This window comes from Haemorhous mexicanus, chromosome 5, assembly GCF_027477595.1.
Source record: "Haemorhous mexicanus isolate bHaeMex1 chromosome 5, bHaeMex1.pri, whole genome shotgun sequence".
NCBI classification, from domain to species: Eukaryota; Metazoa; Chordata; class Aves; order Passeriformes; family Fringillidae; genus Haemorhous; species Haemorhous mexicanus.
Window position 1 is genome coordinate 31,349,937 of NC_082345.1, and position 122,139 is coordinate 31,472,075.

Sequence of the window (122,139 nt, forward strand, 5' to 3'; positions counted from 1 at the left end):
GTTACTTTATGGACCTTGTATTTAACTTATAAAATCATACTTAAGTGAATGTTTCCAGTTCTTTTGCCTTTTGGACTTCCTCCAGAGATGAAAAAAAATCTGTATTCATGGGGCTTACTCCATACAAACTAAGAACCAGCTCAAATTACTCTGATATATTCAGAACACCTTTTCTTCACCTGCCCTGCAATTCTTTCCACATCATTTAGGACAAGGATCTAAGTTAAGCACATGTTTAAGTTGTCTGACTTTATCTGCATGGGTTCATCCACTGAAGTGAATGGAACATTTGATGGTAGCAAAAGAAACACATGCCTCCGTTTTTGCAGCATAACTAAACCAATATTAGTTACCAATTTATCCACCAAGGTATTGTTTAGTTAAAGCGTTTGATGCCTGGTGCTATGGAAAAGTAAAATGGTCTGAATTTAAAGTCTAAGGAATGTAACTGTCAAAAAAACAGGCATAACAAAGCATCTCAAAAGAATACAAAGCTATGTGAAAGGATCACACTTCTGCTGAGGATGAAAACTCAAGACACTATAAAGCAGCTTACAGGAGAAAAACATCTTTGTTTTCTTAGTTCTGAGTTCTTGCTTTTCCAAAATGTAAGTCCACTTGTCTTTCCTATTATTCATCTTACTGGAGATTTTCAGTTTTTTGGTGGTTTTGGTTTGTTTGGTTGGTGTTTTTTTAATTTATTTTTTTCTAGACAGTGGCTTAATCTTGATATACACCAGCTGTGTCTATCTACTTTGATTCATTTCTTAATAGCCACCAGCAAAACCAGATGTGGCTGCTTTCCTAATGATGGGTACAGGCTGTCTGTCCTGGAATATCAACAGCCCATTTTTAAGTTAGGAAGTATCTGCCACATTAACGCCATGATGCACAAAATGTTCCCTTGCTTCTTTTGTTCTTTGGCTTGTTTGTTTTTTATTTTTCTTAAAAAGGTTTCTACTAATTTTAAACTGCTACAGGACTTTCCTTGTTTGAAGATTCTTCCTAGCACAAAAATCAGCATTTCACCAACAACCACTGGTGTCCTACATTGATGAATTCTCAGCCTGCAGTAAGAGAATCAGAGGAAGTGCTATGAATTACAGGAGGTAGCTCTCTCTGCAAGGGCAAGACATTTGCTTTACCCTCAGGAAAGGAAGTAAGCAATCTGGCTGTACAGCCCAACTCCAGACATGATTCTACAGATACACCTGATTAATAGAGGAACAGTCACAGCCATCTCTGCACACAGAAGGGGTTCAGCATAGGCTTGGTCTTCCCAGTCACTCTGAAAAGCTGAAGCTTGGTCAGCTGCCATAGTGGTGGCCCTATCTGCTGATCCAGTGCTCAGATAATACAAGACAAACTCACCTCCAGTCCCACTTCCTCATGAGGAAGTGCAGCTTTCAGATCAGTGCCAGCCCACTGCAGGCAAGGAATTGACTTGGATACCAAGGTGACAGTCACAGCTCTTCCTCCTCCAGTACTGACAGCACTGTGACAATCAGTGGCAGCACAGGAAGGGCACTATTCTGCACCATGCAGTCCTTCACAGGATGTGCTGCATCACAAACCAGGGGAGATGCTTCTTTGTCTCTCATTCCTGCCACCACTCAGAACACATCTAGTTGTTCTGAGGTTTCCAAGGCTCATTGCCAATTTTAAAGTACTCATTTATCCTTGAGATCGTACTGATTTTAGTTTAAAAAGCTCTTTTCCCTTTCCCAACGGGACTGCAGAGAACTTCAGCAGAGCTGTGAAGCCACCACACTGCCAGAAAGGGTCTGGTTTAAGCAATGAAACACCTGCACAAGTACATCCAAAATGATTTTTCACTCTTTATGGAAACTTACATATGCCAGTATTAAAGGAACACATGGATAGCTCCAGGGATGTCTTCCAGCATGCAACAGGGAGGTATTTCTCTGCAGGATCTATCCTGACAGGCTGGTGTCCTTCCCACAGTTCTCATAACCAGTGTTCCACCCTCAGCCAGCCCCCAGCACTGCCCACTCCAGTTGTGCCTGACAGGATGTGTGCTGCCAGGCAGCAGGGCTGGAGAGCTGCACTCCACATGCACCTACTGCAGCCACAACCTGTGCAGCTTTTAGACAGAACATCTTCTCTTCACAACATGCTGAGGAGGACCACAGCACCCTTTCCATTCTTCAGCAGACTCACAAAGCACACTCCCATTCTGCAGTCTCTTGTCTCAGCTCTATTACTGCCACTCAAGTCTGTGGAGCTCTGCTTTTGTCTGTGGCTGTTGGCTGCTAAGGTGACACACATCTGTCCTTCCTAATGACCATGCAGCCACATTTCCAGCTTCCTGACTCAAAGCAGGAGAATATTTCTGAGAGAAACTGGAGGATAACAGATCTCCACACCTCACTGGCAGTGAAATCTTCCCAGCTAATTCCAAAAGTTTTATAAACAGTTTTAAACATGAAATGTATTTAAATAGTCATGGCATACAAACTGTAAAATATAGATACTGCCAACTCTTCCTCTGCATTTCAGATGGGAAGATAACTGGTATTTTTAAACACTCACTTTTCATTTCAATATTTTCAACTTTAAATTGAAACAATTACCTGTTGTTCCTCCAGCATTAGTTTTTGGACACCAATAAAATATTGAAGACCTTTAATAGGGTTACTTTTCCCCATACCAAAACACAATGGAAATAAACGTCTTACTACAAAAGTATGAAAAACAGAAAAGGAAAAAAAAAGTTTATTCCCAGAAATACAAAACACCTATTCTCTCATTTCTCCATCTTCTTCCTCTTCTTCCACACCTCTGATGTACAAAACATTATTGCACCTGTAAATAGAACCAAGAGTTGCCTTAGCTATAAACATTAGAATTTTCCCCACATAAAACATGCTTTAAACATTTTTCTGCTTGAAAGTAGCCTGGCAACAGCCAAATTCTACAGAACACAATGCTGCTCTTGACCTTGTGCACCTTTTCCACACAGCACATTAAATTGTGCAACTTCATAAATGTAATAGCTGTTGACAATGCTGAACAAAAAATTTTTACTTCTGAGTGAACAGTTACAGTCAAATTTAACTTCAAAGCATACAAATAGTTTCCAGTTGCAGTGCACTAGTTTACAATGCCAAAGGATTCCCAGATACACAATAATGTGGAAAACAAAGGTATTTAGTCACCTTAAATACTTCGTTTAAAGAAGTATTTACTATCAAGGGATAGGAAATACTTCTTTAAATACATTAAAAAATTCATTTTTCCTCCTCTCAGAAGAGACTTTGATATAAAAGAGAACTTCATAGCCTTCCTGTAAGAGCTACACTTGGCATCTTAATTAGGCAAGAAACACAACATCCACCAGCACAAGCTTTAATGCAAGATGTGAGGTGATTTAGAGCCTTCCTCCACCATAAATAAATACCCCAATTACCTTATCAAAACTTCACCCAGGTGTCCAGACAACGCACCGTCTATGTACTCCTCTGTGTTTGCAAGCTTGAAAGGAAAATGAGAAAAAAAGTCAGAATGACAGCAATAACAGCAGCTCACAAAGCACACGACGGCTCTGGCCCAGCCCCAGGCTCGGCTGCAGTGACCGGGGGTGGCCGAGCGGCCCCGCTCCCGCTCCACATCCCCCCCGAGGCACCGCCCGCCTCTCCGGCGCGCAGCGGCTGCGGCGGGAGAGCTCCTGACTCGGGCATCATCCTCTTCTCCCTGCGAGCCCGCCACGGGCACCGGCACCTCCCGCTACACCGGGCTGCTCACAGCCCCATCCAGCCGGGCCTCGGGCGCTCCCAGGGTTGGGCATCCACAGCCTCTGCATCCGCAACGCCGGGGGCCGGCACTGCCCGGGCACGGCCCCGGCCCCTCACCTGCATGTTCATGTAGCCGTCCACGGAGACGAGGTAGCCCTTGTACTCCATCCCCCACTTCAGCTTCACCATCACCGGCTTCCCCGTCAGCCCGTTCAGGAACGGCTTAGGGTTCAGGGGCAGGCTCTGGCGGGGGAAGCACACGGTCAGCGCCCCCCGCTCCGTCCCGCCCCACCCGGGGCCGGTAACGGAGCGGCTTCCGCCCCTCTCAGCACCCGGTTCCCGCCGCTCCCGCCCTCTCGGCTCCGGGCCTCTCAGCACCCGGGCCTCCCGGCTCGCCGCCCTCTCGGCTCCCGCCCCGCCCCTCCCGCTCCCGCTCACCATGGCGGGAGAAGCGCGGGCCCGCGCGGAAACCCCTCGTGCGCGCCGCGGGACAACGGGAGGCGCTGGGACCGGCTCCGCTTCCCGTTCCGGGGGCGCCGCTCTCCCACCTCCGACCTCTCACCCGCGCCGCGCTCCCATTGGCTGCCGGGCCCCGACGCGCCGAGCTACAGGCTCGGCTGCCCATTGGCTCGCCGGTGCCGCCGGCCTCTCTCATTGGCCGGTCAGTTTTCCCCCTCCCACCCCCGTCGCAACCAATCGCTGTTGCCGCGAGGCGCGCCGTGGTCGCGCGGCCGTGGGCGGTGCGGGGGGTGTGAGCCTGTGCCCGGTGCGCGTGCCCGGTGCGCGTACGCGCGCGCTGTGCCTGCGCCGTGCCCGCGCCCGCGGGCAGCGCTGCGCGCTCCCGGCGGCCGTGCTCGCCCCCGCTCCGCCTGCGGCTCCGCGCTGCGCTGCCCGCGCCGGTCCCCGCGAGGTGGCAGCGCCTGCCCGGCGCGGCGGCCGTGGCACCGGCGGCTGGGCTCTGACAGCCTCTCCCGGCGGAGCCGGCGAGCCCCGCGGGCGGCCAAAGCCTGGCGGCGTCCATCCGTCCGCGAAAATAATCCCCAATTCAGCACCTTTTCGTGATTCCACACGCAAGGATAGAAAATGTCAGCGTTTATAGTACGCATTAAGTGCGAATCCCCTGTCAGTGTCTTTTGACTCCCAGGCAAAGATGTTCCTGGGTGTAGAGAGAAAACATCAGTGCTAATATCAAACATCAGTTTCACGTGGTGAAACATCAGTGCTAATTTATGTCTTAACCTTTGACAGGCAAATATGTTAAACCACCGCCTGTACCCTTTGCCAGTTTGTCACATCCTCACTAATGTCTTCTACTGCTCTATGTGTAAATTCATCACATGCCACAATGTGTATTTCTGTTCCTGCAGAAATTCCCTTAATCTTCAGTGTGTTGAGTGCTGAATGGGGGAAACACACATTCAGGAAACTTGACCTTTCAGTAACAGAACTGTTACGGGTTTTGTGCGCTTCACCTTCCAAAAGTGCCCTGGTATTGAAGGCAAAACCATTCTTGCCTCCTGAAACCTGCACGTTTAAAGCTGTCGGTGCAACAAGCCATCTTCTCCAGGTCCAGACTGTCCTTACACACCAGGAATGTGTAGGAGTGGAACAGATGGAATTGTAATTCCTGTTCACTAGCATATATCACAAGTGCAGTTACAGAACCACAGAATTGTTAGGGCTGGAAGGGACCTCTGAAGATCATCCAGTCAAACATCCTGCCAAGGCAGGGTCACCTGCAGCAGGTGACGCAGGAACGTGTCCAGGTGGGTTTGGAATGTCTCCAGAAAGGGACACTCCACGACCTCCCTGGGCAGCCTGTTCCAGTGCTCTGCCACTTCCAACATGAAGAAATTCTTGCTCATGTTGAGGTGGAACTTCTTGTGACGATATCTAAGCGCTCATTCCCATGGCCATTAGAAATAAGTGTGATTTTCTTTTAGGGAGTAGTGGATGGACTACAGAAGCAACAGCAATATAACGCTAATTATCTTTCTGGTGGCAGGACTCACTATAAGCCAGCTGAAGGAGTAACTAATTTATCAGAGTTTTTTGTGAGGCAATCTGTGGTTAGACTATGCAGGAAAAATATGAACACAATGGGAAATGGTATAGATGTCTAATTTTCCATGCCATTTGCAGTATAGAATAGCTGATTTCACACGATACCGTGTATAATGTGAATGCAATAAGCTTAGAGTGAGTGTCTTGAATACAATCATACTGTAAGAGCAATTTTTGCACTGTTCTGACAAGGATAAACATGTAGGTCTGTGAATGGCAATATAACAGGTTTGGTATGTTATCTGTAAATAGCACTAGTTATTTTTACATATATATACATGAAACTAATTTTGACCTCCACTGTCTCGTCCTCATGTTGGGAAAACTTTTTGTGTACCACAAAATAGGAGCATTTATATTTCTCTTTTAAGACACTCTGTTCTTCAGGTGAGTAAACATTCCAGCCCTGTTGTTACGACAAGCATTTCTCAGGGTTGTGGATCTCAGTCAGAGAGCAAGAGTGCTTAACTTCTACTTTCACAGTTGGCCCATGAATTCACATGTCAGTAATCTCATCAGCTGGAGACTGCTCTGCAGCAATTTTGTGTGATGGTAGGGTAGGAAGGAGTACTGAAAGCACAGAACACATGACTGCAACTGATGTAGTTAAGTGAGTAAGTCAGATACTCAGGAAATTAAATAAGCTGATGTTTTTCTTTTGCCCTTATGAGGAATTTGCTGTTTACCTTGTTGACTGAATCATTCTGACTCAGAGACAGTCTTCTTAGGGTGATCTTCAGACCTTCAGCACAGGGGTGAACTTCACCTTTTGTCCTCTTTGTATTTCCCATGTAATAGGGGAAGTAATAATTTGCATTCTTTTCTGCCTTTGGGTCAGGGTATTTAGGCTGTTGCTCAACAGGAAATGAACAGGAAAGAGTTGTTGTAATAGATTAATCCAAACCTTAGCTCCTGGTTGGATGGATAGGATTTTCTCCTGCAGCTCAGGGGTGGGAATTTCACACAAATGCTACGCTCTGTTCCTAAGGAAACACATCAAGCAGGAGGACATTCAAGGGAAGCAGCATTTCTGGTGGAGAGGCTGGTTAGTTGGTGCTGTCTGTGTAGGTGCAATTGCTCACTGACATCACTAATACACTGTGTTGCCATAAAACTAGGCTGAGAGGGCCCCTGGACCATCACATTGCTGAGAGAAACCTCGGCAGACCAGAACTCCTTCCTCATTCAGCCAAGTTTGCTGGGACAGGAACTCCCTGCCATAACCTGTTTCTGCCTGCCATAAACACATCATTAAGGAAACTTTCAGAGCTGCCCGATGTTCCAGCTTCTAGGCTGTACATTTAGTGACCATCCCGTGCCATTTCCCAGTGATATGCCACTGTCAGTGGGGGTTTCCTCCGCTGCATTTTTATTCCACATCAGGCAAACTCCTTCTGGTATCCCACAGTCATGTCCACCAGAGCAGTAAGAGCATCAGCTTTGCCATCACCAAGCCATAGGCACCAGTTATAGTCAGAGAACTTAAAGTGGCCATGAAAGCACAGCCCTGAATTGCAAGTGGGCAGAGCTGAGTTAACAAAATGGAAGCTCCATCAGAAGACAGCACCTTCAAAGGACAAGTTTGCATCAAAAAGGATACAGTGTAGAAGCACAGACTTAGCCCTGCTGTGTGGCAGATGAACTTCTGCTTCGGTTGGGTCCAAAACTGACAAAGCCTTGTAAGAACCTGTTTCTCTCCCCATACAACCTGTCCAAGGTAAAGACAAACCACCCTCCTTCCTCCCCCTTGCCAGAGTGCCAGGCCAAGTTTGGTCCTTGAACCCGTGAGGTGATGTGATACCCCAGTCTGAGGTTGGCAGTGCACATGCACCAAAGCTTACCCAATTGATCTCCGTTGAAATCGCAAGATTTCGTTTCCCTTCCCCAAAGGAAATGAAATTTCCTTTGGGGAAGGGAGACGGAATCCTGCCAAACAGAAAAGAAAGGCTCTGGAAAGGAGATATGATCACTGAAATGCAATTGAAAAAAAAACAAAAATCCAGAAAATCTGGAGATTTAGTGACTACAAGAAAGTGGTCTGGGAGCAGATGAGATGCAGAGCAAAGGACCAAAACAGGCCAAAACTAACCTCTCAGCTGTTGCAAAGCAGGGGAAAACAACAAGGAGGAAGACACAACTTGGAGGGGAAGATATGAGGGACATGGCATGGATACTTTAAAAAGAAAAATCTTGGTTCTAGTGAAAGCCATCAAAAGGCATGGCATGCCATCAAGTGCAGGGACATTAAGTAGGCTTAAGTTGCCAATTCCTGGCAAGCTCTCTGTTCTAACTTCTTGGAGATGCAGTGGTTATAACTCTTGTGCACCTAGGAGGATTTTGAAGCTTTGTGCAGCCTTGGGGAGCTTTCCTGTTGTAGCAATATTGTTTAAACATGAACAAGACCTTGGACTCAGGCCAAGTATTGACATGAAGAACATCTCTTTTTCCTTCAGGAATAGGCAAAATGGAAGATTTCCCATTAGATATCATCCTGGAATGAAAAATCAGATCTTGCCCACAATTTGTCTGTAGAGAGTATCTTGTCTAAAAATCTTTTTCAATAAGTAACACAAGATTTTCTCTATGTTCAGAAAATCTGTGTCATTTATCAGCTCTTGGTGACTTGGGAACTGCTGTAGCAGTATTGTGTGGACTGTTGGAAGGACTATACCTGATATGAGGTACAGTCCTGACTTTATGGGGCTTTGCCAGAGTAAAACAGTTTTGCTTCAAGCAGCAGTTTTTCAGAAATATCTACCAGTGAAACACCTTTCCTCTCTGCTGTCATTTTAATTACACCATCTTGATCAAATCTCCATGTGAGGCCATAACCATCCACCACAGATTGTGACTGGGAGTTGGGAGGTAGTGGCTCAGACTTAAGAGGAACAGGGGGCTGTAATTTCTCTCTGAGATTCTCATCAACTGAAGCAAAGCCACACTGTGCTACCAGGGTGGATATACAGGATCCAAGTGCTAGGAGGCACAAAACTGGTCAGCCTGTTTCAGGCTTCATCCAAGCAACATGCCTTTTTCCATGTGCTGCAGACTTTCATCTCAGTGTAAGACTGTAGCCCAGAAAAGAGGCTCAGTCTTGCTGAACAGCACTTGGAAACAGCCAAAGGGAAGGACACAGGAGAAACACAAAAACCAGGAGGCTTTCCACTGGCCCTGCATGCCTGGCAGTGGCTGCAGCCGAAATGTGAGGGAACACAAACAAAATGCAAAAGTCTGTTTGGGATGAACTTGCCCAGTAAGCAGGAGACCATGCTGTGAACATGGGCAGGCAGCAGAGGTGAGCCTGGGAAGATGGAAAGGAAGGGTTTCTTCTTGGGTAGAGGATTTATGTGCAATTTCAGATCAGTACAATGTCTTTTTTCTGCAATGATATCAGTACAAAATGAGACTGAGGGTGGAGGTGGGGGGCAGGTATGTCCTAACAAAAGCCCAGATCTTTTGTCCACGCCATCAAAAATCTGCCAGAGTGGCTCTTCTGTGAACCTGTCACGAGGCCAGGCTGTGCCAACAAGAAGGGGCATGGGATGGGTATTGTACAGAAATTATGGGCACATTAAAGGCTCCTTTTATCCATATTGAATACCTTTATTTTTCTGTGCAAATAGTGTTCATGCAAATTATGCAGCTACACTAAAGAGAGGCCCTTTAAGAATGTGTCTCTGAAAACACAGTCCCCTTTGCCAAGAAATAATGGGACTTCCTTAATTATCAGCTGCTATCTTCTGGGTTTAGCAAACTTTTGTTGCTTTATGTGCGGTTGCTTCTTTTATGCTTTGACATTAATGAATTGGAATTGAAATTATGTACTGAGGAAAACAAAGTGATCTATACAAATAATGAAATGGTGTACTTGTGTGTGTCAAAAAGAAGGAGATCAAGTGTTGTGCAGAAGGAGCTTGGAAACTGTGCTTTCACACAAGCATCTTTATAGATATTAATAACTGGCTCCAAGTCACAGAGGTTGTTTAAGGGTTGGTGTTTTGAGAAATCTGTCAGATCAGAGCTCAGAAAGTCTGGCTGGTGTTGGAGGCTCTCTGTGTAAGGTGGCAAGCTCTGCCATAACAGAGGACCTCATCTGCTGCCATTTCTAACAGCCAATCCTGTGGGGAGGGAGGAGAGAAAGGAGTAATTAGGCAACAGGCACGTAGGTCAACAGAGTGTTGCTGATATTGTACAGATCCCCTCACCATTTCAGTGAGAGAGGGAAACTAGCTGGATAGGAGAAAGTCAGAGACATAAATGACACTGGGTTAAAAGGAGCAGCTAAAACTAGGATTCCTGAATTTCTTAGAAAACTCTATTGAGCCCAAGCAATATTCTGGAGAGATGAGGCAGAGAAATAGGAGCCCAGGTCCCAAAGAAACCAACCTGAGTCATCAAGGCTGACTGGCAGCTGCAGGGACAAATATGTCCAGACCTCCTTCCATTACACAGTGGGGCTGCTGCGGTTCTACTCATTTGGCCAGACACATCTACTCCTCTGATAGCCAGAGGGAAGAGTGATTTGCAGTTGGAGCCTTTGCAAAGTCTACTAGGTTATTTGCACCCCTCCCAGGAAAGCCAGTGCTGGTCCTTAGGCAGCTGGGCCAGAGAGTCTCATTTCCAGGCAGGATCTGCAGACAGAAGAAATCCCCAGCCTCCTGTGCTCTGGGAGTGTGCCAGAGGTGATGTCTGCAATTGTGTTTGACTTGAACCTGAGCCCAAGGCCCACATCTCATCTTGGAGGCAGCACTCACTGCCCTGCATCTGAGACCAGTGGCTTCCAGTGGCTTCTGCCTCTCTGCTAAACTGGTGCTCCTTTTTTAGGGCCTCTCTGGATGAGGGACTGCCAAGGGTCCACTGTAAAGGCAAATGTGTGTGCACAACCTTCCCCGTGGAGCAGAGTGGAGGAGAAGGTTTCATGCAGCCAGTTTGGGGTCAGCTCCCAGATGCTCCCTGGAGCATCTCATTGCCTGTCTGGAACAAGCAGGAGTCCGAGCTTGTGTAGGTGTTCAGGCTTTTCTCAGAGCCTGAGACCCCAGAGGCTTAGCCTGCCCAAGGCAGGAAGGACTATAGGAACCAGGAATTAACTGTGGGCATGGCCAGTTAATTAGGACCAAATGGCCAAGGCAGACAGCACAAAGGACTGCAGTATGCTCATAACTCAAAATCCCGTGGTTCAACACACATCATCTGTTACAACTCCAGGGGAGAGAGCGTGGCTGTAGCTGTTTACACTGGTTATATGCCAACAATCCCCAAATTACCACTGCCCTGACTTTCATACTTCTTGGGGCAGTGCCCAGCTGTATGTGCTGGGTGCAGTGTGGAATCACAGAAATGCCTTTTTTGAGAGTAGTCTAAGAGCTCAGTAAGTTGGAGGTTTGGCCAGAGAAGTTCCCACTGCATTATGTCAATGACAGCTCATGGAGACCTGCTCTGTCTGGTTCATTTTTAGTCTGGAGTCCATTGATGTGCCGGTGTTCCCTTGACACAACTGCTTCCTGTAAAGCTGCAAGTTGTCATTTAGTTTGGCATTCCTGCTTTTGTGTTGCTGAGTACTCTGTGAGATCAATTAGATCAATTGTGAGATCAAAACCTGTTAGGTTTTTCCCAAAGTGCACAGAGGATGAGAGCTGCCTTCTCTTTGCCCAGCAGGTGTTTCTGAGGAGGCAGCTGATGTGCCCTGGGCTTCCCTGCTTGGGCCAAGAGCCTGGAGAGATACTATGAGCAATTTCAGTGCTTTTGATGGTGCACTGAGAATTCTTGATGCTCCTTGCATGCCCCAGATGAACTGGCCCTACTGCCACACTGCTCCCTTTGGGTTCTTTTCTGTTCTTTGAATCCTTTACAGCAGCCACTGCTGCTGTCTGCACTTGACGTGAGTGGCCTCAGCAGCATAGCTCGGTCTCCTAGAGGCACTCACATCCATTTGGTGCCTTCCTTCTCCAGAGCAGTGTCTTCTCTGGGGCAATCTGCAGGTAATGGGAAGGCCCAGGTGGTGAAGCAGAGTGTGTTCTTGCAGTAGGACCTTGCAGAGGTGGCAAGTAGGGATCCACTCTTGTGCCCAGGAGTGCAGTGAGCAGCGCCCTTGCACTGATAGGGGCTGACCAGGCCAGCACAGGGAAGATGCTGCCCTGATTGCACTGTTTACTGCAATGCAGGATAGAGACACTTAGCTGGTTTGGGTAATAAAAACAATTGGAAAAAGCCTGCTTCTCTGCCAGCAGATGTGGTGTCTGAGCTGGCTCTCTCCAGCCACTGAGTGCAAGCTGGGATGATTTGGAGGATTAGGGAATGATCAAGGGTTAGACCATGGTCACATCTCACAAGCACAGCAAAAGGTGCACCTTTAACAAAGACCATTTGCTGCAGCACTCAAGTCTTTGCTCCAAAACTTTTATTTTTTTCCAGAATAAAATTTTTTTCTTTCTTTCCTTATTTTTTTCCTTTTTTTTTCCTTTTCTTTTCTTTTTTTTTTTTTTTTTTTTTAAGTAGAGGGAAAGGAACCTACGTTTTTCCCAAGCACCATTCTTAGAAATGACCTTCTGAAATTTTCTTGAAACATATCAGCTTGGAGCAGATATTTCCTGCTTCCAGGAAAGCTTTTCTAGAGATCTGCCTCCTGTAAATGTTTATACAAACAATTAAAGACTGCCAGAGTTACAAGCAGCAAAGACAAACCTTAATAATAGCATTGCCAACTGCACTTAATAAACAGATGCATTTGATATGGATTTTGTATAATAAACGCTAGCTTTGACATTAAACTTTTGTACCCTTTTATTTTTTTGCTGCACAGCAAGCAAACATGTAGCATATTACACAATGCTGAGCATTTTCTGGCAAATGATGCATTTTTAAAACAATTCTTGTGGCTGTTTGATCAGTTGTGGGTTGCAATGGGCTAGATACTGGTGTTCCTTTCCTACGACACTTCACGTAAGGCAAGTGAGTACTTGTTTTGACAGGCTGTAAAAGATAAGTAATTATAAGAGGAAAGGGCTGGTTCATTCCTGTGACACTTTATGGATTTACATACTTCTGTGCATTGGACATAAAACACATCAGCTCATCTGTGGTTTTCTGGGGTTTTTCTTTAAATGCTCAGGAAGAAGCTCTTTATCTCAGGGAAAGGAGATCTAGAGGATTAAATGATACAATTAAAGATTTATTTAAAAACAGGCACAAAGTCCAATGATGAACAGTCTTGTTTAAGCTTGATTCACAATGGTGCCATGTTGAGACATTGAGAATTTTAATGGAGCCATGACTTTACATTAGGTGTTTGATAAGATAATTCCCAGTAGAGTGAAGTGGATGGCAATTCCCATTGTCCCCTGGACTGGTCTGTCTGAGGCGAAGGGCAGCTGTGGCAGTGGGTGACACTGCTCCTGTCCCAGCATCCAGACACCAGCGCCCACTGGAACACCCTGGCAAACACTTTGCCCATCTATAAGAGTGTCTGGAAACATGAATGCCGTAAGACTTTGTCAGAATTTAACAATTATCTGAATTTAGGCCTGTGGAGGGCCTTTCCCACAGGCTGTGTCAGCAAAGATCTTGATTATAAAGCTCTACTTACTTTTTTTGTGGTGTTTGGAGGGCAGCATTTACCAGGCTTAAGAACCTGTGTTTTGTGAGGTACCTTTGAGGCTATATGTAAAGAAACCCCGTTCCTCTATTCATACACTATTCATACAATGTGTTTTCTTTATGGGTCACATAAGAATTTCAGGGAGTTAATTCTGAACATTTGCATGAAATTGGATTTATTTTTTCCATGAGTAGTAAACATCAGAAAGCTAAGAATAGATGGAAAACACTGCAGACCAGTGTTTCTGGTGCTGAGCTAACATATGAATTTATAATTGCCCATACAAATGAAAAAGACAACTTTTTTGATGTTGCCAAGTTGACTCCAACCTCAGATAATGGACTAAAAGGTGCAAGCTCAGCACATTGCTTGGAGCTGTAATGTCTTTAGCAAATGAGGGAAGTTGAATACCCTTTGCCTACATAACCTTTGCCTTCACTGGTTTTGCCTTATTCATGTTTGGAAGTACACATCATCCTCTAGTGCGTTTAAATAGCAGCAGGATGGAAGGAATGACTGTGCTTTCAAGGGCAGAATGCTTCTGAGTTCCATGGGACCTGGATGCTAAATTATACCAAACAGTCATAGAGCACACATGACTCAGACCCGAGCTGCACATCTGAAATGTTGCTGTAATGAAAAGCATTACTTATTTTTTTTTAATTTTTATTTATAGCACAGGCAAAGCTATTTTTTACATATATTTTTAAATATGTCTTGCTTTCCATATTTTGTGTGGTTAATATTCCTATGTGTGTGTGTATATACGTGACACCACAGAATGTGTGCAGACAGTACCATGCATATGAATATTTAGCATTTATGTGCTGGACATTATATGTACATACAGTCTATATTATTTACTAACAACCACTTTATTTGAGACATCAGAAAAATGTGGGATTTCACTGTGTCTGAGAGCACTGATTACATTCACAATGGTGAACAGATTAACCATTTAGTTGCAGGTATCAAGGTTGTCACTCAAACTGGCAGCACCTCAGAATAGCTAAAGCTTATCAAAAATTGTCTGGATTGGAAATGACAGCCATACATGCATGAATGCGTCTGTATGGCTGGAAGATTGTTGAAGTGTGAAGTGAAGAAGTTCACTTTGGTTTATTTTTTATCATAATTACTGTATTTCATGGAGAAATGTTGACTTGCCTCATGATAAATACAAGGGGAAACAGAAAGAAACTTCATTCTCTTATCATCTTATTTCCCAAAGGTCACCACATTTGAACAAAGCGTATTTATTTCATTCCTTATGCATTTATGTAGCCATTTACTGTACTCTGTATAAGTGAAGCAGAATAATTTTTTGCGAGACTAATTAAAAGTTGCATGGTAGAAAATGTTTTTGTGATCACACCACCGTAACGAAATTGAGCTGTCTTTACTGACGTGTGCTCCATTTACTGGGTTTTTTAAAATGTATTTCCCACACTTCCAGCAGATCATTATTTTTTTAAAAGCAAAAACATAGTAAAGTTTTCCTCATAAGGAAATTAATATCCTTAATGAACATATTTAGAAAAATAAAGTGGCAATTTATCTCATCTATTTTTATACATTGTGTGGCTTTATTCTGCTTCCCAGCTCTATAGCGTCTTACAAAATTTCCATGTCAAATCAAGAACAACTAAATGACCTCTAAGTCAAGAGGATTGATGTGTAAAGTTGATTTGTCTCCAGCCTGGTGGTGTTGCAGTCCCTTTCAGTCCCAGCATGAAGTACCAACCAAGCAATTTTACCATGTTCTACATTTTGGATCCCATGTGGAATAGGCCTTTAGTAAGTGGAAAAGGCCAGTAATTTAGTTCTGTGATTTCATCATATACTCTTAACAGAGTTGAGAATTCCACTGATCAAGTCTGGATGTTTTACCATGACAAGTGGACAAACCAAAGCTTTTATTAAAAAAAAAAAAAGTATGTATATTTTAAATCCCCTAAGTTGTCACAACCACTCTTAATTCTTCCCAAACACTGCCATAGGTGGGGAGGGGATGGGACCTAGAACTGTGGCTGATGCTTTTGAGGAGAAAATGGTCTACTGAAGAAAGAGGAGGATCCAATTTTAACTGGTAAATCACCTCAAAGTACCCCTTTGGCTACCTCACAGAATCTGAGAAGTTTTCCTTTTCAGGTGTTATGAGCCAGATTAAATTAGAAGCATTAATACTCTCTGTGTTCACTCAAATACAACTGCTGTATCTGAATGAGGCAGTGGATAAAGTGTCAAGTGTAGCAGAAGTTCATGTCATGCTCGAAAAGACTAACACACGAGACACCTTCGATGCACTTTATCATTCTAGGCCTGGGGTCAGGGCTCAGTCTTACCCCTACTACCGGTCCCACAAGCAGCCTTTAGCAAGTTGTGAAACTGCTGTTTGCAGAGCAGGGGTGTTTTGTGTTACTCTGGCCCTGAGGTTATGATGGCACCCAGAAGCCTTGTGCACGATGGATCTCTGTGCTGCGGGGCGACCGACAGTCATGAGAGGGTGCTCTGCAGAGATGTTGAGCCACGGGCAGGGGAAGGGAAGCATCATTTAAAAGCTGGAGAATGAAGGTAAGAAAGATAACCCTTACTGCTCTACCTGCTGTTAAGTAAGTGGAAAAGCCATTGCCAGGTTACATCAGTTTTGGTTGCAAATCTGTGACTGCCTGAAGCAAAAACCCATACATACATTATATTTCCTTCCCGGTGGCTGACCACATGAGCCAAGACAAAATGCCTCCCTTTCCAACTGTGTGCAAATGGCTCTGAGATATGGATAGATATGGGATTGTCAACTCCAATTAGCAGGAGAAATGACCTACTGTACTTCTCTTCTATAGGTATTACAAAAGCCGTTCCGCCCATGAATTAGACATCGGTGAGAAGCTGAATTTAAGCCCACTATTGTATGGGAATGTCCACTCCGCTTTGCCACACTAAAGACATTCAGGCAGGCAGAACACCCTCGGCTGACTCATTAGGGCATACATTAGAGGCGAGCTCGCTGCGCTCGCCATGAACCCACGGTGCTCTCTTGAATGGTAGCCCTTGGTGGACGCTTGCAGGGCAGGCCGGTTCCCACAGCACCCCGCTGATCCCCTGTGAACAGATTCGCAGCTCCCCGCTGGCTGCAGAAATGGATTGCTTGCCCCATCCTCACCCGCCACTGACAGCCCTCATAATAATAACCTGCCCGGGAGGCGAGGCACGGGGACGGGTTTCTGACAACTCATTAGCCTGAGATGCGGTCGGTTCCTGCCAGGGACCGTCACCACCGCTGCAGAGGGAGCAGGACAGTGCTGGGCAACACTGGCCGGGCCCCCTCCAGGCCATCCTCTCCCAAAAACCTTTACTTTCATCCTCAGAAAGGAGTGCCTGCAGGAGGTGACACCTTGGAGATCCCCGAGGAGGGAGAAACCAGAAAAATTGGAATGCCAGAGGTGCTGAGGAGAAAAATGAGGCCAGCAGGGGGTCGTATGATACCGCAGTGAAGCTACAGCTGCTCCGAGGGATGGGAGGCAGCCCTGGGCTCGGGCATGCACACATCAGCTGATTTTGGGGCAGCAGTTCAGCTCTGAGGTCCTGGCTCTGATTTCTCAAGGGCTCTCTCTTCCTCCATTGGCTTCCTCATGACATCTTGATCAAGGCATCAGCCTGGGAAAAGAAATCAAGAAAAGAACTGGGAATACTATTAAGTGTTGCTTTTCACTGTTGTCTGCAGTTTGTCTTTTAAAATCCAGGTGCACCGAATTGTCCTGTGACTTTTGTTCCTGCGAGGAACCACACGTGAAATTCTGTCCACTCCCCATGTCCCTGGAGTGGTGGGCAGGGAACCTCTGGGTCTGGCAGAAATGCTCTGGATGTAACTCATCAATGTGTGGAAATCAGCACCTGGAACTTCCTCAGCCTGGTTTGGGAGGAGGGGTGTGGAGGGCTGTCTATGATGAACTGTTCTGTTCTGCTGTTACCTTACCTCCAGCTTGGAGAGTGGTGCTTACAAAGAAGAGATCTTCAGTCAAAGCCCCCAACAAGAGCAATGCTGAGTAGATTGGTCGCTACAGGCAACAGATGCCCCTGCTTCCAATGAGACAGAACCAAGACTTGGGGAACCTTATTTCACCTTTGCTGCATAAATCTTGCATGATATCTGAAAGTTTTCTATGCAAACTGAAGCCCTGAACTGTATGTCCTCTAAGTGATGTTTTCACATTTAATAATTGGACTCAAAAAGAGCAAAACCATTTATTTTTAAAGTCTTTGACTGGCTGCATACTGGTGGACAATGAAAATTTAATGAGGTTTTTAATGCAAATTTTAATGCAGAAACATGAAATGGTTTCATTAAGAGAAACAATTTTTAGCACTAATGCAAAGAAATGGCACCTATCAAGCTGGAAACAGTCGCTCTAAAGCAAATGCCAGCAAGACCTAATGTGACAGCAAAGAAAGAAAAAAACAACTCAGACCATACATAAGTAAATAAATAAAAAGAATCCTCACAGTGTGCTATTCCCCCTCACAGTGTGCTATTCCCATAGCTCAGCTGCTTTAGAAATAAGAAGGAAGACTTTCTGAACCACAGCTCTCTAAGTACTCAAGTGTTGTGGTCAGGAAAAGCTCACTGCTATTGCTAAAGTATTGAGAAGTATGTAAAATCACAAAGAAGCAACTTCTGTTTCAGAAGGGAGGAAATGGCCATGGTCTATAACTGTGTTATTATATTGTTTTTATCTTCTAAGCAGCTTGTCTTGCAGGCAGGACTTCAACTGTGGAGGCACAGAAAATTTCCAGGCACGCTGGCGATGTTCCATACCCACTAATAGCCCCCCTTAGTCATGAGAAGCAGCAGCACATAGTAAATCATGCTGAGGACCAACAAAAGGTTTCTAACAGCTTTGTTAATGAGCTGGAGGTAAGAGCATGTCACTGACATTAGCAGAAAATATTACATTTGGATCCAATACAGGCAGAATGTGAAGATTAAAATGATCTGGGCAGAATTGACAGTAAATCAGTCAATTTCAGGAACTACAGCAGTTGAAAAGAAGGGCAAATCTATTTCTCTAGGTTTCAGTTGCAGTCAAAACTGTGTGGCCTTTCTAGAGATCCAGAGGAACATGCCTTTTGTGAAAATAGAGGCCCAGCAGATGTATGTGACAGTGACATCATCTGCTGGCAAGTGACAGCTGGTACTGCCCCAGTGGCCTCAAACAGAGCTATTGATGGGAAAAGGTGCAAAGAGAGAGAAAGAAACTAAATTAATCCAAAATCCAAATTAAAAGACTGTCTGACATGGTCTAAGGCTGCAGTGAGATGCTGCTAAGTGAACAAGGCACATGTTTGTTCCCAAGCTGTCTTGAGAATTTTGTGAGAAAATCCCTAGATGCAGAATTTCATGGGAGACTAAAACAGCAGAGGAATGAAATGGTTATGGATGTAGATGTGTGCTTTGTCAAAGACAAGGAGAATCAGAGTCTGCTGTTGGGATAAACCACAGAAGTGTCTTGTCCTTCCCACAAGAAAAGTTCTGTTGCTGAGGGAGAAACTCTGACTTTATGAAGAAGGAGTTGTGAGTGGTGGTGTAGATAGGAGTGCAGCTGGGGTTTTGTATATGGCAAAACAACCCTGGGAGGGAGGCAGCCACAGATGGCTCTTCCTCTGGGCGATTCACCAGTGACACCAGGGCCCAGTTTTTTGGACCAGGTTCACATTCCTGAATTGCTTTAAGCACGCAGTACGTAGCAGGGAACAAGGTTTATTAACTGTTTTTAAGGAACCCTGGTCTACCAAACTAAAATTAAAGAAGTTTTCCTCAACTACAAAAAATTTGCTTATGCAGAAAACAAACAAACAAACAAACCCAGAAAAATTGCATGACTGTGAAAATGTTTCTTTTCTTCCAAGTTCATTTTCAGCACTGAATTTGAATTGGACTCAGCAAGACTAAGGAAAAAGGAAGATAAATCTGGACTGGGCCAAAAGAGACATAGTCCAAAGGAGCAAAGGTTTCAGTGCTGCATCTCAGAGCCACTAACAGAGGTTGGTCATAGCCCCCAGTGAGACACGTCTTAAAATCTCAAATAAAGTATCTGAGCCAGGGTTCTCCTAAGTGTGGTCCAGACACAGGTTTGCAAGTGAGGTGAAGTCGGATGTTTGAAGAGAAAAGTGACTGGTGAAATGCAGGAGTCTGGAAGGAGGTGAGTGAGGAGGAATTCAGAGAGGAGTGGAGGAACCTTTAGAGAAGACTGGTGCTTAGGGGCCACCACCTCTGCAAACAGAACAAACAGCTGCTAGTCTGATATTCCTTGGGGCAAAGGAAGGAGCTGATGTTACTTTTCCTAGTGTGTGAAGAGCTCCAGTTTCTCTGTGTGTGTTAATTTGGAAATATTTAAAACAAGGAAAAAATGGTTTCAGAAGATGAGTTTTTCCACTTTATGATATGGAGGCTGTATATAAAGTATTTCATAATGTTTGGAACACCTTCACAGCAAGCCGTTTGATATGTTCCCTGAAAGTTTTTCAAAGTCTCCAGAACATGTTTATGGCTTTAGTACACTTCCTTCCAAGCCCACAGTTTCCAAAAGTCAAAGCATCTCTTTTGCTGCAGCAGGCTAAATGAGCCCAGAAAGCAGCCAGTCCTGAGTTCTCAGTGCCATTTCTGACCCCTCTGATAATATTTTAGATACCTCAGATATTTCTTCATCAAGCTCTCTGAAGGCAAGAACTGTTAAATCACGTCTGTAAACTGAAGCATGGAGAATTCTTTACATGTGTAAAATTCCTCCTCATTATATAGAGAGAAACAGTTTACAGACTGCTTTAAGTACAAGGCAAATAATTCACCAGAACAACACGAGCCTCTTAGCCTTGATGATCTTGTTAGGCTACAAATGTCTGAATGGCTTGCCTGGTTTACTTGAAAGTGACTAAATTAAATGCTGTCTTTTGTTCATTAGCTGGGAGATTTTTTCCTAAGCACTTTGCTCCGATTCTGAAACATCTGCACAAAAATGAGAAAAAGAAAAGAGGGCAAAATAGCACATAAAGGGGATTTAATTCCCTCTTAAACAGAAATGCAAATTAAGGAATTCTAGCTGGCCTGGGAGACCCCCACTCAGGGATGCTGGATATTGGGTGGGAACAATATGAACATACATTTCTCAGAGCATTCATGTTACAGAGAGCTCCATAACTGGGGTTCATCTATGGTCATATTCACAAGATACGATAAATTATTGTTTAATATTTACATTGGGAAATGTTGAGAGATCAGACCAGAATCTGCATTTCAGTGGTCTAGACTGAATTTACACACATGAAGACGGAAGATTACCGTGCTGCCTAGAGCTTGAATTCCCCTCATGGAGCTGCATTTCAGATATATGAAACATGCTGAGTTCCATACATCCATCAGTGCATGGGTTTCAGCGCCATCTGACATATTTTCAAACATATCAAGCTCCATGTATTCTTTATGCACTCCTGCTGAGACTGCAAATCCCCAGATAAATGCTTGCACCACAACACTGAGGGGAAGGCTTTCATATTTTATTTCCTTCAGTGCTCACGGTGTCAGCACTGTACCCTGGTTGGAGGCAGTACTTGCCTGGTCTGCGATCTCTGAAGTTCAGCAATAGAAGATCTGGATCCAGGGAACAACCTAAGTGCTGTGTGGCAGCCATAGGGTGAACCTTACAAGGTTCTTTTCCTGGACAGTTTTTTTGTTTTCCACCTGGAAGTTTTGCCGGGTGGCTTTTGCCAGCTCCCCATAAGGGCCATGGGTGCCCCGATGTCCCTCGCAGCAGGGAGGCTGGATCGTGGTGTGCCTGCTGCAGCGCAGTCAGTGCAGATGTGCAGATGTGCAGTCAGTGCCGATGTGCAGATGTGCAGTCAGTGCCGATGTGCAGATGTGCAGTCAGTGCAGATATGCAGATGTGCAGTCAGTGCCGATGTGCAGATGTGCAGTCAGTGCAGATGTGCAACGCCATCCCACGGGATGTGTCTCCTGACGGCACAGCCTGGCCTGTGCTCGCAGGGGCTGCAGGCAGGCTCCCCTCCTGCTGCTGCTGAGTGCCCCCGCTCTCCAGGCACATCATCCCACCTGCGAGTGCTGACACCCACTGCAGGACCCCAGGCACACCAAGTTCTTGCATGCTCAGAGACAGATGTTGAAAGGTGTGTTTTTAGAGTTGCTAGCCATTTTTGTCTGAAGCATCTGCTCTACTGCGTGCTTTCCTGCTGTCTCTTATTCCCTCAAATGAGGAAGAAGGCAAGGTTTGGGAGCCAAGTCTAATCCTGTTTACATGATGCTTTTAACTCCTGTATTACTAGTTCAAAGCATGTGTCCAAATTTAGAAGCAAGACTAATACAACCTCAGGCTTAGCACTCATCAGATCTCACTAATTAAGCATGTTCAGGCCTGGTCAGTACCAGATGGAAAGCTGTCAAAAAATTATATGCCTTATCTAGGAGGGGTGTCAGAGGCTGCAGGTGATGCACTTCTCTCAGTACTCAGCTACTGTCGCAGCCACACTTAGCTTGGCAGTCCGGAACATCCGGAGCAAAGTTTGATTTCATTACAAGCATAGCACTTCACACCCGTTTTTCCATGAGGAGAGAGAAAACCAGCCTGATTTTGAAGACCAGCACAGAACTACTTGGCATTTAAATCCTGAAATTCCTATTCAGAGAACAGAGAAGCACTTTGATGCTGCAGAACACCTGTGCTGGCCATTGGCATGGTGCTGTCTCCTAGTGCCATCCCCTGAGTATGTGTAATGAAAATGAGGGTGATTTGGTCTGGAGCCCTGCAGGTGCTCATTTATCATCAGTAAAATACTGATTTTTTTTTTTTTTTTTAATGGAGACAGGACACTGATTGAGTATCAAGCTCCAGAGAGAAGAACAAATCTCTTCTTTCCTGCATTTCTTATCCTGCTTATCCATCTGATTACCACACTCATCTGGCCATGCTGCTGTTACATACTTTTCAGATATGAGTGAAACTCACCCTCAGTTTAAATGTCTAGCATGGGATTCCCAAATGATCCTTGTAAGGCTTAAGCATCAACCAGATTTATCATTGTATACCTGAGAGCTGAGTTCAGTCCTAAAGAAGGCTTTACAAAAGCCTAGGAATGGTCATTGTGACACAAGTGGTAGTAATAAACCACTTTACATAGAAGACACAATTTTGCCAGTGGCAAATGCTCTACAACTTGAGAGTTACTAGATATACATGCAAAGCTTCACAGCAGACTTTCTGCTGCAAACTCTTTAACTCCATAGCTATGTTGCAAAAACAAAGCTGAGCCTAGAAGGTGACAGAAGTGCCCACAAGGTTCATCATATTTGCCACAAAACTCATGTATGATCCAAAGCAAGCTGGGATCAATACTTTGAAGTGATGTTGTCTTTCTGATTTCACACGAATTGTCAGTAAGAGATAGAAGGTAAACGGGCAATTTACAGATTTAAACCTAAGGCAGATTCCTGCCTACAACCTGGTACGATCTTTTAACTCTTTGTTTAGAAACTTCCTCACATTCATCATGCATTTTGAAAGTGTAAACCAGCTTGGCCTTTCAATAGCCAGTAAACAGCAAAAAATACGAAGTGAAAATCCAGGGTTTTTGCAAACGGTGTCTAATTCTGTTTCTACAATGCTGTCAGGTTTAGAAATATCACTGCTTCCCTTGCAGCCCATCTCTGTGGGATGCCACCAGCACCGTGGGATTCCCCCAGCTCTGTGGAATGCCCCTGGCACCCTTTTGACCCCCGGGAGGTGCACACATGGAAAGGCCCCTGCGCCCCAGTCCTTGCCCAATCCCCTCACCCTCAGGTGGGCTCCCCTGGCCTCTCGAGCAGCCACACATGCTGTCTCCTTTTGTAGAGCCGTCAGTCAGGATAACGTCCTTGACCAGGCAAATCACAGCCACTTTTCAGCTGGAAACAATGCTGGAGCCACAACAGGGCATTGTGCTCAAAGTGGATTACACAGGCAGGGCTGTCTGCCTGGCATGATATTATTATATCAATAGGACTTTTCTTTCTCCCGGAAAACGTAAGCTCTGTTATCTTTTAACAAAGAAACCCAATGCCAACCTGCTGCCAGTCGGCACATTTAGCACAACACTGCTGCTTTTCTTGGAAAGCACTAACAGCTTTTTGTGACAGAGTCAGGGGCTCCAGTGGGGAGAGAGGGGAGAACTTCATCAGTGGTCTAGATCCCCCTTTTCAAATCTGGCAGTGAGCAAACCATAAAACGGAGGTCACACGATTAAAGCTCTGCCCTGATACAAAATCCTGCTCCACTGCAAAGCCCCTGTGTGTCAGTAGAAAGCCCCCAGCAAGTGGGGGCATGCAGTGGATGCAGCCCGTGGATGGTGGGGTTCGTGTCCCTGTGGTATCAGTGGAGTCTGCATCTGGAGCTGATGGTGGGGCAGGAGGAGGAAGAGTAGGCCAGTGGAGGTAGCAGCGGAAAGGTGGCACTTGCCAGGAAAACCCTTTTGCTGTGTTTTTCACTGCTCCTGAATAATGCAGAGACCTCATTGCTGGCCTATGAGGAGTCAGTGGCAGCTGAAACATTCCCTCAGGTCAGCTGATTCCTCTCAGTCCTTGGGTTTGTTACATTCAACAATTTCTGGATGTATTTTTCCCCTTAAGCAATTTTGCACCACCATTGCCTTACACTCTCTGTTATCTCTGGCTCCAGCTGGGCTATTTATTTCTCATGACGTAATTCCAGTCAAGTTTCAGAGCACTTGATTCCTGTAAAGCAGCATTAAAAGGCTGTCACTGCTGTGCCCACTGATTGTGGATAAAAACAAACATTATTCCATCTGCCTACATCAATCTGTCATGTTCACCCATCTGTGGTTTTGCCTGACAGTTGAATTAATTTATCATTAGAATAAATCCCTTTCAAAAAAAGGGAAAGGAAAAGCAAGGCCATGTGTTGGGTTGAGTTTAGTTTAATTTGAGATGTCTGCTCGAATATACCAAAGGAAATTTGTGAGTAACCTTCCTAGTCCATGCTGGGAAATATGCCTGTCTTCACATATACTGAATGTGTCCACTTGCAAGGAGGGGCTGGAAGACAAGCCAGGTACATATCCAGCTGTCTCAGGAACATTGCCTAAGGTATGGTTTGGTCATATTTGTCTCTATGCATGTCAAAAGGAACCCTTTGAAATCAGTGCAGGGCTTTGGCATAAATCTAGCATTACAAGGTGACCCAGTAGAAGACACCGGTTTACTGGTGCCTGTCAGCATCTGTAAATACATATGTTTGTGGCACAGAATCCCTGCTCTTCAGCATAGGTTTTCCCCATCCATCTCTATTGATCACCTGTGGGTTGTATTTCCAGAGAATAATCTTCTTTCCAGTTTGAAATTATCTAATCCTAAATCGTTCCTTCCTTGCTGGCCAGGCAGTCATTTCATCCACTTCAGTCTTCACTGCTCTGCTTCTTGTACAAGATGAAATGTTTCCTAATTTAGTGCTCATTCTCCTTCTTCCCAGAGGCATCTACTCTGCCTGGGCCAGGATTTGTAGAGCTGCTTGTGCACCTTGCCTTGCAGATAGGAAGGGGCTTGGAGCCCTCACACAAGCCAGAAGTCCTGGTTGCCTTGAGATGGAGCGTGAGTGCAATGCAAATGAGCAAAACCCACTCCAGTGGGTCCCCATTCCACTGCAGTGCCTGCAGCATCCCTAGGCATGCACCATCTTCCACACAGGAAAAGGTGACCCAGAACTGGGTCAGAGATGCTGGGTGTGCGCTGGAATAAATCCCTGAGCCTCTGAACATGAATGAGCCAGTCAGCTGTAGTTCATTACCATCTTAGTCATTACTTTGCAAATATTTGGGCTTCTGCCAGAATTCATCAACATATTTCTGGATTCCAGGAGTGTCAGGAATTCATACCAGCTGTTCATTAGTCACTGCTAACCACTCAACTTACTCATGCTAGGGAATGTCGGTGTTTGCTTAGAGAATTAGAAACCATCCTGGCTCATCCACCAGGCACCCTGCTCACAAAGGTTCATTAGTGTAGCATGTTAGTCAGTTTTTTGTGGGACACCCATGGGCGGAAATTTATTTGCCCAGACAGTCAGCTAATGTTTAAAAGAAATACCCCAAATGCTTCAGCCTCATTTCCCAAAACTTCCTACTCCCTGCTGCGTGACTGCCCTGAGTGGCTCTGACCAGGGATCTGCGGGGGGCTGGTGCTGGGCTTCTGCCTGTCACTTAATTGCTGCTCAAAGCTTTTTTGAGTGTCTGCTTGTCATTTCAGGGGTACTTCAGGCCTAAAGTCCACATTGCACAAGGCGCTGGAGCAGAGCCCAGAATCACCTCCTGCCTCATTGCACTGCTGCATCCAGCCCTGTCTGATGAGGTGACCTGACAGCCGAGCTCAGGTTCACTTGTCCCTCCTGAAGGGGAAGCTCCTGCACTGAGGTGGCTCTGAGCAGGATCCAGCTGCTTCTCCGTGAGGGCAGGCTCCCCAGGGAAGCAAGTGGTCACAGCACAAGTCTGACAGAGTTCAAGAAGCTTTTGGAAGCTCTCAGGCATGTGGTGAGGCTCTTGGGGATGGTACTGCTCAGGAGTTGGAGTAGGTGGTCCTTGTGGGTCCCTTCCAGCTGGACATATTCTGTGATTCTGTGGCTCCATTGTATGAGAGCATCCTCAAAGCTTACCACCACCCAGTGAGGGGGCCAGTGCTCTTTGAAAGGAGAAGGGAGAAGGGGTGAAGCAAATGATCAAAGTGGGGTCCTCAGTTCACCACAGAAATACATCTAGAGTCCCCAGTGTGGGACTCAACGTGCAAGCTTTGCACAGACATATTGCTCAAAGACTTGCACGCTCCTGCAAGGCTTCTTTTGGAACTGAAGAGGTTGAAGCAGCTGCTCCTTTCATGATTTGGTCTGAAACAAGTAAATGGCAATCTCTCAGGGACTCTGTGCAGCTTAGCCAAAGCTGCTGCCTGTCTTGGGTGACTGAAGGGTGGAAATGTCAGCTCCCAGGGACACAGACTCTCCTAGAGGTCCTAGATGGGTTCCCCCATCAAAGACAGCCCTTTGCTGGCTTTGTTTAGTGCCAGCATCTTCTTTCAGCCGTTTGCTCCCTCAGGATGAAAGTGCACAGCCTGGCTTGCCAATGAGCACTGCCCAAGGGAATAAACCTTTGAAAATGGGCAGTGGCCCAACTCAGCCTCCTGCCTTTGCTCTGGACACCCTGGTGCCAATGGAAGAGCATCTTCTGCCCTGGGCCTCCTAAGGATATGCAAGGAGAATGACATCCAGGAAATCTCTTTATGTTAGGAGTATCTGCTCCAACAGGCAGCATTACCCAGTTATGGCATTTGGGGCTGGATGATTGTAGGTGTTGCTCATTTACAAGAGATGGGTTTGGCTCTGAACCAAATGTTCCCAGCATGTAGAAGTCTTTCTCATAAGCTCACTTATGTCCATCTTTGCTAAAAGATCTCAAGTGGAAAATTACTGAGGAGAAACTAAATGGTGAATGTGGAGTCGTGTACCAAATATTTGTGCAGATGAAAGGAAATGGCCTCTATTACAGGGAGATAAAGAAGGTACAAACACAGAATTTAACTAAATGGTTGATTTTCTCCTGTTAGTCCAAAGGAAAGCTCTAATTTCCCTAGAAAGGACAAAAGAAAGAAAAAAGCACAGCCCAAGGGAAGGGAGGAAAAAAAGACATTAAAAAGCATAAGACAGTATTTCCCATTATGAAAGGGGCTTTTTGGAGACATAATGCTCAGACCTACATTATTACAAGATTTTTTGTGATTTATGACAAATCTTATAGCTGACAGAAAATACTTGACATAATTCAGTTAATATTACAAAAGGTCTTTGGAACAAGTTAGCACAAGCTTTAAACTTTCAACTTTGGATAAATTAAAATTCTTACACAAAGAGCCCATAAAGACAGCACGTGTCCCAGCAACACCATGAAAGTTATGGTTGTTATGTGGACATACACAAAACAGTTGCTGGGTTTGGGAGATTGTCCTTTAGTCTACTGTTTCAGAATAATCTTGAAAATTAACTGAAGGAAAGAAACCCAAAATTCGTATGCATTCTTGCTTTCAAAAAATATAAGAAATTGTGGCTGCTCACTGAGCACTAAAATCTGCTGTCAGTTCAGTGTCAATCCCACTGGACATTGCTTTTCTCAAAATACAGAGCTTCTGTGTGTAGGAGGCCACAAACAAACCCACACAATTACTCACCAAAAAAAAGCATTGTCCCAAGATAGAAAATATAGACCACTGTCCCTTTGCAACTGTGATCTGAGTCACTGCTGGCTTTTCTCCAAGTTCTGTTTTGAACCTGTGCTTTTGGGTCAGGCTCTGTCTTCCTTGGCAGGCTGGGATAGATTGATTACTTTCATTATGTCTCTATTCCTGTTCAATAAGTTTATAAAAAAATGTGTTCCACTTCTCCTTGCCTTTCAAAGAATAGTGAAGTTTGCTCAGATTTAGTGATGTGTTGCTGCAGCAATGAGGAACATACTGTATGTTAAATAAAGCGAGATCAAAATGAGAGATCAAAATGAGTATTCCTTTCTGTGGAACATTTTAGAACAGAATTTTTAATGAAATTACTTTTAAAAAGCGGTTTCATAATAGTATAAAAATTCTTTTATTTAAGCCCTGATAGAAAAAACCCAAGCCACTTACATTTTTGCTTTTTTCTTTTCTCTGGCCTTTCTACACTAGAAAAGAGAAATAAAGACCACAGGATAAGGGATAAACTTCAGTTTAGATCAGCAAACATGAATGCAATATTGCTTTATACATTGGAGGATGGGTAGAGAAAGAAAAATGACCCCTGTAGTTAATTTTAAACCATATCAAATCCCTGAACTTGTTTTGTATCTGTCCAGTCTGGAAAGAGAATTTATGTCTTGAAATGTGCTTAGAAATCAGAAATTATTTTCTTAGTTAAGTATGAGCCATTTCAAACACATCAACAGGTTTTTATGAAACAAAATATCCCTTTTTAGCTGACCTCACTAGACACTTGTGCTTACATGGCAGACCTCTCCTAGATACATGTACTGAGCTGGTGGCTTCATGCTTTTTTCCATTCCCCCTTTCATCTCCTACTTCTAGCCTTTGTTCCTCTGTGACTTTCTGAATGGCAGCTTGTTTTTCTTGGCTGCCTCTCAAGAGCATCAGTCGACATTGGATCAATGGATCTCATCTTCTTTGATTTCAAACCAATTTTAAACCCATTAAAAATCTGATCCGTTTGTCCTGGTGTGTTCCCACTCCTGCCTGGCCTCCAGAAGCTCAGATGTCTTATTTAGGCAAGGGCAGTAAGGTGCCAAAATATCTCCCAGTTTGTGGTCTGAGCTTTGTCCTGGCTGTCCCCTCTGTTGCAGGGCACAGTGCTGCCGTGCTCTGGCTACCCAAGGCTGCTTCAGCCCATGGCTTGACCCTGGCATGCAAAAGGCACCTGGGGGCACCCCATGTGCCTGCCAGTGTTGTTGGAAACCCTCTCCCCAAAGCAGCATTTTTCTGTTGTGCATTGTGGTGGATGGGATTCAGACCACAGATTTCAGATTTCAGCCTGTAACCTCCTGCAGACATTTCTGAGCCAGGGATCCGTAGGGAGGATTAGGATGTCACTGGCCTACACAAGCAGTAGAAGTTCATTCCCACCAACCAGATCTGCAGTGGTCTCTTCAGGACATAAGGAAAATTTTGTTGCCTCCTCGAATGCCCTTGCACTTGGAAAATCCTCCCCATGCCAATGATGAAGTGAAGCCCTGATCTTCAGCCTGGCTGTCAATCTGTTTCCTTGCTGAACTTCTGGGAGCTTACATCCATGGCCCTGCCCAAGTCTCACAGTCACTCCAGCTGTTAGAAATGTCTAAATTTATCCTGTATGAAATGTGACTAAGTGGCTTTGTATCAGCTCATATCTCTCCAGATGTTTCAGGATCTCATCTGTCAGGAATGTATTTAAAATTTTGTCCAATGCCAAAATCACAAAGCTATAAAAATATTTCCACCCGTAACAACTTCTGAATCTTTCTGAAATTTCCTCTTAAGCATTGCTTATCTCTCTTCGTCCTTTTCCAGTGATTTCTTCTTTCAAACCAAGGAGAACATTATCTCAGTCATAATTCAGTCATTCAACGTCCCATCTCTAAGAATGGCCAAGATCTGGTGAAGAGCCAAGTAAGCTCAGAATGGAAAACTATGAAATTAAATAATTTGACCATAATTAGAGATATTCCCCAGAGCTTAGTGTCTACTATGTGTCTTAAAAATATTTTTGGTCCTGTCTATTGCTACAGAGTCTTCATTCATATGCAGCTATGAATGTGTTTATTTGCTTCTCTTAAAAATCTTAGCTCTGCAGGGCAGCACATTCTGTTTTATGCTCTGAAAAGATATAGGACATGGGAAAAGAAATCTCTCATATGTCTCACTCTTACAGTGCTGTGATATCCTTGTGTTAACCATTATTATGTTTTTAATGGAGTTGGAAATCCCCTAAACTTCTTTAATTTGTTCTTTCATGCTGTATTTCATTTCATTTTCCCTGGCATTCAGTTGTGATTTTCTTTTCTGTGCACAGCTGCACACTATACTGCCTTGAACGACCGTACCATGACTCGTTTACTCTCAGTATTTCTCTCCAGTCCTTGTTCAGCCAGATCAGGCTTCATTGTCTGTGATTCTAGCTGAGGTCTATCCTCCCTCTTTGTTTCCTCCTGCTTCTGTATGAATCCCATCAGCACATCAGCATCTTTCCAACAGCGGGTTCCCAAGTTGGTGAACAGACCTCTAGGCCCTTTCTAAGGAGTTTTTCTGTTACAGAAGAGGTCATAGGGCAAAAGGAACATTAATTCATTGCCTGGGTTATTGGAGGGCAGTCAGCCTAATCCCCCTTGCGTCATAAAACTCAAGCTAAAGGACTTGGGTTGAGCATGGCTTAGCAGTGCCTAAATAAGAAGGAATGCAATTTCCACTGGGACTGGGGCCACAAACTCTGCAGATCAAAGTATCCTGTCATCTTCCTTTTAGGCATCCTGCCACCTTCTTGTTCATATTTTCCTGAGTGAGCTAGCTGTGTGCACCGGGAGGAGATGGAGAAAACTGGGTGCCCAGCAATGGGACTACAGAGATCCAGGACATGAGTAGGTAATTCATCATGCTGGATGGATCTCTATGTCAAATCAGCATCTACCATATCTGTCCAAGGGGTTTTCTTTGGACTGTAATGCCCAAATGATGCATATGGCTTATAGGACCCTAATGGCCTGACCTGAAGGAGAGGTCACTCGTGTGATCCTGTACCTGCCCCTGGGTGCTGGAGTGCTGCTGATGCTCACCTGGAGCAGAGCTCCTGTTTAGTGGTTATTGAAGGAAACCTCATTCTCATGTGCCAGAACCAGTCTGCAAATCCAACCAGTAAGCAAGATTGGAGATAAGTGGAGATGATCAGGGAACTGGTTTACAAACTGCACTACTATTCCTACGAAGCCAAGACTACTCCCATGTTTGTCTGTCAGAGATTTTATGGCTATGACAGTGGAAACATGCTGCTGCACTGCTGGACTTCGTTGTTTTCAGATGCTAACACAATAGTCACTTTGTCACTGCAGCCACTGTGCTTGCTCTGTGAAGGAGGGGTTTGAAGGCTCTCAATGGACACTCTAAGAAGTCTAGACTTATTTTATAAAGACAGGAAACACAAAGAGTGATTGTCTCATATTTTTTCATTCTGCAGATGACTTGGCTTTTTGGACTCCTGCTTTATAGCACAAAAGGGTACTATAATGACTGGGAAGAGTGGAGTCTGTCATGCTTAAGCATTTCTTTTTTTGTCTAGTATTCTTTAGAGATAATTTCTTACACACAATCTTATACTAATTTTGTAAAAAAAAAAGATATCAGCAGGAGGGGAATGAGAGAAGTGGGTGGGTATGAATGACAGATCAGGGAAGGGAAGACAGATATCAGGTGGAGGCTGCAAATGTAGGATTAGTTTTTTTAACAGGAGGGAATTAAAGGTCATGATGGCAGGAAATAAAGGATGGATCTAGGCTGCAACATGGAAAAGCAGAGCAAGTTTGAGACTCAGGAACTTAAAGTAAGGAAGAAAACAGGAAGATCAAGAAAGAAACAATAGAAATGAAATCTCATTTAATTTTATTTTCCAGCACAAATAGACCATTTTTTCTCCTTAAAGTATACAGTATGGGTTTCAGCTGATAAGTTCATGACAAGGAAGAAAAAACATCCCTATCAAAGTTTTCATTGACTGAGAGGTACAGTTTGGAGTAGCAGAAAATATTTTGGGGTTAAGAACATAGGTTTATCTGTAACAAGAAATAATGATCTGGAAATGCCAGGATAAACCTTTTCATAATGTTCACAGCAATTTTTAGGACTAGTTTGTGTTAGCATCAAAACTTTAAATTCAAGCAGCAATGGTATCAACACTGACTGCAGCTGGTGTCATCCCAGTTGAAATACCAGCACACCCAGGATGCATCAGTTCAAGCCTTTTCACTACATGCAGACATTTAGACCCCTGTCTCCTGCCACACTGCTTTGGGTTGTGGTGGGTGTTTTGGGATGTGCTGCTTTTCATTGCTCCTGCTGACACTGTACCTCTTTGCATGCACATTCCCTTGGCACTTGGATATGCATCGCTGTAAAGGTGGGCCATTCCTCCTAAGTGGTGCCCAAAGCAGCAGGGGATAAAGCCACCCTCTCTTGCACAATCTCTGTGCAGCAGCAGCCTGTGGAACTCGCTAAAGAAACCTCAATGAGCAAGACAAAACACTGAGAATAATTCAGCCTGCAAGAGCCCTTTGGTTAGGATGTTTTCCCAAGAAGGTTTAACCCTGCCCAGGACTCAAACCAATACTTTGCTGTTCCTTGGTGAGGCCTTCTTTCACTCCTTTAGCTCCTTTGGGAGCTTGGCGTGCTGAACATGGCAAATAGGAAAATTTTCAGGCACAACAATGTTGTCAATAACAACATCTAAGAAAAGTTCTCAAAAAATCAGTGATGTTCAGAGTTTAATTTCAGGGAAAAGAATAGTGTTGGTTTACTGAGAGGTCATCCGAAATGAGAACAATCACATTTCTGATCAGATGATGAAGTAAAAAAATAGCCATGAATTCAGCCCTCAGTAATGGTTTTGTTTTTCTTTAAAACAAAAGGTCTTCCATGGCCTAGAAGTGCTGCAGAAGCACCCAAGCTCTCAGAGGTTTCAGGGGTGTACCACTGAGACAGCTTGGAAATCCAGGAGGATTGACATCTAATGTGTGCCAGGGAACTTCAGCAGTCTCAGTCTCCAGTGAACAAGCTGAATCTTCCCAATGTAAGCATCAGAAAGAAACAAACCTTAAGGAGCAGCTGTGCCAGCTGTCCCCAAGCAGGGGTCAGCCCATCTAAGGCTTAACAGCAAACCTGGGCAGGGAACCAGGTCAAGAGCAACAGCAAAAAGAGAGCAAATCCCCTCATTCTTTGCACATCCTAGTCTAAGCATGCAAACTCCTCCAAAAATACTGTAAAAGAGTTCCAATTCCCCACTGAATTGGCATACTCATCTTATGAGCAAGATGGTCAGGGCTGTTGTTAGAATGGTCTTATTCAAACAAACTAAGCATCTGGCTGGTATCTGTCCTTGTTTGTGAGCTTTTTCTTTTCTTTCCAAGCACAGTCACAACACTGACTCATGGCACTTGAAGGAGTTCCCTGTTGCCCAGCAAAAGTGATTTTAAGCCACCATATATCAAAGTTACCCTTCAGGAGTTTAAAGCAATCACCTGAAGAAGTCTTGCCTGCTGAAATGTTTTCATAGGAGTCCACAGGCCTTTGCTAATGAACTAATGCATCTGGCTGCATGTAGGAACAGCAGCCCCTTCCACTCCCCTGTAGTTCCCAGTGCCCAAAGCCCACTTGCAGAAGTGCTTTGGGCATTTAAGGCCTCACAGCTCTATAGCAGCTGTATTTTCTGCTCTTCCTGTGAATTTATCAGGTGAGCCAGTGAGAAGAGGCTGTGCAGACTAAAGCTGCCTTGACTTCTTTTTCTGCTCTGAGAGCTCCTCCCGAACCTCTTGGGTACAGGGTACACAGCTAGCATGTCCTGGGGTAACAATCTGTCACTTTACTACTGCAAAATGTCTCCAGATCCCCAGGTTCCTGCTGCATGTTGTGGGATCAGAGGCATACACACCAGGGCCTGGAAATCTGAGCTGCTTTGGGGAGGATGGAGAATCCCCAGAGGACTCTCTCTGAGATGATCAGGCTTTGTTCTGGCCATGCTGATATTTCATGTCTTCACTGCTGCCTGCAGCGTGGCTTAGAGGTACCAAAGCTGGCTGTAAGCAAGAGCTTAATACAGGCTAATTTAGCTTAATTGCTCTATTTTCAACCAGAGCAAAAGTCATGAGGCCCCTGGCACCTCTAACATATGCAGGAGTAAGGCAGCTGGGAATAGTGTTACTTAGGCTGGTTCCCTGGCCATCTTCCCACTCTGTGCGTGTTCCACGTCCAGACACACTGAACAACCAGGGCTGTTGTATGTAACTACCCATAAAAATTGATGTTTAAAAGTTCCCTAGTCATCCAAGCTTGAAAGCAGCCAAAGGGTGACTAGAGTAAATGCACAAGTTACATGAATCCATAGCTCTGCTACATTATGGTGCTACAACAGCACAGACACAGCACATTCCACATTTATGGAGCCCTTTCTGTTTACAAAGAGAAGTGCTCTTCCATTTCCACTTCCACTGAAGCTAATTCATTTGACTACATAAGATACTCCAGATAATCTGCTGGATGCATGTTGGTCATACAGAATTCTCTTTTGAAGGTGGATTTTCCACCAGCCAGCACTCAGTGATGCTCACACCCAGTAACCTGCATCACGAAGTCTGACTGCAATGAAAGTATCTCAGCTAGAACAAGCTCTTTCTAGCATTACATCTTTCCACTGCACCCCATGGTGCATGGCCAGCATTTTCCTCTGACCAGGACTGTGGCTCCCTGGGTTATTCCTGATGTCCTCAACGCAGATACTTTGTTTTCCAAAGAGGGGAGGGAAAACAGACCTTCTGCAACACACCTCTTTGTCAAGAGACCTTTGCCCTCAGCACAGGACAAGCATCATTTCTGTCATGTTTTTGTGGAGTCTCTGCTACACAGAGGGGAAGGAGGAGGACAGCCAGTCATGTCCCTGCCCTCCCCAGCTATGTTGTCACAATCTGGGTCTGTGGCTCCTTCCATCTTTGCTGCTGGCTCATTGGTACAAACTCCCCATCACTTCTGCACGGGGCTCTGCCTGCCTTTGGAGGCTGCACTGCATGTCCTGCAGCAAGCAGGGTGGGAGCCCTTGCACTGCTGCCCAGAGGGACTCAGGCTCAAGAGGGGACCAGCGCTCACAGTACCCCTTAGATCCCAAGAGGAACTTTCTATTCCAACAGCTCATTCAATCCAGTGAAATCATTTAACCAATGTTTTCTCACATGCTGTCTGACAGTCATTTCTGTTTCCTTTTCAATGGAGTCCAATGGGATCTTGAAACAGTAATGTGCTTTCTCTAAATGCTGCCTTTATTGCTAGGTTTGATAAATGGTCATTATTTAAATTGATCTGGAATGCCTGCAGGGGGTGATTTAAAACCACGGTACCCTCCCTATGCTTGCCATGAAACCACTGCCAAATGCTTCTTTGAGCATTTCTAAACTGAGTTTGTCAGATTTTCATTGCTCATCCTGTTGATCAGGCAGACAGAGGCATGTTTTTCCTGTCCTGCTTTCTACTAATACCATCTTTCCTCCGCATGAGTAGTGATTGTAACTGAAGGCTATTAAACCTCATTTAATTCAAATGTAGTGCAGTTCTTGAACAGTTCCACTGAGGAAGCAGGTTCAGCCACAAGTCACTGTCCCTGATCCTCCAGTGCCTACTCCTGGCTTGCTTAGTTAGATTTTAAGCTGGTTTTCTAAATTCATTCTGTGTTTGCAACTGGAAGTCCCTGCAGCTGTCTCTGCTAAATTACCTTTCTGTAAGGTGCAGTGCAATAGGCTTGTTTCTGCCCTTCGGTACCAGATTCCCATTGATCAGGCCACCAGGGAAGAGCTGGATGCTTTGAGAGTCCCCAGGACACCTGGACTGCTCAGCACCATAGAGCTGAGAAGGATCACAGAAGGATGATGCCCATAGTTTGAAGCAAAAATTAAAGAGCAGATGCCAAAGAGGGTTGCATGGCCTCACCAACATCTACATCCCACACATCCAGGGGTGCCCCTGACAGACATTCTGGTGGAGAGGTGGGAGCAAACACAGCTGTGTTGCCCTCCTTTCCCACTGGAAAAGGCACAGAGGGAAGCACAGCATGATGGGTTCTGTGTCCACACACATAATAACACCTGCTGGCAGAGGACCCCTCCCTCAGTCACCCTGAACCCCAGCTTGGGGGGCTGGCTCACCTTACACCAATGGTGAGGTAGAGCAATGCCAAGGGTCTTTCCCACATCAGGAGTTGAGGAACAGGCTGTGGTATTGCATGGCCAGCCAGGTGTTTCCTGGAGGTGAAAGATGTGCCAGCTCTTACCCTTGATGGTTTTCCAGCACAAGGCAATGGTCCAGACCAAGTTGTGGCTTGGAGGGTAGTGGAGAGGTGACAGCAGATTTCCTCAGCTAATCCTTTTCCATCTGTATCCCCAGCCCACTCTTCCAGCCCCACATCCCACTGCTGTGGCTACTGCTGGCTGCTGGGCTTTCCTCTGGCACTCTGCTCCCAGCTCTGGGACTGAGTGCCAGGGCTGAAAGGAAGCCAGGGTGAGGGCCTGGGAGGGCTGTGCCAGTCTGTCCCACCGCCAGCCCCATCCATCGCAGCCACCTCTCGCCGCTCTCCCAGCTGCCAGCAGGGTTTCTGCTGACTAGATGCTGAAGTTGGCAGAGGTGGCATTCAGGAAGCAGCCAGGTTAATCCTCCTAATAATTTGTAGCCTGGATGACAGAGAGAACTGACATAGAAAGCATTGATGGGTTTCTACGGCATTTAAATTTTATCCTGGTCTTGATATTTGCATATCAATTACCCAGGAAAGAAGGGGAGGAGGAAGGGCAGAGGTTATGTGGGAGCTAAGAAAACACTGAGAGCAATAGTCCAGCAAGCACAGGTCTTATTGCAAAAAATTATGCTGACTGCCTACCAACACTTTTCTTTCTTTAGCAAGTCCTCCCCATCTCTTTCTGTCTTTTACTTTGCTTTTTTTCCTCCTGAATCCCCTGTAAATGGAGCATGGGCAGAATAGCTGGTTCCCCTTCATTCCTGGTTATTCTAAATGGACAGTAAAAGAGAAAGAGAGAGAAAGGGAAAAAAAACCCCAAACTCAAAATGCCTGGAGCCATGGCTTGTAGATAAAAAACAGCTGCACATGAAAAACAATTGATGTGGGGTTTGAGCTATTATGGCTTGGAGAATGAAACACCAACTCACCCTTCCAGAAAGATGGCAAAACCTTTAAAAAATATTATTGAAAATAGGGACTGAGGTTGGGTTTTTTATAGCAGTGAATGTAGAGAATTTAATGCACTTATATCCAGCCTTGTGCACTGCCAGGCAATCCCCTGCAGCACTGGACTTGGGACTGACCTTTCTTCCTAAAACAAATCCCTGTCAGAAGGCATTTTGGGGCTGCTAGTCAGAGAAGTGTAGCAGCTATTGGACCTCCTGGACACCTGAAACAGCCTTAACCCTCTCGTCCCTCCCATGAATCCCACGAGAGGACTGTGAGTAGAAGCAATTCCTGCTTTCATGACCAGGTGATGAACTCTTACTGGAGTATTGGTGTGGGGAGATCCATTCCCACACTGAAAGGACCAGTGCTATACAGAGTGGCAAGGATTCAAACCTTTACCAGACTATATAGTAAACAGGTTCTTCTGTGATTAATGAAGGGGTTTAGCATTATGTGCCAGGTGCAGAAGTCTACCCAAGAGACTGTCATGGCTTCAGTTTTGCCCTCACATAAAATGTGAAGTGCAGTGAGTAACTCCAGGATTTCTTCTTCCTCTCTTTTTCAGGTTCCTGACTGACCCTTTGCATTTTTTCCTTGTGGTGGGCAAAAATAGGGTGTTTTCCATCCACATTACATCTTCCATCTCAAAATTAGCACTATCACTGTATACTCCTTCTGTGACTTGACTTCCAATTACATTGAATTCCATAAATCCCACAAAAGTGCTCCTATTCTTATATGCACACTGGTCGAGCACACAAAATACTTGGCTGCAAAAAGTTAAGTCAGTCACTGGGTAAAGGGCAAGGTAAGGGTGTTTTGGCTCCCTCATTTTCTCGAGTTGTTTGTAGGGTGTTGTCATGTATTCAGCTTTAACAGGAATTTGCATACCACAGAGCAAGTGAACAGATTGCCCAGAGAGGCTTTGGAGTTGCCCTCACTGGAGACGTTCAAGAACTGTCCGGACTCAATCCTGTGCAATCTGCTCTAGGATGACCCTGCTTGAGGGAGGGTGGACCATATGACCCACTGTGGTCCCTTCCAGTCTTACCCAGTCTGTGATTCTGTGACATTGTGAACATGGAGCTTTAATCAGTAGTTTGCTCTGGGTTTTCCTTTGGTTTATTTTCAAACAGAAAACTTGGGAACCAAATTGTTTCAAATTCTCATGAGTCAGTGAAAGGTTTTTGTTGCTCATTGGATGATGGTTGGAAGATTTTAAGTGATTTTTTATTGAAACAAATTTCTATTCCTTTCTACAAAGTTCTTCTAATATGTTTAAATGTGTGCATGGTACATCAACCTCCATTCATGGCTAGAGGAGCAGATCATCTCCTGAAAATGACAACAGCTACAAGATCTGGATCAGCCAAATTTTCTCTGAAATCAGTAGGACTGCTAATCCAGTAAGTCCTTCATATAAATAGCAACATCACCAAATCTGATAAAAGTAAAGGACAAGTTCTACTGAGAAGAGTGAGATACATCCAGTCCTGCCCAGAGGACACTGAAAGGGTCCCTCAATGAAAACTAATTAACAAAAATAAGCATCTCTGCAGCTAAAACACAGAGGTAATAGTTCAGCTGGAATTGCTGCCCTGCAGCTAGACTGCTTGGCAGAGACTGCTCCGATCCATTCTCTCATCTTCCCACCAAACTGTGATGCTCTGGGTAGCACTGTGCACTCCATGCACAGCGCTGAGCAGGCCATGCCCAGCTGGTGGAGGAGCAGTGAATGAACCAGCAGGCTCAAACAGCACACATCACACCACTTAAAATAGTCAGGCATGTCTGAAGGACTGCATCGACCCCAAGGGCCTCCAGTTAAACTGTAACAGGAGTTCTGCATACTTACACAGATGCCAACAGACAAAATGCTGATCTTTGAACAAGCCTCTAGTTAAAAATAAGTTTGGTCTTTTGAATTTTTGAGATTTTTTTAATGACAAAAGTCTAAACCAGGTAGCTCTAACTGGGTGAGGTATTTCTCTCCCCCCTCCCCACCATGGTCTGCTTCTAAATTTAGCTTCATACAGTGACTTGAAAGTGTTACTCCCAGCTCATCCTTACCCTTGGCAGGGTGCTCGGGGAGGAGATTCACTGAGGATCATCTCTCCTCACACAATTCAGGAGCTGGGATTTCACACTGACAGATAAGGGGAAAATACGTCTGCTTCCACTCCCCAGGGATAGCATCATGCCTTTGGAGACCTCTGCCAAAGCAGCAGGCTCCTTCCTTCAGGTTACCTCCTCAGCATCTCTGAGAAGGCAGAGGCCATGCTCCCAGGCCTCTCATCCCAGATTATTTCCTTCACATTTACTGTGACACGTCTGTTGAGGGAACATCATTACTCTTTAAAGACTTCTTACGTATAATTAAGAAATGCATACACCAGACAGGTGATCTTCACATTCTGAGCCTTTCCATCTACCTGTCTACCTACAGCACACTGCAGGAATCATGGAATCACAGAATGGTTTGGGTTGGAAGGAGCCAAATATCATCTAGCATCTACCCTCTGCCATGGGGAGGGACACCTCCCACAAGCCCAGGTTGTTTAAAGCTATCCTGGCCTTGAACACTTCCAGTGATGGGGCATCCACAACTTCTCTGAGCCATTCTGTTCCAGTGCCTCACCACCCTCACAGTGAAAGGTGATGATGAACTATCAAATGACAGCTGCAAACAACTCTTGCTCTTCTTTAACTAGTAGTACAGTATGAACCCAAAAGTTTACGATCCTGAAGAAATTTGGTGAGAGGTGTACATTCACCTCCTCACAAATATGTGATTTTTCTTCCTCTGGCAGCTCAAGGGGCAAGACTGACCAACAAAGGAAATTAAACTGTGCTGAACACCTCTGTGCCATTGTAACCTACTGGTGAACTCCCAGCAGCCCTGTGAAGCAGCAGAAAGCAGCACCTGTCCTGGGAAGATGCCCACAGTTTGTGACGATGCACAGCTCCCTGGGATGCATTCATGAAGCCACTGGCTTGTGTGCACTCATGGCTGCAGGTCCCATGGAGCCTCCAGGAGCCAGGAAAGGGGTGCAGGAGTTCTCCATGGCCCAAGCTGCAGACTGTGAGGCCTCCAACAAGTAAAACAAATTCCTCTAGGAAGAACAGAGCTGATAGGCTTGAAAGTGCAGCTGAGCTATTTGGCTTAAGAGGGCTGAGGCACATGAGCCAGGCAGCACCTCAGAGGAGTGGGATCATGCTATCAAGCTCTCAGATGCATGAATACCTAAGATGACTTTGGGATGTCATCTCTGAGGTTATCTGGAAATTGTCCTTTATTCTCTCCAGTTTTCTATTCCATTACTCTGTTTCAGCAATATTTGACTTCCTGCCTCTGACAATGCTGTGGGTTTGTCCTAAGCACACACTCTCTCCCTCTCCTATCCCCACAATTACACACCCACTGTGCAACCTCTCTCCTCATGTCCATTCACTGGACACTGCTCTTCCCTCTTCCAATTTAAGCCTGAACCTGTTTGCACTCTCCAGGTAGTGATAGCACCATTCACCTCCTTCAAAATTTTTGTTCTGCAGTTTTTCAGTCCAGATCATCTTCCTCCTTCCTGCTTCAGGTATTTCTCCAGAGCCATCCTCTGCTCCTGTCAGGTCTTCTCTTCTGCCCTATCAAGAAAACTACTCCTGCTGCATATGGACCTCAACCTGCTCTCTGCTCCTGATGCCAAATGGGTTGACACAGCAGTGTGAGCTCTTGCTCAGGTGTACCCAGACTTATCACCCTACAGCAGACTTATCACCTGGCACTGTCGACGTAGAAGGAGCTATGAGTTATGAGTTGCAATGGAGATAAATACCCCAGCTGTGGCTTGCACTTTTCTTTTCCCAGCCCTGCAGAATGTGACTGCTGCAACCTGTCTGTAACAGCACAAACCCCTGTGTGATTCTTTGGCAGTACATCACGGTTTTGAAAGATGCAAGGCAGAAAGCCCCTGGAACATCCTTTACCTCCGTGGTCACTGCTATAAGGAAGCTCAGGCGTGTGGGAGCATCCCACACCGTGACAGTCAGGCTGCAGGAAAAGCCCCTGAGTAGCTCACAAGTAGCCATGGGGACTCTGTCTAGATGCTCTCACCTGGAGGGTAGAGAAAATGACAGTGGCAAGGTGAGCAAAATGCTTCCCTGTGGCATGTAACTCAGCACTGAAAAATTAGAAGGGTGGCAAAGATCAACCTTCCTCTACCTTTTAAGGTAAAGACATAGAGATAACACAGTCCAGTCAGATGATTGTGCACTAAATACTTTTCAGTGAGCATTTTAGTGATGATATAATCCTAGCAGCTCAAAATGTGCACTGAAATGCATTACAGGAGGCAGTGTGGTAGTCTTAAAACACTGTTATGCTGATTTTTAAAACAGAATTGTTCTTAAGTTGTCCAAGTTCAAAGTGCAGAGAGTGACATATTGTAGCATTTTGTAGCTCTTGCAACATGCTCGCTTCCCAGATTAGATCAGGTAAGTAAAAAAAAAAAGACTGCTCAGAAGTGCTCCACCCTTACTCTCTTAATGGTCCCTCGCTGAGACCTAAAAAGGTAATGGTCTGGGGGCGAGCCGAGCACCCACTGTGTCTTTTCCCAGTTTCAGAGCCCAAAACTGTTGTTGCAGTACGGTGACCGGTACTATCAAACCCATCAGACCATATGGGAGCTAAACCATGGATTGCCAATTCCCAGCAAAGAAGGGAAAACCTCTCACGTTTACGTGGTTCCATTGCTCAGTTACCAGAAAAGCCGATAAAACAAATAACGTCTTCAAAGTTGAGAGTCCCGGGGTTACTTGTGGTAAATAAGCCCCTCGTTAGAAACCGAGCCGGGCCGGAGGAAGGCTGCCTTTTCCAGCTTCACTTCCACCCTCTGTGCCCCGACAGCGCGCCGGGGCTCGGAAGCCGAAGCCTCCGGGCACTGGCGAGGGGTAGCCGCCTGTCCCGGGGGACCGCGGATCTCCCTCTCTGCCTCCGGGCACCAGCCCGCCCGCCCTGGGCTGCCGCGGCGGAGCCGCTGGAGCTGCGGGCACGGGGCGGGGTGTGTATGTGCGTGCGGACGGGAGCCCTCCGCTGCAGTACCGCGCCCGGCCGCGCACCGGCAACAGCCCCCCGCGGCGCGGCGGCCGCGGCGGGCGGGCGGGCGGGAGGGCAGGGCGGCGGCGGGCGGGGCGGGGCGCGGGGCGGTGCGCGGGCGCTGCGCGGCGGGCGGCGGGCGGCGCGGGGCGGCGCGGTGCGCGGCGGGCGGCGGTGCCGCGCGGGGCGCTGATGCCGCGCGGGGCCGGTCGCGCCGCGGGGCGGCGGGGCGCGCAGGGCGGGCGGCCACGGGGCGCTCGGCCATGGGGCGCGGGATGCGGCTGGCGTTGCTGCTGCTGCTGGGCGCCGCCGCCGCCGCTGCAGGTGGGTCGTCACCGGCCGCGCTCGGCGTTCTCGGTCCTCCGCGGCCGTGCGAGGTAGATGCGCGCCGCGTGTGCGTGTGCGGGTACGCTCGTGTGCTGGAGTGTCCGCGCCCGCGCGCGCGGGGTACGCGGGCGTGCGCACGCACGGGGACGCGCACGGGCTTGCGCGCACTGTGCTCACACGCGTCGGTGTCTGTCCGCACGTGTCCGCACCCACGCACGTACGCGTCTACGTACGCATAGGTGTGCGCGCAGGCCGGGTGCGCGTGTGCCCGCGCATGCGGTGCGTGTCGGTGCGCGGCGCGCGCGGATGGCTGTGGAAAGGCGGGGGCCGGGATGCGCGTCCCCCCCCCGCGCACCGCGCCGCAGACAAAGAGGGGTCCGGCCGCACCGCGCTGTGCTGCGCGGGGCCGCCCCTGCCCGCGGAGCCTCCGGCGGGCCGGCGAGGCCGGGTGGGCTCGGGCCGGGGCTTCGGGGGATGCCGCGGAGCGCTGCGGATGGCAGCGGCGGGGCGCTGCGGGCTCCGCAGGCGCCTTGGGCGGCTGTGCCCCGCGTCGTCGGGGTGCGGAGGAGGGCGGGCAGGGTTTCCAAAGCCCCTTCCCGCAGGGTAAACACTTCGCGCTCAGAGCTGCCCGCAGCGGGGTCCCGCAGCAGACACACTCGGGCATAAACAGTTTGCGTAACGCTTCCTCGGCCGGGTGCAAGCCGAGTGCCAAATTTCTTTTTTAAAAAGAAGAAAAAAACTCTGATGGGAAACAAACATTTAATCAGGCACAAGATATAAACGAAACATCACAAGGCATGTGTTGCTAAAATGCTTAAGCAGGAAGCATATGATTTTCCATGGATGTTTTCCCAGGTGAGTCATGGTACTTGCTGCATGCTCTTACTCATTACTGAAGATCCCAGTCCGGTGGCATGTACAGTAGATAGAATGGGAAGATTGAGTCGGGCAGATGCATTAAATGCAATAGGGAAAAGCACCTTTTCCAGTGCTGTGGCAGACCAGTTGTGAACTTGTGACTGCCAGCATAGAAATCTCTATGCTCTGAGTTTGTCCTTTTACTGAATTCCTGTGGCAGCCAGTGTTACACTAGAAAGCTGTCACTTTTCATAACACGAAGTGCTCTGCATTGGTCATGCAACTCTTTTCCAATTCAAGTGAAAACAAACACCCTTTCAAAAGGGGTTTCCTCTCTCCCCTTTCTGCCCCGGGACCCATGTCTGTGTGCCAGCAACATTTCTCAAATCCTGCTGAAGCCAAGGTCCCTTGCCCCAGATCTGATCCCAGCTGAGGAAGGGACCCTCAATGCCTGGCCCAAAGACAACTGCAGTCAGTGACCGTGCATGACCAGGGCTGGAGCACACCCCGAGCTGGGAGCAATCAAATACTCTCAGCTCCCGGGTTCTGACATGGGATTTTGTAGCCAACCCCTCCCAGCTGGGCTCAGGCAGAGCCTTGTCCCTGCCCTGGGGCCATCTATGACAGCCCTAACATCAACTGCAGTCACAAGGAAACCTCCCATTGACCAGGTCCTCCTCCACTGCATTCCTGGAGGCAGCAGTCTGGTGTGCAAAAAACAAAAGGACCTGATGAACACAAACAGTAATCTCAACCTGTCTGATGGGGCTAACTGAGCCTGTGCTCTTCCTACCACTTCCCAAATCTGCTTTGCAATCCCACAACTGAGGGAACCGCAGTAAATGTTCATCTATTTGTGTAGCGGCCAACTGCACTGTGTTACACGTAAGCCAAAGAATCCAGGAAAGCAGCCAAAGACATAAATTAGGCCAACTACTTGCTGGCCTAACTGATAATATGATAATAGCACTTAACTTACCTACCCCTCAGGAGAGCTACGTAGGTTAGTTAATGTTTATACAAAGCTTTGAAAAGGATGTTTGGGAGTTGTAGGTGATATTACATTGACCTTACAGTTCTATTTGTTTATTTTTCTGGAGCAAACGTATTTTGCACAGTTACAATAGGTCATCTCCAACACAGCTTTGCCGGCACATTTTAGGAAGCTAACTTGACCGAGCATTTTTTATTCACTATAACTTTCCCAAGACTTCGCCCAGTGAAATCCAGAGACTGGATCCAGAAGTGCCTTGTACTGGGTGTGTAGCAAGCAGTGCTGCACAGCTGTTCTGAGAAAATGCTATAGAAAACCCGTATAGAACTTTTGTGGTAAAAATGGTTTTTATCCAGGGTGCTGCTTGAGAAGTGGGGGATGCTGTCAGGCTTGGAAGGTTTAGCACTGCTAGTGCATAACATAGCTTAATTGCAACTATGACACTGTAGGCAAAAGCTGAATAAGCCCAAGATAAAGGATTTATTGGATGCTAAACTGAAATGACCTTCAGACATAACAAAAATGCCAAGAAGAAGACATTAATTAGTGCACAAAGCTGACTGTGTATGACCGGCCTGGTGATAAAGAAGACAATATGCACCTCAGATGCTTTGACCTCCACACATCCAAGTCAACAGAGGGTTTTTTTTATATTAAACAATTCCCCAGATACTGCTTTGACCTACTCTGAAATTTATCAATAAAAAGTTGGAGAGCCCTAATCAAGCATTGCTGCACCAAGAGTTCCATTGATTACATGTGAGAGTTACATGGTTTCACAGTAAAGCCCATGGTGATTTTATTTTTCTTTGACTCTATAACTGTGGATTTTAAAATTGACAGGACTTCCAGAGAAGCTTGAACAAAAACCACAGAGCCTCAGCTGTGCAGCAGTTTGCCAGCATAATTTCAACCAAAACTTTTTTTTCCTTCCATTTACACTCACCAGCAACAGCCTTTCCAAACTTAAGCCATGCTACAATTAAACACTGGTGTCAGCAGCAGTTTCTGATTGTGGGAAAATTTGGGATAGGGATGGAGTGGTGGGAAAGGGGGTGAAGACTTGAGGTCCTTGCTGGCAGGTGACGTTCCTGTGGGCTCTCACACCCCCGACACCTGATGTGCTGCACAGTGGGCTGCTTTGCAGCAGTGCTGTGCCCCATAGCAGTCTCCTGGCCTCGTGGCAGCATGCTGCCTTGGCGGCAGCTTGCCTTTCTTCAGCTTTTCTCCCCTTCCCCAGGGCCACCTGGATCCCTTTGCAGGCCTCGGGGCATGGGTGGCCCGGCCCTGGAGCCTCAGCCCTGCTCAGGTGCCCGGGGGCGGGAGGGCAGGGCGTACTCATCTCTCGCCCTGTCTGCTGCCTGCTCTGCATCTCTTGATAGGCAGAGATCTTCCCAAGTGCAGGGAAACCCTGAAAGGTTTTGGGGTCGCTTTTTTTGCTTTTATAGACGCACTGAGCTCCACAGAGGGGAGAGCTGAGCAGCAGTGCCACACTGTCCCACAGCCCCTCCAGGGCTCGGTGGGTTCCAGCGGCACACGGTCTCGGTTTCGGCGGGAGACGTGTCCGCTCCGACGGGGTGAGGCGCTTCCAGCCCAGGAGCCGCCTCCAGCCCCCGCTCTCTGCCCCTCTGCAGGTTTGGGCGGCGTGGCGGCAGCGAGCAGTCCCTGCGAGAAGGCCTGCAACCCTCGGATGGGCAACCTGGCGCACGGGCGGGCGCTGCGCACCCAGACGTCCTGCGGCCGCCGCGCCGCCGAGCACTTCTGCAGCTACAGCGAGGACGCGGAGCGGCGCTGCCGGCGCCCCTCGTGCGGCCGCTGCAGCGGGGCCCACGCCGGGCTGGCGCACCCGCCCGCCGCCATGGCCGACTCCCCGTTCCGCCTGCCCCGCACCTGGTGGCAGGCGGCCCAGGATGCCTCCCGCGAGAGCATCCGCCTGGACCTGGAAGCCGCCTTCTACTTCACTCACTTGATTATGGTCTTCAAGTCGCCCAGGCCGGCTGCCATGGTGCTGGAGCGCTCCCAGGACTTCGGCGAGACGTGGAAGCCTTACAAATACTTTGCTGCTAACTGTTCGGCCACCTTCGGGCTGGAGGATGACGTGAGGCAGAGAGGAGCCATTTGCACTTCCAGATATTCGAGCCCCTTCCCCTGCACTGGAGGAGAGGTAAGTCTGCCTGGGCTGGGACGAGAGAGCCCCTGTTCCAGCCCCCTTTCTCCCTGCAATCTCTGCACCCGCGTTTACGCTTCAAATTTCACTGCACCGGCATCTCTTGTCACCGCACGTGTTTCACAAGGTGAATTAACGTAATTCATTCCTAGGTGACGTAGGCACCACCCTGCCTCTTGCTTTGCTGCGTTCACAGTCCCTCTCTTTAAAAAAAAATTTCTTTCCTTTCACCTGGTGAGCCCCGCTACACACCTGCAACCTATGCACGTGTTGCTGATTCCTCAGGAATGCCAACGGGAATGTCACTCTGGACAGCTTTTTTGCAGTCGTGTGGTTTTTTAAGGTGACGCAAATCAGTCTGACCAAAATGCAGCTATGTTAAAATGAATAATCACCAGATTGACTTTTGATAGTGACTGCTTTCACTGAGAAGCAAGCACGTAACCCGTAGAAGTAGCCACACACCTCACACCGAAGTATGGTTCCCATAAACCAGGTTAGCCAGGTAATTTTAAAACTTAAACCTTGCCTTTTTTCCTGTGCACGCTTATGGGAAAAGAACTTGGAAGAAAGGAAGAAAAACATCATATTTGCTAAGAAGAAAAATATACATGAAAAGTCGGACGATGTTCAATATCAGAAACAGCAGATAACGAGTGATGCATTTGGAGGCACTACCAGTAATACTCTTAGCAATGTGCAGTTCCGTCCCCCCGTGCTGGGGAGCTTCCCCTGGGAGCCGCGGCCATGGGATCGCCCTCCTGGGTTCCCCCACTGGTGGGGACGCATCCCCGGTCACCAGCTCTGGACTCTGCTCCCTCTAGTGGCCTAATTTAATGAACTTGCCTGAAAGCCTAATCAAATTTACAATTTCTCTCTGGCCTAACACAGAGAAAGGATAAAATCTGGTTGGTGAATCAGGAGATCACTTATATCATTGCAGTTTCTGCTGAGAACTGGTTTTAAGGTGAAAGCCTGATCCTTGGAGACCAGCACTCATGTTGAGAAAAATCATGTGTTCAGACCCCTTTGCAATCACTTGTGGTCACCTCTAGCCATGCTCTGGCTAGGAAGCCACTCTCTGCACTCTCTGGGAGCTGTTTTTTCACTAAAGTGCATCTGTTAGCTGTGTCCCAGGAGGCAGCCAATGTCTTGTTCTGGGAGAAGCTATTCCATGCCCTCATCAGCTGAGAAACAAGGATCTCCAGACCTGTCAGACAGATCCAGGGTGACTATTTCCTTACATATTAAGTCAAATGGTGAGCAAAAGTGCTGCCTTTCTTTTCTTGCCACCCTTTGCTTGTGCCCCCAAAAAGCTGTCTAAACTTCCTTTCAGAGTGCAATATATAAAGGGGCTTACGAGAAAGGTGGAAAAAGACTTTTCAACATGGCCTTTTCTGACAGACAAGGGGCAACAGTTTTACACTGAAATTGATTTAGATTGTACATAAGACATTTTTTAATTATGAGAGTCATGAGGCACTGAAACAGCTTGCTCAGAGAAGCTGTGAATGGCTCATCCCTGGAAGTGTTCAAGGCCAGGCTGGATGGGGCTTTGAGCAACCTGATCTACTGAAATATGTCCTTACCCATGGCAGGGGTGTTGGACTCAACTACCTTTGAAGGTCTTTTCCCAGCCAAATAATTCTGTGGTTCTGAATCAGGGCTAACTACAAAGAAAGACCTACAAAAGGAAGGATGTGTGTACACCACTGGGAATTTCTCAGGCCCTCAGTACTTGTGCCAGCCTCTGTGTCCCACCTGAATCATGAAGTTATGCCAGCCTGTGATGGAGAGCATGGAGAAATCCACTCAGGCCAGCCAGTGGGACTTCTCTTGTGTATATGATTTGCATGCTCCTTTTTTAGCTTTCCAGGGATTTTTACTCAGGGATGAGAAACCCAGGGCACCTTACAAGGCAGTATTTGCCTCACTGGTACTGGGTCCCCTCTTGCTAGCATCCTGGTGCAGTTTTTATTGTGGTCACTGCACAGCAGGATGGTGCTGTCCCTGCTCACAGGATGGGAGCTCTGCCAGGGGAGAACCTGTACAAATCCTGACCTCAGGCTAGGTCCTCTCTGGGCTGGTGCAATCTGGGGACAGTAAAATCAAGGTTTTGTCTGTAGAAACCAATGCCTGCCTGAAGAAGAAAAGTGACTTGGTGCTGTTTGATGCATCTGCAGTAGCATGCTGCAAAGAGAGGCTATGCACTGAGCTTGCTCCTGTGGGACCTCTTCTTTTGGCATGGCTTTAGTCTGTGTTATTGCAAAGAAGCTGTAAAAGTCAAGAGCATTTAATTGTTCCAAGTTTTAAACAAATACTGCATCCAAGGGGCTGGAGCTTAGAATATTTTCCTCACATGGTACACTTCAGTTTCCTGCACTTAAACACCACTTTTTACCTGCAAAGTAATAGCAGCAGCTCTCCAGATGGCAAGCCTGCATGCCTAGCAAATATCACATTTAATTTATTACAGTGTGCTGCATTCCAGCAATTACTAGTAGCTGCCAATAGCAACATGTATCTGACCTAAAGAAACATCAGAATTTTGTGTTCTGTTTGGAGTTATGTTGTGCTTTACTCCCACTTTGGTAGCACCTAATTTCAGACATATGGAAACAGTAATTTCACTCGAAACAGTGGTTTCAACTATGCAGGCATCCAAACTGTCCATGTCTGAAGGGTATTACTCATCTTCTTTAAAGCACAGCTACACATTCTGTGAGGGCCACTGGGTTTCTTTTTTAACTTTTTAGATTTTTTTTTTTTTTTTTAACTGGGATGTAACAACTGTAACCCGTGATCCAAACCATGTGTCACACTGTCTGTGTGCTGCTTTCTCACACTTCAGACATTTCAACTCCACATGTGCATTTCTGGGCACGGTCTTAAGGGCTTGCAGGATGTTGCAGGATGCTGGGGTCTCTGCATGGTGCTGGCAATGCACTCACTGCTGTCCCCTTGGATGAGCAGTTTGTCTCAGGTGAGGCCTCAGGTGGTGGTGACTCCCCCCAAAGATCACTGGCGTTTGGCACAGAGACAACAGCTTGTTGGGCTGGTGGTTTCTGGTTTTACCCTCTGTAAAGAACAGGCAGTGCTGATCCACCTGCATTTCTGCTCACTGTTACAGTACCTGCAAGCCCCAGTTCAGGGCAGCAGTGTGCAGAACCCCACAGTACTCAGGGGCTTAGGGCCTTTTTCAATATCACCCATCTTAATTTGGGTCAAAGGTGGATCTGCTTCACTTTTTATTAAAAAGAAAGATCAGACTTTTTGCATTCTGCCCTCATCATCACGAGTCATTCCTCAGATGCTTACTTCAACTCTTATGACAAAAATCCTCCCTCATCAGAATTTGCCATGATGTTGATCTTGAGGAGATTTATGACTGTGTAGAAAACAAGCTGCCAAGTCTCTGGGTTCATTTCAAAGACCAGCCCTCAGAAATGCTGAAATGGCTCTGGGATACGCCTTTCATCCTCCTGCAGCAGTGTGACTCTGGGCTTGCCTACGCCGTGGTGGGACCCGGGTGCTGGAGAGCTCTGGGTGAGCAGTACTTTTGGAAAGCTGCAGTCACCTCAGCTGGGTGCCACCTTAGCAGTGGGAACCAGACAAGGTAATTGTGTCCCACACCATGTGTGGCACCTGGATGGTGTTTTGATGGGTAGAATCACCTCATCAGGAGCTTGGTAGGTCCCTGCTCTTCATTGCTACCTGTCCCTAATGCTGCAAGTCCACCAGACTTGGTTATCTCTGATGTGGATGTGGCACCAGCCTGAGGCAGGCAAGAGATGGAGGATCAACAGCCCAGGGGTGGAATTAGGAAGGAAAGGAAAAATCTGGGCAGAACTGCCAAGCAAAGAGGTTGAAGGCTGCACTGATGTCAGGAACACTGCACTAAAATGCCCTGGGTTTGGTCTAAATAGTTTTCTTGGTGAAAGTAAGCCTGAGTTCACAGGTCAGCATGTGCCCAGAGACCTCAGGGGCTCTGCTGAGCTGACCCTCATGCCAGGGCAGCCTGGCTGCAGTCTGACCTCATGCAAGAAAGACCCACTGTTTCAACAACCAGCAAAGTAGTCAGTGATTTCTCTGCAGGCATACAGAAGCCAAACAAACCAACTGAGCCTCTCCTCAGTAGGGAGCAGGAAAGGAGGCAGGTGGTGGGTGCCCACCTCCTGCCCTGGCATCCAGTCTGGATACAGCCAACCTGGGTTTCCAGCAAGCTTCAAGCATATGCCTATTTGAAGAGTTGGATTTGCAACATTGTGAAGGGGACACATTCCCATGTCAGGGAATAATATCAGATCAGCTGCATGCAGAGAGGTCATTATAGACTTCCCCTATGCTTAATACAGTGAATTAATTGTTTCACAACAGCAGTTGATTAAGCATAGGCAGAAACCTCTAAATGTTAGCCTTGTATCACCAGTGTTTTAAGAGAAAGGCTATGGCCAAGTTTTAGCCTGAATCATACAAAAATGCTACAAATGCTGAGTATTCTCGTTGTTTTTCAGGGTGTAACCCTTCAGCCACATTATTGCAAAGGAAATCAGAACTGGATCCACCAGCCAAACATAATCTGATCTAAGTAAACAAGATGCAGAAATAAACTCTTTCAGCTTCAGGCTCAGACAGGAATACTAATTTTACTAGTATGCATAAAAGGCTATCTTCCCTCCCATAGTTCAGATTATATTAATATTTCCTTTTCAACACACTAATCTTAAAATTATCCTTGGCTAGGGATCACTGTTGAGGGCTCAAGGGGCCCTTAGCAGATGTTAATTCTTTAACTGTGAGTGAGAGTGACTGTCCACTCTGCAATGCAATTATCTCATTCACTTTACATTCCCATCTGTGGTCAATTCAGATTAGCTCGCCTGAGTGTCCCCATTTAGACAAGCTCCAGGATAAAAGGGCTTACTGAAGCAGAGTCTCCTTGACAAGATTTTAGTAAATTAGTATCTTATTTTAGTGTTCATCTATTCAGAATACTGCTAATAAATCAATTTGAGACCTCAGCTATTGTTGCTGTTTGCTATTTATAGAAGAGGTATGTTTGCAGTTTGACTATATTCCAGCAACAAATTCTAACATGCTTTTAACTTTTGAAACATCACATTAGCACCGTTTTGCTGTGGGATGCGTGTTTTACCGAACATTTTATTGATCTCATGCCTTCCGTAGTGGAAAATCCTTCATATGTTTTGCCTTTCTCTGTTACTGCATGCAGCCTGCCTCTCTTCTTGGAGGATTTGGACACCAGTCCTACTGGTTTTACCTGAAATTAGCTGCGTAGAGCAGAAGTAAATTGTGTGTTTCTGCTCAGAAGTCTGACCATGACAGTGAGTGGTTGTAACACTCACTGCTGAAACAAATAGGAGTTAAAGATGGTCAGTAACTTTTATATTTGAGTCCTTATTTTAGGGTGTAGAAACTTCAGCCTGGTTGGGCTTTTTTTCCTTTTAGGCCCAAATAAGCTTGGTTTTCAAGCTTATCATTGTTGTCCTTAACTAAAGCTACATTTTACATTGTGCTGAGGTCCTTCAAGGATCTTGTAAGTAACAGGGGATTTGAGTTCAGTCGCTTGCAGGACTCCACAAAGGACCAGGGTAAATATGCAAGAATAACCTCAAAACAGCCTGGGATGTCAACCCATTAGAGGGCTGCAAACATCTTTTCTAATTGTCTTGTGCCACTGACATCTGCACAGAGAGAAAACAAACTGATGAGAAGGAAAGAGGAATCGTGGCAGGTGTTCAGCAGTGCTCAGGACGTGTGAGGACATTGCTAGGGAAGTATGTTTTCAAGTCCCATCTCTACACTTTGTAGAAGTGCACTTTGTAGGAAAAAGACCTCTTTAAGAGCACCTTCCTGATCGTCCTATCTTTGGAAAAACACAAATTGTTTGGCTGTGTTCAGAAATGCTGTGTGTGAAGGAGAGTCTGTTCAGCTAGGTGTGGTTGGGGGGATGGCCAAATCCTCTCCAGCTCTTTGCATCATATCACTAAATCTCGCAAGACATGGGGACCGTTGTTTTGTAAGCACAAGAATAATGATTCATAGGGGCGTAGTTAATGAGATGAAGTAAATAAGGCTAGGCTGGAGTCAATACAATTATATAGGAGCCCAGAAATCTCAGGCTGCAGCAGCTGGCAGTAGCAGCACACTGGCAGGACACCATCTCACACCAGGCACCTTGCTGTTGGCTGTGGTGAAGTGCATCCCTTGGTTTGGTCCTCAAGCTTTCCTTCCTACAGGGAAGCCCATCTTCCCAAGCACTGTGGGGGTTTCCTAACTGGTGCAAGTTTCCAGCAGTGGAGGAGGGGAGATTTTCCCTTTAAATAATGGGGGCGGCAAAAAGCAGATGAGGGAAAAGGAGAAACTTTAGCTCAGTTTTCACCTGGCTGTGACAAATCCCTCCCCCTCTCCCATAGGCCATCCTAGAGGAGTGACATGTCCCCTTATGAGGCCTCCTGGATGCTCAGCATCTCTGAAAGACAAGGGCATGTGAAGAGCAAGATGCTTCTCCAACCTGCCCCATGATCCTCTGCATGATTTCTCCCATTACAAGTAGCCCATAGGATTGTCTCCTTTTCTTCCTGGATTTCCCAGTCCTTTGGCACTTGGAGGTTGGCCCTCTGCTTGGCCAGCTCTTGAAATGCAGCCACCTCTGGCATGGAGCATGGCCAGTGTTTAACAGTGCATATCAGCAGTCCCCCGTTTGGAACAGCAAGTTTCTAACAACTGCTTCTGGATCGACCTCCAGTTATGGTTAAAACAAATTATTCTTTGGAGCGAGTTTGACCATTCTGTGAAAGAAGGGATATTGTAGGCTGCCAACAGCAAGAGGGAAGGGATCCCAGGGCTCCAGGAGACCCTTTCCGAACTTCTTATGTAGGACGTGAAGAGCACTGTACCCACATGAAACAAGAGGAGTTTGGGTAGGCAGAATTTAATTCTCTAAACTGGCATCTGGCCTTGTTAGCGGGACTATTGCTTCCCTTGAGAAAAGTGCCACGGGATTTTAACGGTGCCTCCAGAGCCTCTCTTCAGGCACTGCACCCCACTGCTTCATTTCACAGCTCATTTTTGGCATGAAGAGAAGGCTGGCTCACTTATTCAGCTCCCAGTTCTCTGGCTAGAAAGTAGGACTGCCATGTTTCTCATTGGGATTCCTGGATACAGCTGGTTACATGGGAAGTGTGTAACCTAAAGCAATGTATTGACATGTCTCAGAAGTTTTGGATCAAAAGCTCATTTGAGATTAATTGCCATGCAACAGTGGGTGTCAGTGTGAGATACCCACTCTAACATTCAAAATCCTACGCAAATGGTGAAGTTCTCAAATTCTCCATGGGTAACATTTTACAGGAAGAAAAGAAGTTAATGTCCAGAACCCAGTTTACTCGATGCATATGCTATGAGTCTTTTACCACTAGTCTCTCTCCAGCATCCCTTATTCCAGTAATCAGAATCTATAGCTATGGATTGAAAAGGGGTGCTGCTTCTTGTGACCTTTTTGACAATGCTCAGTTACGTATAATTCCAACAAGCATTCTTTTTCCTAGAATTAAGTGTATCTCATGGTAGTTCAAGCAGACAGTCCTATAGATACAAAGCCTTTTCATTATAAACAAGAGCAGTTGAAAAATATTCATGGAATTGTGTTATTCTTGGGCTGAAAGAAAATCCCCTTGATCCTCAGTACCCTTGCAGTTACAGACACACTAACCTGCTGCCTTTCAGGCTTTTGCAGTGGTGTGTTGTGCTCAGAAGCTGTTAAAGAGGTTATTCTGCAGCTCTGGGGAGCGAGCCAGCTTTTCTTACAGCCCTGCCAATGAAGAAGCAAGTCCAGTCCTTTGTCTGGCTCTTTGGAGGTAGCTCCAGGTTTTTTTTGGTCCTCCATATGCACAACAGGTACCACCAGCCAGCCAAGGCTGAGAACATAAATCTTTTATGGGGATGGGGAAAGGAGGGGAATTGCTGGAGGGATGAGTATTTAAATACCATCTTTCTTGCTGATGGGTCAAAGGAGTTCATATCATCATCAGGGATGTGCTGGTTCATTTTCCTGACTGGGCTAGCGCAGCCTTGGAAACGGTGATTCTAAAGAAGAGAAAAAGGCAATAATTGTTTTCCTTGATAGTCCATAGCCAATGATATCATGCATCTGGAGGGTTTTGTGAGCCAAGAAACTGAATGTTTCTATCTGTTTGATGAGCAAAAGTAGTGGTTAAGCAAAATGGAGCCATTGTGGAATAAATTATGAATTATTGGAGAAGCACTATTAACCGGAGATGAAGAAATCCAAGAGGTTTGAGCTGTAGTGAGATTTTCCTGATAAGAACATTACTTTTGTGATCATTGACTGCATGAAGACAGGAATGACCTAGCAGTGTTTCATTTTCATCTAATGAAATTGTGTAGTTGAATGTTGAAGAACAGCTGAGAAGATGTCTGTCATCTGGCTGATTATTGCCAGAGATTTCAAGGATCCTGGAGAAATCCCAAGGGTCTTCCCTAGCTCTCCTTGTGCCTTTTCCAGCTCCTCACTGGTCAACTGCTGCATGTGAGTTGGAACTCTTCCTGGTCAGCTTCTCGCTTTTGAGAATGGCAGAAGAATGCTTTGAGATTCCCAAAAGACAAAAGTTACCTTGGTATAAATTAATTTGGGAGGGATGATTATTTGAAATAGTTGGATTTTTGTCCTGAAGTCTTTGTAAGATTGCATAAATTTTGGAATGTAAGGCGAGGGATTATTTGCCTTGATTTATGTGCTATAAAAGACTGCAGAAGGACTGGAGGCATGGGCCAAATGCTGTCTTATGTCAAATTATATGAAAGAGCCTTGTTAAGGCTGCTGCCATTTCTCCAGCGCCTCAAGGAGCTCAGGGACTGCTGGTGGTGCTACACAGTGGCTTACTGTCATGGTTGCCTGGGGATGTTGATCAAGTGCCAAACACTGTGGCCTGCAAGATTCCAATGCTCACTGTGATGTTAGTGTCTTTGATGGTCTCCTCTCTGCAGTGGCAAGGCAGGTTTTCCAATTTCTGTTGCTATTTCACCTCATCCAGGTGACGCTGAAGTGCACGCCATGGGGGTGGTCTGACCTCTCCACAAGCAAAAGAGGCTCTTCTTCCCTGAAGTCCACTTGGTCTGACAGGCAGAAAAACAAAGAAGTGTTTTAGAGGAGCTGGTGGGTAATACCTGCCTGGCTTAGGCTGATGAACTTTCCACACCATGTAATTTATTTGCAGCATCTGCCAAAAGCAAATCTGTCTTTGTTTAGCCTAGAGTCAATGCAATGAACATAGCGCAGAGATGCACATTGGTTTCTCTCCTAAAATCTTGTTGCTCAGTGTGGTAATATATTAAATGTCTGTTTTGTCGGTAGGAGTTACCAGTATTGTGGCCCTTTCAGCCTTCTTCACAGGAGTACTAGTCCAACAGGCTGAAATTTGTGAAGCCATGAGATTGTTTTCTTTAAACTTTCAGGAGCTTAACATTTAAGGTGTATCTCCAAAAAATGGCTAAAGTTAGACAGTGGTTTCAGAGGTTTTTAGAGTGGACATATGGGCAGGGGCATGGATATACATGCAGTGCAATGGCACAGGGCCCGTTTCTGTAGCAAAATATTCCTCTGCAGACACAGCTGTACCCACCAGGAAGAGCCAAGGAGAGCCTGGCAGACTTTGACCACACTGATGCAGAAAATCCCAGAAACTAAAATACTGACCAGCAGGGTAAATGCTAGCATAGAGTTGCACCCTCAGTACTGAAAGTGGGAGACAAAAGGAGCTGCCTGCAGAGTATGTGCCCCTCTCAGAAGGTGTATGAGGGCAGAGACTCTGCTGGCTGTTGCCTGCAGTAGGTCTGGTGTTTAAACTGTGCATCTGACAGCAGGTGTGCCTGAACTGCTCCTGCTGAGGGAGCCCTGTTAAACCAGGCAGCTCCTGTGTCTGAGGCTTCCCACTGTAAAAAAAAAAAAAAAAAAGATCCCCAAAGGTGTCAGGGTGTCAGGGCAAGTAGGACTGTTCATGTTCCCCAAAGGTACCAAATTAGATTCATTGCTGCAGCTTGAGTCTTGCTGCATGGCACTGCAAGCCTGGAAAGTCAAGCCATCCTCATCTGAGCAGTAAGACAGTCTCACATCAGTCTTCCCTGCACGTGTTGTGGTGTGAGAAGTTTAATTACTCTTTCCTGGGAAGGCACAGGGGAACAAGCACAGAACAGTCTTAGCTCCAAGGTTCCTCTGCAGCCCTGAAGGTGACTAAGCAGGGATGTGGGAAAGAGGTGTGAGAATGCTCTCTTTGAAGGGGGAGCACCTCACTGGCATTGCATTTCTGCAGCTAAATTTACATCCAGCTCCATCAATCAGCGTTTGTAGTTATGATGAGCTTATTGCTTCTAGTACATTTCTTGGGTGGAAGTCGAAAGCAGACTCTGTGGTAGGTTGACAGTTGGCACACATATTGCATCATTATTAATATTTTTAGTTACACATTTCTACAAAATAAATTGCTCCCTGGGATCTTTCCATAATGCTTACCAAGAGAATTGACTGCCTGTAACTTTTAATTCTAGTGAGCAGGAAAGTGCCACAATAGAATTTCCCTACTAAGCTTCTCTGAACAAGAGCAGCCAAGGCTGAAAGCAGTTGCCACCTTTGGGTAGTGCCTTCAGGAGAGTTCCTGGGCTGCTGGATGGCTGGGCTGGCTGGAGGGAAGTGCAGGGGGTGGGGGTGCAGGCAGGCAGTGGCTGGGGCATGGCAGAGGTGTACCATGCAGTGGATAGAGCATGGACTATTTCAGCTTGTGCCATCGTGTGAAGTGAAAGCCAAGACCTGTGAGCACAAGCAGAGCTGAAGCAATGCTGGGCACACAGCTGGGAATCACAGGGCCAGGATGTCAGAGATAAGGGCTCGCTTTCACCTCAGCCCCAGCACCAGGCAAGTAGTGCCTAACCTCAGCTGCTTGTGTGCTTGAGGGAAATTTTTCTGGAGGCTAAGGGCTGAGGTCCTGGATGTGCTGGCAGAACTCCACCACTGCATTTACTGCCTACATTTTCAGAGCCTTGTCCAGGCACTAAATAAATCAGATCACTTCCAGTGATGAAGAGATTCCACAGGGCGCCAGCATACGAGCCAATTAAGCACATTTATTTAGTGCCTACATACCAAGAGTCACTGCAGACTCCTAATGCACACCTTAACGTTTCTGTTAAACACTTACTTGGACATCATATGCCCTTTTGTAAAGTGGTGCACATCCCTCATTGCTTTTGCTTTCTATCTGGATAAGACAACAAACTTTGCATTCCTTTTATTCATCCTATTTTTTCATTTGTTCCTGTAGAATGCATTGAAAGGGATAAATCTACCAGCAAAAATCAAATAAACCAGTACTGAATTTATCTAATGCCCCTGAGCTAATTACATGATTCACTAATATGGATGTGTCATTGTTGTAATTATAGACATATTTTCATGCATCCAGGTCAGACGATACAGGGTAAAGTTCATCGGTCTCTTTTGGAAAGAAACCATACATCACTTCATGCAATGTCACCACCCTGGTTTTCACTTACAACAAAGTAAAAATGTGGTTATGTTTTTAATATTTGTTTATTGCTTTTATTTCTGCCGTATTCCTGTTTGCTGGCTTGTTCTTATGTGTATATGCTTCTTGAGTCTTCTATCCATTTTTCTTCTATCCATTCTTTGTCCATTCCTGGCTGAGGCCAGGCTCTCAGTTGGAGGCTGGAGCATGGCACCTCTGGCCAGGTGCAGGGACACAGGGAATGGGCACGTGCACAGCAGCTGCAAGACTGTGCAAGCCTCTGTAACTGTGCCTGTTTCTGAAGGTATGTGAGGAAGAAACTTTTGTGGATTACCCATGCCTCTTCAATGTCACAGGCTTTTGTATCCCACAGGGTCCCATTCCATTGCTCTGGACACTTGGTTCTTGACAAAAGTCCAGGCCCTTGCAAAAAGCTGCATTCAGTGGAGAGCCCGTGACTCATTGAGAAACCTTTGGTCCTGGCAAGTCTTTCATTGGTTTCGTTGACTTCCTCAGGCAACTTTGACTTCACAGTCTATTTTGTTGCTGTCAGAATCATTCATTAGCATTTTCCTTCCCACTGTGGAGATATATATAAAGATGTCCTTTTATTGCCTCTCACACATAAACATACTAAGGTACTTCTTGCAAAGGGACTTTATGTATTTATATATCAAGGTCATTGTGGTGCAAGTGGTTACTTGAGTGCACCACGTCCATGGCTGCTGCTTTATTTATATACAGGGCTACATTACTGCATCTGCAGAAGGGTGAGGAGCTCAGGCTTCTTCTGCCACTAGAACTTGTGAAATAATCAACAGAGCAAGAGTTGCTCATGACAGCCCATAAGGAAATCAAAACCCTGTGGAAATTTATTAGAGGCTGTCTGTGTAATGATGTGACCAAACTGCAGACAGCTGCAGTGGCCTGGCTTAAGAGCAGAGTATTTTTACTCCATGGCATGTGCAAGGTACTGTGGGACAGCTTATCCACTCCTGCTCCCTTGGAGTGAAGTGGGCTTCCCTTGGGAGTGGAATGGGCTTCCTCTGGGAGTGGAGTGGGCTTCCTCTGGGAGTGGAGTGGGCTTCCCTTGGGAGTGGAGTGAGCTTCCCTTGGGAGTGGAGTGGGCTTCATCCTGCCACCAACATGCATTGCGCCAAGAGGGTCAGGTGAACCCAACCCGCTTGAGGCACAGCAGTGACATTCTTCACTTAGAGACTACAGACTTCAGCTCCTATTTGGCTGTGTAGAGAGACCACCACCATACCAAAAATATCTCTGTGCATGTTTTAAATCGCTCCTCAATTGATGTTGCTTCACACAAAGGTTGCTTTTATACCACATTGAATCCAACAGCATCATTCCACATCTCACAGAAGGAACATTATCCCAAGGACTAGATATTTTGTTTCTTAGCAGTTCTATTTGCCTCCTGGTTTGTGACATGAGTTATTGCCAGATATTTAAGTGGAAGCTGAGATAAAGATTCAGTTCCTGGGACTGTATTTAAGAAGAATCCCAAATATTGTAAGATTTTTTGTGAGCTTGCAACACTGGGAATGAAAATATCTTTCTGATAGGATATGATGTGGATGTAAAGCACAGAAATGCTGGGGTGCTTCATTGTATTACTTCTGACTTGTTTTACAGAGTATAATATTTTAATTAGTGCATACATTTCAGAGCTGCTGTTGTAAAGATCAGGGCCTCCCTCACTTTGCTATCATACGTGGGGCTATCATACTGCATAAGTCACATTGTCTGCCTAATGTTGTGATGCCAGGTTTTCATGTTTTGTTAGAAGGCCTTGTACACAGAGATGGAGACTTTAGTGGGAAAGACAGAAGCTTGGTCACCCTGGGGTGCTTACTGTTGAGGCTTGCTGCCTGCAGAGTATCTGTGGACCACTGCCCAACAGAGTCCTGGCTGGACACTGGCACCAGGGAGACAATGGGCTTGTAAAACCACATCATCAGATACACACACATATTGACAAAGTCTTCTTTTCCATTTTTCCTGCGCTCTTCCTCTACACTGCTAAAACTGAGCAATATTTTGGTTGAGGAGACCTCTGATTGCTGTAGCTGGGAGATGCCAGAAGAACCAGAGGTGTGAAAACCTGGTCAGGTCTGCTGTGCAAACCATGGTTCATTAGTAGAGAGGATGCTGAAACCCTGTTGCCATCCTATCCGTGAGGCAATTGCATGGAAAAGCCCAAGAAGAGGTAAAAGCAGGAAATCTGGCACTGCCTATGTGTGTATGTGTGGCTGGGCTGCTGGAAAGCACTGGAGTGCAAACCCATGATAGCTGTGTAAGAGCACTCTGGCCCCAGTGATGTGCAGACTCCTGAGACCAGCTGGGATAAATTAGTGATGTTAATGACTGAACAGGAAAATTTTGCTGGGAAACACATCCTTATTCTTATTATGCAGTGTCTGAGGGCTTGTAGAATCCCAGCTGAATCTGCTGTGTCAGAGCAGAAAATTGCTATCAGTATGATGCCCTACATATTATAATGACCAGTTGGTAATTCATTACAGCAGGGCTGCCGGGGTCTGGGATGGAGGCATGGGGATGTTTACTGTCCTGGCAGCACTGAGACCAGGCTCACTCTGTTACAGGGCTGCTGGGCACAGTGTAGCTCCCCAGGCCAGGGCTGCTGGGCACAGCCAGAGCAGCACAGGACAGCAGCTGAGAGCCTGCAGCCCCTGGGAATTACAGATCGAGTTCATGTTTAGCATCACAGTTTGCATGTAGCCATAAAAAGAAATGTTTGTAGCATTTTAAGGTCTGAGCAGGAATACTGGCTCCATTGAAATCAGCAGCACAACTCCCCCTGAATTCCACACAGACAAGATTTAACTCTGTCAGTGCAGAAGCTCTCAGGGTTATTGATTTCCTTGCTATGATTGTCTTTACTAGAACCACAAACATCAGTCACATGCATTAAACAGGGATAGACAAACAAGGAAAACTGAAAACATGAGAGGAAAGTTTGCAGCTCCATCTAGCATAAATTGTTCCCATTTATATAGTTTCTCCCCTGCTCTCATCTGAATTAGGACAAACAAAGAATTATCTGAGGTGCAATTTATGTAATATCAAGAAATTCAAAATGCTAGTTTTTACTGAAAGTTCTTGACCCAGCATTTTCTGTCATGTCCACTAAAAGGAAATCAATGTCTTCAGTTTGGATTTTTCCCAAGGAATTTTCTTTCCGTATCTGAAAGCATCTTGTGTTCACAAAACCACTAGCAAGTAAATGTGATCAGAATGGCATTGATCTAAATTTGGGTAAATAACAAGCCTTGGGTTGAGGTGCAAGACTTGTTTAGTTGGGGTTCACTTGGGTTTCTACTGATATCTGGTTTATATTTTTATTTTAGGAAAGAAGAAAAAACTCTGAAAGAGAGGGGGGAAAAGTCTTCTTTTGAAGTGTGTTACTGTTTATTAATACCTCTCATCGAGCTCAACACTTCTGCACAAGGAGCATGCTCCCCAGCCTTGTCCTCTGACCACCTCTCCCAGTTAACCTTCTCCCTTACCTGTGTCTTTCTGGCAGAAGGTGCTCAGACACCTTTGGGAGAGAGTGTTTGCAGGAGGGCAGTGCAGAACTGCAGCCACGATGTGTTTGCCAGCATGCAAAGCCCAGCTCCAGCATGGCCCAGCCCCACTGTCACCAGCATGCTGGTGGCAACTGTGCTTGGCAGGCTGGCAGGGCACACAAAAGGGTGCTGCTGCCATCCAGCTCCAAAACAAGGCTAAATCTCCTTCCAGGCTGACATAAATCTTCCTCTGGCTGGATTCGGGCAGCCCTGGAGAAAAGCCAGGTCCCAGCCAGGAGCAGTGCCAGCAGTGGTGGGGTTGATGGAGGCAGCAGCTGGTAGGCAAAGCCTGCGGGCAGGCCAGCTGGCAGCACTGTGGTCATTATTTCCAGGATCTGTGGATCCTGGTCAAATAAAAGGGAAGCCTTCGTCAGCTAAAGCGTATCAGCTGCTTTCTATGGAAGGAGTGCATTTAGGGGCAGGAGGCTGTGATCCCTGATAGCAACAGCAGCAAGTTGGTGCCTTGCCTCTCACTGGGCAGGAAACAATGGTCACCTCCTTGCCTCCTGCAAGAGGCTGGCCAGCATTTTGGGTGGCATGGATTGTTTCAGTGGGGCAGCATTGTAGTTTGAGGAGGTTTTAACTCATTGCTGGTAGTAGTGCATGGAGCCATTAGCTGCATCACACCCTCAAGCACTCAAGTGATTTGATCAAATGTTGTTTATAATTATCGTAGTTCATCAAGCTGTCAGTGACTGTTCAGTGAAAAACTACTTAGCTATTCAGAAAGTGTCACTGTAAGTTAAATGTACCAATAGCTAATATATGTCATAGATATGTTGTTTAATGTCAGTGGTAGTCATATAAAGTATATGCTGTTTCTGATGCCTCATTGTAGGCAGCTAGACCAAAAACTTTAAAATAAGCCTTTCAAGAAAATTGGTTATTTTTATCTAGTGCTCTCAATATTCAGCTTGAGCCAATATTTACCTTTTCAATCAGACTGAAGTTAAAATAAAGAATGAATGATAAGTGTTTGTTTAAACTTTGGAAGCCCCCCTCTTTCCTTTCTTTCTTATCTCGGTTTTCTTGATTATCAGCTTGCTGTCACTAATTGCCACACCTAATCACTTTTCCACTAGGAAGCAGCCTGGGACTGATAGGAACCAAATATTTGGAAATGTGAGCTGTATTTGTGAAAAAATACACCCATTCTGGGAGAGGGAATATTAATGAAGAGTCCCCCACATGCACATCACCCAGCAAGGTGCTGGTCCCTGTGCTGGGCCATGCCACGAAGCAAGGGCACTCACCTCTGATTTGAGTTAATGGCAAAATGTCACTTGACACCCATAAAGTCCTTACTTCTTGTGGAGAGGAATGCAAGGGATCATGGGGGGGGGTCACCCTGTGCTCACTGATTTGGAGGTGGATTTGCTGCTCCCACCCCTTGCAGAGGAGGAAGAGCATCATAAGAGCCTGGTGCACGCTCCCAGAGGATGCCATCATTGCCATTTCACCCACAGCCCATCTGGGGCTGGCTGACATCCTCCTTTCTGCTTCACCCGCTGTGTTTCTCTGCCCAGGTGATGTTCCGAGCCCTGTCACCGCTGTGTTTCTCTGCCCAGGTGATGTTCCAAGCCCTGTCACTGCTGTGTTTCTCTGCCCAGGTGATCTTCCGAGCCCTGTCACCGCCCTACGCCGCCGAGGACCCGTACAGCGCGGAGGCCCAGGAGCAGCTGAAGATCACCAACCTGCGGGTGCGGCTGCTGCAGCGGCAGGGCTGTCCCTGCCTGCCGGCCAGCCCGGCCCCGCAGCCCCCGCCAGCCCTGCACTACGCCATCTACGACTTCATCGTCAAGGGCAGCTGCTTCTGCAATGGCCACGCTGACCACTGCATCCCTGTCGCTGGATTCAGGCCCACCAGGGCAGCTGGGGTTTTCCATGTGGTAGGTACATGCACCCAACGGTGTCTGCGCTGCAGGAAAGCAGAATTTTAAACATAGTAAGGGACAGCATAGAGTATGGTCCAAGTATGCAATAGTTGACATTTGATGCCCTGGACTCCAAGCATAGTGAGCAGAAATGGTCTTTACAAAGGGGGTGATCTCCATGTGGGCCGAAGTGCTGAACTTCCTTTGTGTCTTGGTGTGGAACTCTCATCCTTCAAAGGTGCTCCACGGGAATTTATTTATTTCAGGTAAATCTTTAAAAATAATTAAATTGCTGACACCCATCTTTCCCCAAATGCTGACTTGCAATAACACAATATCTAAAGGATAAAAAATGCAGGGCATTTTGGTAACGTTGAAGGAGGAGAGGTTCTCTGTAGATACGAGGCATCATGTAACTACTATTGCTTCTGGAGGATATCCAGTATCACAATATCCAAGGATGTTGTGTTGGATCTTGAACCACGAGGATAGGGATGGGTTTTGACTCTCACAGGCTTTCTATTGCACTTTGCAATACTTTTCTCTGGATAAAAACTCTGTGCTCTGGTTTCAAGGATTCCCATCACAAGAGCTCTGAGCTCAAATTCCTAAGGACCCACCAAGACCTAGACTCCAGGGAAGCAAGAGCCACTAACCCATAGGGCAGGTGACAGGCTCAAGAGTGGCCAACACTCTTGATCAACATTGGATGCCTGTGGCATGGCATGAATGTACCCAGCCAGTCCAGGGACACTTGCAGCCACCAGCACATCTTATCCTTTCCTTTCTGCTCATCCAGGCTGGCTTTGAAAGCTCTGGCTTTACTGGAGGAGGACCAGTAGAGAAAGACAGAACAGCCAAACATACTGTGCTGAATAACATTAGACAGAGAAAGATAATTAAAAAAAAAAATTAAGGAGGTAAGGAGTCTAGGTAAGGAGTCCAGCTCTTTGGGGAGCTCTCATTTCACTTAAATTACAGTCTCAGGCATGAAGCAGACAGAATGTTTCCCTTCTGCTAGAGCTAGTCTTGCAACATCTTGAAAATATACCAGTTTGAAAGCATGCAGCACTGTGATTGATAAGACTGTTTCAAAAAGCACTGCTCTGCTTTCTGCAGATGTCCCCTGAGTGAAAGTCTTTGAAAGGTGCTGTTTGTTCAGGATTATTTTGGTGGGATACAATTGCATGGGAGCGTGCCCTGGAGCACCACTGAGAGTTGTAAGAGAGCCTGCAGCCAAATAGGGCTCCAGTACAGCTACAGGCTCTGGCAACCATAGTGTGCAGGTAACAGGCAGGGCTGGGGGAAGGAAGCAAGTGCCAAAAACACACTGAAAACAGAGCAAGAAATAGCAACAAACCCCTGTGCTGGCCCCAAGGGGGAAATTCAACTCTGGTTATAAATGTTTATGTGGCAGGAGTCCCAAAGGTGACGTTTCTGCAGCGAGGCTGACTCATTTTGCTGTGTCATAATGTGCTTTACTTACCCCTCATCCTGCATGTCCCGTGAGGGGTGTGCCAGTATAGGGGTGACATAGCCCCATGGTTTGCAGGGAGGGTCAAGGCATGGGAAGAGCTTTCCTCTCCCAATACCACCTTTTCCATCACACAGCTGGGGCAGTTTTGGCTGAGCCTAGTCCGTGCCCGGCTCCTGTGGCATGAGGCTGCAGTGGCACTCACCCTGGGCAACCCAGCCTGGGGTTTGCCAGAGCGTTGCAACAAGATTGGAAGAGAGAATTATTTCCAAGGTGATAGGAAGAATTCATCACACATATAAATGAACAGAAAAGGGACAAAAGATTGCAATGTCCATGACTGTTTAGGTGGTAGAAGTCAAAAAATTTCTGAAAAGAGAGTAGGATTTCAGAGAGGGAACATTTTTATACATTTCAGCTAAAACTCACAGAAAACATAAATCTGAAGAATTATGACCGGTCATCCAAGAGGTAGATGGAAATTTCAGTGCAGTCTTTATGAACCTCTGCCTACCAAGGGTTTTATCAGAACCATCAGTGTAAAACTGAGGACAACAAAAGCAGGGAAGCACAGTATCATTTCACAGTCCGGTTATGAAATCTGGCTCTGCTTTTATGCTTGTTTAGACAAGAGCACTCCTGAAGAATATGCTCTAAGTTAGAGAGTTAACATCAAAATTTAAGCATGTTTAAGATCATTTAATAAAAAAACCAAACAACTTTTCCAAAAAATCTATGTGCAGGTTTTCTTAACCCCCCACTTGTTCTCAGCCTACTGGCAAAATCCTAACTGCAGCCTTAGTTTCAGTCCCTGCTTGGCCAGCAGAAGACACAGATGTGATATATTATCTTTATCTTGGGCTGCTCTGGGCAGTAAGCTGGGGAATCCCAGCAGCACTGGGCACAGCTGCCAGGTCTCAGTCAGATCTCACAGAGTAACCAGAAGCATTTCAGCCACCTCACCCAGAGATGATCTGACAAAAGAGCGTGAGTATGTGAGAATGCTGCTCTGGCAGGTTTGATACAGGATCCTGACCCAAGGAGCCAGGATGGTCAGCTTGGGAGATGGGCCCAGCTTGCTGCCACAGGATTCCTCCCATTGGATGTATTTTTCTCTTGAGGTCTTGGCAATTTTGTTGAGAAAGTGACGGTTTTGAAGGTAAATATTGTGAGTGGCTGAAGTGAGGCTACAAGTCCACTTGGCCGTGAGATAGTACTTACCTGGGACACCCTCAGGATGTGGGCTTGGGATGCAAACAGGGTGGCTTCATGAACAAAGTGGGGCTCCTTCTGCCCTGGCAGAAGCAGCTCTAGCTTCATTTTCTGTCTGCAATCTGTCTGAGTCAAGTCAAAGCAAAGTTCAACTTCACAGAATCTGATAAGATTTTTTTCTCTGCCATTATCACCGTCTAGCTGCAAAATTCTCCATGATGCTCCTCTCCTCCTGGCAATTCCCCCACCTACCCTTTCTCCTCAAAGAGAACGGAATTTGTGTAGGAAAACTGTTTTTGTTCAAGTGTCAGAAATGCCATGTCAGCCTTTAGGTGAATTCTGAATATACAGATGGAACTTCTGCTCTAGCAGAAGGTATATTTCCATGAGCTCCCCAGAGAAGACCTGGCTGCCTGGGATGGCAAGAGCCACTCTTCATGGATAATATGATCCCATCTATCCCTTGTTGGACACTTGTGTGCAACAGACAGTTGTCACCTTGATACAGATATACTTTCTCTCTTTCTTACTTCTCCCAAATTTATTCAAAAGGTCACTACTTAAATCTCATAAGCAAAAGCCCAATGCATACCTAGGAAAAGATATGCATGTACAGGCAGACCTCCTACCATACCATGCTAAGCAGCTGATCACTTCTTGAGCTGCATTACATGGCAAACCACAAATATGAGCGAACAAATGAATTCACATATATAGGAGATCCCTCCTGATCTTCAGTGGACACAGGAAAACTGTTTTTTCCTTTGATCTGTGGCACAGGAGCTTCTCACCCTTTGCCAGTACCTCTGCACTGCATGCCTCTTACCAGCTAAAGCATCCCTGTGGCCTGCTTGAAGCTATGGCAAGTGGCATGCAAGAGGAGAGGCAAGTGTTGTGTAGGCCTGGAGACAAGTAGGATCTTGCAAATTAGGACTGCAAAGTGGGGAAAGCAAACCCAGAGATACCTCACCTGGGTTCTGCAGTTTTGTCTCAAGGTGAGAGCTGGAGTTCATCCATCTCAGACTCCTTGGCCCTCCCTGAATGTGGATTCCTGCAGCTTAGCCAGCTGATCTTTCCAAGCTTCCTCCATAGTTATGAAGGTCAGGATGCTGGGTGGACTAAGATACTCTGCTAAAGCACTTCTGTGTAATTAGGCAGGGTGAATATTTCCCCCCACCCCCCCCACTTCCCATGTGGCCAACCCAAGGGCTGTTATAAATTGTTATCATGCTACTGACATCAAAAGATGTTCAAGGTCTTCCAGAGCAATGCTGACAGAAGCCTATTGTACAAGGAATTAAAATAAAACCCTACTGCACAGCCCCCACACCCTGGACAACAAGCTTTGTATTCTTTCACAAGAACAAGATAGGATATGAGAATTTTCTCATGCATAAATTTGGTTGTCTGGTGATTTGGGAAAAGAATACCTCTCCATGTGCTGACAGGCACCAGTAGGCATTGGTTCTAAAACTGGCACAGCAGGTGAAGCACAACACAGTTTAAAAGCTATGGTTAGAGACTCAGTGTGAATGCTGCCATTTTCGCTTAGGCTAGAACCATGCCCATTTTCCATGGAAGCTAAAGAAAAAAAAAGAGAGAGAGAGAAAAAAAAAATACAGTTTTAGCAGTTCCAAAAAGGAAATTCTATTAAAAGTAGTTGCCCCTCCCAGCTATTTAGACTGTTTACGCTATCAGGTCTTTGGGACATTGATTTTCTTTTAGTGTGCGCTTGTGTTGGACTCCATATAGTGGGTGAATTCTTACAATATAAATCAATTTATAACAGGTGACTGAAAGCATTTTTCCCTCAGTGCAGCAGTCTTTGTCACTGCCTAACATTTTGGAACATGATAAATATGGGGAAAAGGATTTTATAGGATTCAACGAAAGAAAAAGCCCAATGTATTTGCAATGTGAAAGGAAGCGCTGGAAGGTTATAAATTGGCAACAAAAGGCTCTGGAAGGAAGCATGCCCTAGCAACTGTCTTTGTATAGAGAAATCAGTGGCTCGTTTATCTTACAGAAGGCAACTTTTGTAACACTGTTTGCATTGTGCCCTCTAATGACTGACGTTGGGATGGGGCTGTCAAGCCAAGAAGGGGGAGCAGTGTGAAAGTGAACTGGGATATAAAGACCCCATGACAAAATGAAAAATGTTATAGGAAAGCCTTGCTGCTTAAATGAGTCAGGAGCCGTGTGAATGCTTAAAGGAGTGAGACATACTGGCAGTTGTGTTTGTGTACTTAGTGATGCTCCATAATGACCCTAGTGGGTATGCCTTACAGCTAGCTATAAGTTGAGGTGAATGAAAAGGGAAGAAAATATGTGCTTTTCCCCCCTGTCAATGCACAGGGATCAGATTCTGCCTTCAGAAAGGTGCTGAGATGCTGGAGAAACGCTGAAGGCCGGGTATGTCATTTTCCCAGTCTACCTTGTGTCCCAGCAGAGCTGCTGGGCTGGTTTCTCAGCCCCGTCTCCCAGCTGCTCTGTGGCATGACAGGGTATTTGCATGGCAGACCAGTCTCGCAAGTGGCCCTCCTACAGCTCTTACAGACATTAATTTTGTCCAGTGCAGACAGTCTGTTGGCTGTTTTTCACCTGCTGCCACTTCTCCTTGTATTACCACTTCTTGACCTTTCTCATATTTCTAGCTCTCATAGTATTTCTTTATTACTTAAAAAAATACATGTCTACCTATGGGCTGCAAGAAAGGGCTTGCTAGTATCCACCTTTTTTGTTGTTTCCAATGCATAAAAATGTTTGCTGTGGTGCTGGACTTATGTAAAAGAAAGAAGATATTTTCTTCAGTGGCATAAAGCTAGGTTGGAGAGACATTTCAATGCAGAGCTGTTTTGGGTGGTAGTAATTGTAATGCTATTTTAAGAGAACAAATACATCAGCCTGAGGCAAGGTTTTTGAATCACTTAGGTCTGACTTTTCATTAAACTTCTGTGAAAAAGGAATATGGAAAAGAAGGTACTAACTAAATGGCTGCACTGAGAAGCAAGCTGTTAAGGACTCTATTTCCCTCTGCTCCCTCGGTTTGACTGCCCCTTTAGCTCTTTAGCTTCTTCCTTGGCTGAGAGGGGTTGGGGCCACCATGAAACCTGAGGGGACCTTGGAGAGGCAAAGTTTTCTCAGCCCATTTAAGTAGCAGTGCTGTAAAGGCATGGCAGTGTCGGAATTGGGAAACTTGCTGCCTTTTCCAAAGCTTGCTCCCAAAGACTGGGGTCTGGGTAGCTGCTTCTGGTACAGAAGCGGGGTCAGCCAGGCCATTGTATCCCAGGCCTCTGCAGGCGTTCACCCAGACATGAATTCCACTGAGATTACGAGTGCCCAGCCCTGCAGCAAGCAGGGGCACACAGGTTTGCAGAGTGTGCATTGCAGGCTGGGCTACTGAGCAGCCATGCCGGGCCCTGCCCGGGTGAGCGGAGGGCATGTGGGATCTACAGGGGAATCTGCGCTTGGGAGGGAGCAGCTGATGGAGGCAGGTTGTGATACACCCTGAGGAAAGGAAACTGCAAGGCAGCACCTTTAGGATAAGAATGGGGAAGGTGTTCCCTCTGGCCCAGCTGGACAGCGCCCACTGAGTCAGGCAGGAGCCCAAGCCCATGGGCCTCTGTGCTGGACTTGCGCTTGCCTTCGCACAGACTGCAGAATTGCGCTCCTCTGTTATTCTTTAAGCTTTTCAGCCAGACCATTTGTTTCCTTTTGCCCAGGTGCGTGGCACTTTTACAAGCAATCAATACCAGGAGTGTCATGCCATGCTCTGCCTCTGAGTCTATCTAGCTAAACACCAGCTGCTTGATTTGCATCATCTCCAACTTGGCTCTTTTGCAGCTGTCCCTGCCACAGCACAAAAGACCACAAGCCTTCCATTGCTGCTGCAGTTTTTTTATTATGTACAACCTCTTTCCTTAGAGTTCACATACAGATTAATATTAATATGTTGGTGCACAGATATTCAGTGGTTTACTTATTAGCTCTGCGTGCCAAATTAATGGTAGGACAGCAAATTCTTAGGATACCCATCCTATTCTGTTTTATTTTCACCCACCTTCCTTTATTCCAGCAATGCAGCAATGTTCTATTATACAGTACTTGAGCTTCCAGAAAATCCAAGCTCTTGCTCTTTAGAACCATGAGTGCTCCTTGGTGGGGCATTTTGCCTTGGTCTCTGCTGGTGTCTTGGGATGCTTAATCCTTTGAGGGTTTCTGAGGTGCTGCTGAGTTTCAGATGAGTTTTGGATTATTAGTGCTGAGCAGCCTCTGGATGATTGATTGGGTCCCCACTGATTCTTTGTGTCGCTTTGGCAAGGAGCAAACTGAATTTGGAGGGTGAGACTACAGGCTGTGGGCACAGAAAGGGGAAGCACACATCCCCACTGTAATCCCAAGTGTTCCCATGTCTGAGAAAATGTCTGGTTGCAATTCTTCTCCCATGTCCTTCTCACTTTGTCATGATGATTGCAAAAGCACCAAAGGACCCTCTGTTTTTGACCATGGCACCCTCTGACCCCTTACGGTCACCTTCCCTTCTTGATCATGTATGTCCTGTGTCTGGTGGGTCCCTCTACCCTCACAGCTAGGACAGTCCTGTGAGGAAGGGTTTCTGGAGGATGTCTCTGGCCACAGATGTGGTTCAGGCTAGTACAACATGTCTAGCCCTAACCACTCAATGGCCTAAGGGCTTGCAAGAAACTCCTACCAAAAGTGGCACCAAAGAGTTAGGACATCATCAAAACCACCAGAAGACAACCAGTATAAGTTTAGTCATCTTCTGTTTCCATGCAGGTGTGTATGTTTTTAAATGTGTGAAGAGATTCTGCAACATTGGTTTGTGTGTGCACATTGCCTAAAAAATATGAGACAGAAATTAATCAACGAGTGGTAATTTAGGAAAGGGAGGTATCTGAGAGCATGAAGAACATTTTGTTGGTGGCAGCAAAAATGAAATTATGAAAACACAAGACACACTTTGAGAACTAAATATACCCTCTACAAATTTGTTGTTTCTTTTCCATGTTTGCCTCTCATTCTTTTCAGACATTAGCACACATTTAAGCTTATATCAATACAGTAAACCAGGCAGACCAAGTAGTATCTGCAGTGAGAGCAACTAATACCTGTGATGAGGCCAGATAGCACAGAAAACAATGTTAGCTTAGTATTTTCACTTTAGCTTAAATGCTTGTGCATTCTGACTCCATCTGTACCTATCCGTTGCTTGCAAAGCCCAGCTGCTGTTCTGTATTTTTTGATGATCTGATATTTTAATAGGACAGGAATGAATTCAAGAAGTTTTTGAAAGACCTTGCTATTTTCATTTCTGCTTAAAACTCTTGGAAGGACTTTCCAGGTCAGTTTTGAAATTTTATCTGTGCTGGTTACATTTGAGTCAAGTGAGATAGCAGCTGAAATCTATTCATTACAAATGAATAAATCAGAAAGTTACCATAAGCCAGGAGTGTGTATTGTGTGTGTGTGCACCTATGTAATAAACAGGAGCTGTTTACAACATGTTCAAGGTCCTCTTCTGTTTTGTTTGCTGTTCAGGCTCTTCACAGGAACCTTTTTGTGTGGCAGTCTCAACAGCAAGTGATGCAGTTAGGAACAGCACACTTGTAAAACCACAAGTTAAACTCTGTGGAAGGCAGCATTTTCCAGCAGCAGTTAAAGCCATGCCCAGCTCCAGGCTGGATCACCAGGTGCCCCAGCCACCCTGTGCTCCCTTCAATGCCAAAAGCAGCGGCAGCTGGTGCAGTTCCGTTGGTTTTATGGCCAGCCTGTGGCGTGAGCACCGGGCCACGCTGGCAGCACAGACTGAGGCCCCTGGTTTGATCATGAGCAGCAGGAGAAGCCGAACCCTGCACTTAAAAGCAAAATGTGGAGCAGAGTAAAGCTGCAAACACAGGCACATATCAAAATAGCTACAGTAGGTAGCTACCTGCCATGCTCCATGGGAAAAGGCAGGGCCTTCATTCTTGCCAGCAGAGCCATGCTGCTGCAGAGCTTGATCTTGTTGCGTCCAGGCACTGCCAGCTGCTCGTGCCCTCTGGCCACATCCTGTTTTCTTTGCATTTGCCAACAGGGTGAGTAATGCCAGCGACTGACAGGGCAGCTGGCACCAAGTGTGCTGTGCTGGCTTTTCATCTCTAATTACCGCCTTACACTGGGCTGTCTAGCTGTTAAATTATCTGTCATGAACATGTCCGAGTATAGTCAGTCATGGGCCTTGTGCTATCTTTGATTCTTCATTTGTGGGGCAGAAATTCTGCCTAGTATGAGTAGATATTTATGTTTCAGGGGGTTGGTTCTCTTTTTTCTCATACTTATTTGTGCTGGAGATGGCTGGGCACACAGAGCTGGGTGCTGAGATTGTAGGTGCTATTCCTGCAGTACTGCAAAGGTGTATTCATGTTGATGAGCGAGAAAAAGACAAAGGTTTTACAGTGTTTCCCAAGGGTGCTTTGAATCCCAGCATTTTTTTTAATCTCTCCTGGAAATTCATGCTGCATCTAGAAATGGCTAAAGACCCTTTTAGATCTCAAAAAAAAAAAATAGGTACAATTATACAATACCATGATAAGCAGATCTACACATACTAACCTAACTGAAAGTGTAACTAGAGAATATTTGCCCCTAGCTGAACTGGACACCATGCTATAATCCCTCCTTCTAGCCAATGCAATAGCATGTAGCTGGCATGCTATTTCCTGTGTGTGGGCATTGCTTGAGCCCCGGAGACTCTGGCCTTTGCTGTGGGTGATCCTTGCTCTCTTTCCCCTCCTAGGTCCATGGGAAATGCATGTGCAAGCACAACACTGCAGGGTCCCACTGCCAGCACTGCGCCCCGCTCTACAATGACCAGCCTTGGCAGGCTGCCGATGGCAAGACCGGAGCCCCCAGGGAGTGTCAGTGTAAGTAGCCAGTCAGGAGTGGCGTCTCCAGATCCTCTGCCAGAGTGAAATGCTTCTTCCATGTGTGCCTTTCTCCCGTGTGTCCGAGAGGCAGCACATCCTGAGGTGGTGGGGAGGTGCTTTCCAAGCAGCCCAGTGAGTGAGGAGGCACTGCCACACCCCTGCCCAGCACCCACCCCGTTTGTGTGGCCCTGTTTGCACAGCCCCGCACTTGGCAATCCTCACGAAGTGCATCTCCTGGGGAAAAGGTCTGCTGCTGTGGGCAGTCTGCAGCCTACCAGGGTACCTTGGAGGTGACAAGGGGCCAGATTTGTCCTCTCCATGGGGACCACTGACAAACACCTCTGCAGGAGGTATGACTTTCTGCTGCTGGATGTGGGCTCTGCTCACCCCCGGGCATTGAGGGCGGGAAGAGCCATGGACTCTGGAGGTTTGAAGATCAGTTCTGCAGTGCCAGGGAGGATGCCTAGGGAGAGTGCTGCAAGCAGGGGAATGCAGAGGTCATGCAGAGACCATCTGCTTCAGTAAGAGCAGCAGTCTAGCCAGAAGGGTGCTATGGACTACCCACACCACCCCAGGAAGGCTTGCAGGCCTGCTGAGTGCCATCGTGCCCTGGCTACAATGCTATCCATACATAAGCAACCATCAGCCTGCCTTTGTGGGCTATGGTCATGCTCACTGCAGTATGGATGATTCCTGAGGAAATGACAGTGAATTCCTACTTACACCAGCAGCATTTGATGAGCAGGCATTGGAATAGGTCTTACTTGACCCTTGACTTCAGTCATGTGAGAATGCAGACTTCCTCCACTGCCAGCACAGGGTAAGGAGGATGCTTGTACTCTCTCACACACCTATCCTCCACCTGCCTTTTTCCTCCATCAGCTGCAGGGAACATCCTGACAGCACCCTCTGGCAGATGTTGTATAGGGCAGTGCTGATTTCTAAAGCTGGGAGGGGTGGACCCTTCCTCAGCAGGACCAGTGAATGTGGGTCTCTCTGTTCTGGCCTGACCACTGTGGCTGTCCTTGTACTGGAAAACCTGTACTGGAAATAAAAGAGTTAAAGAAAATACTTTTTCTTAAATGTTATCTCCAAAGGTTGGGAAGTGTAGATGAAAATGTAGTGCTACTTCATGCATTTGAATGAATTACAGGTTCATAGGTCAAGTCCCTGATACGTGGACTTTCAGTTTTTGGGTCCCTTTTCTGTAAACCAGTATCTTTCACTGCCTTAATGAGTCTTTCTGTTCCCTTTGGCTTCGCCTCAGCGTGCAAGTGCAACGGGCACGCCGACACTTGTCACTTTGACATGGCTGCGTGGCTGGCGTCGGGCAACCGCAGTGGCGGCGTCTGCGACAACTGCCAGCACAACACGGAAGGGCAGCACTGCCAGCGCTGCAAGCTGGGCTTCTACCGCGACCTCAGGAAGCCCTTCTCTGCCCCAGACGCCTGCAAACGTAAGTCAGCAACCACGTACTACTGAAGGGCTTCTCAAGGGGGAAACTGTCAAATGAAAGGGGAGATCTTCTTGCCCCTCCTTGGAGCAATCTTCTTGCTTCAGTGAAGGACAGGGAGCTCTTTGAATCCTCTTTGTGATACTACTTGCAAAAAGCAGTGGTGATATTTGCAGGGTGAAAGTCTGCAGATGTTGTTGACAAATCTGTCCCAAGGATCCCTGTAGCCCGAGGGCAGGGGAAGAGAGATGATTAATTTACTTTCTCCTATTGCTATTTTTGGAGAGGAAAAGCTGCATCTTGTTTTCATGTTCTCCTTGTTTGGCGATTGTTGCAACCTCAGAATGGGGTTCCTCAGCCAGCAGGGGTGCAGCCAATAAATAGCATCGCCCACAAGTTCGTGTTCCCAGCAGCAGGTGGGTATGGAAGGGCAGACAGGAACACAAGCTAACTGATATTCCAGAAGGTGGAACACTGAGAAGGCAACACTAAAAGCAATGACTCAGGCACATGTGAAATTAAGTCTTTCCCAACCAAAGATGCAATCCAAAAGCCACATTCCCCCAGGGACCACAGTGAGGATGGTGACTCACCATGGGGGGACTCCAGATCCCCAAATTATGCTGAGAACATTAAACTGGTCAGCTAAATCCAGGGTGCAGGCATGCCCTCCTCTCTGAGCCTACAGCCACCCACCGGCTTCATCACATTTCTCCTCGCTGACTCACTTGCTATGAGGGGGACCTTCACAAGTGGCAGAAAGAAATCCAACTGACACCCTGCCTGTATCTTTTGAGGGGATACTGAGCACATCTCTCTCCTCTCAAGGAGAAGTACCTGCATGTAAAGGAAGAGGAAGCCCTCCTGCAGTGAGGAGCTGCACCCCAGGCTGCGAGGATGTGTGAGGTTTCAGTTGTTCATTGAGGTCTGGTGGGGAACAGCTGCTTTTGTCTTGCTGCATAAAATCCTCATGAGATTCCTGGCAGTCTGTTGCAGAGGTCCTCCTCCTCTCCACCTTTCAGTCATTGCAAGGAGGGGCAGCAACAGCTGAACTGCCTGTTTTACAGCCCTAGTTCTCTTTATGGAAATGGAATTGACCACAGTTCATTGCTTGTGTAAATAATTACTTCACTGCTGTAGTATGTACAGAATGATTTTTTTTAAACAGTGAATTTAATTACTTTAAAAAGTTTCATTACCTACTTGTATACATCAAAGTTCTAAGTCTCCTCTGTAACATCAGATACTTTCCCTCCTTAATTATGGCTAGAACTTAGGCAATGAACTTTTATTTTGGATTCTCATTAGGAAAAAAAAACAAGCTTAAGTCTTGCATTTACACCCAGAGCAGAGGCTATATGGTTTTTTCTAACTCACGTATTTATCCTTGCTGATTAAAAAAAGAACAAAGAGTACTAATTGACTGCTGGTAGATAATGCAGGACAGAAGACTAAAATAAATGTTGTGTGGGACCCTCAAGCTCTTAAATATCATTGTACTGTGCTTCTGGTACCTTTGCTAGTGTTGTAATTCCTGATATTCTTTACATGCCAGCTCCCATCAGGGAAGATTATGCACTTTTCTGAGGTCATTGAAGACAAGTGAAGCTTTGGCCCTGAACTGAGAGTGGTTTTCTGGCCACCTAGAGACACCACCCTTTACTTTGACGCAGTAAAAGTGGCTCTGTCTCCTTTGCCACCTCATTCAGTCCATTGAGGGAGGGCAGTTTCACGAGGGACTCATTGTAGGCTTGTCTTTGTGCCAGACTGCCCAGTCCATAATCTGTGGCTGTTTGCAGGGTCCAAGAAGTCAAATGGCACCTCCTGGGCTGGCCAGCACTGAGTGGCTTTTCCTTCCTTGCAAAGCCAGTTGGAAAGAAGAGGTCTCAGGACACATTGCTGCAAAGCAGCCCCAGCTCAAAGGGAAGGCTGCCAACCCTGTGCACGTGCCTGTGTGCAAGTTAGACCATTGTTAATGAAGTCAGGCACTACATCACGTCATTAACTGTGTGTTAGCCAAATTCCAGGGTTCTCGATTAAAAAGTTTCTCCCCACCTTTATGAGCCAGAGGAAGCTGTGGCTATTGGATGATTAAGGAGTTTTTTTCTTGACATATGCCAATGCTTGATTCTCTTGGCTTTCTGCATTCATCTCTGAATCTCTGGCCCATGGCATTCCACTTTCCACATTAAAAAAAAAAAGTGTGCCTCCATTACTCTTTAGTGCAACAATGCAGCTTTATGGACCACTAGATATTCATGAACTCTGGTATTTAAAAGCCAAAGATAACATATATTTAACAAGAACTGAAAGATACTCTTGAGTATAGTAAGAAAAAGTTTACATTTATTCACCTTCTGCATTAAGTACATCTACTTCATCACTCTTTTTTCTTCTGCATTTATGAATTGCAAAGCACGATACTCCCTCAAGTACCTGAGGAAGACAACTGTTCCTAGCACAAACTGAATTTCACAAATATAGGGATTATCTGACTGCTTTCTTTTCAGAGACCCTCTTACTACAAACTCCCAGATGATTTCTCTCTGGGCTTTTCAAACCCTCACAGATGCACTCCTCCCTAAGACCCCGTCACCTCTTCACTTCTGGTCTCCTGCTGCCAGGAATGCTCCCTGCACCCAGGTACTCAGCATCTCACAGGGGAGATGGCAGCTGCAGGGCTGTAGAAAATGACTAATGACTGTTAAATTGAATTACATAAGATCAATTACAGCCTATGCCTGGAACGTTTCCAAGCACCATGCCATGGTCTGCAATAACAAGGGACGTCCGTGGAGCCCTATTATTCTTTCGTGGGAAGGCCATGGCACTGCCTGCTTCTTTCTGGCTCAAGACACCATTATTGTTCTACCACTGAAAATTTAAAAATACCTAGGTCTAAGTAAATAAAGGAGTTGTTAAGCCATAATCTTTAAGGATACTTTAAAGATTCTTGTAGACAAGAAGTGTAAATAATATTTGCTCAGGAGTAGGAGTGTACCTGATAAAATGAAACATTCTGATGTTTAAAACACCAATCTGATGACTCTTTCCCCCGTCATACCTGAGTTCTTTTCTTTCCATCTTCATGAGTTTTTAAGCCTCAGCTACAATTGCAGGCAATAAAATCGAGTTTTATAATTCCAAGTTTATTTTGCTTTTCAACTGTAGGGTTTTGAGGGTAAATATTTGTCATTTCCAAAGGTTAGCTGGTAGCCGAGGAAACCACAACAGTATCACCAATCCAGGGCAGGGAAATCCAGTTCTGCTGGCATCTCACTCACTGATTTTCCATCCCAGTCAGCACATGCTATGCCAGGACAAGCAGCTGTTAATTCATCTGAGCATGGAAGTCACATGCAGAATACTGCTATGTAGTACTGGCTGATAAATTGGCATTTTTAGCAATGCTGCTTACAAATCAAAAAGAAAGTAAAAGGATCAAGCTTGTGGAAGGTTTCTCTTGATCCAAGGCTAGGGCCCAGCCATTCCTTCTCTCACAGGAGCTCCCTTGGCTGTGGAGACTCCCAGCCTCTCTGGTGAAGCAACCAGAGCGCATGAGACAGGCACTGTGCAGAAGCCTCACACTGAGAGTCTTACACTCTGCACCTGTGTATCCACGATGAAATGCCATCCAACACTGTCTGTGGCTGCTTTTTCTGCTGCTCTGCTGCTTCTCATCTTCCTGGATGGGGGACTCCTACTACCTGTGCTACAGTGAGGTGCAGATTGTGTGGAAAGAGGAAAATGGAATCTAAAACCAACACAGCACAGCTGCCCATGAGGGACCAATAGCTCCAGCTTTCAAACATTGTATAATCAGCCCTGCAATCTTTTCCTTCCTGCCCTTGCCACAGTACAGAAGCACTCCATCCTTTTTCCATGCATTTCTTTCAAATGTGGCATAACACACTCTCATCTGAGCTCTAGAGCCTCATTTCTGTGCTTGGTGCATAGCAATGGGCTTCGCTTAATGTCTGCATTGCTCAGCAAGTTCCCACTGCAGCCCATCACAAACGTTTAGTGGGCTGGAAATTTGCCACCCAAACCATTCAGATTCACGCCCTTTAGTGTCATCTTGGGCCTTCACCCACGATCCAAGAGCAAAAACCTTCAATTTGCCAGCCACCACTGGAAAGCAGATTGACACCTTGGTGGCTCATTGAGGAGCAGCCAGGAAGGATGGGATCCATGGAGGTGGATATGCAGGCCTGTTAGAAATTATCAGCCTTTACAACACATCTCTTTGTAGCTTTTATTAAAAAGTGTAGCCAACTACATTCTCATTTTTAGTTGTCTTTTTAATTACCTATGAGTTTGCTGCTCTTTTTCATAATAGCTTTTGTAAATTTAATATTCTTGCTTCACTGTAGTGTTGCCATTGATGTTAAATTTTATATTAGGGGAAAAAAGTGTGTAAAAGAAGCTCCAACCCCAATGGGGTTGTATGTAAAATTCAGCTGAAACCTGACCAAAACCGGACCAAATCTCTGGCTGAGCAGTGGGTTTATCTCATTAACTGGAGGAGAATAGAAGAGCCTTAAGTGCCTGATATTTCCCCTGAAGGGCCTGAGGAATGCCAGAAATACCCTCCTCATCTAGTAGGAAAATAAAGCATTTGGCTGTATGTATCAGGTGTAAAACACTTCACAGACTTCAGGAGAAAGGTATGCAAGTCGCAGTGCATGCTGTTGAAAACTATGCTATTAAAGGTACCAGAGTTCACTGCCTGCAGCTACTTACACAGTTTGTGGAGAGCCTTTCTAATCTTTTAATTTTATATAATTATATTTGTTTGCAAGTGGAAAGGGTGGGGGAAATTTGGGGATTACTTTGGCAAAGATGTTGGAATCATAGTCGCCCCTAAGTTAACTGCCAATATTAATCTATCTTTTAATATTTTGAAACTATACTCCAGGTATGTCAGATTCCTGAAACCACAAAAATGTTGTAAGAGCGAAATTAAATGTATGTGTGCAGCAATAAGTATTTTAGGAGAAAGAAATATGTTGCCTGTAACGGCTTTCCTGCTCTATTGCCTTCAGAGTTGCAAAATAGAAACACTGGTATTAGAATTTAGTGAAAATATTCCCTACAGGTATAATTTTCTCAGGAAACTCAATTTTGTGTAAATGACACTTTGGGTAAAGGCCTTTCAGCAGGGAATTTTTTGCCATAAAGTGTAAGGCTGACTGTATCATGTCCTGGTCAGAGAACTAAACCCTGAGGTGAGAAGAGCACAAGTCACCCAGTTACTGGTCCTGCAGGCCACAGCATCACCTGCTGACCTGGCCACATGGTCAGAGGTTTGGCTCATGCTTTTGATAGCTGCATTGCTGTTCTTTGAAAACATTAACATCCTGGGGGGGAAGTAGCCTTGTAACATAAATTATGTTTATATTAAAAAAACCCCTAAGGAGTAGGTAAGGAAAACTTCACACCACCTATTTTAGGGCATCTTTTCTGAGAACCCAATATGTCCCAGCACAGTTCTAGTGCATTGTTCTGATGCAAGGGGCTCTGAGGGAGAAGAGAGAGCAGCGGGCATTTCTGATGTGCACTCTGCAAACCCGTGTCCTCGAGAATATGCAAAAGCCAATCTCTGAGCTGTTAGTTTCCTCATTCTTTTTTCCTAATGTTTTCAATTGATGATTTTAAAAATCAGACAGAGACAGAGGGGTACTTTTTGCTCAACCTTCTCTTTCATTTAAATGACTGTTCTGAGGGGTTTTTTAACCTCCCAGATGCAAGACAGTTGTTATTACTTTAAAAAGCAATTATGCTCTGATACAATTTTGCAATAAAGCACCCACAGCTGCTCAAACATCACAGTGAGGCAGGCACATCCCTGGGTACTCGGCCGGATTAGAATCCAGATGCTGCAAGGAAAGTAATAAAGGCCTTTTGGCAAAACATAACACAACACCAGGGTGGGTTGACTAATTAAAAACTAGCTCACAAAACTTAAAATTCTACAGATTCCAAAGGGAGACTCTGCTCAGATTTGTATGGCTGAGGGATAAAAAAGCCCAGAAGCCCCGGAGGTTCCCTTGGCAGAGGTGGTCTTGCAGGCATCTCCTGCACCTTTGTGATGCGGAGGTTGTGCACTCACGGATGCTCTGTCCCTCACGGTGTCCTTCCCCTGCAGCTTGCTCCTGCCACCCCGTGGGATCGGCCGTGCTGCCCCTGGGTCCCGGCACCTTCTGTGACCCCAGCACCGGGGACTGTCCCTGCAAGCCCGGCGTGGCAGGGCCCCGCTGTGACCACTGCCTCCCCGGCTACTGGGGCTTCGGGCCCTACGGCTGCCGCCCCTGCGACTGCGCCCGCAGCTGCGACCCCCACACCGGGGACTGCCACAGCAGCAGGTGAGCTGGGGGTCTCACCCTACCTCTGTGATCTCGGCTCCAGGGAAGGCTCTATTTGCACACGGCAGGCAGCCTGAAAAGTATCCATTATGTCAAATACTTGGGGTTTGGTATGGATTTGGTATGGCCAAGAAGTGGGGATAGAGTGGGAGCTGAGGCTGTGGTTCCCTTGGGAGCCTGGTACACCATGGCAGGGCCCCAGCGATGTCGGAATTTTTGCTCTCAGTGCTGATGTTAATGTACTGGGAGTTTTCCATAACCTTCGTAGTTGTTTCCTCTCCACAAGTAAAATGTGGGCCTCGGGGACATCTCAGTGAGAGGAGACCACAGGCTTAATTTTGGTGTTGTAACTCAGCTTATGTTGACTGTGGCTTGGAGTCAAGCTCTGACTTTTAGAAAACAACACATTTTAATAATATCCCGCTCTCCAAATCTGACATGCTGCTTTCTTTACCAGACTGAAGATACTTGTGGGATATAAATCTCTAATAATGTATTTTAAACCCAAAATGGATCCATGATCCTCTCTGACAACACTCAACCTGATCACCTTCCAAAACTGCCTCTTGCATTTACCATCAAGACACACAGTCACATTGTGCCTGGAGGACGGGCTGGTAGTGGCCCTGCTTTCCACTGACTCCCAGAAGAAGGCTGATCATCTCCCTTTCCTCTCAACAGCTCAGATGTTTCCTGGCACAATGAAGCACCTCCTTTCCAGGCAGTGCTCAACGAGAGCGAGCCCACCTGGGGCTGGGAGGATGAGCAGGGATTCTCAGCACTCCGGCACTCTGGTAGGACTGCGGCTTTGCACGTGTTCCACCTGCCCAATCCCTCCTGCCAGCAGCCACTGCAGACCTAGTCTTCTGCACTGACTTGTAGTTAGCACTCTGGCAGTTGCAGGGGGGAATGGATATTCCCCCACTAACATGTAGAGGAATGTCCTTGTGGCCACCTCCTTCCCCTCTGAGAACCAGAGGAGCCTTGTGGCTCATCCCATCAATGCAAGGATGTGCAAACCCATTAGACAGATGCTCCCTGCTGAATGCCTGGACCCAGCATTTAGCTGTTGTAAGGCAAGAATTTGCAGTCCCAGCTCTGAATTTCAAGGCTGAGTGCCCTCATGTGTTACTTGACCATCATGTTTTAAAGGTATCCTTATATTCCCTCAAACTCGACAAACCAGCAACTTTATTTAAAGGGTGGGGTTTGCCACTTCACTGGCAGGCAGTTAGGGGATTTCTAACTCAGAATTTATTTCCCCGATACCCACAACAATTTTGGCATCACTTGCAGCTTGTAATGTGATTTGAGATGGTCTAGCATGCAGTTGGAGAAGTTATTTCCCTCCAGTGTTCCCAGCCTGGGGGAGGTGGGTGCTGCATGAAGGTGGGTGCAAGGCAAGCTGGCCCTGTGGGGCAGCATCAAGCTCTCCTCCCTTGCAGCTGCTGCATGCAAGCAGGCAAGCGTCATTTCCTCCATTTTCAGAGAGGGCCTTGATAACATCTCGAAGATACAATAATTGAGTTAATTGAGGGGAAAGCTCCATCATTTGTCTAGGCCACTTCATTTTAAACGTAAATAAGTATATCATGTTATTCTTTGTTCTAAGATCACGGAAGTCATTAATCTGCCTTAACCTCTGCAACATTTCCTTTTAAAATTTTGTCTGGTACATTACAGTGTGGAAAATACCACAGGGAAAGATACGCATGTTATTTGCATCCCAAGGCAAAATAATAAGGCCTTTGTTTTCCTTCTCTTCTAACTGTAAACAAGGAGTAATTGCCCTTGGACTAAGAGTCTGTATTCACTCTTAATCTGAAAACAGTTGCAAATTCCTTCTTTTTTTTGCATGGGGCTTGTGGACCATTTGAAAAGCCTCTGGCAGTTCCTGTGCTCTGCCTGCAAATGCTCCTGTCTTTTTTAAGCACAATTCACAGCCGTTTGCTTCCTTCTTTTTCCCCAGGTAAATGCGAATGTAAAGAGCAAGTTTTAGGGAATCCCAAGGTCTTCTGCGGGATGAAATACACCTATGGTGAGTTGTGGGTGAGGGGGCTGTAAAGGGAGGTGCTGCAAGGCAGTGCAAAAGTGTATATAAAGCATGAGAGTTCCTCTGTGTGCACCGCTCCATCCAGGCAAACCCACGGGATACTTAGTCTAAAGGCAGACCTTCAGCCAAAATGTACAGGTGTCCTGTTTCCAAGGTGGGTGAAGCATCTTGTTCTGTTACCCATCTCTCTTGCTATCAAAACACCCTTGTACAAAAATCATGGGAGGCCAAGAGCTGGAAAAGTCCCTGGGAGGTTGTCTAGGTCCGAGACAGACTATAAACCACTGTTACCCAAAATGGGTCACTGAAAGGCTGTCTGTAGACAAGGTGCTCTAATCAGAGTCTAAAAATTACTGTATCTGAGTGATACTGAATGTATCACAGGAGGGACTGTGATCACCACTCTGTGGATAAAACAATTCTGGCAGCTACTGGGAACTCCCACTGTCAACAAAGTTCAGCTGTTGCAAGGGGATGATGTATATTGTCTATGTGTCTCTTGGATTTAAATGAATGAGAAGAGGCATTTTGTTTTCCAAGACCTCCCCGGTGTGTGCCAGCAAACTGCCTCCTTCATACTGTGGCAGAGCAAGGAATGCTCTGTGCAGCACTCCCTTCCTTCACAATCAATCTCTTGCAGGGGTCTCTTGCACCTGTTTCATCTCATACTGAATTTGAAAATGCACAGAGAGATAGCCCATACCTCTTCAGGCTGCAGAGCAATCCACAAAGTGGAGTTCAAGGGGTTGCCAGTTGTTGAAATGTAGCCCTGGATTAGTGATATTAGGAAAAAATTTGATTCTGCTCTGTTTTGCTTCCCAGCCACGATAGTAACTGTGTTTAATCTTGCAAAAGATAAGAAACTGAAAAAAAAAAGAAAGCCACAAAACCTCCAAGTTCATAAATCTTATCTAAAGTGCACTCAGGCTTCCCCCGCTTTCATCAGTCAACATGTGAAGGTGTCAGCTAAACTAGAGAGACAGATGAATTACGGGGCTCATCAGGAGCTCCAGGAGGTCACACTGTGAGAGGCTGCCCTGAGCTTCCCAACGTGAGTGCTGAATAAAGCACCCCCAATATGGGGATTCCTACCAGTATAGGTTGGGTGGAGGAACTGAGCCCTGAGCCTCCACCACACAGGGGCTCAGCAGTGGAGTGCCAGGTGGTAGAAATGTGGGTATGAGTGAGCTCAAAACACTCCCTCATTTGCCCCAGTCCCCACCAATGTCTGGCTCTCCTCCACTGAATTTGGATTTGGCAGCTCTGCAAAGCAGCAGGACTGGCACCAGGGTGGGATGAGGCTGAGGCCAGCAAAGCCTCCATGTCCATCCCTAAATCCAGTTGATTTCCAAAAGAGATAAGGAACACAAAGGGTTTGTTGAACTCTGGGGGAAAATAGGACCTCACACTCTCATGGCAGTTCCAGGGGCCATGGCCAAAGCAACTGACAGTATTTCTGCCCATGTGTGTGGGGATGTACCTGCTTCCCAGCAGCTGCTCTGATCCTGGGCTCCCCAGCAAGGAGCACTGGGCTAACTCCACTGTAACAAAGCACTTGTCCTCACTGCTTCACCCAGACACCAGCACTAGACCAAGAAAAGAAAAAGAGCCCTGTAAATAGTTTGTGTATTCCTGGTTTTGAATTCCTGTGTTCCCAGTGATCAAGACAAAGATCTTGTCAGCTCATGACAAAGGCTCCCATGCAGAAGTCAGTGTGAAGATCAAGAAAGTCTTGAAATCTACAAAGCTGAAGATCCTCCGGGGCAAGAGGACACTCTACCCTGAATCCTGGACTAACAGAGGCTGCACTTGTCCCATCCTCAATCCTGGTAAGTTTGACTCCCTGAACAGTACATCCCCACCACATGTACACAGATTTCATTGCAGCTCCTCTATCCCCTCATAGCAATGAGCCGGGATTGCAGCCCAGTGCTGATTAAAAATTATTGTCTGTTACATCACTTGGATTCCAACAGCAATCTCCATCAAATTGAAATTTCATAGAGAAAAACTTGGTTCATCCTATAGGTGTTGAAACACACGGTTCTCTTTACATAGCATAGTATCAGGCTTTCAGTTTTACCAGTCTCTGTTCCCAGAGGGAGGAGGTGCACACCATGCCACAATAAATAGCATGATACATCTTTCAAAGCTAAAGCTAATTTGAATCTATAAAAATTTATGTAAATCTAATTTGAGTTGGGATACTGCACCGAAGTTCTAATCTAAACCCAAGGGAAGACTTCTCTTTGAAAGTAACACAAATTTAGATCTACAAGATTTGGAAGAAGTTTTCTTATGCAGTGAGGGGAGAGCTCCACAGTTTTTTCCCATCTTCTTTCAATGGAGTATAAGCAACAGTGGCTAAACAGTGCATGCAGCCTCCAGTATGGACAAGGACATGCAGGTTCAGGAGTTTCTTCCACAGAGCAAAACTAAGCTCCAGCTGACCCACTTCTCTTTACAACTCCAAGATAAATGAGCAGTTACCAACTAATTCAAATGAAGCACTTTCTTTCTATAAGGTGGAAATTTCCACTGGGAAATTGGCAATGGAAGTATTGATGTAGGTGCTGAGACATCCCTTTCATGTGCAGCACTAGGAACTAGGGGGGACAGGGCTGTCTGTGGGGCTGGGCTGTGCAGAAAGGTTATTCTGGTTATAAAGGTTATGAGGTGTTTGCAGCCTTCTTTCATGTCCTCAGGAGTGACTGTCTGGTTTTGAAGGCAAGCTGCTGTGATAGCACAGCTGTAGCTAGGAAGTCTTGTCAGGTGCAAAGGTCAAATGAATCAGCAGCATTAGGTAGGGCTCTGCTGTTTAAGTGCAGTAAGACTTTGGATATTGCTGGAGCACCATAAATCACTAATCAAATAGCCATAGCTGGTGTATTTTTCCATATGCAATGAAAACTCGAGCAAGAAAGCCCAGATGCAGCTGCCTTAATATGAACCTGAAGGAATGCAATGGAAGCTGTCCAAAACTGAGCCTGCAGGGCAGCCCCACACCTGACACCCGGCTTTGCCACTCAACTAACTTCAGAGGAGCTTCACTGATTTTCCCAAACAGATGAAAAGACAGCATTAATCACAGAATCAGTGGAGGCCTCTTAGACAACAGCAGAAAGGGGGAGATGCAACTGTCTTTAGTGACAGTCCAGGTGTCTGACACATCAGGTGTTAATCCCTTGTTACTTCCTTGCCAGCTCTCATGATTACACTGCAAAGCTTAGTATTGTTTTGAAATGCAGCTGCTAGTCCCATGAGTATAAATTAGTCTCAGCTCTTCATGTTGAAAAGAAGTTTGTTGCTAATAGGAAACTTGAAAACATCCTTTGAGTGAATCTTTAAGATTCAATGATGTCAAAGAGGGAAAAAAAATATTCCTGATTTTGTTTTTTAATTCATTAGATTCTTTAGCTACCACATTCATTTCTGATTGGCTTGCAGTACAATATTAGCAGATTCAACCCTCTATCACAGTAAGAGCTTATGGCCTACAGGTGAATAAACCAAAACCAGCTGGATGAAAAGTCAAGATGACATAAAACAATTTTCTGACATACAGCTATAATGGAAATCACATTTTCAAAAACATAGAGGAGATCAAAGATAAACGTAAAAGTAAGACAGATGTGTTTTTATACCATTTTACAGAAGTAAAGGAATGCCAAAAGGAGAGTAAGCTCTAAAAGGCTCTGACAAGGCAAAAAAACCTGTAAACATTTATCAGATCTCTGAGGGCTATTTTCAGATGAAAAATGTGCTTAAGTTCATACAAGGGGAACCCTTTCACCACCCTTGCACACCTTCTACTTCACACACACACACACACACACACACACACACACACACAGGCAGATTCTGCTTCTGGGGGACACTGAGCTGAAAGATCTAAAGGTCTCACCTCTTTGCAAGGTAACAGGAGCCCATCCCTTCCATGGCTCTGCCAAGCACAGTCAGAGAGGCAGAGAGCAGCCTGCCAGGGAAAACTGCACAGCCTCAAGTCCTGGCTTGTGGCATCTCAGTCATTTGACTCATTTTAATTTTACAGTTCTGTAGCATCCGGTTGAAAATCTAGAAAGCCCTACACAGTCAGCAACCACGGCAATATTTGCTTGCTCTCTGAGTGTGCTACATACCACATTTCTCTCTCAAGGGAAATAAATCTAGGAACCCTTGAAAAGTGATATTTTTAACAGCAGGATTGATTTGGCCAAAATTAATGTCTTTTGAAGGGCAGTGCTGCCACACACCTATCCTGTGTTTACTTGGCAAAAGAGAGGATGTGCGTGCCCAAAAACTCAGATAAAGTAGAAAGCAAATTGTATTGCTTGACCTTTAACTTGAGAGGCACCCTCCTTTTATTCTGGACTGCAAAATGGAAACCCAAGACAACACAAGCTTCAGCCAGGATGGCGTGGGATGGCTGAGAGCACCTGGGGAAGGCCCATCTCCTGTGCCTGGTTTGTACCAGAGCATTGTGCTCCCCAGACTGGTGCAAGAAGGAGTGGGTACAGGAGGGGTCTAATGCTGGCTGTACCCTAAATGTGCTGCAGTGACATGCTGACCCTGGCAGGGAGCTCCTCCTGCCATGAAAGGGATTATACTCCTTATTATCCCCATTTATGTCACATTTGTGGCCCGTTTAGGCTGTTTGGATCTGTGGCAGTGTTTCTTTAGCTAATTCAAGCCAAAGGCTTTGCTCGGTCCCCCTGTTTAGTTGTTACCTGGTTCCAAGCACTCTTTGAGTCGTGTCCTGAAAGCCAAGCACAGACATGGATGCCTGAGGAAAGGCCTGCAGCAGGGCACGACAGGGACACACTCCAGCCCTTTCTATCTGTTTCTGGACAACCAGTTGAGGCTTTGACAGACCCTGCTGTCATGTCTAAAACATCTGGCAGAGCCAGAAATTAGCAGTTCTTTTCAGTGTGACAGCCACTCCTCCAGGCTCTTCTAGGGTACTGCTGCCTGCACATTTAGTGTTGGCTCTCACTGGGGTCTGGTGAGAGTCTGCCTCCAAGGGGCCACTGGCCACTCCGAGCAAGATACCAAGCACTGGACTGTCCTGCACTGTTCCATTCCTTGAATTCACTGAACTGATCTCCAGGCCCACATTTATTCAGGGAGAAGTGAGGCAGATGGCTGCCAAATGAAGGTAATAGCAATTCCCAGAAGAGGTGTAAAAACTTGCAGTGCCACCCCCAGAGTTCAGCTTTCATTTATATTTAGAGGCTCATAAAGTCACATTTTGTGTGCTGCATCTCTCTGTCTGACAGGTAGCCACAGGAGTCATTTTGCCATAGATACAGAAAGAGCTATCGATATACAGATATATATGAGAGCCTATATATAAATATTTCTTTGTGTAAGTGCTTTTTTGCATGGGGCTAGATATCCAGGCTGATTTGCAGCTCAATAGGCCTCCTAAGCATGGCACTGTGCAGTCCCTGACCATTCTGCTGGTTTGCAGGCTTGGAGTATCTTGTGGCAGGACACGAGGACGTCCGAACAGGCAGACTCATTGTCAACATGAAAAGTTTTGTCCATCAGTGGAAGTCAGCTCTTGGAAGAAAGGTCTTGGAGATTTTGAAAAGAGACTGCAACTAGAGGTGTGCAACTGCCTAGGGCATCTCTTTATGCACAAAGTGCAACAGCCTCCACAAAGAGAAGACCTCTAGCATGAAAACTGGAATGTAAGAAAATAGTGCCAAAACACATAGTGAGGCATTCAGAGTTGTAGGCACTGTCTAATTTAACCCTTTCTGGCCAATGTTCTTTCACTTGCCTATAGCTTCCTTGTCAGGGCCTCACCCTGAGCCCTGCTCATTGTTATGTTGAGGGAAACAAAAGGAAGGGTGGTGGATGCTTGTCTCGCTCTGGTGCACTGTTGGAGCAACTGGCATGAAGCCACTGATCACCCAAGACTAAATTGCCACCCTGGAAGAGCTACTGCTGAGAAGCAAAACGCTGCCAGTGCCACTAGTGTGCATCCTGAGTGACTTCCAGGGGCTCCCAGAGGATGCTGTGGGGAAGGCAATGGGTAGGTGCTGCCACCAGCATGGCAATGAGAACCACTCTTTAGACACACCCCCTTACAGGTTAGGACATGGTACCTGTCAAAGAGAACTGGGTGCCACTTGCTTTTAACCTGTTTGCCCTGCTGAAGGTTTCAAGGGCTAGATTCTCTGCTGATGCTGCTGAAGAGAGAGCTGCTGGAGTGAATTGAATCCCTCTGCCTTGGCACAGGCGTGATGCAGGGCAGAGGCCAGCTCTCCACCCGCTGCATGGCTGCAGAGAAGAGCCAGCTGCAGAGGGTGCAGTGAGCTTTTGTCCTTGAAGTGTTAAAAAATGAACCTAGCCCTAGTGTAAATATTTCATTGTATAAAGCACTTTACTACCTGCCACTTCACGGTGCGGGAAGTCTAATTGTGTTGGGGAAAGAAGAATTTGAAGGTGGCACATGAAAAAAACTCCCTGAAACAGAAGCACTCCTGAGGACCCGCCACAGTTGGACAGCATTAACAGTATAAAGGGAATGGCCAGCCTGGCACTGGCCACTCAGAGTATCTGAGGATGCAATCTGAAAGATAAAGTATTTGCACTGAAGTCCCAGCTTCAGACCAGCACTTGGACCCCGTGGGCAGGACTCCAGCAAGACTTTGCTAACTGAGTGGGGAGAAGAGACTTTGAGATAAAAATGCAATCGCAGGAGGAGAAAAACTCCAACTGTAGGAAAAGGAGTGGATGCAGAGAACAGAAAGGACTTACATTCACATATCACAACCCAGCGATTCATGGTGGGCCTGGAGTTTATTTTATTTTTATGTTAGTATTTAAAACTGAACATTTTATTTGTTTTCTTCTGTGTTATTGTTTGCAATATATACAGTCATTATACTCCCTCATTAACACCAGTATGAAATACAGCACAGTTTACTGCAGTTTTCAGCACTAAAATATATCCTTTCTGTAAAGCATCCTTAAACCACATTGCATAGAGTGTATTTTGTTCATGAGTGTCAGGGGAAAGAAGATATACAACACCAGAAAAGTCACTAGTCTACCAATCCACTTTACGTATGTATTTTTCTTTCAAGGTCCTGTGGACTCACAAAAAAAAAAGATGCTATTTTGGTAATTTGTTTTTGTATCTCATGTATGTAATAAATATAATATGATTTCAACATCTTCTCCTCTTGTTACTGTTTATGCCAATGGCAGCAGGGTCTTCATGCCTGCACAAAAGAGCACAAGCAAAGACTGCACTGGGTGAGGGGAAGCTGCCATGGGGGATATTTTCGTCACTGGTTGGGGGGTAAAATGCAACCCGTGGTAGAAAGCAAAGTAGCATGGATGGCTCACAAAAATCTCATTTCACCTCTTGTTTTTGGGAGGTTTATAAGCTCTTCTCATAAGAAGGGGAATTGTACCTAAATATTTTCAAAGCTGGCCAGATCCTTGCCTCCACACAGTCTTGAAGGCTGAGCTGCAGAGCAAGTACTTTTAAGAAGCAAGTCGGGGATGGCAGAAATAAAGTTTGTTCCCTACATTTGAAACTACTAAGGGGAAACAAAAGGCTGTGGGAAACAAGTGCTGTGGCAAAAGGTCTACAAAAACACTGCAGAGTGAAGTCAAGCATCAGAAATTAGTGGCCAGGGGGTCAAGGCATAATCCGCAGTGTGGGCAGCAGCTCCCCAGGTGGGTGGTTAATCAGTAACTGCAGCAGCACCCATCTCCCTGCTGGAGGAGAGTGCAGAGACAGGCTCCTCTATAGAGGCACTCAGAGACCAAGAGCCTCCAAGAGCTCTGTTTTGATTTAAAACTGTGACTTTACCTGCTTTAAACATTTTTAGCTTCATTTTACTTTAATGCCACTAGAAATACATTTGTAGTGGTTAGTTGATTCATGTGACTTTGTGAAAGCTGGAGGGTGTGATGTGATCCCACTGTCCCAGCCAGCTCAAGCACTGTAGTAAACCAGGATGGTTTTATTGGCAGTGCTGCTTACAGCATCTTGCCTGACTCCTGTCCTAGCCTTGGGCACTGATGGTTTTGTGGAGAAAAGGGGTGAACTTCTGAGGGATAAATCTGCCCTTGAGAAATTTCTGTCAGGGGATTTTGGCTGGAAGAAGTGTCCTATTATGAGGAGCAGATGAGATGGATATCAAAGAATCATATATCAGTTGGGTTGGAAAAGACATTTAATTCAAGCTTTGACCAATCACCACCTGATCAGCTAGACCATGGTACTTAAGTGCCATGTCCAGATGTTTTTTGAACACCTCCAGGGATGGGAACTCTGCCAGCTCCCTGGGCTACCCATTACAGTGTTTAACATCCTTTCTGTGAAGGAATTCTTCCTCATGCCCAACCTGAACTTCCCCTGGCACAGCTTGAGACTGTGTCCTCTTGTCTTGTCTCCTTGCAGGTGGTTGTAGAGAGAGAAAAGGTCTCCCCTGAGCATCCTTCTCTCCAGGCTGAACAATCCGAGCTCCCTCAGCCACTCCTCACAGGACTTAGCCTCTAGACCTTTTCCATCCCTCTTTTCATATGAGATCACAAGATGGCCAACCAGACCCTCCTTAGCAAGAAAAGCTTCTTTGAACACTATGTCTTTGCAGCTTAGTGAGTTAATGGAAGCAGCCTGCCTGGTTTGTCTGTTTACTGCCCTCTGTCATGTATGAGAAGAGGATGTCTGTCTCTGCCCACCTGAAGAGTAGATGTGTTGCTTGATGATTCCAGAAGTAGCAGTGCCTTGACCAGTCCTTCTGTGAGACAAAAATCAGTGGCAGGAAAACCAACACAGTCATAATCAAAGTTGGCAACAGCATCCACAGAAGGGTCTTTTCTTCCAGAACTGCCCCACTGATGCAGGCAAAGCTGGCAGCTGAGGCCAGGCTGCCCTTTCTGGATTGTGCTGCTTCTGTCAAGAGGTGAGTGCTGGATTTTCAGGACCCAGAGAAGGGGATTGCCACTGTTCTCCCTAGAGCATTCTCATGCTGTCCTTATGCCTCACCTGCACCTAAAGAACAAGGACCTCTCTGCTGCTGAAGGAAGCATGGTGGAGTCTTCCTCTTTCCAAGGCTGGAGACCAGATGTAAGCAGTGGCCAGGGATCAGTGATAGGGGCTGGGGCTGCCTGCCAGAGCCCTTTGCTCCTGGTTGTCTGTCAGCACTGCAGGAGTGAGTGGTGTTGGTTACCTGGGCTTGGCTGGAGGAGGTAAGGCAAGGTAAGGTGTGTTGGAGCCAGCTGCCACCACAGCACTGAGCCTGGCTGTCCACAGAAATACAGCCCCTCCAGCACAGCAACACCTGACCCAAACCTGTAATCCTTCAAGGCACTCACAGGACACCTCTTTCACTCTTTCTGGTAGACATCAGCACTCCACTCTCTGGCACATGAGCTCTCAGCAGGTGCTTTGGCACAGAGAAGGGAACACCTGGCCCCAGCTAGTTTTCAATGCTTCCTTGCACTCTCTGAGGCAAATCCTGTGCCAAAAGCATTATCAGGAATAGGCACTAAGCCACTGTGTCTTTCTCCACTGTCCCCTGCCACCACTGCTACCCGTGGAAGAAAGCAGAATAAGCCACACAGATCTGTCCATTGGTTTTCCCTAACCTGAAGCTTGGTTCTTGGAGGAGGCTGTACTCAGAGACATCCCACATCATCCCTGAGAGCTGGCCTTACACCACTACCTGGATGCAGAGTGAGTCTGTGAGTCTTCCCAGTTGTGCAGGGCCTTTGTGATGGGTACCTCTGCCCAGCCCATTCATCAGGAAGCAGGAGGTGATTAGTGAAGCATCTGCTGTCATTCAGTGAAAGACCATTTTCCTCTTTGGATCACCTCAAGAGACACTAACCACACCTACAGGCTCTGAGTGCAAGGAGGGCCAGCAGAGCAGCCACCTGCAGGCCCAGCCACATCCATGCCTGCAGCAGCAGCTGGCCACAGGTCCCCAGCAGCATGGCCCCCTCCCCTAGGAAGTGCTACTGATGGGAGCCTCCTCATGCCAGGCCAAGCCCTGTCGGGCTACAGAAGTGCTGTGCCCTCCTGCCATGGTGAGAGGCTGGAGAGGACTCAGGGCTGTGCTGCCTGCATGTGCACAGGGCCACCCAGTCAGTGGCTGCTCGCCCCTGAGGAATGCAATCTCCCAGTTACAGTGGAAAATTACAGGCATGTTTAATATAGTTGCTCCAGCAGGCTAAATCTTCTGGGATATGATCATGTTGCTGAAAATGACTGAACATCTGGGACTACAGGCCTGCCTAAATGGAAATCTGGGCTGGTATGGGTAAACATAACAACTCAGGAACAAATAGCTAGAGTGTACTTTTTTTTAATCTTTATTTTTAGTTATTGTATTGACTTCAATATCAACACAGGATAGAATAAACATCTCAAAAATGTCCAGTGGCTGCTGCCTCAGCATCCACAGGAGCGTTCTCTCTGATAAGGCTGGAGGGGATCAGCTGTCTGTGGGCCTTCTGGGCTGATGTGTTGATTTTTGATGATGGTGTTTCCAAAGCATGCTCTTACCAAGGGGTCACAGTTTCTTGCTGCTCTTTTCCCACAGTTCAGCACAGAAACTTCATGAATGCCTTGTATTGCTTCAAGGGAAGGCAGTGATGCCTCAGCAAGACTCAAAGGCTGGGAAATACACTATATATGGGAAACTTGTAGGCATATTGAAAATGTTAGCATGGCCAAGAGGCCAAAGTGCTGCAGCAGGCACTGGGAGAGCCACTCTCTGTGTCTAGCTCATCTCCTCACTTCTCCATCACTCTTAGGGGTCCTTTGAGCAAAAATAAGGCTGGGTTGCTTAAGCATGTGATGCATCACTGGTGTGATGCACCCATGGGTACGCTTGAGCCCAACCAAGTCCTGTAGCCCAGAAAAATGTCATCATGCCCAAGCTGTGTTTCAATGCCATATGCAGTTCTAGGTCTCTCCAAGTACTACCTGGACACTTTCTCAGCTGTAGAAGATATGTAAAATAAGTTTGCCAGGGCACTAAAGGTCTAGGGGGATTGTGGGCCTGGATGAAGGTGTGTGTATGTGCATCCCCATGCTCACTTCTTCATTTCCCAGATGGTGCTTGCTCTGCTCATGTCTCTGAGCTCCCCCTGACCAGGCAGGTTGTTCATACCGACTGCATTTCTTTCTTTGACCTCTTGTCTCAGATTTATACATAGAAATTAAATACAGTTATTTAGCACAGAACATGGCTTTTAAGCCATCTGGAAATGAGGGCTGGCAAAAGGCCCTCAGATCTGTATGAAAATTGCTTAGAAGAATAAAGTTGCTTCCTAAAGCAAGCATTAGGGAAATTTCCCCAAACTGACTTGCTGTGGACATGGATATGCACCCCTTCTAGCAGATGTAAAATGCACCCTAGCTCCAGGCTCAGGACACATACTGAGGTACACAAACAGGTGAAAAAAAGATAAAACAAACCACCTGTTCAGCTGGCATTAACCTGGAGGAAAGGGCATTCCTCACTGCAGTTCCTGTGGCAGATTCACACGTGATTTCTACCTGGATCAGTAGGTGATATTTCTCACATTATTACCTTAAGATGTATACGTTTAAAAATATGTTTGCTCTCTCTCTCTGCTGTTTATTGGAGCTTTCCTTGATTTGCATCAGGTGCAACTTGCATCTGGGCCTCAAGCATTTGTGAATACTCTGTGTGGTCAAATCTGCTGCATAATCTCTGCTTGGGCTCTATCTGAGTAACACCTGTTACTCAGAGACGAGAAAACATTATTTCAGATACACAACCAACCAGATTCACCTCACCTAACAGGAGGTGCTGGTGGCAATTGGTGGTCAGGACAGGATCCCCCAGTCTACCCAGGGTTGCAGAAGAGACCCAGGAGCACCTTGAGGGGTCATTAGAGCTGCCCAACTGCCCCACAGAGGCAGGTGAGGGGGCAGGAAGATGCACAGGTACTCGTGCAACTTGAGGAGCATCAGCAAGATGCTCTTGGCATAGGAGCAGAGGATTGAACTAATGCTTAAAAGAAGTTAAAAAGAACAGAGGTGCAAGTAGGGACACTGTCACTTCTGCCGCTGTGGGCACATACAGTGACAAGGAACCCCAGCCACAGGAGACAAGGAAGCCTCAGCATTTGCCCCTTGCTGGGCATGGCTGCCTGGACCTGATCACCTCTTACCTTACAGTGCTACAAGAAGAGGCCATTCCTTGGCCTGCAGAGCAGCCCCCAGAGCTGCTGGTGTGACTGGAATAGGGAAACTGATTCAAGGGAGTCTGAACCTGGTCATGGCAACACATGCAGCCTACAGTTGCCTAAGGGGGTTGAAAATGCTCATGTGGAGCTGTGTGTGCAAAATAAACGTGCCCAGAGCCACCCTGCTATGCAAGCAACCCCATCTGTGCCATCAAACACCTCTGACACGGACATTTTGGGAGGGATGCTGCCCCTAGGCAGCCCCCAAGCTGGGGGGTCAGGAGGGGATGGAGTGGGGGAGGCTTTGCCAAGAGCCAAGCTGACAACTCTGGGGTACAGATTCTCACCTTGCAGTGCCCAGAGAAGTTCCAGAAAACTGTGTCTGTGTCATTTATTCCCATGTCTGTACCTCCACAGAGGCAGCACATCCTGCCCCGTGACTTGGCCCTGGCCGCAGCCAACATCTACAAAGGCAGGAGGAAAAAAACAACAACAAGAAAACAGAAGCCAAGTTATGCAGCAGAGGGGGAATAAAAACATTTCCCTGGTGGCGGCGGGTGACCGGCAGAAACCCCGAAAGGCGCAGTAAATACAATGTACCGCGGCTCGCACAAACAGCCCTGCCCCGACGCTCCGAGGAGCAGCCCCGGCGGCAGCACTCCAGGGACCAGGGACAGTGGCGGTGCCCGTGGGACGGGCCAGCACTCCCGGTCCTTCTCGGGGACATAAACAGGACGCCCCACCTCTGGCAGATAGCGATCAGCTGGACAAGGCAGAAGAGGGAAGAGGCCGGGGCCCCGCTGCGCCCCGGTCGCCTCTGAAATGACAAAGCATTATTGCAAATGACAAAATTCGAGCGGTGCTGCAAAGAGCTTCCACACCGACGGCAAGAGGAGGGGACGATCCGTGCGGGGTCTGCTCCCTTGCCTGCCCTCCATGCTGGTGACTATTTAACACGCTAAAAGCAGTAACCACTGAATTCTTCTGAGCCAAAAGCACTTATAATTGGATAATGGCCACTAAGCATCAGTAGGTGGGTTGCCGAAAGCCTGAAGGAAACCATGAGATTTTTTTTTCCCACCCACAGCACTATTATGAAGCTGACAAGGTCCTGCTCTCTGCAATTCCTATTAATTTTACTGCCTGACCTTCAAGATTTATGACAGCTTTGTCTGACATTCACGGGGCAGACAGGTATTGTTACATGCCGACTTAACCCAGGTAGCAGCCACGGGTTGTTCTCCACAAATGACTGCACTCCAGTCAGCTTTGGAAAACTCCCTGCTTTTGTACAGGGAAATACTAAATAAATGAGAATCACTTTAAATTCCAGTCTCCCTTTCCACCCTCAGGGAAACACAACACATGCCAGAGAACAGAAATCACTGCTCATCCTGTATCCAAACAACAGGCAAGCTTAAATCCTTAGAAATCCTTGAATACCCAGCAGATGACATACACTGAGGCCATGCTATACCTGTCATTTAAACCCTCTGTGACTTGAAAAAATCAAATACACTGCAGTTGTACTAGCCAGGGGCAAAGGATGAGCGCCCAGCTGGTCATTCTTTTCCTTCCAGGACTCTGATTTCTCTAGCAGAGTCTTTTTTTATCCTCTGAGTAACATCCAAAATAGAGAGAAATCAAAAAGAACTAAAATAGCAACAGTACAAGAAAAAACACCGTCAGGAGTTCCTGTTCACAAGGCTATCCTGGCATTCATCTGGGGCTGTTGACATATTTAATAGTCATCTGGTCTCTGCCAGCTGGATGCCAGCTTCAAACTCGAACTCACAACCACGATAACTTCTTGCTTCATGTTACAACTCATGCACTCTTATTTTTCCTGCAGTGTGTTAGCAGTGCAGCTTATTCTGAGGAACAGCTTATCTGGAGGCATCCTGAAAAATAGACCTACATGGGTAATCTCCAAGTTCCCCCCACCTGGGGAAGCAAGGATTTTGCTTCCATGTTATGTTAAGGAAGGATTTTTTCTGAGTGAATTGTCGCAAAGAAAGCCTATTGCTTTGCTGTCAAAGGAATATGCATGTTACTATCATTTTAGTACAATTTCTGTAATGTTATGAATGTTTCTTCACTTAACTGAAGAAACATTTTCATTTTAATTATCTGTAGCCCATGGAGATACATGTCTTCCCAATTCCCCTTCGCAAGGTGGTACAGAATTGCACTCTGTTGGTGGATTATACTAACCCAGCTGGTGCTGGGTTATACTAAGTGCTGTCCAAAGAAGTTTTCTCCCAAAAGACTGCAGTGTCTGAGGGCTCCAGGGAAACCGGAGTTTGGGGGAGAAGCACTGTCCCCTTTGTCTTCCCTGGAGGATTTTGTTTTCCTTCCCTGGCATTGCTCGGGAGCAGCATGGAGCTGGGCCTTCATGGCTGGCAGTGTTCACATAGTAAGACCACCACACCTCCCACTTTCCACAGTCCTAACAGAGGCTTTGCAGCCCATCCCCTCTACCAGCAGGCTACTGTCAAGCAGCAGGTGCCACAGGGTGGAGGCAGAAGCCACTGCCTGGCTGCAGGAACTCCAGTGCCAGGGAACACATGCTAACTCACAGCCTGCTGGTGACAGCTTAGCTGCCATGGAACAAGCCTGCTGAGAACCAGTAATATATGGCACTTCAAACTCTGCTGAGAACCAGTAATATATGACACTTCAAACTCTGTGGTGTGTATCCACCCACCTTGGCATCCCTGAAGTGTTCAAGGCCAAGTTGGATGGCACTGAGAACCTGGTGTATTGGGATGTGTCCCTGCTCGTGGCAGGGGCGTTGCAACCAAATGATCCTTAAGGTCCCTTCTAACCCCAAACCATTGTGTGATTCTGTTTTCCAGCACCCATGAAAGCTGTCACAAAACATAAAGTATGGCTTTGGAGCCCACCAAAGGCCACTTCTTGTAGGCTTGGGGCAGGGGGGATCCCTCACTTAGTGTGCAGACATCTGGGAGCTGGTAAGGGTCACCTATTGTGAGCCAGAGGTGCTACAGACCTCGCTCTCTGCAACCAAGTGGGTTTATCCTAATGACTCACAAGCTGCTAAGCACTACTTCCACTGCAATTTTCTTCCTGCCACTCACTGATTAAACACTATTTTAATAATGAGCCATAAAGGTTACTGACTCATCCCTTCTCTTACCATTAAGGAAATGGTCAAATGGTCAATTATATTAAGCATCACAAAACTCAAAAAAATTGAGATTCCTGTTAAGGGATCCACTTTTTTCCCCTTTGTAAACTGAGAAACAACCTTCAGGTATCAGTTCCCAGCCAAAAAAAAATTTGCATGTGTTATAATTAGATATTGGTTTTGTTGCTGCTCAAGGCAGTTACGGTGTTTTCCACTGCAAACCCACTTGAGCTGTGGGACTTGGCCAATGATTCTGACCTTTTCTCAGCAACAAAATACAAGTTATTTTTGAGAGAGCTGGTGCCTCCATATGCTTTTTTTCCCTTGATGCTGCCATGCATCCATGATAACTTTATTAAACAGAGAGGGAAATAATAACAGTGATCTATTGTAGCATATACTGGAAAGGATTTTTTTTTTTAATGCAAATAATACACAATAAAATCCATTTTGACTCTGTATCACATCGTGTGACAAGAGAGAGAACAAACAGAGATAGCTACTGTTCTGAGCAAACAGACACAAAATAACACAGTTAATAAATTCTTTCCTTGACTTTGCCTCCCTCGCATTCACAGCCTTGGAGCCCTCCAGTATCTTTAGCTGCTGATATGCTGCCCGCTGTGCTCGGGGGGACAGTGAATTCCAGATCCCTGTGCCATGCCTGTCCCTCCAGCCCTCTCTGCCCTGGGAAGGTCCTTCCTGGCACTGGCTTCTGTCACATCCTTCACATAGGAGCAGCACAGGGGCCCCTCAGGGCTGCTTTTCTCCCACATTCACATCAGTTCAGCACACATTTCGGGGCAGCCTTGTGTGGGCAGCAGTTGTGCTGGGGGAACATCTCTGCAGGCTGCAGGGGCTGCTGGCTGCCATGGCTCTTGAGTGCAAGGGCAGTACTGGTGCTGAGGGTGAGCACAGGGAGCTTCTCCAAACAATAAAATGCATGAAACAGAGACAAGAAAGGAAATAAAGTGACAATCATGTCCAAATGGAACTGAGATGGCTGCTGCAGGCAGAAATGTCCCCACTATGCATGAGTACCGTGCATGGGCACTGTAAGCTTCTCCGAAGACAGCATCTAAAAATATCCTTTTACAAAGAGAAATAGCAAACATTATTTGCTGGCAAGGAAGAATCTGTTCGAAAACATCAAGTATGGCCAAAAAGTGGGCAAAAAAGACAACCACTCAAAATAATAATAACCACCTCTTGGTAGTCAAGAGCTTGAAAGAGCTGAATAGCTGTAAGTCTTGGGGTTTTTCCAATACAAATCATCCAGGCACATTACAAAATATTGAAAGCTTGCAGTTCATGTTTAGTAAGCACTTTCATTGGCTGGTATGGGGATGCATGTTGGGGGATCTCTGAGCAGCAATCTAAGCTGGTGTGCTCAAAGACTTGCCTTTTTTCCAGCTATACCTCTTGGTTTAGTAAAAAGTGTCCCTCCTCGATAAGTACCTTCTTTCACCTCTTCCCTTAGACCATCATAGACACAAGGCTGACTTGAGAAGGGCAGCAAGGTTGGTGAGAGGCGTGGAACACAAACCCTATGAGGAACGACTGAGGGAACTGAGGTTGTTTAGCCTGCAGAAAAGGAGGCTCAGAGGTGACCTTAGCACTCTCTACGACTCCCTGAAAGGTGGTTGTGATTAGGCGGGGGTTAGTCTCTTCCTCCCAGCAGAGGACTCAGTGTTAAGCTGCACCAAGGGAAACTGTTGGAAATGGTTTGGAAAAAGTTTTGGACAGAGAGGGTGATAAAGTATTGGAATGGTTTGCCCAGGGAGGTGGTGGAGTGCCACTTCTCACTTGGTGCCATGGTCTTGTTGAGGTGTTAGGGCTGGGTTGGACTCAATGATCTTGAATGTCTCTTCCAACCTAGTGATTCTGTGTGCCAGCACTCCAAACCTCAGCTCCATAAAGGCAGAGATGTTTTTGTGCCACCAACGCCTGACCCCACTTGGGCCAGGGGCTGGCTCCTGCCCACAGCCAGCCAGGCGCCAGCTGGGAGCAATGTCCGCATTGGGAATGGCTCCTGGCTGGCACCTCGCCGGCCTCGCTCCGGGCAGCTGAGGGCAGAGCTCAGCTCCTCGGCTTGATTGTTGCACTGAAGGTCTGCAGGGCAAATTGCACCACACTACCTGGCACTCTGCAGGAGGCATGGATGTGCAGCCGTGGGCCTGCAATTTACATTTAAAGAATTAATAAAAATTCCAGGCCAGAGAGCTTCTGTGGAGTTTATAACCTTGACATTTTTTTATCACCCCCTGCCTTGTTTCTTTTCCCCTTTTTAACCAAACCAACCCATACAAATTAGTATTTGAAAGTATGCAATTAGCAAGCTGCTTCTGCAGCCATGCAGTTCTCCTGCCACCCAGTTTCCCAATGGGGGGAAATCAACAATAAAGAACAAAGAAAAGAATTTGCTGCCTCATATTAATGACTGCTGTTTGAGGACAGCATTTGTATTTTAAATGAATAGCTTGCTGAGGACAAAAAGGTCAGAACTGCATTTTATGGTAGCGATAGAATAGCAGGAGGACAGAAGAAAGGCGAAAGCTGCGAGCAGACAGGCGGAACAACACGCTCTGCTCGCTGGAGAGGCTGGGATCAGCGCCCGGCCACGCTGGGGCCACGCGTTCAGGAGCCAAAACACGGGCACGGTCCTGCAAGGTGGTGAGGACAGCGGTGGGAAAGGAGAACTCACATCCCAGCCAGCTCAGTGAGGTCTGAGGATACAGCATGGTTCAGGCATACAGCTCAGCCCAGTGATCCCCCCCCAAAATCCTTCTCTCCTGCAAAGTCATCTCCTTGCAAAAGGAATTTTTTTCATGAACTCTGAGGCCCTGACTTCGTATTGTGCCTCAAGATTCTGCCTGTGGATACACAACAAGATCCTGCCAACATCCAGTAAGAAAACCTGTGCCTTTGTGTTGAGTGCAGCTACCTGGGAATGTGCCCTTTGGTACCCTAAAATCTTCAAATTGCCTGAAGTTAAATCTAAATTGAGAAATCCAGATGAAACCCAATGTTGATTCAAGTATACTGCAGAACTTCAGCCCTTATCCATAGGTATTGATCAGCACCTTCCTGAGAACTGAGCCTGCTGGCTCTCTGAGGCTTCAGGAAAAGGTGAGCCAGTATGGGACTATTTTAACTAATAACATGCCATCAGAATGAAATAGTCACACCACGACTGATAACAAAGCTAGCCAGAAGGAAACACTAAGTCACTGAGATGGACACTCCACTGGGGTATTACCTGAGCAGCCAACTTATAGCCAACAACTTTCTGCAAAGTTGTTGAGAGCAGTAAGAAGCTTCTCCAAGCACAAGGGCTTGTGCCACTAACCTTTCCTGGTGTGAAGCAGCCCACGGTCTCACTGGGACACAGGGACTGACTGGACCCCTGCAGGCTGTGTCTGGGATGTATGGCTCCCTGCCAGAGCCCTGGGTGAGAGGTGCCACATTTGGCACCCACAGGACACCTGCCTTTTCTTTGCCCAGGGACATCCCCAGCCTCCTGGGCAGCCTCCCTGCTGCTTTGACCGGTGGGACTGTGACCATGCAGCTCTAGCAAGGACCTAACAGTGAAATCGTATTGGTACACAGTCAGAGAGAGGGCAAAATGGTGCCTTGCCTCCACCATCCCTTATATCAAGAGGTTTTATTCCTGGTGCTCTACAGTGCCCTCTTCTCCTCCTCGGGGTCATTCCTGTTGCTGCCATCATCCCCTGCTCCCTGCACATCTCCTGGCTGCTTTAGCAGGAGCCCACAGCAGCCAGTCTGGTCCTGGAGTGTTTGCACCCATTTAGGGCCTTCCTCAAAGGAAAGATGGACCTCTTGGTTCAGCCTCACAGCAGCTCTGACTCCAGAGCAAAGCTTTTGAGGAAAAAGTAGGGTATGTTAAAGCTGAGTGACTGCTGAGCTCTCTTATTGACTATAATAGAACAGTAAATAACTCTTCATTAAGTGCATGTTTCTGGCAGTGCAACAAGCCCTTACCTGCAATCGTGTGTGAAGCACAAATGACCTAAAGGCATCACACCTGAAGGAAAAATTCCAGGCCCTTCAATAGTGTATTAACATTTTTAGCATACATTCAAAATGTTTAGTGCAGTAGGAAAAACATGTGTTCTGGTCTCTGGTGCCTTGGTAGTCCCTGAGAGACAAGAAGGAAGGCTGCAGCTTTCCAGCAGTGACTTCTTGGCATGCGTCCTCCTTTTAAATAGTCAAGCCAGGACAGAAATCAGAAAATGAGCTAGAAAGCAATGATGGCTGCACAAAGAAATGCACTTTTTGAACCAGAGTAGTTAGGAATGTGTTCCTGGAAAGAGTGACTGTAAATCTGTGAGCCAGATAAAACTGATCCTCTGCCTCCCCAACTCCCCTACCCATGATTCTCCTCCAGCAGCTCAGAGATGCCTGAGATTTACTGAATTGCCCAGCAGCTCAGAGATGCCTGAGAATCACTCTTGGCCTTTCTCTAGGCACTTTGGCTACGAAAAGAAACAGCTAAAAAGAGTATATCTTTAAATAGGTGCTCCCATGGTGCAGGTTAGTCCTTGTGTTGATTAGAGCTCACAAAAAACCCCACTCCAGGCAAGGGGGGGGGTGGGAAAAGGTGTCATTTCAGGAATCAGCACCCAGTAGGACTGACAGGCTGTTAACTGAGTACTTTTGTCTGTTATGGAGTTGGAGAGAAAGAGGTGCTGCTGTTGGACAGGATGCAGAAGCAGCAAAGGCTTTACGGATTTGTCCTCCCACAACAGCACCTGAGGCACTGCACGGAGCCCTGGCTCAAGCATCCATAGCGACAGGGGCGGAGCATGACTAGGGCACATTGCTCTGGGCTTCTGCATGGCACCAAACACACCTGCAAGGCCAGCTACAAGGTTGTCACAGCTTCATCAGAATTTGCTGAAGGGCCTCAGATGCTGGGGGGGGTTGGTGAGAGCTGGCCAAGACCCTAGGGTAGGGTTTCCACAGCACTTCCAGCTGCTGGAGCACCCCCGAGAATAGGTAGCACCCTGCCATGCAGCACTACTCCCTCAGTTCTGCCACAGGTTTCTGGAGGCAAAGAACCTATTTTGGCCTTGACTTCTAATTCTTCTTATCTTAAAAATCCAGTTTGTTTCTGGCTTACAGGTATCAATAGGAAAAAGGTGCATAGATACAGAAAAACAACTTCAGAGATGCATCTTGCAAAGATGATTTAGGTTTTTGCTATTTTTTAATGCTTGTAGCAAGGTTTCACCAACCTACAGCCCAAAAGTCTGCCTGTAAATATTCCACATAAACTGTACCAAAGTTCAGCAAAACAAATCTGCCTGGCATGAGCAAGAGACTACGAGCAGGAATTCTTGAAAAATGCTAATAATGTCAAACTATTTTTCCCTTAGCTGGGAAATCATTCTGCTTGAAATAGAACAGGCAGAAAGATGACAGAGAATTTTTATAGCAGTCCCTGAGCCACAGAACACGAGCAAATTTTGTTCTGTTTGGGATGGCTTAGAGAACACTTTCAGCCCTTTTGCCTAGATGAGTTTTCCATTTAGTGGAAGGGAAAATAGCTATATTACTGGCCTGTGTTTGCTCTGCCAGCCTCTGTACTTCCATAGAGATGTAGACACAGAATTTGCATCCATTTTCCTTCACATTGCATTAATGTGAATGAAACACATTTGCAGTATGTAAATAGAGGACTTAGCACAGCAACCCTGCTTGCATGATTAAGTCTTTTAAGCTGCTCTGCCCTTTCTGCCCCATGGCTGCATAGATAAATAAAGAAAAGGCCTTATTATATTTGTGGTGGCTAAAATCAAGGGTGTATGCTAAACAAAGTAAACTAAGCCATCACACTTGCCCCCTATCACTTGCTTGCTGCTCCTTAAATCCCTTTTGCTTAGGTTCTGTTAACTAGGTGGGAGAACACTATTCTGGGAGAGTATTAAAGTTGGAGGTGTGCTGACAATGGTGGGGTCTTTGCCAGATATGAGGCCCAAAGGCCAACAACTGATGAGCTGCATCCCCCATGTTCATATAAATAGAGAGTGGTTTATCCACATTATTTTTATAGTTACTGAGATGCTGTTAAAAGGGAGAGAGAATCAATGACAAATTTTCAGACTTGAGAGCCCATCTGGTTTCAGCATGGTCAGTTGGGATACAATTGTCTGGGGGGTAATCTGGAAGAGGATGAATCAGCCACCCCTTGCCAGTTATGTATCCATCCATTCATACAAGCATGCATCCATGCAGGTGACGGCTGACATGTTTTTTGGAAACAAAAAAAAGAAAGGAGAGGGTGAGGAAAGACTATTCCACCCAACACTGCATCCCACATGAGCCTCCATTCCCCTCAAGGTATCATCCCAGTCTTGTCCACAGCCAACTGGAGCATGGTATTGTGCACCTCCACTTTTCCCAGAGCCCTCTCAAGCCACTGAAGCCACATCAGAACTTTCCTTCTCTCCAGATGTCCCCACTTCTCCTCGCTCAGGTCCTGCCCGTCACTCACCCCACTCCTCCAACCTCTTTAGCCCTCCTGGCCTCTCTTCAAGTCCTGCTCCCCAGGTGTTTGGGGACCATAGCTGCTGTCTCCTCACTCCTTTGTTCTCCTATAATACTGTTCCTGCCATGGCTAGTGGAGTCACCTGGTTTGTCCCTTGGTGGGCTCAGAGATCCTGTGTGAGAGGGTGAAATCCCAGGCCATGGCACCATGCATCTTCCAGGCAGCCCCACAATACCATGGTATGGAGTCAAAGCTTCTGGGGGATGCAGAAAGTCCCAAATTGCCAACACTTACAGACATGAGAAACCTTTCCTATCACTTGTCCTGACCTCTCCACCCCAGCTGTACTCCTTTGTGTTATGACAGTCCTCTCCTCAGGAAAGCACGTTGCCTTCTTTTAAGGAGTGGGAGAGGTTGCAGGGTCTGTACCTCAAACCCTGTACCTTCAGTCACCCATTAAAGGAGCAAAAATTAGAGGCTGAAGGTCACAACAAACAAGGTGCTGGGAATGGGTAGGATGAACATCTTCAGCATCCCTCAGAAATCCTCTGAGAAACACGCAGCTTCTCTGGGATGCTTCAAACATTACTCTTCAAAGAGAGAAACCCAACAACTCAAACAAGCTCTTGTTGTTTTCTGCAGAAGGTAGGTGCTGTCCCTGGGTAGCAATCAGAATCTCTCCTTACTCCTGCTGCCTTTCAGCTTACTGCCTGCTCCCAGCAAATCTTCCCACCTGGCAAACCTGTGGGTTTGCAGACTCAGAGCAGCTACCATTTACTACTCAGCCCTGGCTCATATCACACTCCTCCTCACAGAAATAGCCTGGTAGACACAAGCTTTGCTGTGTCTTCAAGGTGCTCAGGTCCCCATTAGACCAGGGTGCGCAGCACAAAAGAAAATTCACTCCATTATTTATCATTCCAGTAATTCCTCAGGGAAAGAGAGCCATCTCAATGTGTGGGCAGCCAAAGAGCCAGCACTAGGACTAGCTGAAAGGACTTCATCTTTTCCACACTTGCTGTCCTTGCAGCAGAAATACTCCTGCTGTGCTAATGGGATTAAAAAGAAGGGTACACAGACACTAAGAATTAAGAGCATTTGAGTTCAAAACACCATTAAGCTTTCTTTTGAAATGGCCATGTAAACTCACAAATGATTAGCATACAGAGATCAAAACTTCCACATTAGTAAACACAAAAATGGACTTGGCACTTATTCTTAAACTAAAATGTTATGAATGTAGCAGAGTTTATTTGTAGGCCAAGGCATTATGGTAACAGAACAGAAACTTTTAGGGCAGACAGTTATCTGGCATAATAATTCTGTCTTTACTCATTAACAAAGATCAGTAAATGCGTGCTGTAGACACCAATATTGGGAAGTGTCGGGTACAGTGGCGTCTTTGTGAATGAATCGTCTTTCTCTGAGAACTAGACCGCCGATAATTAATTATCTCAATGTCTTTGATCTATTTACTTTGCACATATTTCATCTGTTTTGGTTTGTTACTTGCATTTCAATGACCTCTCACATTACGGAGCAATTCCTTCTGTTGGGAAAATTGCCTTTCCCTTTCCCATGGGAGCACAGCAGTGGACTAACTGCTTCTCAGAGATGACAGGTCCATTTTTTACTTCTGTGAGGATGACTGCACTAATTTAAGGAATCTGCCCATATACAGCTGAGGAGTTCACTTTGCTCCTATGAAGACTACGTGTGCATTTATAGCAAACTGCAAACTCTCTTTGGACTGTGAAGCTGTTTGCCTGTCCCCTCAGTTGTAAAGTTTAAATGTGAACAGCAATGGCAAAGGATCACTTTCATTAAAGATCTGTCTCATACTCATAAAAAGCAAGATCATCTCTATTTCTAACTACTAGTTAAACACTTAATTGTGAGATGGGGTGTGCATTGATTTACCATAGATTTTCCCCAGGAGCAGTTTTATTAAGTATTACATTTTATGAACATGAGTTTAAAAAAAAGCTTGCTTGCTTGCTTAGCACATCTATGAAATCTGTGTGGGACTTTTTTTCAGATTATTGGGATTGGATCATCCTGGGGAGTTTCCAACTCTTTCCTCCCACAGGTTGTTATTTCTGACTATCTGCTGGTTTACTTTAAACAATTTATGACATGCATTATATGCTATAGTAAAAGCAGACCTGAGGAGGGACTAGCAAATATTTTATATACTTTTGGTTTCCACTCTTGAAAAACAACATTGAAAAATGCACAACAAACAACTTTAACTGGAACTACTGAAATCAAATCAGAGTTAATTTTGCATCCAAAAGCTATGGCCGAGTCCAGTTGTAGTTTGCTATAACCTTGCCCATTCCCATACAAGCCAATACTTCATTTCAGACAAAATTAGTTCTTGGTTGATCTATACTGCACAGATTGAGCTCAAGACAAGAACAATGTATTACCAGAAGTTATGTCACCACATCACTGCAGGAGAGGGACTGCAGGGGTCTGCCAAGGACACTGGAGTGCAATTCACACCCTGTGTCCGAAGGCCAGGGATTCAATCTCCCACCCTTGAATGCTGCTGTGGTTTGAATGCAGCCTGCTTCTGTGCTCCAGCATCACACTGCCACCAGCCCTCTCTGGTGTTTGCCTCCCTTCATGTTTTTTCCTGCATGAAGGGCCAAATTTGATTGGTGTTGCCCTGCAGGGTGATACTAGGGCATAAACAACATTTGCTCTCTTTTAGTTTTTTTATTGGCTGAACAGCTGCTCTTGAGCTGCACCATGAAGCAAATTAATTTGTCTGAGCTAACAGAGTGTAAAAAGTATTGGACAAAAAGTGCAGCAAAAGGATGTTTTAGCTACCATGATGCCCAGGGAAAGGAAGGAAGAAGAGGTGGCATCCCACTAGCTCTCCCAGCTCTGGACCTGAGGTGCTTGCAGCCAGACTTGGGGTTGTCCTGTCTGTCACTGCTCCCCTAGTCCCTCAGCAGTACCTTGAGAGGCAGCAGTCACTGCAGTTCTAATCCTCTTTTCCTCCACTTTTTGTGCCAGGGAGTGGCCAACAACAGCAACCCGGGGCTGGAATGCCAGTGCTTTATATATCTGACATGGAAGAGCAGTGCTGGCAGCATTTTAAGGCACTCTGCAAGAGACAGTCTTTGAACAACACTGTGGGAAGTATCCTGCCTCCATTCATCAGGGGCTTATGCTAAGGGGACACAAGTGCCTTGCCCAGAACCACAGAAAGTTACGTTGGGGCTTAAAGAGGATGAGATTTTGTCTTCCAGATCCCAGCAATCAGACTAGCAGCAGGCAACCTTTCGAAGTCCTGTACCATGCTAGCATTTTCAACATTAGAGATTATGTGCACTGGAAGAAACTCAGCAGGAACTAGGAGGGTCATGGCTGCCAGTCCCCTTTTGGCAGGACCTAGCCTTCTCAACAGCAAGACCTCAGAGTCCCTTATAAACACTTCTCTAAAGATGCCATAGTGCGCCATCCCTGTCTTGCAGTTACTCTGCTCTCTCACCATGAGCATGTGCTGCCATGTTTTACTGCCCACATTAGACCACATGGTTTTTCCACTGAAAGGAAATTCAAAACTTGTGTTCCTAGTAGTAGAATATAGCTGTGCAAAGAGGAAATCTCAACCCCCTGAGTCCTAAGTTCAGACATTTTGTCTCTTCCAGTAAAACAGAAATTTGTGTTTACTGCAAATTATTCCTTTTACACTCATTCTATGTTGCAAAAATCCCTTCTATAGTTTAATTTAAGACTTCAGCTTGAGATAAGTCATTGATTCCTATCAGTCGTCCTTTTTTTTTTTTTTTTTTTTTTTTTTTTTTTTTTTTTTTTTTTTTTTGGAAGAAAAGCTCAGGTCCTTGCAAGGTAACTTGCTTATGTGGTTATCTCAGACTGCCCTCTTATGGCAAAACTTTAAACTGTAAGTTTTCTTAGGCTTTTCAAAGGTCTTGCAAGTTCAGTTACTGAAAAGTATAGTCTTAAAAATTACTGAACAATGAGAGGGAAGAAGCCGTGCTTGCCTGATTCAGTTCCGTCCCACACAGGTCCTGTCACCAAGTCATCCTGCCAGGCCGAAGCACTGCCAATCCCTGATCAGCAGCTTGGCCACACCTGGTACCCTTGCGTTTGACCATCCTTCCTCCTCTGGCAGAATTATGCACCAGCTGGTGGGTGCGTTCAGGAAGTTTTCTAGCACACTTGTGCTTTACACACACCTACACACTGCTCTTCACATACATTAGAGATGAAAGCATGTCTTTCACGCAGGATGAAGGTTCTCAGTGGTCTCCAAATCCCTACAAACTGGAGGATTTTCTCAAACCCAGGGCCAGCTGAGACAAGGTTTTGCTGAAGCCACAGGTGAGCTCTGCCATGCTGCAGACAGCTCCAGAAAACCAGGACAGCAGAATTACTGGCCACCAAAGGGATCTTAAAGGCCACCTCAGCTGGCTGGGGACAAATGTGTGAATGTTGCAGAGCTCTGCATGGGTGGAAATGAGCAAGCAGGCAGGGTAATTTGCAGCCCTCAACGCAGCTCTTCGAGGCTGCTCTGCCCATTTTGGTCCTGGCTGCTCCTCTGCAGGGAACTCATCTTGCTCCACACACGGTGGCCTCCTCTGTGAGTGAGGAAAGGCACATGCAAAGGAGTTTCTCGCCATTTTAGAGCAAGGGCGGAGAGGAATTGACCTAATTCGTGCATTCATGTCATCTAGTCAGTGTCCAAATGCCTTAAAAAACTAGCAGGCACTTACTTCAAACATGCAGTCTACACGAAGAGCAGAGAGAGGGCAGCAGAGCGCGCTTTCCTGCCGCCCGCGCCCTCACGGTGCTCACTGCGGTGACTGCCTGGACACTCGGGGCCGTGCTCTGCGGCAATGACCACGTTCCGCTGTGACTCCCGCCCCGTGCTCCCGCAGGCCGGGGGCGCTGTGATTCCCGCCCCATGTTCCCTCAGGCCTGGGGCGCTGTGATTCCTGCCCCGTGTTTCCGCAGGCCGGGGGCGCTGTGATTCCCGCCCGGTGTTCCCGCAGGCCGGGGGCGCTGTGATTCCCGCCCGGTGTTCCCGCAGGCCTGGGGCGCTGTGATTCCCAGCCAGTGTTCCCGCAGGCCGGGGGCGCTGTGATTCCCGCCCGGTGTTCCCGCAGGCCGGGGGCGCTGTGATTCCCAGCCAGTGTTCCCGCAGGCCGGGGGCGCTGTGATTCCCGCCCGGTGTTCCCTCAGGCCTGGGGCGCTGTGATTCCCGCCCGGTGTTCCCGCAGGCCTGGGGCGCTGTGATTCCCGCCCGGTGTTCCCGCAGGCCTGGGGCGCTGTGATTCCCAGCCGGTGTTCCCGCAGGCCTGGGGCGCTGTGATTCCCAGCCGGTGTTCCCGCAGGCCTGGGGCACTGCAGCGTGCCCGACTCTTCCCCAACCACCCCAGCAGAGGGTGTCCCACAGCCAGCCAGCCGCCTGTCAGCCACCCGCCTCCACCCGGGTATAAACACATCAAGGTAGCAGAAAATAGTCTGTACACGTGAGAACAAGGAACTGGTAGCTCAGGTGACATTTTGGTAGCAAGGTCTGGCTCAGGAAGGAAGACCAAAAACCCGCTCTGCTCCCAAGTATTGTCAGCTTGAGCCACGGCTGCTTTCTTCTAGGACTGTGCCCTGGGTCTTTTGTAGCTCTGTGACAAGGAAAAGCACCAAGGATGTCACCTGTGGTATAGGGACCCTTGCCAATTGCTCAAATTCCCAGGCAGAGAAAGGAAACTATAGTGGCAGCGTTGCTTGTTCTAACAGTGACCTGGAGAAAAACTGTCTTTCATTTCCAACCATGCAAAACTAGAGATTATTTAATCCACAGATCTATTTACATTCTCCGTCCAGCACCAGTGGGTCTATTTACATTCTTTGTCCAGCTCTCTCCTGATGGCAACAACTTACAGGCTGGGGAAGGAACATACATCACCTGTATGACCATACAGTCATCTGGAAGAAGTTATTTCCTCTTACAGCTGATTTATAGATAGTGAGGTAAGTGGAGCACAGGAGCAGATACTTGACTCATCAACATTTTTTTTCAGTCCCACTTGGCTTACAGCTCTTAGTGTATCTTACCTTGCCTGAAGTTATGAAGCCTCGATGTGACCTCTTTCATTTAGATATTCAATCTGGAAAATCAATACCCTGTGCTTTTGATGGCAAAACCAGGAGTCACACCTGGTTAATGCGTTACAGTCCTGCATGGACAGAGAAGGGAGCTCATTTATAACCACAAAACAGCAACTTCAAAACTTTTCTAGGGATTTGACATGAGAAACAGTTATGTTGTATGAATCTCAGCAAAATACCTTCCCTCAAAATTAGTAGAGTATAAACAAGAAAGCACCGAGTTGCCAGAAGACCAAAAGTCAGCCCATGAAACCAGTGAGGAAGCAAAATAAATAAAGGTCTGAATCCTTTCTAATGAGCAGGTGCCCCTGCTGTGAAAACTCTTTTCCTCCAGGAGACATTCAATTACCTGTGAATTCAGCTTGGGAAATGGGGCCGCACTCCCTGTAGTGACTGAGAATAAGTAATTTCTCTCCCTCAGCCATCTGCTTTCCTGTGTATCAAGTGGAGATTATCATCATTATGTTTACTGCCTTATCCATCTTGGATGATGGACTGCATGAGCCCAAGGACTTTCACAGGCTCCATTCCACTTGTACAGGGAATGTAACATTTGAGGCTCTACTTTCCAGGCTGCCAGCTTCGGTCCATGAAGCCCAGACTGCAGTCCCCCAAACAAGAGTAGGTTTGAACATGACACAGTAAAGGACAGCTGTGTTGGTGCCAAAAGACGCTCTGTATAGTCCTGTGTGGTTCCCTTTCCAGCTGTTTCCTCCAGAGCTACTGTGAGTGGCCTTTGTTTCTTGTTTCTTGTCCTCAGGCACCCCCAGATCCAGCAAACCCTGATGTTTGCACACAGGACCCAAACACATTTTTGCCGCAGTCCCTGAGCTAGGCACTCTTCCCAGGCCTTCACTGCCTCAGTGAACCTTTAAAAAAGCTCCCTATTGCCCTTGGGATCTTGCAGGCTGAGGCACAGAATCCGTGTTTTAGTTTTTCCCAGCTGTTTTCTGCCACATGTGGTTGCATACAGGCAGCATAATGTATATCTTCCCTCATCCTTGACAGAGCAGCTTGGAGTCTCTGAGAGCCCTCTGTGGAGGGCATGCAGCATCCCATACCTCCTGCTGCTTCAGAGAGGGAGAGGAAACTGTGCACAAGGTGTCCTGGGTAAAGAAAGTTTTTAAAAGGGTCTTTAAATCATCAAAACTATTGAATATGTGACATGATTCCTTTGACTACATACTTCCTTTATCTCCTTTCTCTCCCAGTAATAAAGTGGGTGTGGTGCAAGCAGGAAAACCCCATGCAAAATTCTTAAGTTGTGGACAGGCGAACTCAGTGCTGTGTGATTGCCACTCATTGTGAAGATGAGGAGCTGCCTTCGCTCCAGATTAACCTCTCATCTGGACCAGCTAGGTCCAAACCTGTCTTTGGTCAGCCTCACCCACCAATGCTTGGGTTTAATCAATTTTTTGACACATGCTGACATGCAAGATATCTGAATCATGAGGTGTTGTGAGAGCTCCAAATGAAAACATACCAGAAGGACTGCATCCTTTCCCCATGAGATGGGAGTAAATCCTCTCCTAAAGCTGTCCCAGAGGAGCCTGTACACATCTGCCCCTGGGCTTATGTACCAGGGCTAGCAGAGGTATATGCGGACCTTTAGGTGTTAGTTTATAACCAAATGACAGCAAAGCCTGGATTTCCTGAAAAATATTGGTCAGTGTTTAACAAAATTGCAAGGAAAAATTATTCGAGATTTTTTTTTAGTTTTAAAAATAGCTCTGTTAAATGAGGACATTGGTTAAAATGGGCACTTTCTGCAGCCTCAGAGACTGCCTTGTTTTCCTTACAACAGTCTGGATGTCTTTGCAAATGCTCACAGACTCCTGCTGGTTTTACCTTTTGTTTCAAATAACAATTTGAAAGCTTTTCACTGTGGTTGCCATCCTTCTGACCACAAACTATTACAGTGGTCACCACTGGAAAGCCCCAGTTCTTATCACCAGTGACCACACCATTTAAGGCCTGGACATTGCAATTTGCTGCCCAGCAGCAGTCTGGCAAGTCCATGTGGTGTCCCTTGTGTCATGTCCAAGTCACCCCAGCATCTATAATTAGAGCAGGACATGCCTGTGGCATTGTGGTGAACGCTATCAACAACTTCCTTTCTGCTGCTACTTGCAAGAGGTTGCTGCTGACATACCCAAGGACTTACGAGCCTAGCTGGGATGCAAGAGCAGTCTTATTTTCTCCATCTTTCCTCCTACTTCCCTGTCTGTACTGATTTTTATTTCCCTTGCTTCTAATTTGCTCTAAGTGCCTCAGTGGAGGGACCATCTCTTCATCCTGCTGTAGCAGCATCTGTGACTGTGATGGCCCAGTCCCTGCTGGACACAGTGGCAAGACAACAGCTCTGTGTCAGTGACAAGCATTCTGCCCTGAGTCTGGAGAACAAGCACTCTCCAACACAAAAAAGATGTTTGAAATGGGGTTCATGAGGTGTATAGGAGGACCTAGCTCAGTGCTGTATTCTCAGGTCAGTGCATGCTCCAAGGAGAGGCCTACCAAAAAGATTATTTGTGGTGAAAAGCCTGGGAAGTCAGAATGATGGCTTTGAAATCTAGTCAGTTTTGAAAATCAAAGTGGTTTCTAAAATCATGCCTGCCAAATGTTCTTTGCAACAAGCAGTGATTTCACCATCTTGTTCTCCCATTTTATTGCATTATTTTTTCACTTTTATTTCATAAAAGGCTCACTTGTGTAAGTCCACAAGGTTGTTGAGGGTTTGAAGTAAACAAACAGGAAAGACATTTCCTTGAATTGCTTCAGGCTCTAGTGCACTGAGGAGGTAGTTTTGCCCATATTAGGTGAATTTTTTTTCAGAAGTGGGTTTTTTACTGTAATTTCTTAATAGACAGCTTGAATTTCTCACTGCCCACAAAGAGCACAACTAAGTCTGCAGTGAGTCCTGGTTCCTGATTAATCTGGCAGTAGAACCACAAAAATTACATCATCTCCTCCTCTACGTAAACACAACTGTTTTGTAATTGCAGTTACAGCTTTTATGAAACTTTGCCTCAACAGCACTGGGTGACTGTGCAGTAAACTGTCCTAAATGTCAGAATTGGATAACTAGAAGTTGTCATAATCCTAGGATAGGCTCAAAAGTCAAGGCTTTCTTTTTACATTTTTCCCTGCAAGCAACAAAAAGTGGAGGAAAGTGAAGCCTCCAAAAAGTGATGCATAAATGTAAATTATTCTATTGCCATTATTATTACAATAGCATCAGGCATGTTGTTTTTAAAAAAATAAGTTTTTACAGGAAGGAAGAAGTGTGCCTTCATGTACAGAACAGTGGGAGCAGGCATTACAGTCAGGGGCTACCCTGGGGGCTGAGGGAGCACCCCTGCTCCTGGATCTCCTTCTCCTTCCCTTCTCTTGTTCATAGCCAAGGCTTGGGTGGGCAGAGAGGCTGATTTCAGAGCTCCTTCCACGGGGAAGCCCAGCCCTCACTCTGCTTTCCTGGCCTCTCCCATCATCAGGGGAGGGAATTTCCACCCTCTGAGAAAACATCAGTAATTTTCCACCATATTTCCAGACGTTCATTGTTTTTCTTTCTTCTTTATGTAAGGGCTTTCTGAAAGACACCTCAAGGTTTGGCAAGCCTTCACCAGAAGGCTTCCAAACCTTCGCCCAGAAGAACATACTGGTGGTACTTAACCCCATGCAGGTGAAGCAGCCCAAGAGGGGTGACAAATACAGTAAATTAATATCATACACTTCCTCCCCCAGTGTCTGTATCATCCATTTAAATGCAGTCTTTTCACTGCAGGAACTTCCTCTTGCTATGCATTCTTCCCATGCCTAAAGGAGCAGGATGCTGCCATCAGTCTGTCATCTTGTGGGACACAAACATGTACACATCCGTGGGCATGCTCTCATCTTCCATCCAAACCTGTGAAAGTTTCCAAATACACAAATACCACGGGAAAATAAATATATGAAGCATAAATCATCCTTCAAGACCAGGTTTGTAGTTCATGCAGATCCTCAAGCTCCCAGTGGAGTCAGGGGAAATTTTGTAAGCACAAAGAGTGCATGCTGCATTCTTTGCTGTGTGATAGGCTCATGTAGGGCAGCTGTTGGCTCTCCACCCCCAGTGGTAGGCAGTAACAGAGGGGAAACAAAACAAAATGCGGACTAAGCTCCTGGAAATGCACAAGTAGGTATAAAGAGCTGGGGTGGAAGAAGCAAGTTTTTTTCTGTGCTTCTGTAAGGTTTTATGGTCTTTATTTTTCCCACAGAGGGGTTTCTAGGTAAGAGTTGTCTCAGCCATGACACATTTGAATTATTTGAAAGTCTGGTGACATTTCTATACAAAACTGTTTAATTGTTGTGACTAGGAAGCTGAAACTTTCCTGGGCTTTCTCTTTCTCTCTCTCTCTCTCTCTCTCTCTCTTTTTTTTTCCCCTTCTTTTTCCTTTTTTTTTTTCTTTCTTCCTTTTTTTTTTTTTCTTTCTTCTACTGCAACTGCTTTTTCCTGTTTTCCAAAACCCTCGTTTAAACATGCATGAGGAACAATGTCTGGCAGAGAATTGACTGATCACACTGCAAACTTGTCACCAGGTTTCCATTGGTTTATTTGGGGGACTGTAGCTGTGTCAATGGCAGATCTCTTGCTGTCTCATATGGGCAGGGTTTTTGTCGGACACTACTGTGGGCAGGGGACCAGGGGAACCGGAGGGCCCCCCATTTACACCCTAATCTACCCCGATGGCAAATTCGTTATTTCCTGGTCTCTCCTCATCTCCATCATCCTCTTCATATGCTTGTCTCACCATCTCTGAATTGTGGATAACTAAAAGCAACCATTTAAACAGCTGTTCTGGCAGGAAAATGACAGGCAGGAAACAGGTAGGAAAATGACAAATTTTGGGTTTACAGGTAGTTATCAAAAAGCAAGTGCTTTTACAGCAAAACTGCCCTTATTTTATGTGCCACTTTCACATTCTGGTTTCGCTTCCTCTCTGTAATTTGGTCGGCAGGCGAGAGACACATAAATTTCCTGTGCATGCTGCCAGAAGTTGTTGCCCTCGAAAGCTCAGATCAGCAGGTAGCAAGCTGGGGGCTGCGCGGGATCCACGCGACAGCAGCAAAATCAGCGCCGGGATCTGTAGGAAGCAATGAAATAGTATTAACTTGGTAGAGGTGTGATTTAGGAAATCTCTCGTTGTCACATACCTGAGAAGATAACAACCATAAGACCGACAATAAAAAACGTGATAACAGCAATAGTGTTATCTTTACATTTCAAGTTTAAAAAAAAATTTAAAAGCCCAAAACAATCTTTCAGTGTTTCGCAGGACTGGTCTCTTGCAAGTTGAAATAAAGTACTGGAGCAATATACCGTTCTCTAGGGGTTAATGTTACATTAATCAGAACTGACAAGCATGAAAATCATTCTTTGTTGTCTTTAAATTGCTAATTTAAGATTGAAATCTAAAACGCTTGAGCACTGATCGTTAACACTGACGCTCAAACAAAACCCACGTAAAATCTTCTCTCCTATGGGCCACTAAACAATTGTTTTACATTTGGTTGAGAAAGCAAATGCAAAGTCTGTAACTAAATCCTAATGTATCGTTTAAGCGTTTCAATTCACAGGCTTTCTTTGGCTAAACTTCAACGAATTGTACTACAGTTTAATTGAAAAGCAGCATTCGCACAGGCATTTACATCTGAAGGCAGAAATAGTGGCATTGTACCATGTGGTGCAGTATCAGCAAGAATTCCACCAAATCTAATTTTTTACGGGTATTTTTTTTTTTCCAGTTGCAGAGGTATTGCAAAGAGCTGTTTCTCAATTGAGATACTGAGCAAAGTCTGAGACTCTTAGTAACAAGAAGCCTATTTAATAAGCTCATTGAAGTTTTAAAAACGTATTAGAAGGTACACTCCGACCTCAGTGCAATGGAGATGGACACCAGATAAAATCAAAGGGAATAACACACCATCAACACCACAGCTACAAAACTAACCCCCCAAAAAAGCGTGTTGCAGCAAACCAAATAGACAGGCGTGTCCTTCTTCTGCTTCTTTAATCGAATGGCTGTGTTTGGCCCCTAATAGGCTGTGTTAGGGGCCAAATTAAGTCCAGTTTCTTTTGCTAGTTTGAATATTTGCAGGTTCAGATCTATTTGCAGACACAGCTCCCACCAAAGTCCTTGGACATACGCATTCACCTCTGAAATAAGCTGAAGCTGAATCTCCAGGTTGGTTGAAGCAAACTCTCTGGCCTGAAACCTTTTAAGTCCAAACCCATCACTGCATCTGTTTTGACCTGTTCCCTGGTGATGAGGAGGGCGGAATAAAGACATCTGTGAGAGAGTCACCCTCTGTGTGACTGCACGGATGCTCCAATGGAGGATGAGAGTAGGAGAAGGGCTGGGGGGGAAGCAAGCTGTGCCCTCAGTCTCTCTGAGGAGCCAGTGAGCTACAGTAGCTGTGATAGCCAGCATCCAGAGCGAAGAATGTCACATTTATCACATCTGAGCACTTCGCCTTTCTTTGCAATTACAGTAAAGCAGGCCTGAGCTATGCAGACATACTTCCCACATCCATTGACCTCGATGGGAGATCCATAGCAAATCTTAGGGCAGAACCTGCTACACAAAAGACGTGTTAAAGACAGAAGCACTGTCATGCAGAACAAGTTCTTAGAGTAGAAGAAAAGGACTCAGCATTTGGCCAAGGAGAGGGGTCATGCACTGAGGGTGCTTTGTATTCTGGGAAGGACGTGGGACGATGACTCTCCAGGCTCATGGGGAGAAAAGGCAGAGGAATATAGGATTCAGGGAAAGCGAAAATGCAAGAGATTCTGAGCACTCTCTCATCTGGCAGCCAAATCCACAATATGAAGGTTTCTGCAGAGGAGAGCACCTATCTTTCCTTCTTATTGATAGGAGTGCAACATTGTCCTTGAATCAAGAATTAATTGGAGCAACATTCCTTTGTTTGTTAACCCCATCATCACTAAGAAATCTTCTGCTGTCTAGACTCAAAGTCGGTTCAAATCTATGTATAACTAAATGAGATATCCATCATGTGGTATGCTCCTAGAGCAGGACTCAGTGGAGCAGGTGAAGAAAATATTGACAAAAGTGTGTTCACCAGTATATTTTGGATTCGTTGTCATAAGGGATAACACCTGAGTCTGAAAATTAAAAATGTTTTTCTCTGTACACTTGTTTTTACAAGAAGTAGTGGGAAGATTTGATTTATACAATTCTGTTCCATTAAATTCTACCTCTTGACACTTCCAGTGCATTTTTAACTGTTTTCTATGAAAGACTGGCAGAAACAGGACCTGTCTGATTAATTTAAGTAACAATATTTGTGTTAGAGTTGGAACGCAGAAGTTCACCAGCACCACAAGGAGAACAAGCCAAATAGTTAATAATGAAAAGGGACCTTACAGTCTCAGACCTTTCAATTAAAATCAACACCACATGCCTAAACAACTGTTGGTTAAATGTTCATTTCTATCTCAAGCTCTTTAAAAATGAGAAATATGAAGCAATAAAAAAACCAAACAAAAACCCCCCAGCTACCATAAAAAGTCATTAAGTATCTTCTTGTACTTAGCACTGTTAATAGGCCTTCAAACCATTTTACCCACGGAGATAGGTTTGACTGCATTTGTCTGGCAAAGCCAATGTGAAGAAGTAAAAAGGGAAATCAAATGGGAGGAAGAAGGATTGAATAAATATGGCATTACCTTGACAATGACACTTTTCACTCAAATCAGTATTAAAGTTAGTATTTTCTGTTTTCTTTATACTTATGAAGGAAAGTATAAAAAGTCTTGGAAAATTTTCTGGTGATTTGTAATGTTATTTGTACACTTTACAACTTTTTTTTTGTTGTTGTTTTGCTTTTAAATCTGAAGATTATATGAAAACTCAGGAATCATCACAAACTTTCACCTCATTTTTGAAAAATGCATCTTTGCAAAATACATCTGTGTTTGGACCCAGCTGAAGTTTGATGAAATGAGTATGGGTGGGGTCCAGTACATCGGCAGACACCCAAACACAAGTATCCCTACACAGACTAGTGCAGGACTCAATTGCCTAAGGATAAGTAAGGCACCTGTCACCCCTGAGGCACCTGGGTTGGGGAGAGGTGCCCAGGCCCACAGGCAGCTCCAGGAAGATTTGGTTCTTCTCAGACTCTCCCTCATGCCAGTCAGAATCCAAGAACGCCTTTGGGGGCCAGAGGCATTATAGAGCCTATAGTTAAGCAACTAAGCATGTCTGCATTCCTGCTACAGGCAGGAGATCCAAAGCTTTATTCAGTTGCCTATAAGATGTCACCTAAAGCAGTGTGAGAACACCTAAGGTTCTGAGACACCTGCCCAGAGCCAGCAGATATGGCACAGGACATATGGGAACTGATGCCCACAGACCAGGAAGGACATCCCACAGCCTCTCAAGTGGCACTTGATGTTCACAGAATTAAATGAACTCTTTGTGAGTGGATTTAAAGGAGATTCCGTTCTAGAGATTCATTGAACCAGCCATCAGCTAAGTGTCAGCCTAAGTAGAGCTGCAGTGCCCAGTTCAGCACCAGCACCATTTGAGAAGTCACAGGTTAGCCCCTCTTGTCTCCAGCTACCACTCCAGAAGGGCATTTCAGTCCTGCAGGTCACATCCCAGGTGGGCCAGCCCTGCTTGAACATCTCACACTGCAGAAGTACCTCAGGTTTATGTTACACAAGTTCCACCCACCCCTAGACCTACTGGGAATTAAAACACTTCATTCATATGTAGACACCAAGATGGATGAGTCTTCATCTTGAGCTGAACTGCAGCACAAAAGCTTCACAGGTGCTGGAGAAAATCCTGTCATTTCAGGGTTACACACAGAATTTCTCTTTGAGCCCTGAATCTGTTTATAGATAAACTGAAGGGTTTTTTTGGTATCAATAAATATGACAACACAACAAACTCCCAATGCAGATGTTGCATGAAGGTAAGCATGCAAATGTTCCCCAAAGAGGCAAATACTGGTGCCTATGTGATTTGAGCTTTGAGATATGTTTTCCAAGATTCACCTTCTTTTGCACTGTTTTAAAATGCTCCCACTGTTTTGGGGAAAAAAAAAAAAGTTTTCATCAAGGTCTGAACTAGAAAGCATTAAGCTGCTCATATTAACATATGTAAATTTGTGATTTATTATCGTTTCCCTATTGTCACCTATTTTCTGTGCCTCAGACATGCAATTAACTCCATGTAGCCAGGCCCATATGCCAACATCTACACAGGACATGACTGAACTGTTTTAAAGGCAACAGAAGAAATTTCCTGATCACCAAGATTGCCTTGAGCTTCAGGGAAGCCGGCTGGCTCTACAGGAGGAGAAATTTCATACAGAAGCAGCTTGACCTCAAGACAGATCCTGGTGCAAGCAGTGTGGGTGCAGGCAGAGTGGAACCAGAGCAGTGACCTCATGGGGGACACACAAGAACACCATTCCTAACTGGTGCAAACAAGTCAAAGTGCTCACACCAGCAAGAGCAAAAGATGACTTGTTTAAAGCTTGCTTTCCTTTCTTAGCTTACGTAAGATTTTATCTCTTTCCTTTTTCACCAGTTTTGACCACTCAAACCCTAAAAACCGACCCAAACCTAGTGGAGTAAAAGACACTTGGTATCACATCAACTCTTTTCAGATAGACCCAGGAGACTTGGTTAGCCTACCACTTAGTTCTTCTAGAATATCAAAAGCTATTACTATTTTATAATTACGTTTATATTTGCCAAAAATTTGACATTTTATACATTAGCAAAAGTTTAGATGCCTCACTTGGAATAATAGCTTATGATGCTTCCTTCTGTCAAATGCACTAAGTAAATCTTTTTTCAGTTGTATCAATGCAGTAGTTGTATATAATTCTAGTAACCATGTAAAACACATTAAAACTATTCGCTATACTGGAATATTTTAACATTAAGTCAGAGGTGGTGTTTCAGTTAGAGGTGGTTTTCCCCTCCAGAGAATGTTTTCACACATCATAGGAGGTTATTTACTGCTTATAGGAATTTATTACATTTGCTTGCCTCTTGACAATATATTCTGTATCTGTCATCCATTTTTATAAATGCCTAATGAATTTTAAATTAAACTACATTTGGGAAATCAATTTCAGTCTGTCTCAATAAATCACAACATTCTAGCTGTAATGTCTGGATGGTGGAAATTACTTGAGTCTAAATAATGTCCCTAAGGCTCAGGAATTCTCTGATCAGCCTTGAATGTTTTTAAAGTGGATGTTACTTAGAAGAATAAATACATGACTCAGAGAAAGGTTAAAGGAAGGTGAAAAATTTTAAGCGGGACGTCACTAAAGGCACACAGGAAGCAGAGCATATATGGTAAGAGCAGCACGTAGCAATTCAGTGATTTACTTGTTATGCCAAAGCCAAATCCCAGCTCCAAATCAATGTTTTGCAATGGATTAGCCAATGTGGCAGGAACAAAGATTGAAGTCTGCCTTAAACAGTAAAGATATGAAACGTGCTTAGTGAATATCACCTGAAATGTTGCCCATTAACACAGGGAAGCCACACACGAACATGAAAATTAAAAAAAATATACTAACTTTATTCTGTGATAAATCAGATACTTGCAGAAACAGCAGAGACGTGGCAAATCTCTGCTATCCCTGGAACAGGCTTTGGATGTACAGGCACTATTTGATGAAAGAGAAAGGGGTGTTCGAGAGATGATAAGACTACAAAATTTAAAATTGCCATAAATAAAAAAGATTTCTCGAGGGTCATAATCACTTTGGAAATAGTTGCTTAAAGTGGCCATTTAGGATATAAAGAGAGCTGGTGACAAGGCCTCAGGCTGTGTCTGAGTGAGCTGGGAGTGGGGGTAAGTATGTGCATAGCTGAGAGCCACCATTTCTCATTTGCATTGCTGGCCTCAGCCTTCCTGTGAGCAGCGCAGATCAAAGTCTCCTCAGGATGCTTAGGAAAAACAGGATTTGGGATTCTTTCTCAGTGCTCTGGATGGTAATACCCTGAGCCTCACCTATACTTCATTCACTGGGAAAACGTGGACAAGACCTCCAAGGTGTGCGGAGGCATCAGGAACTTGGACTCCCCCTCCAGAGGCTCCCGGAGCTGAGGAGCCCTGGGGAGAGCAGCCTGCAAAGGCAGCTGAAGAGGTCGCAGTAGGGATGGCGAGCCTGGTCCGGACAGCAGATCCAGCAT

The 122,139-nt window shown here is 46.0% G+C and overlaps 2 protein-coding genes across 3 annotated transcripts; one reads left to right on the top strand and one right to left on the bottom strand.

Moving 5' to 3' along the window:
- Positions 1 to 2,707: 2,707 nt before the first annotated feature.
- On the bottom strand, positions 2,708 to 4,341 carry SNRPF (small nuclear ribonucleoprotein polypeptide F). The gene is made up of 4 exons (XM_059846749.1): positions 4,194 to 4,341; positions 3,873 to 3,998; positions 3,431 to 3,495; positions 2,708 to 2,826 (listed from the first exon to the last, which is right to left on the bottom strand). The coding sequence occupies exons 1-4, from the start codon at positions 4,194 to 4,196 to the stop codon at positions 2,760 to 2,762; spliced, it is 261 nt and encodes an 86-aa protein (XP_059702732.1). The 5' UTR covers positions 4,197 to 4,341; the 3' UTR covers positions 2,708 to 2,759.
- Positions 4,342 to 42,255: 37,914 nt separating this feature from the next.
- On the top strand, positions 42,256 to 90,092 carry NTN4 (netrin 4). 2 transcript variants are annotated; one of them, XM_059846750.1, is made up of 10 exons: positions 42,256 to 42,363; positions 45,853 to 46,382; positions 63,162 to 63,440; positions 72,908 to 73,034; positions 74,305 to 74,493; positions 80,639 to 80,855; positions 81,537 to 81,649; positions 82,825 to 82,893; positions 84,567 to 84,737; positions 88,379 to 90,092. In XM_059846750.1, exons 1-10 carry the CDS (start codon positions 42,303 to 42,305, stop codon positions 88,513 to 88,515), a joined length of 1,893 nt encoding a protein of 630 aa, XP_059702733.1. In that variant the 5' UTR covers positions 42,256 to 42,302; the 3' UTR covers positions 88,516 to 90,092. The 2 variants fall into 2 exon arrangements, with proteins under 2 accessions (XP_059702733.1, XP_059702734.1); XM_059846751.1 differs by lacking the exon at positions 42,256 to 42,363 and adding an exon at positions 42,956 to 43,221.
- Positions 90,093 to 122,139: the final 32,047 nt, after the last annotated feature.

Excerpts from the sequence above, each read along its gene's own strand:
- SNRPF (XM_059846749.1), bottom strand. Across the intron at positions 3,496-3,872 it reads ACGGCTACATGAACATGCAG|CTTGCAAACACAGAGGAGTA; the intron begins GTGAGGGGCCGG and ends TTTCCTTTCAAG. Across the intron at positions 2,827-3,430 it reads CTGGGTGAAGTTTTGATAAG|GTGCAATAATGTTTTGTACA; the intron begins GTAATTGGGGTA and ends TTCTATTTACAG.
- NTN4 (XM_059846750.1), top strand. The coding sequence starts at position 42,303 with ATGGGGCGCGGGATGCGGCTGGCGTTGCTGCTGCTGCTGGGCGCCGCC. Across the intron at positions 73,035-74,304 it reads AGCCCCCAGGGAGTGTCAGT|CGTGCAAGTGCAACGGGCAC; the intron begins GTAAGTAGCCAG and ends GCTTCGCCTCAG. Across the intron at positions 82,894-84,566 it reads CGGGATGAAATACACCTATG|TGATCAAGACAAAGATCTTG; the intron begins GTGAGTTGTGGG and ends CTGTGTTCCCAG.